Source organism: Pelecanus crispus, chromosome 1, assembly GCF_030463565.1.
Source record: "Pelecanus crispus isolate bPelCri1 chromosome 1, bPelCri1.pri, whole genome shotgun sequence".
Classification (NCBI taxonomy): Eukaryota; Metazoa; Chordata; class Aves; order Pelecaniformes; family Pelecanidae; genus Pelecanus; species Pelecanus crispus.
This window is the reverse complement of record NC_134643.1, coordinates 56,611,460-56,729,417: the sequence shown is the minus strand read 5'-3', so window position 1 is coordinate 56,729,417 and position 117,958 is coordinate 56,611,460. Positions and strand designations below refer to the sequence as shown.

The following is a 117,958-nucleotide window of genomic DNA, read 5'->3' as shown; positions in this document are numbered from 1 at the left end:
ATAGGATGAGAGGAGATGGGCTCAAGCTGCGTCAGGGGAGGTTTAGATTGGATATTAGGAAAAATTTCTTCACAGAAAGGGTAGTCAAGCAGAGAGGTGGTGGAGTCACCATCCCTGGAAGTGTTCAAAAACCAGGTAGATGTGGTACTTTGGGACATGGTTTAGTGGGCATGGTGGTATTGGGTTGATGGTTGGACTGATGATCTTAAAGGTCCTTTCCAACCTTAATGATTCATAGTTTTTACTTTCATTAAAAAATAATCCAGCCACCAAGCCAGGAAACAGGAAATTATTACTCTACCCTTAATTGGTTTAGTGGTGGACTTGGTAGTGTTAGGTTAATGGTTGGACTGGATGATCTTAAAGGTCTTTTCCAAACAAAATGATTCTATGAATCTATGAAATGTGGGATGGAGAATAGTAAACCAGGGGAGTTCTCAGACCCTTACACAACACACTACATACTGCCATCACCTCTGGCACATAGCTCATTCTGCATTTATCCTTTGTTTAATGCTGACTGCAACCACAATCTGCCTGAATCCTTAACAGTCCTGGGAGGAGACAGCACACACATCTCATGGAGTCATCTCCAGCACCACAGGTGCTTCTTGTTGCGATACTGAAGTTCCCATAGCTAAAACCAGTTCCTTTAGATGTCCCCTCCCATGCTCTTAGCTGTCTTGCATTGGCCCCAGGTGTCTTAAAACAGATTGCTACCATTCTCCCTTCAGCTAAATAGATAATCCCTGCTCCAAGGCTATTTAAGGTTACCACAATCATCCATTTGCATTGGCTTAGGGGGGTTGGTTCATGTATTTCTCCTGCTGCCCCTGGGCAGGATGGAGGGTGCCTGAAAGGCACAAACTGGTACAAGATAGATTGGACAGACAGATGGGCTCCAGGGTTAGGGTTTGTGCTGTAGCAAGAGGAGGATAAATCCCAGATTCACTACCTGACAGAAGGCAAGAGGACAGATAGGAACAGCCTCCTCTGCCAGCTTCATTGGCAAGTCTGATGGTGGGTAATGTGATACGGCTGCATGAGGCCAAGCACCTCTTTCCTTGGAAACATCACTGTATGGTTCCTCCAGCAGGAAAAGCAACTCACATATGTTCAGGAGACACCCTCATTTCTGGTAATGTGCCATCCTCTAGCCACTTACCATCTCAACATTTTCCTGTTTTATGCTCCCCTGACTTAATCCAGAGTGAGAGCTTTCTGAGTTACAGGAGTAATGCTCGTAGGCTCACTGCATTTCAAACACTTAAATAAAATAATCTACTATTTTTTGCTCAATTTGTACACCTGCAGTCTGATAAAAATTGCCATGGAGCTACAACTACATCAGCAAAATTTCAAAAAGATGCTCAGCTGCAGCATCCTTAGGTCCCCTCAGGAGCTCCCTTCCCTTCCCAGGCTGCAGTAAGCCTCCTTGCAGGACAAGGAAGATATTTTCCTCGAATAGGAATGGCCTCGAGCACTCTCAGCACTCAGGCCCTCGCAAGGACCTGCAGACCTACTAGATCTCTTAAGCGAAGTAGTAGCAGTACAGATCGTGACACAGATTACTGCGCAGCAGCATCCCCCACGGAATTCCTGCAGGTCTAGCACCCTGCCTCCAGTGCTCTCAATCTTGTAAGAATCAATGGCTGAACAAGCAACCAAAGGGAGAAAAGCTGAGCAAACAAGGCTCAGTGTGGAATTCATAAGAACAGTGCGGACAGCTGATACTTGGTGTGACGTGAAGCTAACACACCACGTCTGTAGGATGTATTTGATCTGGGTTAGCCGGCTGAGTGGCTTGATCTTCTGAATGATCTTGCCACTGTATTTATGATCTGGTTCTAGACCAGAAGTCAGATTTAACTATTGCTGACCTGTTTACTGAAGACTGGGAAATTAAAGATCACAAGTAATGAAGACCAAACTATTCGACTGGTGTCAAAGCTCTTTCCCTCACATGATGCAGCAGAGATGGACAGAGATTTATTTCCCCCAGATCCCTTTCATAATGATTTTGACCATGCAAACTAATCTCAGTCAATACCACTCTTCAGCTGTCCAGCAGGAAATACACAGGTGATGAATACCTCAATTTCACCCTCCTGGAAATTAAGGTAACTTGGTTCTGATGGAAGGGTGGAAGATCCTTACTTACTCAGGCACAATTAATAAAGAAGCCATTTGTAAAATCAATGGCATATTATCCAGAATTTGCTAGTAAGGAGTCTAAGCAGTGTTTTGTCACAGTATACAGATTCCCACCCCACCCCACTTTCACAATACAAATTTTCTAGTTGCTGGCTGCAGGGGAAGACAGGTCCTCAGTATTTCTGGAATATTTTTATTCCAGAAGGGAGTTCCAAAGGAGTTAGCAATCCACTCACTGGCAATTCTGCTGTGCAAGATGCACTGACAAATGACTGTTCACCTTTTATCACACCACTAGAACTCCATTAACAAAGGTGTGACAACAGATGTTAGCAAGCACTGATACAGCGTGCTCGTAACAGAGGGACAAACACTGGTAACTTACATTCATCACGCAGCTGGGCCACACAGGAAATCATAAAGCATTCCCAGGGAGGAAACTCATGTTCAGATTTCAAATGGGTAAATAAAAAAAAGTGTTAAGTAGTTAGCCATCGTTATTACAGTATTTCTTTAGGAGCTTAAAACGACATGAATTCAAAGTGGAGGGTATATGCTACATTGAATACAAGTCCTTGCTGAGAGGTAAAGGTCCTGTTCTACCTTTCACTGCCAGCCAAAATACTGCTGAATTATCTACCGTGTTAGAATTATCACCCATGTGTTCTGACCATACTGAAGAGGCTACAGAAAAGACACCGAGGAAAAATGCACACTGTGAATTTATAGTGATATTACACACCCATAATTAGCGGGCCTACAGAGGCACTTGGACTAGGGAGGTACAGAGGAGAGTCTGCAGAACCTGCTGAAAATGCCAATAAGTCATGACAAACACTGCTCTTAAGCATCGCTGTTAAGTAACTCAGTGGTGCTATCTCAAGGAGAACTTACCAATCTCTAAATTCTTCTGTGTGAGGCTAGGGCACATCTTAATAATTTATACACCCTAAAGCACTTTCAATCCAACAGAATTGACAGCAACCCCCTTATGTTAAGGCAGCTTGCACCTAAATGAAATACTGCTTTTTGAAATTGAAGTCATTAAGGAGTTAGTGGTCGTGCCATGATCATTATGATTCTACCTGGTTTTGCCTTTGAAGATCTTAGGAGTCAAGATTGTCATCAGAAAGACTGCTTCTCCTAGAGCACATGTGCATATTAGAAACTCTTAATAACCAAATGTTAGTTTTTAAATGACTGAACTGCTCGGTAACCACCTTAAGAGACCAGTATATCCTCGTTAAGTTATTGGACAATGTGGTTTCCTTTTTTATTTTTTTTTTTTATTTTTTTGTTCTTAATTTTTGTCTGTTGTTGCTGGTTTTTTGTTTGTTTTTAATACAATTAAGGATGTGCTGTTTACACCCCACAAGAAAAAGCAGAAAGAGTCCTTATGGAAAAAAACAAATATATTGAACACATACCAATCAAATGGTACAGATATGGGACTGGCTTCGATTTCAAAATTTACGTAGAAATAAAAAAAGATGTAATGCAACAGCTGTTCAATTTCCAAGTCTAAATAGGCACTGTAAAAAGACATTTCCGCTTTCTCCAGCACACAATCCTGTCTAAATGCTCCCACTGTAATCAACTCCTAGGTTCCCAAACAAAAAAAATCACTGGGAACATAACCTTAGAGTAAAAGTTAATATCCATCCACCCACCCTCTTACAAAAAGCAAACAACAAAAAAAATTCCCCAAAATACAACCTTTCAATGCTGCTGTTTTGACTGGAGCAGAATTGGAGAATTTATAAAGGTTCAAAAGCACCCAAGGCAAGTAGTACAATAGAATTTGTTCACTAACTTGTATTGGAAAGGAGATTAAAAACATTGAGATCTGCATCTTGGTACATAAAACTGTTGTCCTGAATAAAGAGAAATCTTTCAGAAAAGTTTTACAACTTGGTGGAAGTCCAGGACCCAGCTTTAGGCATCATTAATTGATGGGGTTTAATTCTGACTTGGTTATAACCACTTTTATATACTGTACATCTACCCTAGTTGGATCAGTGTCTGGAACTGCTCACTGGTGTCCCTTTGAACAACTGTAAACTAAACCATAGTATGCAACTCCATAGGAAGCTAGAGATCAGGTGAATATACAGCCAGTTATATCTCCCCTGCTTCACGCTCTTCTGAGCTCCTCGGGTCTTCCGATCGGCCATTAGCACTTTCATAAGAACGTTTCTTGTCTTTGAAATCTCGTGGTGACCTCTCTCTTGAGCTTCTATCTTTATCACGTGATGTTCTATCACGATCTCTTGAACGTTCTTTGTCTCTGGAAGATCTTTCTTTTGAGGATCTGAAAAGTGCAGTAAATTTGAGAATTCAAGTTAGTCACGAATCTGTAGCTATCAAACAGCATTTTGATTTTATGCATTTCTTCTTTTTCCAACCAACTTTAGATTTATATAAATAGAAGGGTATGAGAAGACATGAGAAATCATTCTACTTTTCTCCCTTTCCTACTTCCAATTTCAAAAGACAAATATTGATAGAGGCAGAATTTAATCTACATTTATTACACAGTCCAGATTAAGGTCAACGTGCTTCACTCATTTTCAACTTCTGCCCTCAAGCCTGCATTAACAGAAGTTTAATTGAAATTTCTCATTTGTAGTCTCTAGCTTGAGAAGAATGTCTAGCCTATCTCAGATGTATAAATTACAAACTTAAAAAATGTGTTTAAACATGAGAGTTTGATTAAAAGCAGGGGGAAATTAACTTGTGTAATTCTGGAATGAGGCTACTGCATGACAAATAAAACCCAAATCTGGAATATGTGCTACAATTAGGTTTTGTTAGAAGAATTATCCCTTGTGTGATTTTGCAATGTTGGGGTGGTGTTATTTTAAGATATTTTACTCTGATAATAGGCATCTCCAAAACCTTTACAATGGAGCCAGAAAAGAGCTGTGCTGTTAAACAGTCCACATAGTTTTAAACTAAATGAGCTGCCTGTATTGGAAAAAAACTGGATTAGACATCCTCCTCTATATTCCCTCACAGCATGCACCTAAGCCTGTTGTTGAAAAACATCACATGCTCATTTTAAGATGTACTGCAATCATAAAAGAATCTAATACATACTTTCACAGAAAAATCTTAACACCATGCTATAAAGCTAGCCAACTAGTTTCTTAGTCAAAGAATCTGTTGTACTGGACAGTGAGACTGTACTGTTTCCACTTACAGAAAGTTACTGTCATCACCTCAAAGCTTTAAAACTGAAGTCTGCAAAATGCTTCTGCACTAATTTCCTTTTATAAGCTTACAAAGAAGTGACCTTTCATTTTAGTTCCTCAGCTGGAAAGATTACTTTTCCTACAACGTAGTGTTTTGCAAGACTTGGTATTTGCAAACACTGAGATCCACAGGCATTACTCCTATTCCACGAACTACATGTCAAATAAGAAGAGGAGCTACATGCCAAATAAGTTAATACTGGAGTTAGCACAGCTGTTTCACAAGTATTTTGCACTGCAAGTCTGCTGCAGAAGTAACAATGCTTCCAAACTGATTGACTCAGGCTAACCCCAGTAATTAATCCTAGAACAGGCAGACAGATAGGATGTGATGCCATCCACAGCTTTGGCTTTTCATTCAACACATTTCTGGGGGAACATAAGATTAATTCATCCAGCTGTCTCATCTCTCTACAGGTGAGTCTAATCAGCTAACAAGAAGGAAGACTGGCTTTAATGAATCACAGCATAGTGATGTGAAAGTTTATACAATTGCTTTAGCAAGCAGTATTACTACCAGAAGATTTAGAACTAAAATACCATTCCTGCATTTCTCAAGGGCAAGGTATAGCCTTTCGAATCAGAACCTCCACTAGACTTACATTATCTAGAATGCTTGGAAAGCATTACTTCCTAACCGATCAAGCGAATTCTTCAGCAGAAACTGCCCCCTTCACCAGATATGCAGGCAACATCCACACTGTCATGTTCAACTATGAATCGTGTTATAATATGTGATACTGGTTCCAAGACACTATCTGTGGATGCCTGCACTGTGTCTGAGGACAATAATAATAATAATAATAATAAAACACCCCCCCAAAAAAAAACAAACCCAAACCAAACCATAAGCAGCCTTGGACAAAAATCCTAGGGCAGCCTTGGCAGTCTGGGAAAATCCTAGAGCAGCCAGTCAGGTCTAGGAAAGCAGGGAAAGATGTAGCTACAATTTCAAACCTTCCAAGGGGTAACATGTTTGACTAAATGGGCCTGTGCTTTCCCCCTGAGCTTTCTTATCAAAAGGAAAAAAAAAAAAAAAAAAATTTAAAAAGTCTGTAGTTGCCTACCACAGCAGAGAATTAGCATAGGGCTAGAATATTCTGTTGTCAACTAGGATCTAAAGGATCTTTAAAAAAAAAAACCAAAAAAACCAAAACAACTCTTCTACATGCCAAGAGTGGGATTTATCTCACCCAACTTTAAATGCCTGCAGGGTAGACATCTAAGCTAATCAGCCAGATTTCCTTAACAGTCAGCAGAAGAAACAGACACTTTAAGACATGATTTGTTTCCAAATAGACACAAAATTCCGTCAGATGAGACTCATGAGATTTACATCTGACCTAGTCATCTAAAGTCAGGTGAAATGAAGCCCCGTCTTATGACTTCAGGTACTCTATTTGTCCATACAATGTCCATATGGGACTATGTTAGCCCTTGTCACACGAATTCTTGCAAGTGGGCTCAAGCATACTGACACAACCATCTCTCAATTATCTACATTTAGGCCTACTGTCATGATTGATCTTATCATTGAGTATGCATCTCAACACCTAACTGTAAATATTCACTTTCTCATTGCAAATCAAGAAGCACAAATTACGTATTTTGTTTCTAACGAGATGAAAGATGATTCATTTTAGTTACTTGGAATTTACAGCTAACAGCAAGGAAAAGTAGGACTTTGTTTCCATCTGCTCTTGGTAAGCCAGTAATCCAAGCCTGGGTAGACCTAGCATTCCTATTACCTTAGGCATGTTGCTGTTATTACCAGATGAGTTCCCATTATCTTAGACACTACTACCTGCCAGATACTTTGTATATGTTCAGCTGTGCCCACAGACTGTGGAGGTCCGCTCCTTACGTTGATAAATTTGTAATGTGTTCCCAGCCATTAAGAGATTTAAATCTATCCACTTGTTCATAGGGTGAATGATGATACAGATTAAAGAAACATGTTTGACAGACAAATTTATGTATTTGCAGAATTTTCTCAGATATATATAATAAACATCCCTTTACTTTCAGAATTATCTGAGAGGTGGCAGCTTTTCATTTTATGTGAAAGGCTCTATGGAAAATACTTTCTGAAGAAGGGTGGACAGGAAAACCAGAAGAAACTGCATGGTTTGCTGCAAACAGTAACACCCAGCACATGTTTGCTTGTGATAATGTTGTTATACAGAACAAAAGGGGAAAATGAATTCCAGGAGAAGCACATCAAGAGTTTCTCCAGTAAGTCCAGCTGCTAGCATGCTTACAATTATTTATGTTGAAGCCCTAATGGATGCGATCAAAACTGAAAAAAACCCAGATGCATAAACAGGTTTTACAGCAGAATTCAGCAGCCTACAATAACTGCTTTTTATTGTACTTTAACCAAGCCCAAAAATCACACTGAAGGCTTTACGTTAACATAAAATGACGTGACTCTTCCCACACAGTGACCACAACTCCACACTTCTCTTAAGGCCCTAGAATTAGTGGCACCATGGGCTGCCACTGCTGTGGCACCGTAGGCAGCCTTCTTTCTGTTGCTTCCAGTGTCACACTCTGCTCTTCTGCAAGAGTTTGGCAAAGGCACCATCTTCGCCAGATCTGAATTTATTTGGTTATTCAAAACCAAAAGGCTACAACTCCTTCTTGAAGAAGTTAATTGCTGGAGTGTCTTTTATTTTCCAGAGTATTCTTGGCCAGAATTCCTTGGACAACTGACTGTTTTGACCTTAAGGAAGACAGGCTTGAATTTCATGATGAAAAAGTATTTCATCTCAGGATTTTAAGAAATTCGGGGGGGGGGGGGGGGGGGGGGGGGAGTAAAAAAAAAAAAAAAAACACCCACCAAAAAAAGGGATTTGGTAATGAGTACTTCCCTGGACTAGAAAAAGAGTCATAGGAGACAAGGAAGTATAATACATCTATACATCTGAGCCTGCAAGTTCAGGTTTATTTTTGGATTCTGGCATCAATAATGGTATGGTATTCAACAGAAAGACTTCTCCCACATTCATGTGAAAAGCAGCTCTAATGGCTAGAAGGGCATCTCTAAAAAGGAGGTACCCAGCCTGGCTGTAAGTTCAATAGCTATCCTGGTCCCAGTGCAGCAAGGTCATAGCTCTAAGGATTCTTTAGTCTCTTGAAAACACCGTATCAATACTTTGAGAGCAAAAATTTTGATGATCTCAGAGAAATAAGAGGTATGAGCTACTAATGATGGCACAGCAATTTTTTCCCCCTGAAGTTAACAGTAACCAAAACTGTTATTTGTACCAAGGATTCTTCCAACACAGGCGTGTCTCATTCCTTCAGGGCAGGAACTGACATCAGAAGAAATATTTCCAGTACTGAATACCATAATGTTGAAATCTTGCCCTGAAGTACCTTGTATTTTTTAACTCATTCACACAAAACAAAGCTTGAAGGGCTTATCCTTTGATAACATCTTGCAAAAGGACACTGACTTCATCTTCAAATCACCTTGTGCTTTTTCAATTCACCTTTGGCAGCTGAGACTGACAGGTTTACTGTTATATAGATAGCACCAACGGTCCACACCATTTCCTTGTTCTTACATATCTCTCTGCCAACATACAGAAGACAATGCATCATTTGGATTGTGCATATCATATTGGAGAATTTGAACAACTACAATGAGAATCCCGGAAAAATCTATCGGTATAGTTTTCTTCGAAGGACTGAAATTGAGTCTTGCAAGGCTGGATTTCAAATTTGAAGAATTAAAGGCAATCTGAGCATATGCTCTATACATTGGTTCATCCAAGTTAACAAATACGTTGATTCAAAGGAAAATGTCTATTTTAAGACTGAAAAACTACAGGTTTGAAGATCTGCTAATCTGCCATTGTGAATGCCTTGAAGAGGCAGGCTCTTTAGGATAGCTGTGATGACAGGCTACAAATGTTGACTTTAGGACACTAAAGAACACCCTGAAGAATTTTAAATACCAGACACTACTGATTGTATCAACCAGAACGCTGGACGTTTAAGTTTTATCCATGTGCAGCAAAAAGAGGGAAGCAAAAGACTTGGACCATCCCTGCCTTCTATGCTTTCTTACAGAGCACAATGGGACTACAAACACCTACCTACTCCAGGAAGAAAAGCAGCTCATTTTGAGGGCAAAGAGCCCATGAGATACTTGAACACATTCCACACATACATCTGAATCCTTGGTGATTTAAAACCTAAAATCATTTGAATTATAAACCCTGCATGTGTGGCCACTTCAAAACCAGATCTTTTCTCTTCTTGCAAGTCAACAGTCTGTTAGGGTTTTAAGACTGGGCAGCCCATCCACTGTACTGCATGCAAAACTATGCCACGGTGGCTGACCTATATAAGAAAGGAATCCTGGTTATGAGCAGACCTCCCTACCAGATGCCTTGCTGTGCAGTTCCAACACTCTTCTAAATTATGCTTACCTCACTCATCTAAAATAAGCCAGCAAATCCTCAGGAGCAGACAGCAACTGAGTCATTCAAAAGCAACAGCCCCAGACTGCTCTCTGCAGTAATCCTTCAATGAGGGGTTGAGCCAGCTTCCTTGCAAAGCAACATCTTCAGATGCAATGCAACAAGTTTGTTTTCAGGCATATCTAAACTTGTTTTTATCTGGCACAGTACAGAACAGATCGGCTCCAGTGCTGGGAACAAGAGCCCAAAGGAAAAAACAAATGGATGACAGTAAGAGAACTGCTGATATCCCTGGGTTCAAATGGAGATCAACTGTTTCACTTTCTACAGTGCAGGAAGCTGGTAGTATTATCAGCTTGACACCAATACCTTATATCAGTCCTCCAAAACAGAAATAATACATAACGCTAATAACCCTACTATTCTTCTTTTAAAAAAAAAAAAAGGAAAAAATCACTGCTGTATGTCAAATCATAAATATGCTAAAGATGTAACTGAAATCTGAGACAGTCTCAAAGTGTGTTTAAATTACCAAGTGCTAAATGTAAACTTAATTTAGTGTGAAAATTCTCATCACTCATCTAGGAAAAGCCATTTCTAGGCCAACATTTACCTCTTTTTGGAGCTGCGTTCTCGGCTTCTCTCCCTGGAACTATGCCTGCTTCTATGATGGCTGCGACTCCGGCTGCGGCTGTTAGAGCGAGACCTGTGACGATGGCGTTTCTCACGGGATTTGGAGCGAGTTCTTCTCTTTCGTTCCCGGGAGGCTGAGCGAGACCGATGTCTGCGGCGATCTCGGGACCTAGATCTAGGAACAGAAAGGATTTAAACCAGACACTGCATTCACCTGGCTACTCTATCAGTGTACTTTGAATATTATGCACTCTATGCATAAGAAAATCTGTACAGAGAGTGGTCTGCAGTGCTCAGAGCTATTGCCATTGTCCTATCACATGCAAACAGAGAGGGGAAAGCAACATTAGAAATCCTACAAACTCCTTTGTGACTAATGCAGACAATTTTACAGTTAATTCATGACTGTATGTATGGTTACAGCATAGTCAATTCAGGCTTCTGAAAGGAATTAAAAATATGGAAAAAATCTGCTTTTTTAAATTTTAAAATCTTGCCTTTATCAGACAAAGTTGTAGAACTTTGTGATACAGTGATAGGGATCATCTGCCAGAACCTATGTATTATCATCTTCTGAGAAAACAAGACTATATCCTTCCCCATAGCAACTACAATAACACTAGTCTGGAAGGTTCTAAACACCATACAAATTCATGTGGTTTTTTTTTTTTTTAAAAAAAATCACTTTGCAATAATACCTCACTGGCGGCCTTCAACTGTGGAGTTTAGGAAGAAAACTCGTACTACTGATGGGTCATCTGTTGAGAGTTAACTGGGTGCTTAGGATTTTAAAAACATGGGTTTTCACCAAAAGGTATTAACCACAAGCTTCTGTTTGGAGAAAGAGCAATTCTCTGTATTCTAAGCATTATTTGGGACAAAAAGTTGCATTGTAGTAGCCATAAAATAGACGTACACATATAAACTCAGTAAGCATGGTGATAAATACTGTACGAACACCCAGAAAGATGACTATGTAACAGAATGCTTTGTCTGTAAAGATGGACATCTTAAACTAATAGTGCTAGACAAACTCATGTTCCAGCTTGTGAAGGGCTGGCTTCACTGATGATATTCCTTGTCTGCAGATTTATATACCTTTTGGTATGCTTGCTGTGGGATCTGGACCTGAAATAAATGGAAAATAGTACATCAATTTTTCTTACGGAATCTCATTACCAAACAAAGTACAAGATAGTAATGATAAACCAAACTAGTTGACCTGTTATTGTATTTCTTATTTTACTAGCAATTATTTAAAGGCCTTTTATTTGATGTTAACATCTTTGTAACATATTTACCAGGAAACACATCCCTCTGACAACTGTTTTGTGTTTGTTGTTTTTTCACTAATTTTTGAGCCCACCATACTACAAACCCCCCAAAATATCTAATCTCTTTTTTTATTCCCACCCCTCCCACAGAAAAAGCTTACAGTTCAAGTCAGTACTCCCTTATGTCTTGCCAGGCACATATTATCAGACTGCAACAGATTTCAAAGTTTACATGGTTAACCTCTGAAACTGACAAGTCAAGAGAACTGCAGTTCAGATTCCATTCCACTCTAGCCCCACAAGGCCTGGAAGCAAGTATTTCATAGAAGAACAGGGATCCTCAGTCATACCTTCAACTACTTCCAATAAGGAAAACTTCTAACATCTATAAGGAGAATATCTAACATCTAACAGATGTTAGAAACTCACATGTGTGTAAGCTGACATCTGTCAGGTCTCAAAACAAGGTACACACCTGAAAATCATCTCATTTAAAGGCCATTTGTTCAAATATGTAGAGACACTTCTATCTGTAGTTTTTAAAAAGGCTTTCTATGAAAACAACTCAGGTTTTAAGAATTAGACATGAAATTCACTCTCGATCCTTTTAAGCTTCCAAGGAATGCAGACTATTGTGATTCTGCAGATTTAGAAACGTGTATGAACTACATCATAGTTCTCCCATTAAACTTAAATAGGTCATTATGTATATGCAATTAAAATAGATCCCTACCTCCTTAGTTTCTCCCTTTCTTCTCTTTCCCTCTCCTCTCTACGTTTCAGACGTTCCTGATTTCGTTTCTCCTGTTTATCAGCCACAATCCTCTAAAAGCAAAGGAATACATTCATTAAGTTACATTTCAAAATTTCTCAGATGAAGGTGGTATAAAAATAATCTAGACAGTTAATATTCAGTTCTTTCTCTCATGTATATTCCCTTTCCCTTGTGTATATTATTCCCTCTCTCTTCCTCAGTATATATATTTTTTTTTTCTCCAAGAAACAGAAGTTATTGCAGAAGAGCTGCAGCAAATAGATGGGTGCTACATGAAGACCTGAAATATGTAGAGTTATGTAAGTTTTCCACGAAGGGGAATTCAGAGAAGTAAGTCATGCCTTTAATGTGAGAGTTTCCATGCCAATCCTATCATATTTTAGCCACTGCGGAAAGGCGGAAAGGAATCAGAACTGGGAGAGTTAATTGTTTTATTAACTCCTTCAGCTACGCTGTGACAAAGAAATCCTTAGTCTTAAAGGACTTGGTTGGGCTGATACCTAGTTTTGACGCTACTTGTTTCTGTATTGTGAACATGAGACATATAATTAGAGAGGATGCTTCAGCTGATAGCCCCCAGGTTGAACTCACTACTACTGGGGACAAGGCACGCTCAGTAGAGGGCCCTCAGATGTGGAACTCACAACTGGAGATCTGGCCAAACCCAAGTCTCGCCACCTTCTGGACATGATGCAAGAAATTCAACTCTTTGTAAAGACCTTCTTCTGAGATGTGGAATTGCCCCAGCAGCATCTTGATTAGATCTCTGAGGAGAGCTCTGAGGAAGGAGGGGATAGTTATTGTTTTCTTTTTTTGTTAGCGAAGTACTTCAAAAGATTATTTTATTGATGCTTTGGGAATGTGAAATAATTATCCATGCATTTTTTTCCAAATGGTGTAAATAATCAGCTATTTCAACCCTTTATGTCAAATTATATCTATACTTTCTTGTACAATACCAGTAATTTAACTACAAGCAAGGTTTCTTGTTCAAGTGACTCTTTGCATAACTTCATGGAGGGATGAGAGGAAGCACGCATGATCTGCTATGGGCATCTAAGGTTTAAGTTACAGCGGCTATGTTTAGGAGCCTAAATTGCCAATATAGTCAACGGAAAGAGTTGGGCTTTCCAAAGGGTAAGTCACGGTATCCATGCAAGACAGCTGGAATATTATGAAATACAAACCAAGTAAATTTACTCAAACTCAGTAGCAGCGTTTTCTGCTTTTTGGCTTCAACTCATTTAGCTATTGTCTTTAGTGATTTCTACAGTTAAATGCTTAATTGAGCCTTGAACTCTGTAATTTGCGTATTATGATCATAAATGGCATCAGTGTCCAAATCCATCCTCTTGAACACCAAAAGTCTAGAATATAATTCCAGTAAGCCTTTCTTCAGCACACAATTTCTGGTCAAGATAGTGTTGTTTAGGATAATATTCCAACTGGATTTCAAATCTTCAAGCTATAGAGAACATGCAACCTCCCTGTAACAATTATTTTAATAGCTACCCTGACTTCAAGACACCCATCATTTTATATTCTGGCTTTGGACAGGTACAGCCTTGAGCTGCTGGAACTTATTTATTTCCCCTATTGTCAGTTAAGCTTAAAAGCCTTCAAAAATTACTTAAAAAAAGAAATCTTCTTTAGTTGTTGGTACCTATAGAATGAAAGTCACCTCCTAATCTTTGTCCAGATAAAATAAACAAATTGAATTTTAGTCTTTCACCATACAGCAGGCTGTTTGAGCTCCAAGCATTTCTGTAGACCTTTTCTGAAAACTTTGCCAAGTGTTATCATCCTCCTTACATATTGGTATCAAAAATGAGGAGTTCAACACCAGCCCTATTGACATTTTATGCTAATTAAATAACATATTACTCACTTAAGCCCACCACATGTTCTTGCATTTTCAAGAGTCTCATTATTACTTTTAGTTAGTCAACTGGCTAAAAGTCAAGTTCATTTGGCTACCTCCTATGACTGCTCAATATGTTTCACCATCACTGTTGTTCAAAATACAGTTCTCCATTTTACAAGTGGAATCGCATTCTTTGTTCCCAAGAATGCATTCATTACTTTGAACATGCATTTTAATATATCTCAGTGCAAAAGAGGTCATCTTATCAAATTATGCAGATAACTGGTATTAAATTAGAATGTTCAGTGTTTTGTAGACTAATGAAATCCCAAATTTTAAAGTAAAAGGAAAAAAATTCAAATGCCCAGAAAGAAATATTCCATTAAATTTGCCTGGCAAATAATTAAGTAGGAGCACACACATATACACACACAAAAATAGAAGAATGATTTACCCTGAGTTCCTCAAGCTTCTCTCTTATTTCAATAAATCCTAAGTGTAGTTTTCCTCCAAAGTGGTCAGCAAGTCGTCGGTCGTTGTCATGAAGACCAAGATAAGCCGAGCACACTTCACAAACCCGTAGCTTCTGCTGCTGAAAGCTGGAGGCAGGCATAGAATTCCTGTATACTTCCTAGAAAAAACAATTTGCTAACTGTTACTTCTCAATGCACAGAAATACAAAGATAATGCTTTACCACAGATATACTGCAAATCAATAACCAAGTTCAACGTACACCAGCACACCCCTTAGTTAATTCACACTATTCATAAATCAACTGTCTCATTAAGATACAAGGCAGGTTCATTATTTTGAAGATTGGACATATTTAGAAGCAGGACATGAGCAACTGGTTTTGCAAATTAAACAAAGTGGGGTGATTATTACCTTTACTTAAGATAATACTCCTTAGAAGGATGAACAACTTTTTCATATGTAACAATCAATACACATTAACTAAAATTACTGTTAACATATTATGAAAAATATTACACCAGTTTTAATTCTGAACCCAGTTTAAAACAGTACAAGTTTCCTGAGAAACCTACCTGCATTTTAGACACTAATTAAGCACGCTATCTGAGCACAATTTATCTACAGACAGATGGATGACACACAAGCAAGACTGCCATCAACCCCTCTGGTACGATTAAAACAACTGCAGCTATTTGTTTCTATAAATGTAAGTATCTTGGTGAAATATGATATGGAAAAGCTCTTAGTGAGTTCTGCCACGTGATCATTACAACAAGGACTGTTTTGACTTGCCTGATACACAAGCCATTGACTAATTATCTTTCAATTAAGACAATGGTTCATTTCACTAAAGCTTTCCAGTATGAGCCACATCAGGACACCATGAAGCCCAACAGGGCTGCCACAGCAAGAGCTGTGAGACCCAATGAGATAAGTTAGTCCAACAAACACAGACACAACTGTAGTGTCCACAGATACAACTGGCCAAAAAAAAAAAAAAAAATCCATCACCTGTGGAAGCGAGTGTAATTTTAGTATTATAGGAGTGTATTTAAGGTAGAAACTTTAACTCAACAGGATGTTGCAAAGCAAATTCTTTAGTTTTATATGAAGCAATTAGTTAAGGAAGTGGCAGTAGATAAGACATCTTGCATTACACAGATGCCAACCAGTTTAATATTGGATCCTGCCCTCTCCATCCCCCAAGCCTTACACAATCAACTTACTTCTGCTTCTCTCTTCTTTACCCGAGCCTTCTCCACTTCATCCATTACTTTTTGAGATTCTTCCACATTCCCATCAGCTCCAAGCTGTTCTACTTTGGCCAGCAGTTTCCCAATTTCTTCATTCAATTCATGAACTCTTTCAGCCTTGAAAGACAAGGAAAGGCTTACCACAGGAAATGCTTTTAATTATGGAAAACAATCTGAACTACTACCGAGTTACTATATGCAAAATTGGTAGGATAGAATTAAAAGAAACATGCAGAGAGAACTTCTCCAGGTAGAAGTGAAACAGAAGTTGCCTCATGTAAAAACACATGGAGAAAGGCTGAGTTACCAAGTCTATGTACCAACTCCAGAGCAGAATTTTTTTCAGAAACTTCAAGTAATTCACACTGTTGTCTACACCACACAGTCTTGCAAAAGTAGTATTTGTACAACCATTCCTCCTAGCATGTGCGTATATGCACAGAAAAATGATAGAAGTTCAGTTAGAAGATCTGGAGAAAAGCACATCAAATTTTGTTTAGTTTATGGATGAAGTTCTGATCAACAAGTGGAGGAATTACTAACATTTCTATGGCATAGTACCACAGAGAATCAAGTTTCCTGAGCTCAAAAATATCAGAGAGGTCTCTTCCCTGTGTTCTCCTCTCTATGCTTTAAAGGCAGTTTTGGGAAGGATAGAGAAAACGTCATCTTTTTTCCCCTCCTCAGTATGAACTCTCAGATTGAATAGCTTGCCAAAGCCTTAATCTGGCTCCTTAGAAAAACAGACCTTCAAAGAGATGTCAGCAACTAGTTTTACATGCTTACTTTAGCTGCAACTTCAGCACTGATCTCTTCTTGGGTTTCTGCTAGTCTTTTCTTAGCCACTTCTGTTCTCCTGTCACAGTCTGCAATAAATGACTGCAGGTGGTCCATTGCCTGAAACATCAATAAGAACACTGATCAATGCTGTCAAGAACATGAATATTTCATTAGCCTTAACACTTTTCAGGTTTATTAAGTCTTAACTTTTACAAGTTTTTATTAGTGACACCTTTGTAAAACAATTATCTAGCAGTTTATGCTGACTAATCACATATATTAATACACAACAATCATAGTCTATGCATTGTCATAGTTATAAGTATTTGCAGAAATTTGGAAGTTAATCTGTCTTAAGTCTTCTCTAAGAAGAAGTGAGCATTTCTAACATGCATTAAAACTCTTTGAAGGATATTCAGGTTCACCTCACCCAGCCAATACATGCAATACCATAACTTTTTTCACTAGGGTGTGAAGCTATTAAGCATAATTAACACCATCCTCCAAACAACCAAAAAGGTTTTGTTTTTTCTTTTTCCTAGCGAAGACTAACTTCCTAGTTGGGAGTTCAAAACTGTATTACTCAAACTATGGTGTACTGAAACATAGCATATGATTTGTTATCCCCAATACAAAACTTCTTTCTTCGATAAGCACAGAATTTAAGACTCTCTTCAAAGTATACACGGCCTTAACATTTGCTTGCTATTTGGTAACACTAAGGCAACATGCAGGTTTATGATAATTTGTTCTGTGGAAGGCTGTTAACAGTTCTACCTAGAGATTACTACCAATAGAAATTAAATACTCACATATAATCATGAAGAGTCATGTATCTTTTATATAACTGTGCAAGGGTTTCTCTGCCTCTGTCTATAAAATTACTTTCCAAAAGTTTTCCTTCTGTGTGTACCAAAACTTAACTTTTGTTGCTCAGTTAATCCATCTAGGCACACAAATCATGCTTTCTCTCCACCATTAAGACAAAATACATACATCAAGCTCAAAGAAGAAATCTTGATCTTTGGATGCTATTTCGTAGTCTGCCCTTAATGCCAGGTCATGCACCTTCAAACATTCTCCAAGGTCCATTCTCTGAAAAGAGAGACGGAAAGTCATATAACTTTTCAGAAGTGTTACAAGGAATGAAGTTAGCATGATTTTCTTTAACAGTCAAATATTCTGAAGCAAATAATCTCCCCTGTGGGAACGAAGGGACAGTTTAATAAAGCTATAAGACAATACCAGATCTTTAACTAACATGCACAAATCAGGAAGTAATAAAAGCAGACAGAATGAACAGCTTATCTTACCATGATGGCTGTTTGCATTACAGAGTAATGTCCTGCAAAAATGTTTTACTGCAAGTTCAAAAAAGTGACTTAAGTGGGACATCCTGCATTGAATTAAAAACAGCTAAGGAAAACCAAGTTCCCTGCAAATAACTGGCAATTAAATGGTCAAATGCTTGATCTGAACCGTCTGCACGCTCTACTATATGTGTTCCAATTAGATTTATCACCTGAAATAGCTACAACCACAGCGCCACTGTAAGTGCTGCTTAAAAACCGTTCTTGAAGCATTTCAAGTAATATAGCAAAAAATCAAATCCCAGCAAAACATTTTGCAGATGAGCTGAGTGTTGGACTATGTTCAAGAATCAGGGAAGAAAAAGTATAGGTATTTTACGTGTAATCTAAAACCGTCCTCAAATGGGCAGGAAGGAAACATGAACTTAAACTAAGTAGACAGCATCACTAATCTTGCATACAATGCCACTGAGTGCCCAGAATCTTAGTGGGTAATAAATACTGTTTTTTTAAAATTGAAATTTGCATACCATGTAGCATAAGGAATTCTAATTCAATCTGTTCCCTGAAACTTTGTCTGGTGATCAAGACAGAGCAATGTGCGCATGACAACCCCAGACCCCAAACCAACAAAAACCCCCAAACAAACAAACCAACCAACCTCAAAAAACAATCTGTAATGGAAACAAAATTGAACAAAACCAAGGCACCCTCTCTGCAAAAGCACAGGCTGACGTATAATCACTGAAAGTGATTAATATTTGTGTCACTTAAAACCAGCAGAGTTTCAGTTAAGTCTGCTCTTGGCACTGCTCACTTAGTATGAAGAAAAATTAATCCTTTCTTAACATTGACAGTACATAACGGAAGTTGAACGCTGGTGGAAAAAGCTGTTACTGTTGCAATTTAATAACAGTTTTAGAACCAAAACTAAAATAATTAATAACTTTTGTTGTGAGTTTTGTAAATAAAAGATGACTGTTAACTCAGAAACTGCTGCAATGTTATCTGAGCCAAATGAGTGCGCTTTTTTAAAAAATTAACAAAATACTTGCATTTAAGTAGCAATTCAAGCCTCCCTAGTAAAAAAAAAAAAAAACAAAAAAACTCAACCCCAAACATCAATTGCTTTCAACTTCTCAAATCATTAGATGTTCCAACAAATCCATTAGTTTACAGAAGTTGTTGGTTTATTTCAAATATTAGAGACAGAAAAAACATTGTTAAAATACAAAATTTTGAACTTGAAACTTTCTGATAAACTGTAGTTATTTAAATACCCTTCAGCCACCATAAACCTGTTTTCTGGAAAACATTTGATTGCAATAGAGAACATCTGATTGCAATGCTGAAGAAAAAGATTAGCTTTTCCTTTTTCAACTACACAGGACCTCAGCAATTTTGTTAACTGATGCAAATCCACAAAGACCTTGAAGCTGAGCAGTGTATTACAGATATATTTCTAAGTCATTAATTAGATGCTTCATTATTTAAATTGTAGCATTCTTTCAGGAAAGTATTTCAGTACGAGGAAAGCAATATGAAAGAACATTTAAAAATTATCTGAAAATTAGACACTTAATCCCCCTAAAATTCTGAAAAGCTTGTCTTTATGCCGATTCATCACTTGTACTGATAAGGTATTTAAGGTTAAACCATAAAACTCAAGGCCAATCCTGTTTTAAGTGAAGCACTCCGGTTCTAAATGCACAGATAAGGCTAATGACACACTTTAATAGATCTGGATATAATGACAAAAAGCCTGAAACACATCCACCACAGCATCAGAAAAATGCTATTTTAATATGCAATGTACATACACTTTGAATAAATGCATGAAAAACTTCCATCACACTAAAAAACCCAGAATTCACATGACACTGCCATGACACACAGTTCACTTTACATGTGTTTTACACTTCCTTTCTCTCTATTCGGGTGGGATTTGCCCTCTTCAAGACAGTACATTTTCTGATTGCTTCTACTGGGAATCATAAATCCATAGCCTGAAAGGATGGTAATTACTCTGAGCCAGCATTACTACTGAAAAATTTTCTGCCCTTCCTTTATCACTGTGCTGTGCCACTCCATGCTGGCACATCTGCCTGTGCAGCTGAACACAACCTGGGTACTGACTGGGTAAAACATGTTTTAGCAAACTGAAAACAGAGGCAATTTTTCAGCAGTGTCCCTTTGTCCAACTCGTCAGGCAGCCACACAGACAGATGCGCTGACAATATGCAGACAGCAATGGAACAGTGGACTCACGCAGCTAGGGTCTCTTACAGTATCAAGATCCCACTTCAGAAACTCTTAAATAACTTCAGTAATTTTAGCGGCAATTTTGGGGGATGAGGGAGGGGGTTACAGAGAAGTGGGTTTTGTTAGATGTCTCAATCAGAAAACAGGAAATTTTGGCTCCCCTTCCCCGATCTGATCCAGCAGAGTGCAGTCTTACAAATACTCACGTGGCATAACAGACAGGGAGCAAGAACAAGCAGGTACAAGAGAAAAGGATTCTTTTTCATTAGCTTTGCTGCTAAAGAAATTATATTGTTGTTGGAACTGCTCCTTAACATAGCCTGTACTAGTCTTGGCTAATCCTTTGAAAGCACCTTTGCAGAAATATTACTACTAAATGCCTGTCTTAAAAGCGCTACTAGCAAATCCCAAAGTAGAGAGGCATAAAAACCCATTTAAAACTCTTAAACCAGTTTGCGTATTATATGCAAAATCAGGCTAAAAAGCACTTCTGTTGGTATAAGTTATGCAACATTAAGCAAAGACAATTCATCTTGGGGATGATTCATCACTGTCAAAAGTCTATGCTGGATCAGGATTGCTGAGGACCTTAATACACACAGAGCAGCTCGTATTATAATTTGGCTCACACGGCTAGCTGCAAAGTAGATGGACAGCAGATGGAAACGGACGGAAGATACAGTAAGACACATTGTTTTCATCTTCCACATGTCCACCTTGCAATCTGGTGCCAAGACATGCCCTCCCCCAGAGGCAAAGAGCAAGCACTGGTAGGCAGCCATTTAAAGATCAATCACATTTGAAACAGAAGATGGCTATGAGGGAGACTAATGATCAGACACTGAGCTACTAACGAAGGCTTAAAAAGAACGCACATGAACTGTTTTTCACTGTTGATACACCGAGTTTCAGACAGACTTACACTGCTTAAAGTGATTTACAGAGTAGTCCTGATGAGTAAAGCAAATAAAGAAAGGTGAGAACATCCAAGTCCCCGGGCTAGACATAACTGTAGCTTATTGAATATGTGAAGCCACACTTTGGGGCTTTTTGCAGTTACTACACTTTTACTGAAGATTAAAACCAGAAAATCCCTACATATCTGGTAAATCTCTCTTACAATTGAAAGTGATTGCTGAAGATTAGTCTAGAAAATAGTCTAGGCAACCACATGCAAAGCAGGATATCAGGAGTCCTTTTGCTATTGCCGAGCTCTGCTTAAGAAACTAGTGCCTTCTACTAACAGCTTGCTAACAATTTTCTGTAATACTTTTTTTTATTTCTCAGCATTAGATGGGCAATTAAAGTTACCTGATTTCCCAGAGCTGAGGTTTAGACAACTGTTCTCTCATCCCAAACAACCTCATATTGAAATGATTTAGTAATCATTTTTGTCATCCCATCCTCAAACCAGACAGAATGCCTTTGGTATTAATGCAGAAGTATGGATTGCATACATTTAATTTAACAATGATGCATAGCTCTGCTTCAATCAAATCAGGTACCAGGAAAAAAAAAAAAAAAAAAAAAAAAAGAAAAGAAAATCATGTAAGTTAAGTATGAATAGACAAGGAAGAGCTGCCCAAGGACTTAGGCAATAGAGAATCTGGAGTTTATCTGTAAAACAAATCTGCACTCAGAGTAGCTAACACTAACAACTGAACTGGAGACTAAACTCTGATGTGATGCTGTTTCTGGAACATGAAATTAAGAAGGCTTTATTTTCAGATCTTGAGCTACCTGCAGCAAAATTCCGATTTTGGCACTTTTACAACTACTACACATTCCTTTGACACCAGAGATTACATTATTGAATGTATTCTATATGGAGTGCAAAAAGAGCACAGAAAAGCCAAAGCTGCTTAAAACACAGAGGGCTGATGTTGAGCCAAGTTTGACATAGTAGCACACACTATCAATGCTTCTAAAAACAGCATGCATCTTTGATAGGTTTTGAAAGAAGATACTCTAGGCAGTGTTTATGTAGAGAATTCTTTCTAGCTGTAAAGATACCCATACCAAAGCAGTTCACATTCAGCAAGAGAAGGTTTTTTTGTTTGTTTGCTTAGGAAGATCTGACCTGAATGAAAAATTTATATTGGAAGAATCAGTTCTCTTCCTTCATGAAATTGTCAAGGCAACTACTGGGGTCTGTATCAGAACACCCTTGCTATTGATAAGAAGCAGCTGCAGATAGACTCTTTGCCGAGATCTTCCTTATTATGGAACTCACTTGTCATCTGTGCTAACAATTTTGTTTCTGACAAATTTCTAGACTCGTGATAAAGCCCGGCCTTTCTTGTAGGCAACACATGTTCAGAAGGGGTGCCTTTAGGATGATATAATAATGCACCATTTAAGTCCTCTGACTCCACTAACTGGGTTAACTTTTTTAGGACTTCACTAGCAGGAAAGAAATGCTGAGCTAAAAAGAGGCAGAAATTATTAAGTTATTAAAGTCCCTAGCAACCACTGAAAATTCCAGGTATCTTCAGAAGTATACTTCTTTAAAGACATTTCGCCCTTTAACCATTCTCTCACTTCCAAAGACTTCAAGTCCTTAGAATAGATCCTCACTGAAAGACAAAGCTAGCAGCAGTCTTTCTTATTTTAAATATTTCAGTGTTTACATAGTATTTGGTCTTATAGCCTGACTATATAATATATTAACATTGAAGTTAGATAACCATACAGAGAGTAACAAAAAACCCCCTTCACCTAGATAAATTAAACCCATTAAAATGGAATATGGTACAGTCAGTTCACTTTCCTGGCACCGGTCAAAGAAATTAAGAATACGTTCCAAGAGACTGCCATGATCACTTGCTGGAACAACAGAGCACTTCACAATTCATCACCACTGGGCTGAAGGGTACATACTGACATAGCTTATGCAAACCTAATTTAAGTTGATTTGCAAAACTGAAGCAGTTCACCTGATCAAATCAGTCCTGAACTGAAAAGCTGATACCCTCCAGCAGAATGCCTGCTTTTTGTAGCACTACATCAAATAATCACACTGGCACACCTAAGTTTTAGGCACGGAAATAGTTCCACTGAGCCAATGTGACTAGTGGCAAAGAAATGAACTCCAGATTAAAACACCTAACACCTTACTAACACCTATCTGTGGATGTGTGAACTATCCAAACTTCTCTTCCACAGTAAAAAGAGATCTAGACAGTACAGTCAGTGAACCTAAATGGATTCAGCCCACCTTGAGACGGATACCTATTGACAGGGGAACTGAATCTTTCTCTAGGCTCCATGTCTAGATCCCTTCTGACTCCAGTGCAAGCTTCGACACCTAGCTCCTCAGCTGAAACCTAAATTTAGGTGTCTTAATCTGGAACTGAATTCTACCCCTAATAAGCTTAAAGTTAATCACATATTAAAGTATATTGCTAAACCAAGGTCTCAATCTATATGATTTTAGTCAGCAAGAGTCCTGAAGAGCTGAGTGCAATAAATTCATGAGCACCTAAAGATATGCTTAACTGCAGGACTGAGCTGACAGAGCATACTCTGAGGTCTGTATAAATAAAATGGGAGAAGCAATGTTCCTCAACAAATACACATAAATACAAACACAAAGTTAATCCACTGAGCAGAAAGGAGTTTCTCAACCATGGTTTGCAAGACCACATACGGTATTTGTGAATTTTTTTCAGCAGGGAAGCACAATCAAGCTAACAAGAAAGCCGGATTGCTGCAGAAGTGTTGAACTGCTTGAGCTCTTCAAAGATAGTTAGCGGCTTACTATAAATATTCAGGACAGTACTACTTTTAACCTTGTTAAAGGTATTTGCTTTAAACCTTCCCTTGTAATTTTCATTAGTACTCAGCTATTCATTCAGAAACATACAAAGAGAGAGAAAACACAGTTTTACACATCTTGTAACACCTGCTGAAGACAGCACAGAGCTTACATCCAAAGAATGTTGCTTAATAGGTTTGTACCATTACAGGGGAGTCAGATGACTCCTACCTATGTAGCTTCAGTCTTAATTCCATAATATAGATAAATATAAACAAACATTTTTGTAATGCTGATGAAAAATAACTCAAGAACCATGGATGGCTTGGGGAGGGAGGGGAGGGGAACAACTCACAAAAAGCACTAAGCCTGATCATCAGCAACTATTAAGGATAAAAAAAGCTAAAGTGTTAACACTTTAAAACAAAAAAAATTAAATAAAAATTGCTAACTTTAAGTGGTAAATTATTCACTGTGCCCCAGTAGCCAAAGTCTTACTAATCTCTCATTATAAAATTCTCAACTTGAAAGGAATGAGTAAACTCTTAAACCAACTTACGCATGTGAACCAGTGCCCAAGTGATGATTATGAAAAAGCAGAGCACCAAAACATTAAAAAAGTCAGTTAAAAATAAAAGAGCTTTTGCAAGAGGCATTGTCAAAAGCAGGTTCTGAACAGACACTGTTCTACAACCTTGAATACAAAGTCATTTTTATGATCTTACCAATCAGTTTACTATGTGCCTCACACAACCTTCAAAACGCATTTCAAATAAAGAGATAATCACAGAGCACAACAGATTTGGAATTATAATTTAATAAACTGGAAGAGAATGCTATCCTTTTATCTTTGTTCACATTTTTGCTGTTGGACTCACTATTCTACTTATGCCTTCTGTGCAGCTCATTATTCCCACTGCCCCTAGAAGCAGACCACAAAAAAATCCAAACCCACACTCTCCCTCTCTCTCCCCGAAGCGACACAAAAATCATCTCCTGCAGGTACTGAGACACATCTGACTGTGTGACTTAGAATTTTCAATTCTACAAAACCAGAAACCTAGTAGCACAAAAACATGTCCCCAAATGAAATGAAATAAAATAGGAATGTAACCAAAATCTCCTGATTTAAGTACGTAACAATTGAAGCTCATTAACAGACAACTAGACAAGTCTATCCAGAGAAGTGGAAGAAGAGGGTAACTGATACAGAATGAACTGTTCTGTTGGCAACAGCAGCCAGAAAAAAGAATTAAATTTCAAAATACAGCTAATTCTTATGGCTTTACACTCCTAAGTCAAATATTTAGGATTCCTTTAAAGACAACTTTATTGTTCCTCTAAATACAAACTACCCTGAGGAAGCAAGACACAGAGAAGTGCAGAAGAAAACTCAAAAAATAGGAAGCTGTGCATCATTGCCAGTCTAGACGATGGAATTTTCCTAGTAAAACTAAAAACTTTAGTAATTTGCATGGATGCTTTTTCCCTGAAATGTTTGTAATGTTAACCAAAAGATAAACCTGATCAAAGAAACTTGAGGAAAACACCTACTGCAAGCATTCCGGAGAAGTCTAGAAATAACAAAAGACTTCATACAGTATTCTTAAAAATAAGCGCACACTTCATCTAACAAGAGATAATATATGCAGAAATCTGGACAACAAAGAGAAAGTCTCCAATCTTCTAAGAAAAGTATACATGCATTACTTTCACCAATACACACTGCAGCCTGGGGAACATGATTTTATTGTCAAGGGAAATCAATTCCTTGGCAAGAGTTGTGGGTATTTGGCCGTGAAGGAAAAGAACACAATAAATTAACAGAGCCTACTCATATGAGTCATTTCATTTGTCTTAGGTTATCTATGAATGTCCTCCTTGAGTGCTTTTGAAAGAGTGGGTGGATTGGAATAGCATAGAAGTCTAGATTTTGCAGACAGGAACAGAAATATACAGTTCACAGAATTGCACAGATTATCTTGTGACACAAAAAAATGGCAATTAGTGTCCAGTATTTTACTGATAATCTAGGAAGAGATTTAACCTCATAAAATGTCTCCAGATAACTTATTCTTTCAGGGGCGTAAGATTCTGGATTTGAATTTAAAACAAACAAACAAAGAAGTCACTCAATCTTTGTTACCTAAAGATCTTGAACACGAAGATGCATCAAAATTTTCCTATCAAAACTCTGGAGAAAACTCCACAATCATTTTCCAAATCAATGATAAACTGTTTAGTCACACTACATGGTTCTTGCTCTTCTAAGAACTGTGCTATTAACACAGAAGCTCCATTTCTTCAAACCCATGACTAGGTAAACAGCAGACCATCACATGGGTCAGATAAAGCTGTCTCTTAGGAGTCCCTTTCTACTACTCCCACTGAAAGTATTAAACTAGTCACTGTTTTTCTGGACCCAGAATTACATTGTGGAACACATTTTGTGGTCCAATGACTAAATGCATTATGACGAAGAAAAAAAAAGAGAGATTGATATTCACTGAATATGTAGTTTAGTTTAGTACTACAAGAGCAGCAGCAGCAGAATCCAGTATGAGACAGATGAGAACTTTCAGTGAGGACTAACAAATTGGGTAAACAGGCCCAACCTACATGCTTGGTCTGCACCATAAGAGGCATTATTGCGTGACACCTATGACTTTAACAGTTCTACAGATAAATATTTCTTACTTGCTAACAACAGTCATGCTAGAAATCTTTGCTTATAGAAATTAGACCACAATTAAAAGCTGTCAAATTAATCCTTTAACAGTGTCTTCCTGTGGATTCTGACCAATGACTTTGTATGTTTTTACAGCATACTGTTATGTCCCGTATCTTCCCCCCAACCATGAGCTATTTTGCTCATCACACAACCAAAACACTGGACAACATGACAGATGGGTGAAGAAGACATTCTTCTCCCTCCCCACCCACTCTCCCCTTTTGTTTGGGCAGTAATGCACAGAACAGTTCAAAACAAAACTACATATGCACTGATACACAAAACATTGTTATCACTTTTTTAAAAGAATGACTTAAAGCTAAGGAAATATGTGCAAGATGCATTATCTTCAGTGTGAATTATCTTCAGCATATGCCAAACACACTACATTAACTTCAAGACACCTGATTTTTGTGATATGACACAACTTTGCTATACAAAAGGAAAGAGTGTCTTTAAGGATAGAAAAAAAAATCTAGGAAGCCGCAAGACTTATGAAGAAGCTCAACAAGTGGGCTTTTGCTATTTCATTGCCTTTTTTATTAAGACAAATGCTAAGTTCTCTAGTTCTACCACTTATTTGGTCTCTTCTTCCTGTGCTTCTTAGCAGTTACACTTGTGCCTACTTTTGCAGGGACTCTTAAGAAGAGGGAAGGACAGGCTGTAACTACTGATCTGTCAGTACAAGTCCCAAAATTAGTCAAACAAACAAAATTAGTGTGTGCATGCATGTTTGAAGCCCTCTGATCAACCAAAAATGTTATGGTTAATTTAAAATCACAGCTACTTGGAAAGCATATCAGAGGCCAGCTGACAGGTAAATCAGTTACCAAGTCGACATATTTCAGTTTTTGATTTTGCAAATGAACTTCATTCTGTATTTCGTTAAAGGCTCCTGTCAAGTTAGCCATTTGGAATGATACAGCACAGAGAACCAATAAACACTTCAAATAATCCTTAAGACAGTTTTTCCAGTACTTATTTTCTCCTCTGCCACAGGGTAAGAAAATGTGCCAACATGAATAAGAAAAGCTACCAAAGTGCAGCATTAAGAATGGTAGGCACACGAGACTCTGCATATCATCATACTACATCTCTCTACTGTTAATTCTTCTAACACCATGGAAAGTTAGGTTAAATAATCAATGCAACATAACTTACCTGCCTTTCACAAAGAATGAGCTACCTTAATCAGGCAGCACAAGGTAAAGCACGGGGTCATTGACAAAGCTACCAGCATGCACCAAAGCCCCTTGTTTTGCTATGCTCAGGCAGAGGAACCTCTACTATAGAGCACACAAAAATCCAAGTCAAAAAAGTGAAGTTATTTGGAGATTTTCAAATTGCCTTATAATTTGTGAAAATGGCACAGTAACTGGAAGTTGTACACTGAGTGTCACTATCATGTTCAACATATCTCAGCTTCTAGAATGAAATTATTTGAACTTCCACCTGTTTTCACTAAAGTATTTCTGAAGAAAGATGACCTCTCTTCCCTGTACAAATATTTGCAGGATAATTTCTCACTGCAACATAACGTTTTAAGAAAGTAACTTCGCAGTTTATGCATAAATTATATTTCCTTTTTTTCTACTAGCTGCAACAGTACCAGCTTAAAACCAGTTTGCTATAGCACAATTCATGTAAGTAACCTTATGTATTTTAGGTTTTTTTATGTTATAGCAAACAATGATGAATTTGTAAGTAATAATTAGCATATAGAACAGGAAACTTCTAAAAAATAATTTCATAACCCATAAATTAGTTGTTTATAAAAGTTCCTCTAAACTACCAGAGAACACTAGATAGATACTTGCTGAAAACCGTGAAGTTAAGAGAGATATTACTAAGAACAAATATAATTCTCTTTCTCCATTCTTATCTAAATAAAACACAAGATTTAGCTACATACAGTTCCAGAGAGCACATCATGAGGGCAGCAGTTGAGAAGGTGGCTCTTGCACACTCTGTCATCACTGAATTTGATTCGCTGACGGGTTGTGTCACCTGCAATATAGAAATCAACACATTCCAGGTTAGAAATCTGGGGAAGCCAGACATGTTCTGCAGGTTACATGCAAAGCGTTAACATTGCCCTGTCACATAGTGAAAGCCTATGGAAACTAGAACTTAAAACACTGTATGCTTCTTTGCCAAATGACACCAAAAACACAAATACATGTTTTAATGCTCTATAATGCTATTTTAAAATCCTCTCACACTTCCTCTTCAAAAATGCAGTGTGAAAAGTGCTTGAAACCAGAAAGACAGCATTAGCTTAAAAACACTTTGCTGCAACAGCATTTGTTAAATGAGCTATATAACGTTCTATTCAGATTTTGCATGAAATAATGATGTATTTGTATGCAACAATTAGCATATAAAAGCAGCCTCATAAACACAAATTGGTACACGTTGAGTCTTCACCAAATCCCACCTGATACTCATTTTATGATTTTGCTCTTGGATGCAATGCACCCTCTTACTTCTGATGGGAGTAGCATAAAGAGTTGGCAGAAGAATGATTTTAAATGCTTACAGACCTGAAAAAAAGCGAGTCAAATACATGTACATAGCCTATATGCAAAATTATTTTACAGATGTTTGCATATCTCCATATCATAAGCCATATTTTTTTTCTTTTCTACATGCTGTTTGTTGGGCTGGGGACATCTTAATTATATCTTTGTCATGGCAGGTTGTAGTTCCTGCATCAGCAGAAGCATCAACCTGCCCACACACTGAGGTCCAATTGCAAGTTTAAATAACCCCATCTTGGAGCAAGACCTAAAGTCTTCAGAACAAAGTAACCAGCTGGTATTTTGAGGATGAGGGCAGGAATATGTCTTCCTTCGAGTCATAACATAATTGTTGCTATTTGAGATTCAGAAGAGAGACCACTGCTATGGCTCTCCTGTTAAGACACAGGCATGATAAAACACCTTAATCTCTCTCAGGACGTAACTGTTTATGCATTTTTTTTAAAAACATAACAGCTTGTTAAAATCTTTAGTCATTGAAAACCTACTGGTGAATTACTGAAGCAAGGAGGGCTGCTGGAGGGGGTGAGGGGGAAAGACATACAGTGAGTTCAGATAGCAGCCTTTTCCATTTCATCAAATATTTTAAAGAATGTAGATACATTTTGCAGTCATTAAAGTTTTTTACGGCTTCATGACCTGAAACAAACAACTGAAGAAGCCAAATTCATTACTGAGGTAACTACAACAGAGGGGAATAAAAAACCTGTATCTTATTAGTCAAGCCTTTCTTACTATTATGTAATCAGAATTTAAAATAGCAGTTCTATGCATAGGATGCTAATATATAACATTTTCAGATGGGCCAAGTTTCAGATTATTAAGCAAGCAAGTTTCCAAAAACACCACATGCTTAATTTACCTGCAGGATACAACCGTTAAAACCTGTAATCCACAGGCTAAAGACAGCTTCAAAGCAGTTCAACAATAGGTTTTCTAGAGGGCAACCTTACTGCTTAGTTATACTTACACTATTAAAAATTTAGAGCAATCCCTTTATAATCATGCCTGCTACTGCAGTAAAGAGTTTTTTTGAGTTCTGCTTTTCCTTTTTTTGCTTTTTAGAAGGTGGATCCATATTTTTTTTAAACACATAACTGCGTTTGTTCCACATTCATTAACACATCTGAAAAGTTATTGATAACTCACGGCTCGGCGAATGCGGGGCCTTTCTGACACTCCCTTGCAGATTGATGTAGGCAGGCAAAGATACATTGAACCTTTATAAATAAAACAAGGGGCCAGATTGTTCAGTTTGTATAGAATAATAGACTCTGCCAGCAATTTTAACACAGCATCTAGAAATACATGTTGACTGTAAAGATTCTTCTATATAAAGACAAATGAACAAAATCAAGAAAAGTATTTTAAAAAAAGACAGCTGATAGCCTAACAGCACTAACCTATCAGGAATCAAAGAGTTATCAACACCAGAAAAATTGCTGAAAGACTCATGGTTCCTTAGGTAAAGTTAGCAAGTAGTATTTTCACAGACATCACCTCAACATCTAGATGCAGCTTTTTTCATGCCTCTACCACAACTAGGAACTAATGCTACAGCTCCAATACAGTCTTTTTTCATCTAAGTGGCTAGCATGACAATCACAATTACCAAACTGAGGTAAGACAACACTGGGGGGGGAGAAGGGAAAAAAAAAAAAAAAAGTAGCAGAAACTGATCAATGACAGCCCCGAGAACACCTTCCACATTTACATTTTAAATGTTTATTCTTTCTGCACTGTGCCTTTGGTCTAGTATTTAAGAGACTTTCAGAAAGGCTCCCATACACAGAACATCAAATATTTACCTTTTCCTTCCTATGAAAAGCAGTTTCAGACATTTGCACTTATTTTTAATCCATGCTGTTTCAGAAGGAAAGGTTTATCAAAAAGAAAAGGTGTCATCTACTATGTCTTAACAGTGACTGAATTTTGTGTCCCTCTGGCAGCTCATTCCAGAGTCTGATAGCCTCAGAAGAAAATGCTTTTATTTCTTCATTGATTTCGTGAGCTCCAATACCCCTAAGTAGTGCAGACCTGTTGGCAAAGACAGAAGATGCATTCTGCTGCTGACCTACAGATGAATCATCTCAAGCAGGTGATGACCTGGGGTCTACATGGGTTGCTGGGGGGTGGGGGCAGAATAAAATCTACAGATCCACTGTACACCTGATATTCAGCCTACAGCAAAAGACTTTTGCAGATGTCTTCTAAGAATTACAACAGGACTTCAGTGGTACATCAGATAACCAAGATGCTACTTCTCTTTGTCAAACTGTACTTAAGTTGACAGAGTCTTTGTATGGTCAAACAATCAAGTGAATGTGAAGCAATCTCTAGGAGTATTTAAAAAAAGGCTTTATATTTTCTGTAAGAAGAAAATAATACATCTAGGTACCAAGTAGCTGCAGTCATCTAAATTTTAGAAGTATCCTTAAACGTGTATAAAGGGGACACTATCACTGAGATTTCAGACCTTATTACAAGTTCTATTTTAATAGGCAAATAACTAAATCATCTCAGAATAGCAATTTATTTTAACTCTGCCTCTGAAGAATAGCAGAATATTCAACTACTTGATCTTTAGGACTCATGCTCATTAAAGAAATTAAAGTAATTTACTGGGGCATTAGAAGAGTCAACATCTATTACTATAAGCCATCCCTGTGTTTCCAATTAATTTTTTCCATTAAAAAAAACCCCACATATGATTGATAAAATTTATACGGAGATACAGAAAAAAAAAATTAAATTTTCCTTAAGAAGCATCAACTTTAGTTTTACTTAAAGTACCTGGCCCAAACCACATTTCTATAAGAGATTACTTTCCAGATGGAGAACTTTGAAACAGAATCTAAACCATTCAAGAAAAAAAAGCCAAACATCAAGGAAATTTCTACACTTGTACATCTTACATCCTTTATAAGCATAAGGAAACTGCACACTAGGGACACAAATATTAAAGAGATGACGGCACTAATGTAAACTTTCTAAAGGCAGATTTCTAGTTTGTATTAAACATGCTGACTACAAAAGTAACATCAGTATTCAAGACCAATGCATACTGCTGATTAAGGAACATCCAGAGGTTAAGATCACAACGTGCACTTGTACTATGCAGCCTCCACAATGTCATTCTTGTTCAATATATTTAAATCACAAACCAGCAGAATGAACACTTATGTATCAACAATGCTTAGCATTATAAAATGCTTATAACAATGATTTATTTGATCCAGCATCTCTTACTGTTCCGATGTAACCTAATATACTACTAACAACAGTCTCAGTGTATTGATGCGAATTACCCTTTATAATCCAAATGGTAACCTACAATGGCAAACTAATGGTGCAATCCATGCAGAGACAACAATGTGCATTTTCATTTTCATGCCACTGACTTCCTGCATTAAAGCTACATCAACCAAAACTGGTTAGCTTTCCACTCAGATTTTTGAAGCATGACTCCCAACGTGTTGGCAAGGGACTCTGAAAGCATTACTCACGAAGAGCTACTAACTGGGTGGAATATCAGGTTAAAGACTGTGTATCAAATTTCATCAGCAAAGCAAGCCCTCTCTAACAAGTATTCAACGTCATTATTTAATTGAAGCTTATGCAGTCACAGAAGATCCTGTTCCTGCTACACACTGAATGGGCAGCTAATTGTGATATTCTTGTCACTAACACTGGACACATCTTTACCGTAACACCTTTAGAATAATACATTTCTAAGCAGGATTGCTTCTGTTTTACACTATGACTGAATTAATACTTGTGAATGCAGAATATAATGAAACCATTTTTTAGCTAATGCATTACAAGTGGAAAAAATACAGGAATGATTTTCTATGAGGTATGAATATGCCCATTTGCTTGTTCATAAATGCCATTTCATACAGTGTCCCAAATCCAGAGTAAAAAATTTCCTCAAGTCCTTCATTGTTCCCCTCATTTTTAAGGGCTGAAGTACCAGGACTTTAGAAACTTTCCAGCAAATACACACAATTCACTAAACATGATCATTGCTCTTAAAGCCTTCTGATCACTCCTGATTGACAAATAAAGACTCTTTTCATGAACCTTATGTGTTGCTACTACTTTCAGATTTCTGAGCTGATACTATTTCAACATTTTGGGTAGGTTTTGCAGTAATACATATAATTCATGTATACAAGATACATTTTTCTGCCTTTACTTTGCTGATGATCATATTTGAAAGAAGAGCTCTCAGAGGAGGCTCTTGGCTCCCTAATCTGGCTCTCAGCCCGAAGCTACCCAAACGGCTAGCAGCGCTCCTGTAATGGACAACGTATTGAAAACTGACTTCAAAAGCACATACTATCTTCCACCTACAAGTGTAAAGCAAAGTGGAAAACAAAACCTATGTACCCTGAAAATAACCAACCTCAACCCACCACCCATCCTTAAGTACACAGAGAACTCTTCAATAATCCCACATGGAAGCAAAAAAATTGAAAAATGGGTTAGAAGTTCTAGATTATACCTCTGTTATCATATAAAGGGTGTCACCAAACACAGGATGACTTTAAGATAAGCACACGGGGGGTCAGTTCAACTCCTCCCAAACAAAGAGGACAGAAAAGTTACACATTAGTAACCACTACTAAGGATAAAAGTGGCTAGTGTAAAACAGAAAAACTAATTAAGATGTGAACAGATGCAAAAAGGATATTTTCAATGCCAGAAGAAGATGATATAGAACAAGAAAAGTGCTTTGCTAGTAACAGCTGTAGAACTGAGTTAAAGACTCCAAACACAGCAGTTCAGCTCAAAAATCTAACAGGTGAAGCAAAAGAGGTGCTGACCGGCACTTCACACATAAGGGTTCTGTATATTTAAAGGCTCCAAAGATTCTTCTGCTAGTCACATCACATAATATTTGTTAGGATGCTGGGGAGAACATTTGCATGACCATGTGTAAGTCTCAGAAGCACGCACAAATTTACCTGTCTCTTAAGAATAATCTAATTAACTTTGCTAGTTTTTCATATTTCTAGACTATAACCTAATTTTGACGTAGTGGCAATTATTAAAAAAACCCCAACAAAACCCAACCCCAAACCACTACCACATTTCTTTGCAACAGTCAAGTCTTAGCAGTTTCAAGATGTCATGTTGTTCCAGGGCGGTTCAGATCTGTTCTATGTCTGCACTACTGTCAGAAATAACAATCCTGCTCCACCCTCTGCTTCTAACAGATTCCTCACACTGACTCCAGCACTCATGTGGCAAGGCAGAGCAGGTAACTGACCTAGCAGAAAATGAACCAGTTGACCAAGATAAGCTGATTAAGATAAAATGGGATCTTTACAGTCAGGCCTTTTAAAGAAAACTTGACAATCTTTGCTCATTTCAGCTATATTCGGGGGTGGGTGGGGTGTATTCCTGGGGTACTAATATAAATTGTTAACATTTCACTTAACCTGTAAATGACTCGATTTATTTAAAACAATTATGATCCTATTTGTAAGGATCACTCCTGTTTTCTAGAGAACAGGGATGGCAAAAAACAGGGTTTACCTAAGCATACTGTAAAAAAAAGAAAGTTTAATTTATTTTACAGTTGAAAAACAGTATTTAAAATAATAAACCCCACACTTTTCTATCAGCTTATTCCTAATACTTCTGAGTGACAAGTTCCTGCAGCTCTGGTCATCAACAATAAATTCAACTTGAACTAACCTTTTAACTATTGACATATGTAATAAAAAGTCCTTTAGTTTAAACGCTAATACTAAAAAAGCAGTATGAAGAAAACAATCGTACGTAAGATTAGCACCTGGTCTTCAGAACTCCTTATTTCTCAATATTTGGGAAACCCACACTATGTATTCAGTAGTTTATATTTAAGCCTCTCTATTTAAGTATGTCAGGTTATCGGTACTTGGAATGACATACTTCAGAGAAGATTTTTTGCAACCTGCAGTCATGTCCATATTAAATTAGTCCAGCTTTTTACTAACATCAAAATCTAAGCCAGTTTTTTTTTTTTTTCCAAAAAAAAAAACAAAACCAACACTTTGGCATGGTCCACATCCAATCCAGTTTTCCACTTCTTGTCAGAGAATTGTGCAAGAGAAGTTTAAGTAAGGTATATTTAAGGTATTTTAAAAAACCCCCACATTTGTTTTTACATAATACGCTTTTCCAGGTGTGTAACAGAACCATACCTACCATTTTCAGAATGATTTCATTGTATTGACATTAACAATACAACTGCTTTTTAGATATCCCAGCTGAATTCTAAGAATTGCAACTCACTGGAAAGTCCTGCAGAGCATCTGCCAAGTCCCTCCTGTTCCACTTGTCTGTCAGGTGTCTGTCACATGAGCAAAGGCAAGCACGCAGCAGCAGGACACTGGGCTGGGCAGCTGGCAAGAGGCTGCCTGAACATCACATCCTGGCAGGTACCAGGCAGCAGTTTGTCACACGTTGAGTGATGCCGTGTGACTTACAAGTGCATCTATCCCACGGCCAAAATTCAGACTAGGGAGGAAGCAGGTTGCCAAAGCAAGTCACAAAGCTCCCAGTTCTCCCTGCCCACAAGCATAGGGCCCTCTGGGAAAGGATACAGCAAGGTGCAGGCCTGGAGCCACACACCTGTTTGTAGACAGCCACACATTAGGCAACTCCACTTGAAATGAGAAGGCTCCTTACTAACACACAGTTTATTTTTCATAAATACTCTTCCAGCTTAACGGGTACTTTCTGAATCAATTTGACCAATACAGAACTGTGCTTTCTAGGTGTTCTCAGAGCTTAACAGCAAATCCATAAAAACATTTAATAACTACATCCTCCGAGCTTCTCCATTCCGGCCCCAGGGGCACCAGTTACAATGAGTGTGCACAAACTTCCACACAACAGCCTACAGCTCATCTCCTAAAACCAGGTTTGAGCATCTCATTGTGGAATTTTCAAAACCATTTTCAGAGCATGTTCCTGTTCTCTACAAATGATACTATAAACTCCAAAAAAGTAATATAGGCTACATATTCAGGCACCACCATTGGCTTTGAATTTACCTCTGAGTTTGTTCTATTCCCGCTGAAGAGATCAAACGTTTGATCTGCCTTTTCTAATATAGGTAAGAATTTTAACCTTGCACATTCCAGGCTCCCAAAACAACCCACCCAAAACAAAACAAAAAACCCCAAACTGTGTAAAGTATGAAATTCTGTTAATCAGGAAATTAAAAAGTGCTTTGGTAATTTTGAACAACGTAAAACACAAACATCACCCGAGAAAAGTTAATTTTTTAGAAACATTTTAAGCTCTATTGTGTTGCCATGCAGAGCAAAATCAAAGACAATGGGGACAAGTGGTGAAATAAGAGCTATGATCTACCAAGAAATGAAAAAATTGCCACATTCTAATGAAAAGCTGCAATTTGCATATTACTAGAAATAGAATATTTGTCAAAGGTGATAGGAACATAAAAAACCAAATGACCCCAAACCCCACTACTCTCAAGGTTAGCAGTATTTCAATGACCTTGAGCCTGGCCTTGAATTTAGTAAGTACCAGCTCTGCAGAAAAGGATGACTTTCAATCCCTGTGCACACTTTGGCTTAAATAATGCTCCACCGGGTTTTAATTTTTTTTTAAAAAATAGAAAGGCGTTACACTGAGATCCTCGATTCCCCGCTTAATCCAATAATGGAAGCCAGTTTTGCAAACAGTCTTTTCTCCTTATCCTTCCCCATCCTGCTAATTTCGTTTAAATGCTTCCTCTCTAATCAGTTAGTTTCTAATGAGTTCAGCGCATGTGGTTTGGGAATTAGAGTGGGTGGGAGGGGGGAATACAATTATCAATGAAATAACTGCTTTCTCATAAAGCTAAAGGAATCTAGCCTGAAATTGCTTTTCCTGGTTTAGTCTTGGTCACTTAACATTTTTAAGCAGCTGCCACAGGTAAATCACGCTCTTCTCCCACCACCCAACAGAGAATACATTCATAAACTGAAACCTTTAAACCTTCTGTGAAGCCTTAGGTAGCTCTGAGACAGCAATCTGGGTGCCAACACCGGGAAGACTTGAGTTTCACGAGCACAATGTTAGTTTGCCAAGCACTTAGACGCACGCAGCCTCAACAGGAAGTATTTGAAAGTCTTCTGGGGCATGACAAAAACACCCTAAATCAGATCCTGCACGATGACTACTCACTAACCAGCCTTGCTCTGGAAGGCAATCTCTGCAGAACGGTAATTTTCCATTGAGATTATTGTGCCCCCGTTTAAAACCGCTATAAGTACTTAGCAGAAAGCATTCATGATATACTAGGTATGTGAAAGCCAGTTACATTTATTTAAAACACTAGGTTATACTAAAGAAAGCCGTCAGATCTCATTACGCCAGTACCAACAGATGACCGGCACACACAAGGTACATCCCAGTTCCTACATCCTACTTGGTGCATGGGAAAACAGGTAACCATTAATTCAGCATGAAGCTTCAACAAACACGTAACACATCTGCATGAGCGAGTACAACATGCAGAACGTTTAAATAATCTCTAATTGCTGTCTACCCTCGGGTGCAGTATTCTCTTGCTTATAAATAAAATACTACACAGCATAACAGGAACTGCACTTTTCTAGCAGCCCTCAAACCATCTGGATTTATGGGTGACTGCCAGTTCAAACTTTCACATTGATCACCATGCACCCTGACAAAAATTCTGAGCAGCTTTACACAGCGATAATCTTCAGTTCACTATGTGACCGCAGAGCGATCTGAAACCGGACTGTACATCTAGTATCGCCCTCTTGGGACTACTGCCTCTAGAGGTTAAGCTTTTAGTTAGCTGCCTGGGGCTTGTTTGTTTTTAAAATCGTTATTCCACTTGGATTAACTACACTTTCTCTTTCAGAAAGCAACAGCCATACTCACCTGCTGACTGAAATGATGGTTTGGGTCAGACTTTAGACAAACCTTTAATAGCGCGCACACACACACACACACACACAAAAAACCCCACTGCTCTCCTGAAGCGGCTGTTGGTTTGGGGGGATTTTTTGGTTTGTTCCCCGCCGTGATCTGGATCTAGCAAACTGCTGCCCCCCTCAGAGGCGAGCCGCGCGGGAAGGCTGCGCGGGGGCGCCTTTAGCGGCGCGGTTCCGCTGCGAGCCGCGGGCACCGCGGGGAGCGGATCCTAAACAGCAGCTGAAGCGGCAGCACGGCCTCCCGCCGCCCGGACAGCGGCTGGCGCTGGCAGCTCCGCGGGGGGAGGCAGCGCCGAGAGCCCCCACCCCGCCGCTGACCCACGGCCTCGGCAGGCCCGGCCCCGCCCCGCGGGGGGGGGGCGGGGGCAGGGAGCGGGCCCCGGGCCTGCCAATCACGCTGAACGGCCGGCCGGCCTGCCCGGTACCACCGTGACCTCGGGGGCTTCGGCGGCTCCGCCCCTCCTCTCCTCCCCTCCCCTCCCCCCCCCCCCCCGCCCCGGCCGGGGGGCGCTTACCGTCCCGGGACGTGCCCATGAGCTGGTCCAGCATGGCGCGCATCTGGGCCTGCGCCGACATCTTGAGCGCGCGGGGGGCCGGCCCGGCCCGGCCGAGTCACGCCGACAGCGGCCTACAAGGCCCGAGGCCCGGCGCGGCGCTCAGCCCTCCCCCTCGCGTCACTGGCGGGCCCGGGCGGAGCCGCTCCCCCGACGCCGCGGGGGGGAGGGGGGGCGGGAGGGGGAAGCGGGCGCTGCCTCTGTCTCGCGCTCCCGGGGGAAGGCGGACCGGGAAACCTGCCTCGCGCCGGCCTCGGTGCCGCCGCCGCCGCCGCCTTCACCTCCCCTCCCCCCTCCGCTCCTCCCGCTTCCTCTCACGCCTGCCACGCGCGCGCGCGCCAGCGGTAACGGAAACCCGCGCGCACGCGCCCTGGGCCCTCTCCTCCGCTCCCGGACGTCAGCGCGGACGGGCCTTGGCGCCGGCTGATTGGCCACGGCGTGCGGTGTTCTGCCGCTGACGCACCGCGGGGCGAGGCCCCTGATTGGGCCGTCGAGCCTTTCGCCGGGCTGGACCCCTGGGGCGCCCTGATTGGCCGGGCGGCCCCGCGTAGCCTCTGTGACGTTCCGGACTCCGGCTCGGCGGCGGTGGAGCGGCCTGGTCGGCAGCGGCCGCGCCCGCCCAGAGCGACACCGGGCCCCGGGCCCCGGGCCCGCTCCCGGGAAGGAGAAGGCGGGCAGCGCCCGCTCCGGTGGGTGCGCCCCGGGTTCTCGCCTCTCTGAGGGAAAACCCAACCGGAACAGTGTCATGAGGGTTGATTCTCACGCGCCAGGGCACGTGGCTGAGACGAAATAAATGCAAAGCAGGAGGGAAACCTGGGCTGAGTAACAGACACCTCTCACAGTCCAACAGCCTGGTCCCACTTACTCACCCCCGGGACAGGCACGTCCTCCCTTCGCCGGGACGCTCACTGAGTGACAGGAGCAAGTTATTAAACACATGGGTGCACGTACGCACCTGGGCTAGGTAGGAGCGGGCGTGAATGCGTACGTACGTCTGAGCTGGTGCTGGTGGAATATGATGCTTAAAGACAATTCCCTTTATTTGACTGACATTCCGCACCATTTTAATGGCTCCACTCTTCTCTCAAGCCGTCAAGTGCAATTACGGTTGCGTTGGTGAGAAAAGCTACTGTAATACCCGCTTTTTAGAGAGCCTTCCTTAAAATTGAAGTTACTGTTACGTGTTGCAGCTAATTCAACCTACAGAGCACCAAGATCCAGTAAAAAGAGTATTTTCACAATTTCTATCTACCCTAACGCCTGCATTTTGTGACTACCCTTTTCTTAACCATCGTATTGCCACCTAGTGCCCAAAAGCCGTCAACGACTGTCACAAGGATCAATTCCAATCGTCCACAACCAGGGCTGTGTTCAACTTTCAAGGTTAGCTTAGAGTGAGAGAAGGCAACACAAAAAGCCATTAAAAAACCCACCCCCAATTATCTGAATTTCACAAGGACTTGCACAGAAGAAGCTATGCTCAGACAGGAGTCTTCTATAACACGTTTAGGAGAAGATTCCCTAGCCAGTACTCCTCAGCTATTCAGAACATGTCCTGGCTTTGTTTTTTTCTTTTAACATATAAATTTACTTTTGTTGGTCATTACATTACTTTGGATTGAAGGGGAAGTAACTGGAAGAGATACAGATACTGGTTAAAATTGTCCTGTTTAGTACCTTAGTTTAGGTGAAATTGAAAAATGTTAGTTATTATTTGTACCCACACCATACAACTGTTAGCTCTAGGTACTCTTTAAAGAGCATCTATTTCTGGCTAAATTTCAGCTTTTCTTCCAGAACTGGTTTCAGTGAGCCATATATTTTTCTTCTGGAGCAATATACTACAGGCTTTGGATGGAGTGAACCTTTAGTCCATCTGGAAAGTAAATTGCAGAATGCAGCAGCTGCATTAAATAACTCAGAACAACAGATATCTCACAGCCATTCTTGGGGTACGGTGACTTCCCGTAACTTTTGTCTACTGAGCTGCAAATAGATTGGTACATTCCCACCTGTGATATCAACACTTTTCCAAACAAACACCAATTTTTAACTAGACACTGTGAGCATTGCAAACTGGATTTTTGCTCTACAGAACCTTAAAACTTGTAGTTCACATCTCCTTACCTTACCTAAGTAGCCCAAATCTCCGCAGTTTTCAGGATCTATTGTGCCTATCCACTATACTTTGGGGATTAAACTGTCCCCAAGTTTTAAATACAGGGGAAGGAGAATATACAGATTTAGATGAAGTAATTCTATTTGCAATGCTTTTCTGACAGAATACTTAGTTTTTGCTGGTAGTAAAAAAAAAACAAACCACCCAAAAAAAGGACTTTTTTTAATCCTTGCTTATAGCTCCTCCCCCATCTAAACAAGCCTCATATTTCTAGCCATTATATATCTTCCTTATTACAGATTTCTTACACATCTTGCATATAATTTGACCCTTTTCTGAGAATAGGGCAGCAACAATTCAAGCCGGTATTTCTTTTCTTATAAAAAGAAATTTGCTGTTCCAGATTGCAAGACAAGCAAGAAAACGGCAGCCTGACTTGTGTATCTAGGGTAACTGGCAGTCATCAGTTCACTTCAGTTTTTCTGAGATTCATAGTGTGTAAGAACAGCACAGGGAGCCTACAGTTGCAGAGCTGACCGCTCAGAGACACTGAGAAACATGTAATTCATTAGAATTGTTACCACTGGCTCACCACCATAGAAAGAAAAAATCTTCAAGATGAAAGAGGTTTGTGCTACTGCAGTGCTCACCAGAATCCACTAATGTTCCAAAGAAAGGGCCTTTGCTCTTGGGAGACTAGAAAATTCCCCCTACACACAACGTGGCTGGAAAACCCCACAATGAAGAGACAAATTCTCTTACCTACAGATTTTGAGGGGGGAACCAACATCCCTCACAACCCCTTAGACAAAGCAGTTTAGCAGTGAAGGTTGTCATGTTTTTCTACTACAAACGACCTTCTCATCCCGTGGAGGCTGCCTGTCACATCGCACGTTCAGACTGAAGGGGTGCATCAGGTACGCCTGATAAACTGAGAGAGGGATTCCCGGTTACGGCTCTTTCACCCCACGGCCGCAACCTAAAAATCGACAGAAAACACAAAACTAGAAAACCCAGGCCGCTTCCACAGTCTAGGGTATTTATTCGGGAATAAATAGGGAACGTAACACAATGGTCTTAACCCTTCCCTCCCGGCTGCTGAGGCAACCTGAAGCCCACCAGCCCGGCGACCTCCTCAGGGGAGCGCTCCCCTTTGCCGTGGTACTCCTGGTGCAGGGCCGTGTGCTCCCGCACGCTGCGCAGCAGGCAGAGGTAGGTGGCAGCCTGGAAGTGCAGCTCCTGCTGGGCCCGGCACAGCTTCTCGCTGGTGACCTGCCGAGAGGAGGGAACAAGACCCGGAGGCTTCACCTCCCCCCGAGGCCACGGGCTCCCGGGCTAGGCTTCAGGGGCGGCCTCGCCTCGCCTCCCCAGCGGGGAGGAGCAGGAGGGAGGGAGGGAGGGAAGGCCGCGCGTACCCGGTGGGCGCGGAAGGCCGCCACGACGTGCTGGTAGGCGGGTGCCCGGCGGTAGGGGCGGCCCGCCCGGCCGCTGGCATGGCGGAGCTCCCGCAGGAGCCCGCGCAAGGTCCGCAGCGGAGAGCCCAGCGCCGCCATCTTGCGACGCCGGCCGAGCGCCGCCGCTTCGCGGCGACGGCCAATCGGGAAGCGGGCGGCGCGCGCGCGGGCTGCGCCTTCGCGCCTTCGGCCGGGGGGCGCGGAGGAGGCGAGGCTCCGCCAGCGCGGGCAATCGAGCGCCGAGTGGAACGATCGCCTCCTCTTGCGCCACCGCCCCGCAATCAGCGGAGGTCAAGTGCCGAAGGTCGAGCGTCGAGGCGAAGGCCCTTGCGCGCGCCCCGCCCTTGGCCATTGGGTGGGGGAAGGAGCGCGCGTGGGCCGTTCCCGCCGGGCGAGGGTACCGGAGCGGGGTCGCTGGGAGGCACCCGAGGGGCCCAGTCCCGCTGCGGGAAGCCGAGCTGGGCCGTAGCCCCTCCCCGAGCGGTCCACGCGTGTTTCTGAGGTCTCCGGTCTATATAAACGATCTACAGCGCGCTAGAACCCACGGGGGACGCTCAGAAATCCCCTGAAACGCAGCCCAGCGGCTGGAGGCCCGCGCTGTGCGAAGCCGGCGCCGCTCGAGCATTGCGGAGCTGCCGCGGGTTGCAGCCCTCCCGCCTCAGCCGGCGAGGGTGGGAAAAAAAAAAACACCCACCCCAGATGGGACTCGAACCCACAATCCCTGGCTTAGGAGGCCAATGCCTTATCCATTAGGCCACTGGGGCTGCCGCGAGAGAAAGCTGTCGATGTCGGTACTTCTCTCCTGTCCCCGCCCCTTTTCCTTTTATGGGCAGCGCCCCCTCCGCGCGCCGCTCGCGGACCGGAAGCCGCCTGCCGCACAGCCCCCTGGGAGCGCTCTCGGCGGGAGAGGGCGGTGGCGCGGCCAGGGGCTCTTTCGCCCCGTACCTCGGGGCAGGACGCCGGAATTTGCCTTGAAATAGCGCACCCCAAAGGGGAAGAGTGCCCTTCTTATACGAATCCTCCGGTAGTTTTAAAATCCTGCTCCTTGCTGGCAGCGTTTCCTTTGCCTTTGTGGTTGCCATGACTGAAGAAAGCGAGCAAGCCCCCGCCCCCAAAACAACAATGAAAAACCCAACAAAAAGCCCCGAGCGACAGCCCTTCAAGTGAAACCTTTTTACATCTTTATTTTCGTGAGAAATCACAGAGACGGGGCTAATATGTACATTCCTCTTTATTTAACACAGCACAGACACATGACACATAAAAAAGAAAAGTACACTAATGAAAAAAAGCCTGTCACAGTTAGAGACAGGGAACAGCTACGCCGAATTGAGTAAGGCTCCTACTGCAGAACAGGGGTCTGCCGGCAAGGTTGGATCCCAGAGCAAAGTCTGCTGCCAAAAAATTTTTTGCACTCCTTTCAGGAAAGCAGAAAATAAAAGGGCAAGTCCCTCCCGGAACAGGTAGAGGCGGCGTTATCTGCAAAATTTGCAGGATACAAACCCTATTACTGCGTTTGGACCAAAGCACTGGTAAAATGAGAAATGCTCTCCAGCCGTTCTTGCAGAGGGCCAATGGTCCTGACCTCTGAAAACATCAGACTTCTCAGGGATAGCAAACCTGAGCATCTGGAAGGAGTGAAAACATCAAGTAGTCACACAGAGGAGAATTAAAATTAGTCTCCCCAACAGGGCTCTGCTAGCCACAACTGGGAATGTGCAGGGGAACAAACCGCCTTCCCAACTAACAGAAGACTAACAGCCATTAAACTGACCAGGACAGTATACACATTTGGAACTGATGCGGGCTTCTGTGGCAGCAGCTTCTTCCTTTTCCTGCTTCAGTTCAGGGTGGAAATTAAGCAGGCACCAGTTCCTCTGGCTAAGAGCCTTACACACTTTTAAAAAATTAAAATACAAAAAAGGGAGACAGGTGTATTTACAAAATCCATGGCTGGTACAGTACATCATTTTTAAGACACACTAAATGCTACAATCTTTCAGGTCCTGAGATTATTACAAAAAAAACCCCCAACAACTCAAAACTTGCGTTCAGGTCCAGTTTTATAAGGGGAGAGGAAAGAAATCACACATTTAAAACACAGTATCCCTTGAAGTTATTGGAACACCTCCCTAAAAATCCAAATGAAAGTGGTGCTAACCACCCAAATGTAGCTGCATTTGGTTGTTCAGGCTTGCTGTCACAGGAGGGGAGCATTTCACAGGGGAGTTTCTCTGGAGAGCTCATCAGGTAAGCACACGGCTGTTAGGATCCTCTCTCCATCACTAAGCCTTATGATCCAAAATATGCGAGTATGAAAAGGAGGAAGGTGAACCTTGTACAAATTCATGCTGGGCTAAGGAAAGCATCACAGGAATCGCCAACTCAAAGAGGTTTGACATCTCATAGTAACTGCGCATTCCTTTGTTTGAAGCAGAGGAATGCAAAGAATTCTAGCTGTGATTTAACATTTGTTTATAACAAAAACACTTGGCCAGCTGTTTGGTCCGAGCTACCTAGTGAAAGGCAGGAAGACACTCTGCCCATCTGTTTTCAGCCTTTCATTGTCTTGGGGATCACAGTAAGTCAGGTAGAGTCAAGGTGGCTATATCCAGACTTGCTAAAAAAGGATACTGAGGCCAAACCTCCGTCGAGGGGATGATCCCCACTGCCATTAGCTGTGCAGGCAGGTATTTGGATGCTTTCTTCTTGACTGAGCCTCTTTATCAGGCAGAACTAAAGGGACTTTCATCCATACCTGGTTCCCCCCCCCAATGAAATATTCTGAACATAGTGCTTTTGTATCCTCAGAAGTTATCATCACAGATGCCCTTTTATTATAAGCACCTGAATTCAAGCTAGAGAATGCCAACATTTTAAGGATTACTCATTAAATGCTTCCAACCCTCAGTAAAAGAAGACAAGAGACAAATCACATAACAAGGGTACTACTTTAACTGCTAAAATATAATGCTGCTCAGTAGACTTTTGGGGGTAAAAAGTAGTAGTTAGTTTTGTAATTTTTTTTAAACAGTAGTCCAAAAATAAAATTTCTCCATCTGTTTCCAGTATGGATCTTGAGAACTATGCAAGAACATGGTACTAATTGCTACATGATGGAATCACCAGCAATGAAAACACACACTACAGTTCTCACCTCTCAGCTAAACTGTTATTTGTAGTTACATACAACAAGACTAAAAGATCAGTGAGAAATACCTGGGGATCACAATTTAGCTTTTATTTAAAGATCCAGCTATTGTGTAGCTGATAACTCCCCTTGTTTAGAAGCAACTTCATTTAAGTGAGAAATTGATTTAATTCACTTCTGATACTGTAAGGAAACCTGGGATGTCTCATTAGTTTCTCCCCAAATGCAATCTGTACATTAAACAACATTGCTGCGGCTTCTTAAACTAATTTTGAGAGCTGAATATTCTAAAAAACTCTCAGACTAAAACCTGTCACAAGAGGTGATTTTAGCTTCCCTCTCGAAGCAACTTGACACTTGACACTAGGTGTTGCACCAGTGAAAGGGTTTTTTTAAAATACAAATTTCTTTCTTCACGTTAGCAAAAAAGACTCCTGCAGTACAGACATTCAAAAAATACTCCATTTTCTTTGGGTAAAACTTCAACATGTGTTAAGAGGGGTAGCTGGGGGAAGGAATGCATGTAACACTGAAACACGTCAATACTTAATCTGCATAGTTGATATTAGTGACTACTAATCAAACTAAGGCCTTATCTGGAAAAAGCTGAGAGCAAAAGAAAGTTTCTTCCCCCACTCTGGTGACATCTGGGAAGTCTCAAAAAAGCTCTGGCTGCCTCAGCACTACTTGGTTTGGCCTGTGATGGTGGTATCTCCTGACTGGTTTTGGTTGATTCTCTCCCTCCCTTTTTCTCTTAGTACTAGACAGTAACAAACATAACTATCTGTTGATAAAATACATCTGCACACATTGCTGGGGGAAAAAAGAAAACCCACACTAAAACAACCAAAAACCCACAAAACCAAAGCCCCTTGGTACTGAGTGTGATAGGAGTCAAAAAATAGTGTACATTGCTTGCTTTGGATTACTTCACTATAAAGAAAAAACTTACTAATTAATGGTTATTATTTAAGCAGGAGATGATGGCAAGGGAAGAGACTGAAATTCACTTCTAGATACAAAACATTTTTTTTTCCAGAGTTGCTCTGTAGAATTATAGCTGTCAAAAATGGCTACAAAATACAGACCTATATCCTTGACTACTGACAAGATTAGCACAGTTTTATTTATGAGGAGTGTGCAAAAACAGCTGTAGGGAATCTGTACTTCCCCAGTTTTGGGCCAGTTCCAGGCCATGCTGATCTCTCAGCATAACTCACAGCAGCAGCAGGGCTTTCTATGGCCCCAAAAGGCTATTACAGCAGCAAGGGATCACCAGGTCATAGAAAAAGGATGAAGCCACACCAGAAGTTTCCACAAACAAAGCATTCCCCTACATAACAGTTATCTTTCCAGCGGCCCAGTAAGGGTACTTCTGGCTGCTTATTTTGGCAGTGATTTCTTAAGCAGTAGACAGACAAAAGATTTTCACAACAGCTGCATTTGTTAAAAAAAGACTGCAACAGTCAACCATCATCACCAGCTATAGATTCCCCACCTCACAGATCAGCCTACGATCAAGAGCATGTGTGCCCAAAATGAATTAAATGGCAACAGAAGAGTCAGGTTAGCTCAGTTTACTGCCACGCCAAGGGCAGATGAGGCAAACTCCACTGAAGTAACTTCACTAATGCACCTGCATTAGGCAGATGAAGAAGCACCCTCACAGTCACTCCACCTGGCTGAGCTACCAGCAATACTCCTATCTTTGACTGGCACCATTAGATTGGTAGAAGAAATCCACCTGTGGCCTAGTTCATGTAAACAGGTTCACTCAAACATGTGAAGGTAAGCTAAGAACTGAAACAGCAGTTCAGCTATTCTCTGCCACAGGAACATGTTGTATTTGACATCTTATTTTCTGCTCTCTAGATGGGCTCTCCACTTATGAAGGACTCTTCATTCCAATCCCATTCTGTAAAGTAAATGCTTCCTTTTCATATTGCAACTCAAAATTAGATCTTCCCCAAGGGAAGCACATCACAGAACTAGCAGAGTCTCGTGCTGGGTATGTATGTTACCATAAGTTTAGCACTTTGTCAACAAGTGAATTGCTAATTTCAGATATGCATGTTTATAGTACATTAGATAAATCCTCAGCACAGAATTGTTAAAATCACTAGATGATCTATTGCCAATTGCTAATTTTGTCAGATAACAAGGAAACAAGCACAGACACTATTATGAGGGTTCACTTGCAGCTAACACCACATGAACTTACTGTTCATCATATGAAGACACCAAACCATTAATGAAATCTCAATAAATTGAGAAAAAGTACAACTAGAAAAGTACTTCAGGGTGAATGATTTAGGCAGCATGTGAAGCATAGCCAGGTTTAACTTCAATTAGCAGCTGCACTCTTCCAGGCTTTACCAAATTCCTTCTTACATATGATGCCTGGTAGAAAGTGACAATTTTGGTAAATGTGAGAATCCTTGCAATAACTGGTGTGAAGCAGATGTGACTAGCCACACACAAGATTCCTTGCAATTCATCTCAACTCAAACTTGTTGCAAGCTGCTATTTTAACCTTCTTTCCCCCCCAACTCCTTGGGGCTGTCAGCCACACGTCTTTGCCTCAGACCCAGTAATTGTGTGAAGTGGTCCAGTATTTAATAAGGTTGCCAGACAGGGCCCGTAACATTTTACTTGTGACCTAATTAAGATCCAAATTTAAAACCTTCAGAGAAAAATGCAAGAAGTTTCATTCCCATTAGCCACTTCCCTTCTCTCACGCACATTTACGCACACACACACACGCACGCCCTTTTATTGTACTGCCATCTTTGCACAAATGTTCACCTTTAAGTAAAGTGTTTAACACAGCCAGCAGAATGTGGAAGTATGAACCCATTTCTCAGGAATATTGCTGTGTATGTGTGTGTGCGCATGTGTGTGAGCGTGAGAGAGAAAGAACGCACAAGCACACAGAACCAATGCCATGGTACAGCAGCTATGAAGTTACACACATTACACACTTTTTTTTTTTCTTTTTACAAAAGGGAAAAAATAGTATAACAGCATAAAGCCATCTTGGCAAGCTTAAGATTTTCCTCCAAAATGCCTTCCAGCACTTCAGGATCTCTGAGAACAGTTTAAAGAGGGTAGGGAAATAAAATTTAAAAAAAAAAAAGGCACTTAAACAAAGGACAAAGGCCTGAATCAAGTAAGTCATGGAGGGTAACAGCCATTTCACCAGAGCTAGGACCAATCAAAATCTACCAACCTTTTTTTAATTTCTATAAAATTAAAATTGCATAAAGTGTTAATTAATCAGTCATTTACCTACTGCTTTCACCTTCTGGTTCATTTTATGGGGAAAAAAAAAAAAAAACAAACCAAAAGCAAGTGTCCCTTTAATGATTTCCCCCCAATTCAGCAAAAGATGAAAGTTACGTGTGGGAGGAAGCCTTCCACAGCTTGGCTTGGCTGCAGGTTTTCCCTGCAATGCCATCTTCAAAAAGTCCAAAACAAAATCAGAAGAGGGACCACTGTGCCTTCACCAATTCACTCAAAAAAAAAAAAAAACCAACAAAAAAACAAACAACCCAAAACCCCAAACACCCCAACATGTCTAATCCATCCGTAGGCCATAACTACACAAAAGAAAGCCAAACAAACTGTAAACTAGATTAAAATTTGCTAATAAATACAGCCAAAAGTTCATTTTACGAATGTAGCAGCAAATGTGATAAAAGTTAGTTGGAGTCCGAGATGACTCCCAGAGGGTTAATGGTTCACACAACTGATGGCAGCTTGGGAGAGTTGCAGGATTTCTCTGTTTTCATGTCCTCAAGGGTCTTGCACCAAGTGGAGAAGGAGTGTGGAGGAAGGGTCAGGTGATGGGACTGTGGGAAGGAAACAGGCTCTTGGCACCTGTCCCACCCCCAAATCTGTGCATCAGACAACTTTGATCGGATTCAAACATGAAGCAGAACCCAGGTAATTAAAAGTTACTTCTGATTAGCAGAAAACAGATGTGAAACCCACAGCATCCACACTTGTGACTTAGTTGATCAGTGTTAGTCATGTATCTCAAATCAACAGAGAAGGCTGACAAGGTGATTTAGGCCATTTACATCTTGAGTGGGAGAACACTGCAATTATAGTCCAAGGTATCAGGAAACTTTGCAGCCTGTTTTTCATCTAGTCTGCCTCCTTTCTTTGCAAGTGTCTCAAAAGGATTTAAAATACCTACCATGACTTTTGGGACTTTGGATCATGTAGCAGAAAATATTACCCAGGCGGTTTTAACATCTAAAACCTGTGTTTGAAATTATTGCTTGCATTTGTTTGGGGCTTTCCATGAGCTTGACATGTTAGCTCATATACAGTCCCCAAACCAAGTTCAGCCCTGCTGTCTGGAAAAGACAGCTCTACTTGGCTTTCTTATTGCTTGTGAATACTGAGGGTTATTTAGTATGTACAACTACAGTTTATTTATTAACAAAGGCCCTTAAAAAGTAGTAAAAATTTGGGGGGGGGGGGAATGTCTTTAGAAGAGCTGCTGTGCAGAAAATAGTAAAACATTAACCTAATTTTGCATTTGGATGTTGCAGAAATCTTTCACTTCCCCATCCTGTTTATGCTACCCACAACAGTCTCTGGGAGCCACCCTATTATTTCCTTTGATTTGGCCTTGCTAGGTTTAACCAGGGAGAATAGGGAACAGGGAATGTAGACCCTTTCATCACTATGTTGCTGATTCCAAAGAAGCTCAGGAGCGTAATGACTGAAAACAGTTACCCTCTGGGGGGGCTGTTTGAACTGGCTTCACGAACAATGTATGGTCATCTTTATTCTCATCATCCTACCACCTGTTTCCACAATAAGTATTAGTTCACTTGTTTCCCAAGACTGAGAAGCTCAATAGGCCACACAGACAGGACTACTCCTACCCCTCAAGATTTAGAGAGGATACTCGTCAACTGAAGATGAGGCATACTTCCAGAAAGAGAGAAATGTTGAAAGGAAATTTGTGCTGTGGTTATAAAGGGCACCAAGTCTCCCAATCTAAAATTTCTTTAAGTATGAAGACAAAAGATGGCAATTTGAATGAGATGCCTTCATGAGGAAAACATAGAAGAGGTAGAACTCTCTTAGGACAGGGTCTTTTAAATATATTGCTGCCTGATGGCTCACTGCTCCAACTCCCTTAGCTACCTGCATTGTTAAAAAGTATCAGGTTTGACACAGTTCAGAGAATTAGCATCCTGCCAGAACTGTTAGGCCTCAAAAACCAAAAGTTGTCTTCCTTCAACCCTTCCTGGAGAAGAAGAGGAAAAAAAAATATCAGATAAAGCTTGCATTCTAAATAGTTTACGGTATTTTGACAGAATTTGCACAGTATTAAGAATGCCAGAGTCTACGTAGCTGTATGTTTCAACTCTTAATACCCTTGATGATGGAGATGCAAGCTTATCTAATCAACATGCCACATACAAAACATTAGCACTAGCTAAAAAGCATTTAATTGGCAGGTGCTGTGGAGTGAAATTAACAAACTAATGCATCTTATTTTAATTCAATCTGTCTTTCACAGAAGTGTTGTGCAAAAACATTTATTGCTGAGCTCAACCCAACATTTTTATACTAAATACACAATATATATTATTTTAAATTCACGTATATATATTTATATAAAATTAAAATGAGCTCTAAATAGAAAAGAAATTGTTGTCTGGTCTAAGAAAAATAAATCACATGTAAAAGAAACCTGAAAGCTATAAGTTAATCTAGCAAAAAACACTGAAGATTCATTACCCATGGGTCAAAGTCTCTCTGGAAGGTGTGAGATAACCAGTAGTCACTGGTTCAATCTCAAGTCAAACTACTGGAAAGACTAGCTACTATGAATTTCAGCATCTCTGGTCAAAGGAATGTTTTGGGGTTGAAGAAGGGCATCATACTATCTTATTTGCTCCTTTCCCCGTGACTTATTTCAGTTTCTGCCATTCTCACCTTCTATCTGACAGCACAAGGGACTCAACAGCAAAGTTCTGTCCTAGTGTCAAAAGTGCAACATGTGCTGGATACTTCCTAACTGTACAAATGAACCAGTCCATGTATTGCTATGGGGGGGGCGGGCAGGGGGGGAAGGAGGGAAGGAAAGAAGAAGGAAAAAAAAAAAAAGCCAGATTTGCAGTCTTGTGCTACCATGTAAGGAAGAGTTCAGGTCAGGAACTCCCCAGGCCAGCAGGGGCTGGAAATGCTGGAGATAACCCATTCAGCCCCCAGAAGAGAAGGCACCTCTGGTCGCTTTTGAACGACTCCTCTTTGGCTAATGCCCGAAGCAGTATTAACCTGGCTCTGGAATAGGTCACAATCAGCTTTCTTTAACTAGCAAATCAGTATAATGCAAGGCTTTTGGAGGGAGTTAGATGAAAGATGAGGAAGATCTAGAATGAGTAAAGAACTGGTTCTGTTTTATAAAAGACATGAAAAGAACATTACTTAGTTTCAGTAGCAGATAAGCACAAGGCAAAGGAAAAGAAAGTTTAACAAATGGAAGGACTGAGATATCAGTGTGCCTTTAAAAAAAAAAGTGGGAAAGAAATACTAGTCTGACCAGTAAAATGTGGGTTTTCTTTTCATGTAAATGGAAAGTTTTCTATGCCCTTCCTCCCTTAAATAAGAATCTTTATATTAAAAAAAAAAACCCAAAACAAACAAGGAGCAAGGGATTTCCCAGTAGTCTGTGTCTCACATCTTGATGTACCAGGAGATCTGTTTTTGAAGACAACTCTCTAGTGAGACTGCATACATCTGTAGGCTCCCTAAAGCCAAAACAGCCTTGTAAAGCTAAAAAAATGCCCATATCAGAAACTACATTTGTGTATGGGTTTAATTATAACGCAAAGTATCCCAGCACCACCTCTACTCTACATAACCTTTGGTCCACAACCATACAGTACACTCAGGACCTACACATAATCTTACACTGGGCACTTCGGGCACTAATGAAGTGGATGATTCCACCTTACACAATGGATGGAGAAACCTATTTTAGCTCTTCTCACGCTTTCAACTCTTCATTGGACATCACCCAGAAAAAAAAAAAGTTTGTGCTGCTGTGGGTTTGACGATCAATTTCTTTTAAAAGCCAATCAGAGCAGATAAAAAAGCTGTTTCTTTAGGCAAGATCAAACTATGACCAGTCTGCATGACCAGGAGGGACCAGTCCTCCTTTTCCTTCTCTCTTTGATCAAGTATTGTTTTCTTTTTCTTCTTCCTCTCACCACAGTGCTTGGGATCAGAATATGTAAACATCGACAGAAACAGCAGCCCTGTGACAATAAGCACTTTCCCAACTGGGCAGATTCTGTCAGCCAACCAGAACTGCTTCAGCTCCCTTGCTTGTCCAGAAGTCACTGGTTTTTCCGCTGTAACTTAGTGTCCCCTTTACTTTGGCCTCCATCTGTAGTTTAGAGACAGGAAAAGAGGAAGAATAAAAGCATGAGTGAACTTTTTATTTTTATAACTTAGAGCAGAAGAGACAGGAATTTGGCACATTCAGCTTTAGCATCACCAAAAAGTACATTGTCTTTATATGGTGGAAGACTTTGCATCTTCTCTGTAGTTCATGTATTAGAAATAGCACTGTTGAAACATGAGATATCAGGCTTCATACCAAAAGATACCGTCTTTCTAAAGACTAAGTTGCAGCTTCGGATACTGAAAAAAAATTTAAAAATCAAGCCTTTCTTTAGAAGCCTTTACATTTTAATAAAGCTTTTTAGTATTCAACCCATGGCACTCACTGGGACAAAAAAAATTAAGGTTGTACCAAATATAGCCAATTAGTTTGTTTTCACAGCCTCTTAGAGCAACACTGCCCATTTTTTTGGCGCTGACATCTCTGAGAACAGGATGAACCTCCAGCAAGCCACTGCCACCCTTCCTGTTCCTTCTCCTGGTAAAAAACCCCAACCCTACAGGTGGCAAAGAAAGGAGTACACTCTAAACTGCACCTTCTAAAGCTTTATGATAGTTTTTCAGCTCTAAGCCTTACAAACAGAAAAAGGAGATGTTCTACTTCAAACTTCTCTTATCAAAATATGCAACTCTTATCAAGGATAAAATTCCCAGGGAAGGCAGATCTTCCATTATGAAACCATCACACTGTTCACACATGTATACACTCTTACAAGAAACATGGCAAAGCTTCTAACTGGAAGGTCAGTTTCTCCTCCAAGGGAGAAATTAAAATTGAGTGGAAAAACCAATCTTGCCAATACAGACTTCATGCAGCCTGTAAATAATCGTGTTAGCGTCCAATAAGCACTATTCCTTTTTTCTCCACTAGTTAATTTGTACACTTTGGTTTCTAGAACTGCTACAATGAAGTATTAATGAAATTTTTGAACTTTTTTGTTCCTGACATTGAAGACAAGTAGAAAAAAAAAGTATTCAGGTTCCAAAAATACTGCTACAATAGAATGTGTAGTGTCTGCTGCTACCAAAGCTTGTCCTTGTGTTGTGTCTTCTCTAAACTAGTTTCAGTTCTGGTGTACCTTTTATTACAGTCTAGGGCAGAAAACCTACTTTTAGGTTAAAAATAAGAAAAATATGATCTCTTTACCTGTGTAAGCTTGCTGCAAGTGAGCAGGCAGAGGTGAGTGAGACAGTGTTGCTGCGTGCTGAGCACCTGGCTGTAAACCCTTCAGTAAGTCTGGGGAGAAAAAAAGTAGAGCAACAAAGATGAAAAATTAATCTTAAGGACAGAAGCAGCCTTCGTGGAATAGGAAGTTTTTATTTTTATAGCGTAGCTATAGTAGCATGCTAATTTGCACAGATTTCTGAAGATTTATTTCAACAACAAAAAATAAATACCTGATAGCATTCTGATGGCTGGAATAAGTCAACAAAACCAGACCTATTCAGATATGGTTAATCAAAAGTCAAGCAAGGACCATGCCTTGCTATTGGGATGCCACTCTTCATATCATCTCCTTCGGCAGAAAGACCAAAAATTGATATAGGTTAAAAACCTGAAGAATTTCTTTTTAAGCAATTAGAAAAGATAAATGCCATCTTGGTTGATACGTCCTCATAAGAGAACTGTTTGATATCTGGGGTTACTGACCTAAGGATATTTTGAGGAATCACCACATTAAGTCTCTTATTTGTATTGTGACATTTGGAGACTTTTAAGCTATATTCCTTTCTAAAGATAAGGGATTAAAAGTTAACCCAAAAAAGCATGTTCAAAACTAAGTATGTACTACTGTGAATGTAATAATGAAGTTCAGCTTATCAAAGGTGATTCATAACATTTGGATAATTACATAAACTAAGTTTTACCGGCAAAGAAATCACATTTACTCTCCTGTAGGGATTTTCATGAACCAAATTTGAGTGTCTCAGAACTTTATTGCTTCCCTTCTCAATTTCCATTTTCAGGATGCATCTTTCCTTATAGCACAGTGTGATAACTAATTCCACTCACTCTGAGTTAGGCTGTGGTGGAAAGCCGCTGAGGTAGATCCCGAGGTGGTTGTCACTCCAGCTGTGTCCGTTCCAAAGCCAAGCAGCTCCAAGGGAAACTGGAAGGGCACGGTCACAGGAACAAGGCCACCCAGCATCCCAAAAGGAGTTAATGGTGCAGATGTCACGTTCTGACTGGTTACAGACAAGGGTGATGCCATGAGAGTCAGAGGTGAGGCGTTAGCCAGTAATGATGCTCCTGCTGTTGACTGTACAAAGAAAAGGAGTACTTCAAGATTTTAAAGCTTTGAGTTGTATTCTTTAAGAAGATAAGAATGGACTATTTTCTGTTAAGCGTGTAAGAAGTGTATTAAACTCTGAATAAATATCCACTTATCCACATAGGTCTTCCCACTGTTCATCTGCTAAGAAGTACAATTGTATCTCAGATGCAGACATGACAGTATGGTTCATCTTATGTTTTTCTCAGCCTTGCAGGTAATTTCCTCTATCTCCTTTCTAATTATGCACTGGGTCTAGAGTCAGAGTCTAACGCAACATAATCTATTAGATTAATAATATGAAATCATCAGATGTAGATCTGAAGTTCTTTAGAAGCACAGTATTACTCCCCCCCCTCCAAATCTGGGTCTTAACAGAAGACTAACTTTTATTTCTAAAGAGATTACTTAGAAGCAATGATTTTTCAATAATTAAGATTCATACATAAGAACCCCCCCACTTTGAGAGAAGTCAGGTTACAAAGATGCAAACAGACATACGTATGTATAGGTGTGTATACACATGTCAAAGCAAAAAGCAAAGGAAAATAATCTCTCCACTCTACATATGTCACAATGAGTTAAATTCACTATAGTTTAAAAATAAAAATGCAAGATTAGCCAGAACATTTTAGCTACAACAGCTCCCAAATCACATTAATTCCTCTAACATTAGAACAGCTCATTCTTATTTAATAATCTTTCTGTCGCTATGCATACTAATTTTATATGCTAATTCTCTAATGACCTACTACAAAACAGTATAGAAACTATTTTGAATCAGACTCAAGCTCAGATATTTTAGATATCTGAGTTAAAAAGACTGAAAACGAAGAGAACTTCAGACCTCTGCATTTATACAAGTAAGCCTTAACTAAACCCAAAACTCAGAATAATTTTAATTAACACATGAGCTTAAAATGAAAATGAAATCTCCTTGAGTTCTGTAATATCAACTTACAGAAACAGCAAAGTGATGAAAACTCCTAGCAGGGATAAAGTTTCTATTACCAGTTTTGGTCTTAAAGTGTTCAGATGAAAGCAGCTGAAGGAAGTTTAGTTGCAGCTTACGAGAAAACACAAAAATTTTAAACTAGTATCCTGTAAGTGTAAAGAACTACAGATGTGATGTTCACAGCAAGTGTTTGTATTGGTCACCTTATGAGTGACAGCTTCTAAGACATACTCCATCCCACAAGTAGGAAAAAAAAGGATAAAAAACTTCAACATATATGATTATTCTTTTGCCTTTAAAAGCACTACTTTCACAATCCTATGTACAAAAATGACAACCATTCACTGTCTATGTAATCTTTACCATGCAACAAAAGACATACAGTAATCTCTTGCAATTGTGGATTTGTAAAATGCCTGAAAACAGAAAGAAGCTTTGTAATGTGCTCTGCTGGGACCTTGCTTACTCTCTCAAAAAGGACGAGAGAGAAGTTTAGTGATGGAAAGAGCTACAGAGAATGCTCTAAAAGAGTTGCAGTTCAGATGTTTCTATTTGTCTCACCTATGACAGCACTTCATAAAAGCATTCATCTTGGTCACCTAAAGCTGAGTCACTAAGATCCTTAAAAGTCTAAGCCAGATTCTGCTCAAGAGTACTAACGGTAGTGTCCTGGTTTCAGCTGGGATAGAGTCAATTTTCTTCCTAGTAGCTGGCATAGTGCTGTGTTTTGGATTTAGTATGAGAAGAATGCTGATAACACACTGATGTTTTAGTTGTTGCTAAGTACTGCTTATGCCAGTCAAGAACTTTTCAGCTTCCCATGCTCTGCCAGGTGCACAAGAAACTGGGAGGGGGCACAGTCAGAATCGTTGATCCAAACTAACCAAAAGGCTGTTCCATACCATGTGACATCATGCTCAGTATATAAACAGGGGGGAGCTGGCCAGGGGGCAGCGATCACTGCTCGGACACTAGCTGGGTATCGGTCAGCAGGTGGTGAGCAAGTGCATTGTGCATCACTTGCTTTGTATATTAGTATTATTATATTGTTATCATTACTATTTTACTTTATTTCAATTATTAAACTGTTCTTATCTCAACCCAGGATTTTTTCTCACTTACTCCTCCAATTCTCTCCCCCATCCCATCGGGGTAGGCGGAGTGAGTGAGTGGCTGCGTGGTACTGAGTTGCTGGCTAGGGCTAAACCACTACAGGTAGGTAGAGCTTTTCAAGGAAATCACACATGATAATTGCTGAATTTTAGATTACTTTGACTTTGTGTTCTTAAGATGTAACTTAATAGAGTATTCCAGAATAAAATTTCTGTGGACCTACAGCAGGGGTAATCTTATATTCTGGTAAATAACTGCATCAATCAAAAGGGGGAAGGAGGGAAACACTTCTTAGAAACTCCTTGTAGTTAGGAACATCTTTATAGTCACATGAAATCATCTAGCCTGATCTTCAATGTAAGCAGACCAGGAGATTCTAATGAGCAACTCACATACCATTCTCATCTTCTGACCAATTAATAGTATCTCAGATAGGAATTAAATACTAAACCCTTAATAGAAAGGAGATTCACTTTCAGTCTTATGCAAAGTTTTAAGAGGGGTAACTAACTCCTTAGTACATTGTACCTAACAACTAGTCTGGAATTGATTAAGTTCAGCAGCCAGCCATTAGATATTTATGGCTAAATAAAGCCCTCATCACAAATCTCTTCCCCTTCAGTGTACTTGGACTGGGAGGTAATTTGATTCTAATCTTCTCTTGAACATACTCCACTGATTAAACCTCAGTCTGCACAGTAGCAACAGCCTTAATCCATGGTTTATCTTCCTTGCACCATTCTTCTGAACTATTTTTAAGTTATCAGAGTACTTCTGAAGTGTCAAAAAACCCACATGTAAAGTCATGATAATTGTTTTAGTGATACCATATGCTGCTCAGTACCTCTAGCTGATTTCCCCCCGTCCATATGTCAATACACCTTATTTTGCTGTATTACAGTATGCACTAGTTACTTCATAATCCACCACACCCCCTCCAGTCCTCTTCAACATCACTATCTGCCAAAATGCATTTCATTCCCCAGGTGAACAGTGTTTCAAAAAAAAAAAAAAATTACTTGCCTTTAACTACAGGAAGGTTTGCCAGAATTCATCTCATCATCCAACAGAATACTAGTCATTTCCCTCATCCATCATCTTTAAGAACTACCACGCCCATTTCACATTTTCTTCTACATCAGAGCAATTGTATCCACTGGATTCTGCTGATTGCACCGGGAAGAAACAACTCTGTTCCCAGTTCATTCACTGTAGCCTTTTTTGTCTCCTCTAGGCACCTTCTGGAGTACCCAAATTGCACCATATCGGGCTCAGCTCTTCTCTAGGCCCTATGTGGTACCTCAGTGGCCCTTACACAGCATATGGGTTGTGGTTTTTTCATTCAAAGTACCCAAAATAATGAGAAGGCTGTGTCAGAGCCTGCCAGACCTTTCTTGTTTACTGTAAGAGACTTAAGGTACATGAGAAAAAGGTACATGGATGAAAGACCATAGGAATGTCTTGTAAAAGTCATCTTCCTCCTGTTATTCAGCTGCATTAAGAAAAATTTGATAGCAAGCTACATCACTACCATGCAATAGCTATATACATCGTTCAGAAAAATACAAAGCTTTTCCATTTGCTGTACACCAAGACACTGATTTACAGTGATATTGCTTTACTTAAGTAGTGAAAACTTCAGGATAGAGGGAGCAATAAAGAGAGAGGAAAACCTCAAATTATCTCAGTAATTAAATCATTCTCAGTAAGAAGAATGCACAACTTGGGAAAGCAGGTTGTCTTCTGGGCAAATAATAGGTTTGCATAGGTTTTAGAACAACAGTATTTTAAAGATACTTGTTCTTTATGACTTGTTTTATCACCAGTGATAGAGTTCTGCATAAGCGCACTCTCAAACAATTTCTAGGATATTTATATATTAATGAGGTATCTCATTCAGTTTGACTAGATCCTACAAAATAAAATTCATATTTAATCACAAATACCAAAGAAAAGCCCTAGTGAGTGTTTTAGATACAAGTCTTGCATTATACTCAGACCACAAGCAACTGAACTCTAGTTTTGCAGTTAATCTTGACACTTGGCAACAAATGTACCAAGACACCTTTTCATGTGACCACCATAATTACAAATAAGTAAATATGGAAGAATACACAAATCCAATAATGCAAGAAAATACCACAGCCCCTGAAAATGTGACCACACAAAGCTTACCTTTTCTAGTGCTCTTAAAAAAACCACAAGACAAAAGTGAATTCTGTTCCACAGTATAGACCAACCAACATTTTACAGTAAGGATTCATTCCACACTCATCGTTGCATTTCACATCAGCTGGAAATACCTATTCACTAGTGTGAAATAGTTTCATCAGTATTAATGTTTTACTAAGCATAAATGCTAAATTTATGACATTTTCAAATCATGATATTGCAAGAAAGAATGTTTACAAAATAAATGTGATAAATATTAATGTAAGGTTTAAATGTAAACTTGTTAGATGCATACCTGCACACTGGCTGCTACAACTGGAGACCCTGAGGCAGAAGATGGTCTGTGTGGAGTTGACAATTGTTTAGTAGCACCCTGTGTTCCACTTCCTGCTCCCCCAGACAGACTAGTCCTACTAGCTCCACTTGAGTTAAGGTTACTGCCTCTGCTGGCAGGTACATTCATTCCAACTCCACCCAAATTATTTTTACCAGCAGTTCCAGAAGGAGAAGAGTTGGGCAATTTTGAAGAAGCCTGAGGGTTCTTTGCAGGCTGAAGGCCTGAGGTGCGATTAGAGGGCAGCAAATTCATTGTAGGAGACTGCCTGCTGATATTTACACCACTGGTCTGTTTATGGAGGGGGTTGTTGCTGGAGTGACTACTCTGGGAAACTAGTGCACTTGAACTGGAAGAACTGGGTGTTGCTGCAGGCCTGGGGGATGAGGTGGACTTGGATGAAAATTTAGGTGATGCGTTGGGCTTGGGTGTCACAGAGGGCTTAGATGCAGTGGGCTTGGGAGAGGCAGCAGGTTTGGGAGAGGCAGCCATGGAGAAGGGAGGCTTGAAACCCTGGGAAGAAACTTGTGACACCATAGCCTTGGCTAAATAGTTACTAGAGGTAGAGGTGCTGGATGTTGTCCGAGAAACCAGTGGGTGAGACACTTGAGAGCCACTTCCAGATGAGGGATTAGACAAAGGCAGGCGATATACTACAGACTTATCTTGAGCCTTGATGACTGGTGATGAGCAAGACAGTTTGGGATTACTACTCAATTTCACCACTGGATTGGTCTGTGATTTACTAATAGTTGCTTGTAAAGGAGATACATATTTCTGCTGTACAGCTGAATGCTGGTGCACCTTTGTCACTTGCGATGTTGAGGAAGAACCACCCTGAGCCTCAGAAGATGATACCAAGATATTAGCATCCTTGGTTCTTTGAGAGGAGGTGGAAATAGCTGCTTGGGTCTTAGAGGAAGAAACATGAGTCTGCGAAGAGGAGGAAGCAGCTTGGATCTGGCTTGACCTCTGTAGTCCTTGCTGAAGTAGTTTGGCTGGCAAAGGCTCTAAGGAAACCTTAGGATTTTGAATTGAAGATCCAGCAATAAGGCCTGAAGAGATACCAGTGTGAACTAGGTCCTGGGGTTTCTTTGGTACTGGCCCTGTGTGACCAGCAATAAGACTTGATGAATGGGGTGTCTGAGTGGGCTCTACTTTCTTTGAAGTTGCCAGGGGCAACTTACTCATAATGCTTGCTAGTTTCTCTTCTCTCAGCCCAGGGCGAGGTCTGGATGTTGGTGTGTCTATGGTGGACCCAAGAGGTGATCCCTTGGCACCATTATTGATAACTGCCAGAGCATCAGAAATAGAGTCCAGTGACGGCGGGTGGAAAGAGAGGTCTTCATCCAGTGAGTCGTCCAAGCAGATCGTCTCTGGAGCTGGTGTGCAGCTAGAGCTGGCCGGGGTGCAGACAGGTGTGCTGGAACTCAGTACAGTAGCGCAACTTGAATTGACTGAAGACATACAGCTTTTCTGTTCTTTCTTTGGACTGGAGTCCTGAGAATGAAGAGATAAGAAAAGACAGGTTTAAGAGTCTTTCTGGAGTAGATCTAAGGTCTTCTTTAGTATAATACTATTATTCTGAAAATTCAGATGAACCAAAGATCTACTACTGAAATTTTCATATTAAGATACCTATGATATCCAGGTGCTGGAGTCCTGTGTACTAATTCAATATTTGTATTTAAAAACCTAGTGCTGTTGCTCCACGTAACTAAAAGTGCCCCACAGAGTTAAGAATAATCAATGCTGTGAAGAACAGCATAGCTAATCTGATCACTAGGTAAAATTGCTACTGAACTAAGACAACACTTAGTTGTGTCTAATGAGAACCTCTATCAACTTACTATGTTATCCTCCCAACCACACATTTTTCCAGTGTTGCCAAATTTAATACAAGCTGAAAATAAACACAAAGCACATATTAAAAAATGTGACATTTTACTGGAACTAGTAACTTTTCGTAGTCACTTTTCAAAAAAACTAATATAGCTTAAAGTTATACAGAAGTCTTTTGTACTACTTTCTTTAAAGTAATACACCAAGTCAATAAGCTCTTATAGGATTTCCTGATGGAACCTTTCTGCCAGAATTTTTCTGGATCAGAGGCAGGAAACCGGTTGTATCAAATGGTCATATAGAATTCAAACATCTCAATAGGCGTTTACCTTCACTTTGGGTTTAGGGGCCAGAATCACTTTCTTCTTTGCCCTAAAACAGAGGAGATACATGTGCATCAGAAGACAAAAGAAAGGCAAGTCATTTTAGTTTTAACTGTTACCCTGATTGTATCCCAATAAACTAGAAGGATGACTACTGGAGTACAGCTTTAATAGTAAGACACCCTTGAAATAGAAAATGGGTTAAAATACGGGGGGGGAGAGAACAAGCACACTTTTAATCCTTTTTCTTTTTTGTCATGCATCTCTAAGTAAATCAGATGCAAAATTCACTAAATCGCTGATACAACCTGATATATGTCATCAGGAGAGCTATTTTTTACTCTTCTGGTTTAGAGAAACTTCAAAATACCAAGTCACTTCAGTCTCTTACAATCTCAAGAGTTTGTCTACTTAGCAGAGCTGTCTAAACTGAAGTCACCTATAATAGTTATACAATTTCACTTTATGCTGATGTTTTTGTCACTGAGGAGTACATTTCTTCTTGTCATTTATATTTCAAATCACATAAAAGCAGTTGCTCCCCCCCCCCCCCCCCCCCAAAAAAAGTGCTTCGCTGCTCATCAACTGTGAAAGAGTTGTATCTAACTTCTGTTTGTTGCAAGAAGCCATTTAACAAACTTCCAGGTTCTTTTGCAGTGTAAACGAACACCGTAGCACCAAATGCAGTTATGCGAGCAAGGACAGTATTAAGGATTATTAGTCATCAGCTTCAACTTAGAAGTTAAGCGTTTCACACCTTTTCTCATTTCTATTTCTTCAAGAGGATCAACAGATTTACATCTAATAGGTAATTTATTCTGCTTTCCTAAGGAACTAGGAACATGCCTGGTTAAAAAAAGTCCTTACTGTAGGTGGACCATGACTCAGTTTTGCTATTATGTAGAAAAATATCCTATATTAATCATATTTCTCACAAACGTTGCAATTTGGGTGTTATTCAAAGTCATCATTGTTTATTTGAATTCTGGCTGAATGTGGGCAGCTCCCGAGACGGACACAGTGTTGTCTGAAAATCAAGAAGGTAAAATTCTGCTAAGATACACAGCCTTCTGTGGTTACAGAGGTATTTATGAGGAAGAGAGCAGTATGCAGAAGTACTGCGGTCTGAGTTCAATGTAATATGCTGCACAGCAAAATTTAGGTAGCGTATACTGCTTTGAAATACTTTTGAGTAAAAGGTGTTAATCCAAGAATGAATATCCACTTGATTTATCTAGCCACTTCATACCTGAGTTAAAATATAATGCTACATGAACCTTACAGTTGTATGTCTAAAATAAAGCATTAGAAAAAATTAACAACATTGTAAGTCTCTTCAAACAAATCCCAAAATATCTCCCTTTCCTCCCCTCTGTCCAAAAAAGGGTAAAGATGGGAAAAGATGCTATGAACATCCTAAAGATACTAGTAAGTTGTCAATATTATACTCACGGAGCAGAAGTGAGGTGATTGTGAACACTTCGGCTTTCTTTAAAAAGCATCCTAAAAGAGTGGTGAGAAAAGAAACAAAAGGTGATTCTACAGGGACAATCAGCATATGAGCACCAAACATGCAAGTATCCTTGAATTTTCAGAAGAACCCTTTGATTATCTGTCCCCAAAGCAGCTAGTAGGCAGTTTGTCTGTATTGTTATCATGATGTAGTTCCAGGCAGCCGTAAACAGAAGAATGCGCAAGAAAAATAATTTTGACGTTTACATTGAAAATACCTCAGTAAATGGCCAAGCAGAAGTCAACATAATGGAATATTACCTCCCTCAGCTGGACAGAAGAAACACATTTTGAACTCTCTCTCCTCAAAGGCTAATAAAATATTTTAAATATAAAATTAAGGATTATTGTGAACTCTTCACACTACATGTCCACACACTGATCATTGGTTTGGGTTTTGTGGTTAGTCTGTTGTGGGTGGTTTTTTTTTTTTGTTTTGGTGGGGTTTTGTTTTTTTTTTTTTTTTTTAAAAGCACAGAGCAAAAAAAGTCATATAGTAGCCAAGCTTGTTTATAATTTTCTTCAGTGTTTTGTATAGGCCATTGTATAGGCCATTTCTGTGACTTCAATTACACTGGACTTACACATACATTTTACTACAGAGCCAATGAATGGCAAGAGTTGGTATGACAAATCTCAATGCTTCACATGCTTTTATTTCCATGTTATCAATTCCTGAGCTGACAAGTGGGAAGTAAAAACGATTCTGACCTGTACCTATCCTACAGCTTGCTACCCAAATACAGCTATAAATAGACAACTAATGAAAACTCGGTCCCCCTCCCTGTTTCCAGGTAGGCAAACTAGAACAGACAAGATTTTCCTGCACCACGGCCATCACACTAACACCGACCGACCACATCATGAACAGCTGTCTAAACAAGAGCTTTTCACCACTGATAACACATCCTGTAGAGCTGCAATAGTTATGAAAAATCCAAGTATCCACAAATCTACTGTAATCTGGTAAGAAAACACTGACATCCTCTTCCTAAAGTCCCAATGCCTTACTTCTCAGATTCCACTTTCAACTCCATTTGCACATTTTCTTCACCATACTAACCTCCAAACCTGCATTACATTGCTCCCCATCAGAGACTACTGAATGCCTGTGAAGAACATCATGGAGCAAAAGGAATATTCCCTGTTACAAGTTCAATGTGCCACTTTCTGACCTACCCAGAATATTTCCATCCCCACCTCCTTCCTGGTGCTTTATCTATTCCTTAATCTTTTTCATTTGGGAATGAAAAGCCAAAATGAATCCCAGGCCCCTTAATTTGTAGTATCATCCTTAAAGGTTCAAGAGAGAAGTGTAACTACTACAGGAACAGCAGTAAAGATACGGTACAAAAAAGGGACAGTGCAGTCTATGTTCCAAAGCAAGAACCTGCTTGGAAAATAATCCCTCCATTGCATACATATATTTAGGTGTAAAAGTTGATGAGACAGAGACCATGTCGTGGTTTAGCCCCAGCCAGCAACTAAGCACCATGCAGCCACTCCCTCACTCCCCCTACCCCGATGGGATGGGGGAGAGAATCGGAGGAGTAAGAGTGAGAAACACTCCTGGGTTGAGATAAGAACAGTTTAATAATTGAAATAAAGTAAAATAGTGATGATAATAATAACAATATAATAATGATAATAACAATAATAATATACAAAGCAAGTGATGCACAATGCAATTGCTCACCACCCACTGACTGATACCCAGACAGTTCCCGAGCAGCAATCGCTGCTCCCCGGCCAACCCCCCCCAGTTTATATACTGAGCATGACGTCACATGTTATGGAATAGCCCTTTGGTCAGTTTGGATCAACTATTCTGACTGTGCCCCCTCTCAGTTTCTTGTGTACCTGGCAGAGCATGGGAAGCTGAAAAGTCCTTGACTAGCATAAGCAGTACTTAGCAACAACTAAAAACATCAGTGTGTTATCAGCATTCTTCTCATACTAAATCCAAAACACAGCACTATGCCAGCTACTAGGAAGAAAATTAACTCTATCCCAGCCGAAACCAGGACAGACCAATATGAGATTGTTTCTCTCTGATCATGTTTTCAAGTCAAGAGTGTTGTTTGACCTGTGCAAAATAAATCTGCTGCAAGCCTACTTGCACGACCACCTCCAGAGATGATTAAATTCTTGGAATTAAAGGAACAGACTCCTGTTCCTTACACTTCTTTTTTGCACATACGCATATTTAGGTTGCAGGCTTTTTTCAGACATACATGGAATTAATCTGCAACCCAATTACAAAAAAGTAGGTTATATTATTTGAAAAGGCTTTGGGACCCTGTAGGACAAGAATTATTTCTCTAAATCCATGAGTATTAATAAAACAATCTCTGGGGCAGGGTATGAAGTTACACACACAGAAAATTCATGTGACAAAAGTAGTTGTGATACACATGGACAAATGAACAAGGTGCAATTTAAAGTTATGATCGATAGCTTACCTCATGCTTCTATACTAAGCTATGAGGAACATTAAATACAGTTAACTTTGAAAGAGGAAGAAATTTTTCCTCTGGTCTGAACCCACAAAGTTCTGGTACCATAGACCTACTCTGATTAGTAAGAATTCCTTACGAAATACATTGTCAGTAGGCCATTTTTAAGACTAAAAGTCTGATTTTTTTTTTTCCAGTTTACATAGCTCCTTCTCACTTTAGGCCACATATAAAGGTAAAAAATTGTAAGCCTTCAGCATGATAATCCCTGCCCTAACATCCCAACAAGATGAGCATCCAGCATATGAATAACATGCTGTATTAGGAGTTAGCACTGGCAAGACTCTAGGAAATACATGCTTTTCCTCTTTCCATGCATAACTGTTTGCCTACAAATTACAATACACCAGTTCCTAAACAGAAAGCAGGGAAGTGCCTCCCCATAAATCCAGGACAATTTGTAAATCATTATCATACCAAAACTGCCTAGTTGGTAAATGAAGTCTTGCTGGTAAACAGAAAATTATGATCAGGCAGCTCTTGGGGGTTGTTTGGTTTTTGGGGGGAGGCATTGTTTTGATTTTTTTGTTTGTTTGGGGTTTTTTTCTTCTTTTTTGTTGAAACCACTTTTATAGATAGTTTAAAAGCTTATGGAAATTTTCAGCACGCATCGTATGGAAAGGAGATAACCACATATGTTATATGGCTTTCAAATGCAAAGTTTTAACATGCTTCACTTCTATGTATTCTTGGGTGACCTCACACTATCACTTGACTATTTCGCCACTATCAGTGATCTCCATATCTGTTCTTAAGCTAAACTGGGATTCCTTGTCTTGTCTACTTCAATAAAATCTTCATAAGGGATAAAATCTCACTCATCAGCATACTTACTACACAAACCTAGATCCTTGAACAGAAATAAGTCAGCTGTATGCCAAGAAATGTAAAATTTCAACTGTTCCTTTCATTACTATTTCACAAGCAGCTTATTACACCCTCATTTTCTACACTGACTATTCTAGGAAATCTCAGTACAGTTATTTTTACAGTTTGATACAGACTTGACTAATCGACAATCAAGGTATTCTTGAGCAAACTGATTAGTATTCTTCTATCATTTAGCTTTTACAGTTAGGTCAAGATTTGATGGGAAATCATCTTTTGCAATGGGTGCTACAGAAGGAGAGAACTCACATCATCTATATTTGCTTCTCTTCCAGTTGTTTGAAAACTTTGTCAATTTTTTATTCACAATGATTACTATTGCTCTCATTTTATTTTTCCCCCTTTGTGTGGTTGTTGAGGAAGCAAGTACAAGTTTTCATTATGAAACTGGTGTATTTTTAACTGCAGCGTCACAGAGCATTGCAATTGCATACAGGAAATAAAGAGCACAAACCTTAGTGTTTTGTGAACTCTGGTGTTGAAATTCCAGCTTAAAATTTTGAAGTCTATGTCACACTGTATTATCAGACTGCTTACAACATATAGGCAAAACTGCTTTTTGTATCACTATCACTTTCTATATCACAGAAAGAACTTCTCAAGCAGTTACCCCCACCTCATACTCTCCCCTCAAATGTAGTATCACTCGCTATGTTATGAACTTTAGTAAATTCAGTCTCCAGCAGAAGACAAAGGCAAGTAGTTCTCCAAGGAAAACAGTGGGGGTTTTTTTAGCTCTCAGGCTTGCCAACAAGATAGAAAATTAACTTCTGAAAAACATTCATTCTTTTAAAATATCCCAGTTCCACTGACATATTTTTAAGTTTTAACTAATATTAATAGTACATGGTTGAGTCAAATGTATGACAATAAGATCCAAGAAATAGTTAACACCAAAATGAATAGATATATAAAGCAGGTATCTTACCTTGCCTGCATCCAGCCTTTAGGCCAAAGTGGTTTCACTTCTGTTTCCATAAAGGTTTTGAGGTAATCTTCAGCAGACTGACTTCTATTTGGCTCTAGCTCATAGCATCCCAGCTTGATCTTGACAAGATTACACAACAGAGACCTGCAGAAAGGAACACAATAAATATATTGAAAGAAACAATCCTTTCAAAAGCTCAGCAGAAAAAGGCTGAGAAATGGAAGCACTGATGCTATACAGCTGCTGTCCATTGCCAGTTGTAGGAAGAGCTCAGTTCCAATCGCATTTTTTTGAAGTTTGCTGCTGCACAAGTTTGCTACTACAACTGGTATGATCTGCCACCATCACTTCTCCATTTCCAGACTGTATGGCTCATTTTTCTTCATCTTTACTATCATTCTGTAATTGGTTTTACATTTTCTTTGTGGTTTCCTCGTAGCTAAAACATCTCATCTCACTTTGCTCACAGTGACCTCCATCTCATTTAAAACTGAGAATGTCTGAAAGCAAGTGAAATCCATTCTACACTGAATATTTCAGCAGAAGATTCCTTCTGACAGGGACACTGTCTTTTACTGTCCTTAAAAGTGCACACAGTTAAGTAACATTGGCCTTTCGGAGCCTCTTGAATGAAAAAACCCAACATATTTAAATACCTCTTCTTTAAGTATGGCTCCCTCCAGGTCAGTCCAAGCTATACTGGGTGTATATATTCCATGAAGTTTGCTCCCTTGTTGTCTTAACATACTAAAAAGACTCATTGCGAGAAGTCCACCAGCCCCCTTTAATAATATGTATACTTGTACTAAAATTAGCTTAGATCTTGCATGGGAAATGACTAATTTAGAAGGATCTGCTTGCTTAAAAGCTTATCTAGATTATTTAAATAACAGTAATCTCAGTTTTCAGTAAAATTTATTCTAGGAAACAGAACAGTGAGAATTCATCGTTTCAGACAAGAATCTGTGTTGCTCTTGAGAGATAACATAGAATTTGTGTTCAGAGGGGATGGGAGGGGTTAAGATTCAAGCACTTTGGATGTTGGCTTGCTCAAGGACTGGGAGGCTTGCCAAACCAGCATTGCCAATTTTGGTGGTCTGCCCTATTATGGCAGAAATCTTTACCGCTCATTAGGTGACAGTGTTTGACCTGTTCCTACAATGGTGGGAAGCAGGTATAACTCTGCTTACACCTCTGTTCTTTGCTTAAAGAAGCTCAAAGTCCTAGGCCCAGAAAAATTCTCACGTATTTGGATAAAGTAGACAAACAAGCAGTGAAAAAAGGGTTGGACATAGGATGATCTTGCCTTTCAATTTAAAGAAAAGCGTGTTTTACCACTGCAGCATTCTAGCTTGCCTATTTAGCCGCAACACTCTCCAAAACTTCTGAGATGTACTTCTGAGAAGAATTATTTATTAAACAGTATCATGTAATAACATCCCCTTGAAGGCCCTTTTATGAAGTCAGTGAAAATTCTTGGTGGAAAAGGTAGTTTTGTCTCACCTCACTGTGTCATCCCAATGAAACTTCTTTCTGGGTCCCACAACTCTCTTCCCAGGTTTCTCATCATCATCTTCCTCAGATGCATTTTTTTCTCGTTCATCTTCCGCTTGCAACCTACAGTTAGAACAATTGTTTTCTTTATAGGTAGACAACACAGACAAAATGTTTCCTCGAGAAAGGAGTGTCATTTTAAGCATCAGGAAAAAAAGAAAAAAAGGACCCATCTTCTGATTCTCATTATACCCTTTCTGAAAGGGTAAACCGTTCATCTTCCTCTCCCTACTGCTTCATGGACCTCAGAGACAACTGAAAAGGACAAAGTGTTATCGATGCTATCAAGGATGCTGGCTATAAGCTTCATGTAGTGCCTCTACTGGGAAATGGCAGAATGCTTATCAACCTAGTAATGCTTCTGGAAGTCTAAAATTAGTTAACTATGGAGGGAAACAATTACAATGAGCAAGGACAAAATATATCAAGAACCAGAACACACCATCCTCTTCCATTAATCCAGCATTCTGAGAATCTCCAGTATCCTTCTCACAGTTTATAATTTCTTTCTCTCAAGACCTATTTCATTCAGTTAATAGAATTTCCTTCTAGAGTCAGGTGATAACATCATTTACACAAAACTAAGTGCTTTGTACAGTTCAAAACTTACAGACACTTGTAAACTGGAGCTGAGTACTTTGCTGAGTGCAGGGAATGAACAACATGGAAACAGACTTCCAGCTGGACTCTAGAATGGGCATGCACAGACTCCAGAAATACCTACTTGGCATTCTTGGCTTGATTGCGGGCCTGACAGTCTTCTTGATACTTGCATAACTGTTCAGGCATGACATTACTGACAGCCAGTTTCAGCTTTTGCAGCGGTTCTCTCAAGCGGTCATCCTGTGAAAAGAGAAATACCAAAGCAGATCTATTAGATGCAGTGTAAAGAGTGTTTCAGATAGTTTCACAAAAAATTATTTCCTGCTCACTCCTGAGGCAATATTTCCAGTACTAACTATTGACTGCAACAGCCGTTTCCTACATGGCACCTGAATCCTCTTAGATGCAACAGCATTATAGAAATGCACATACTTGAAATTTCTCCTACAACTCATGTTAAGTCCTGAGACCAGTAACAATGAAAGACAATCACAAGGAAACATCATGACTATCCCAAAACATTATGGCATGATGTCATTAAATAATGCTTTTTAACCAAAATAAGGAAGGGAAGAAAACCTGAGGGAAAAAGCAAGATGGCTTGACCAATGAGCATCTCAACACTTGCAAATAAGTATCCCAATTAATCAAGTCTCCAAAAACTCTGTGGTATAAAACATCCTAGGTAATGAACAAAATATATGTATTAGATTATCTGAGTATTAGATTATTATTATATGTAATTTATGTACCTCAAAGGTAAGGACTATGTATTTAGAATTGTCTCCAATTACTAAGAACTTAAAACATTAAAGTAATATACTATATACTTCCCTACATGTTTTAAGTTCTCTTCCTACATCTTCTGAGTTTACATTCTTAATCATAACTGCTTATTGAGAAGAACTAAAATGCTACGTGCTATTATGTTTTACTGCTTAGAAATAGCATATAAATCTGTTTGCCGCCTTAGCAAGTTCTGAGATTTCTGCATTCATGATCCTCAGATCCTCTGCAAGATTTAGTCTTGGATTTCCTCTAAAGAATCAGGCCAGGATACTTCAGGTCACAAATAACTTTTTTATTCAATCGGAAAACATATTCTTTAAGAGAAAAGTAACTGCAAGTGACATACAAAGTATTTGTAAGACCTAACCACAAAGACAAATTTGCAAACAGTACAGGCTGGGTCATCTATTATCCACCTAGCCTTTCTTTTTTCTTGACACAAAAGCGAATGTAATACTAATTTTTTTAGCCTGTCATAACCATTATTATTGTGGCTTTCTAGTTCTGCTACTTTGATATGTACCCTGTACCCAGCTTTTGAAATGGAAGTACTTCATTCTCAAATAAAGGGTCTGAAATACTTAAAATATTTGTTCCCGAAGTAGTGACAATAGCTGGTACACAGAAAAAAACCCGAAAATTTTTAAGCTGATCTAGCAACTGATCCAAAGTCTTTTGGTTTATTGAAGACTGTGTGGCTGTTGCTAAACTCTCCTGCGTTCTGTCCTCATCACTATTACATAATTGACTCATGCTGGAACTAAGCTCCCCATCATTACCTGGACATTGAGGTGTAACTTCTTCAGACGCTTTATCAGTGTGTCCTTATTGCACGGCACAAAAGCCTCAAGGTGAGAGTACACTCCATTGCGGATGGCAGGATTTACCTCCTGTAACTGTAGCTCAATACTGACAAACAAATAAGAGACAGTCAACCAGTGGAGCACTCCAAGATGGTGACAACTGAACAAAAACCTAAGGAAGCTTTGTATGCATAACATTCTAGCTATGCATACTAAAAATAGCAGCTTGGGACATTTTCAGATAAACTTTTTTACCCAAGGAGGAAGTCTTAATCAACGGCAAGAAACCATTCATACACATACTTCTCCAGCAATGTTGAACACTGTCATTCGAATTTCATTTACACCCACCATGGCACATCAATCTTGATACAACTTTGACTGCTACAGTCTTCTAGTATGAACACAGAACCTTCTATATTAAACACTTAGTTAAAGGATTACAGAGTAAAAAGAGCTGTCATTCTCCTTCATGAAAGCTGAAGGTGTTTTGAGTTACGAAACGGGGACAGGAAGAAATAATGGCAGTTTTGTTGAATTCTACACATGAAGCCAAGGACACAGGGCACTACAAAACACTTTACACTGGATAAAGACAGACAGACAGTCATGACAGGAATTGTATTCATATATAAATCTCTTTAGCTAATAACTAGCTTAGACTGATCTACCTTCATTGACTTTTAAGGGCTTTGTTGGAACAACCTCAATATTATTTCCTCTTCTGTACTTTTCCTTTCACCCCCTTTCCAAAAAGGGAAGGTTGTACAGATAAGCACTTACTCCAGCAGAATATTATTCATGTCTTGTGTGAAAAACTTCTTCCTGCCTTCTTCATCAAACATCTTGGCGGCCTGAAAACACAGCAATAAAGAGTGTCCAAAAGTTCATAGAGCATTTTATCCCAACAACCTTTGTATCTTTACTTTTACAGATGTGTCATATTCTTATTTTCCAGAGAACAGCATTACTGGGAAATAAACAAAACCAAACTACTCAGCTGTTTAGAAAAAAAGGTGAGGATTGTTGTTATTATACTCAAATAAAAATGCCTTGCTCTAGAGCAAACAATCATTCTATTGAGAATCTGCCTGGATCACTGCTATTAACACGTTCATCTTTTCAATAACCATGAAGAAAGAAAATGGTAGAGATGTTTTATTGTCTCACCACCAGCAACACTCCACTACCACCGTTTCCTTTAAAAAGAGGAGCATTGCTTGACAAGTCAAGCAGGCAAGAGCATCAACACATTTCTACTCTCGCTCTATGAAAGGCTCCTTTTCTCTCTCTTATGTGCCTCACCCAGTTACAACTTCCCAGCCTCCTTAGATCCATTTCAATCCTTCATTACAATTTCTACAAAGGGATTATGTATGCTAGAGGAATACCTCATCCCTCTTTTCTGGTGCTGTCCAGCATTCTTGCCATCTTTACACTATACTTCTTCTTGCCTGGTCTCTTCCTGAGTCTGTCTGGGGTGTGGGAAGACAGCCTTATTCCTATACATACTTCCTTTTATTAGAAGTTTTTACTGATCTCGCAGGAATTCCCATGCAGAATCCCTTTATCTTTGTTCTTATCACCTACATTCTTATTTTCACAAACAATGACAGCTTGTAGGAGAAAGCCAATTCCCTGCACTATTCTGCAAAAATCAGTAAGATCTTCTTTCTAGTGTTCATCCACTCTGCAGATTTATAGAAGACAAAAAACCCCCACTTTTTGTCATCTTATATTCTGGCACTGGGACCAGACAGTGAATATCTAAAGGAGCTGGAAAAGGATATGCATGCAGAAAAGTAGGCAAGTGTGGTGGTATTATAGTGACTGACAAACATTAGAGGCAGCCAACATGCTACAAGGCTGAATATTCAAATCAATTAAAAATCTCCAATTCTGCCTTTCAAAAAAATGTTAGTGACTTGTGACAACATGGCTAAAAAACACAAATAAAAGCAAGTGTTAAATTGATAAAATTCCTTTATTACTATGAAATTCTCACTGTTCTTGCTCTTTGTAACTGACCCATTTAAGTTTGAAAGAAAAATATTTTCTGGAATTGTGAACTCTACACTGCACAGGAAAACAGGAGTCTGATATTCTATCACAAACCATAAGGTAGCCCATTGTCTGAGTGCTGTACAGCTTCAGTCATAAACATTGATACCAGAGGTTTTTTAAGTTCCTTTAAGGACTGCATTCTGCTCACTACTTTCTACTGTAAATTCAGCTGCTGAGGGGATGGTATTATCCGTTTAAGAATACTGAAGCATTTGTCCTGCTAAAAAAGTTAGAAAGGTTATAGATGTTTACAAGTGATAGGACACCAGAGACACAAGTTTGAAAGTCTTAAATCCAGTACCTTTAAGCATAATTACACAAGCATTATTATCATCTTCTGGTTTATATAAAGTGGAAGGAAAGACATGCTTTGACATTTCAGTCCCAGGTAGACCTTAAAAGGAGATTTCAGCTTTATACTATCACAATGGACAGTGTTGCTGACTTTGAAGAGAGCAATGTTGGCAAATTAAAAAACTGCATTGCTACCACTGAACTGTCAGGGGTTTTTTTGGTTTTTTGTTTTTTTTTTTTCCTCCCCACAGGCAGGTTATCTTGACAGTTACCTTCACAACAGAAAAAAAGCCATTTTATTACTTTCCTGCTTGCGTACAATATTGTCTTCTGTCATGGTAGTTCAGAATTGCCCACTTAGGGAACCAGAAGACATTAATCTACAAAAGGAAGTCAAGAAGTCTTGATTGTATTTAGTCAGTGGCTTTCTAAATTTTTTTTTTTTTTAATCTAGATGTATCATGCTCCATTCATGGAACATAGGCTTTTTCCTACAGCTTTATAAACTTCTTAGCTTTCTTTGCACTGAAGAGCACTAAAGCTATGAGCCTGGTAGGTATTTGACAAGACCCATTTCTTTTTTCCTGCTTTTTAGAAGACATTTTCCCCCACTGGTAACATGTCAGTTGATTGCAATTTGCTGAAGGTAAGGAAGTTGCAATCTTTAAGTCAACACAGTCTAGTGTTTCCCCAAGTGTATGCGTAGACTTGTTCTGCTCAGCCAGCACCAAACTTCTAGAAGACATTATCAAAAGCAGAAGACAGAAGGGTTAGGTTTTCCAAAAGCCACTGAATTAAAGCTCTCTTCCAGCTGGGTGGGACTTGCTATACAGTGAAGCAGCATGAGTTTGGGGCAGGCCACTAACACTTCCTGACTTTTGGCCTAATCCAGTTCTTCTGCAGTTTTGCTAGCAGCTTATTGTTGATTCATAGCAAAATTAACCTGAATATTCAAAGGTAGACAACACCACCTCTCTTGCTTGAGTAAATATTAACCCCTTGGCTGTATTTAGCTTGGTACATTTAAAAATAACTAAGAACACTACAAGACATTTACATACAAGATAAACATTATGTTTTATCATTACTCTAACTTGTAGCAAAGCAAGCTCTGCTACTGTTTAAGCTTATTTTTCCCAAAAAGGCAGTAACTTGAACTGCTTTTTCAAAACTTAATCTGAGTAAGGAAAAGCTGCACTTTATTCTGAGTAAGGAAAAACTTTAATATCAGAATCTGGACAACCAAACAACAAATTTATTCTCAACTTAAGATAACATCCACAACTGAAACAAAGAGCATATAATACCTTAATAGCTCCGATCCCTTTCAATAAGCTATTGGGATGTTTGTAACCTGTAGATTTAATACTTTTCATTGATATTTTTTGACGAGTTTGGACTCCATTCTAACCTTCCAAAAGAAAATATTCAGTTTTGTGGTTGTTTGTTTTTTCTTTTTGTAGCTGTGTGCTGTTTTTTGGTAGGGTGTTTTTTTGTTGTTGCTGGTTTTGGTTTAAACTGGCATGTTAGCATTTCTGTTACAAAGCCAAAAATTCGAGGCATTGATTTGTAAGCTGCAGTCTTATTTCAGGTTTCCTCTTCCAAAGTAAGAAAACCCCATCCATTTCACCAACTAATAATTCAAGTTAAAGTAACAGTGATATTTCCATTATGGAAAAAAACCAAGTTATTATACACAGAAGATTTAGAAAACCTTGTCTCCACTGTGAAACAAACACTCCTTTAACAATTGACTCGCATCATCTCTGTGCCCATTTTCATTTGAGTATAAATACAGCCATTAAGACTGACATTAAAATCAATTCTTTTTTTTTTTTTAGTTTCAACCAGCAATTCAAGGATGACAACTTAGGCCCTAATTATTCTTCCTCATTCTCTCAGATTCTTGAATGCAATCCCTTACCAGTGAATTCATACTTACAGTTCGAAGGTCTCCAATGCGCTTTTCAAGTAGCATAGGCAGACCTTCTGGGAGGGCAGGCACCTGCTTGGGTGTCATGACCTGAGAGGTGTGGGTTGCCTGAGTGACATTTCCATTTTCTCCTGACAGCTCAGATACCGGGCTGCCATCAGAAGTGCCATCAAGCAACTTGTCAAAGTCAATGTCTCCCAGCATCTCCAGGGCACTTTCAGCTTCTTGCAGGAGCTCACGTTCATTTGTGCTACCAAAAATGGAGAGGACAGGATCATTGATCCTAAGATTCAAGTCAGAGATATCATTTCCTGCACTGAGAGAGGAGGAAGGAATTTTACTAGGGGTAGAGGTTGCAACAGTCACTGGAGGTTTTGGACTAGATTCCTTCTTCCTCATGGCTTCCTTCTCCTTTTGAAATTTACGGATCATGGCAGCCAGAGAGAGTGAGTCTTTATACAATTTCTTTTTCTTCTTTTCAGACTTGTGTGAATTTAAGGCCATAACTCTGTAGAGGAAAGAAATCTTTCATTAGAAAGCATGTGACTTTTGAGGCCTTAGTAAACCTTTAACAAAAAACCTGGGAGTTTAGTACAATTAAAAAAAGTATCAGGGGGAAGAAGCAAGTACTTTGTGCTTCCATCTTCAGACTAGTCTATCAACTACCATAAACCACTGCTGGTCATGTGACTTCATGCTCTCCAACTGATTTGTTTTGCTAAGTTGTGTACACATTAAGGCAAAGGTTATTTAGACTTCTCTAATTATGGAGAAATTGGCATAGTTGTTAAACTCATGGCTGATCTATGCCACTGAAATACTTAAACTTGCCTCTCAGACTCCTGAATGGTGGCAGGTTGCTTTAAGTTTAGGCACACCATGTACATTAAAAAAAATTCTCTTCATTGCCAAGAATTTTGACATGCAGGTTCAACATCTATATGCTACTTAAACTGAGCATTTTCCACCAGTTCATCACCTTGATGAAAAATACTATCAATACATTTTCAGCACCAACTTGAATAATCATAGCAAGACAACTTTCACTCAACAATAGTCTTCTAGAAGCTGATTAAAAAAACCACCACCTTAATCCTTCCATCCTAGCCTCAGAACTCAGAAAAGCACATGCAAAGTTAGTAAGAAACATATAGATTAATTAAGCTATGTTTATAGTTTTCCAGATTAGAAACCAAGGGATAGGAAGAAAATTATTTTTCATTAGAAGATTTAATTCTTAGTGCTATATAAGACTTTGGGTAGAACAATGATGGATAATGCTATTCATAGATTCAAAATTTCTTTTCTGTAATTTCTCTTTTCTTGTTTTATTATTCCTCACTCAAAATTTTGGGGTAAAAAAATTAGCTTGTAGGACTTATTTATGCAAAAAACCCTCACAAATTCCAAACCCAAAATCTATTAGCTATTAATTACAGTTTAAAAATACAATATTCTAAACAGCTGTGATAATCTTGTTATGGCACACAATCTTGCAACCAGGCCTCACATACAATTCAAGGGTTTATCTCAAGAAAGAAACCTACCCCAACTGCTTAGGAACTTTCATTTTCCGAGGCTTCTTCTCCTTTTCTGTCCCTTCATCTTTCCGCTTGCGCTTCTTCATTCCACGATCTTCACTTTCTTTTAACTTTGCTATCTAGAAAAGATATCGGATAAAGGACAATGATTCTTCCACCCTGAAGGACTTTCACAGCAAGAAACATTTAGTTTTCCTTACATTTTCCAATTCAGAGCCAGGGAAAATACCTCAATGTGCGTAACGGCAAACAGTACCACTGGATTCCTAGCAACAACTGCAGTTACTGACAAGTCTCAATCATTAATAATTTTTAAACAGTTACTGAATTCAGAGTTTTCAATAAGAAAAAAACTTTAAGGCACATGCAGACTGATGCCCAGCCAGTATGAGCAATGGCCAGCATGGAAGACTGAATCCCCCCACCTTCTGCTACCACCATTTCATTGCTGTGTATGAAGTTACATAGTATGGAATATCTTTTTGACCAATTCAGATCAGCTGTCTCCCCTCCCAAGTTATTGCTGATCCCTAGCTTACCTGCTGGTGCAGGGTAGAGAAAAAGAAAGCATTCACACTGTGCAAACATTATTCAGCAACAGACAAAACTTTGGTGCATTATCAACACTATTTTAGTCGCAAATCCAAATCATAGCACCATAAGGGCTGCTATGAAAACAGTTAACTCCATCCTGATCAGAGCCAATATGAGAACCTTAAAATTATGTTAAATTTAAAGAATTATAGAGCAGAAAAGAACATCAGAAAACAGGAAGTTCTTGGAATGGCATGGAACTTGTGAATGTCATATGCAAACAATGATGTTCACACTGATCATAACTTGTCAAAGTACATAAAGCAGCACACTGTTTGGGAAAGACTGTATATATACTTTTTAATATAGCTATTCTTATGCACGGACTTGATTTTAACAGATATTTCGTTTTAAGTGTTATTCTGAATATTAGGAATAATTTAAAATCATGCAAGCTTTGTGCAAAATCGTAAAAGCAGTGTTGGAGAATTTAAGTTCTCATCTCATAATAAAATTCCTATAAAATTACAGAATCATCTGTCACTTCAAGATGGAGGGACACAACTTGTTAGCTTGCCTAAAGAGATGGCTAGTCTTACAAGACCGGACAGCCTGTGGACATCCTGAGTTACTTCCCGAATGCTAGTACATGAGCCACAAATCAGAAAATACAATAAAACAGTACTGTGTGTCATTCTGCTTTCAATCTCTTCATCTGAGCCATTCTAAGTGTATCAAGTATTTCCCAATGCCCACCTAGCTGTAAGTTCTGTATAAAAAGCATAATTAAGATCACTCACTTTAGGCGGCCTATGCTTTTTGTCTTCTGCAAAGTCTTCATCCTCCGAATCAGATGCCTGGCGGAACTGCAGTGTACCAGTGTTGATATAAAACCCTCCATATTTGGTTGTCAGGGATGCAGGAACCAACTCATCATACTGGGCAGGAAAAAGATGAGTTTATCAGCATTTCTTAATAAAATGGATATGTAGTTCATTTACCAGTCCCTATACATGAAAAATTTTATACAAGTACACAGCACAGCTTGCTAGAATAGAAACAGGATAGTAATGCTATTGAAAACTTACTGGCCAAGGCACAGAACAACATTATCACAAAATAAAACCTTTCTACTTTCAAAACAGTGCCCTTTTTTGGAAAAGGCAAGATTACAGCACTAAAGTACTGCTTTCTGAGGGAAATAAGGATGGGCACACAGCCATTTCCCCCCTGCCCTGAGAAAAAAAAAAAAGCCAGAAAACTTTTACACTTTCCCCCCCCAATATTCTGTCTCTGAGAGCACATTACATTATGCTAGACATTAGATCTCAAGATGCATAAACCACATGAACAATGATGATACACCACCTACCCACAAGCAACTTCACTTGATTGTTCACTGGTTGGTTTTGTCCAGTAAGTAGGCAGGCACACAGTGAATTATTTGTTTTCACCTATGACAGCCTTATAGGCATACCAGCAACATCACTGGTTGAAAACAAATTTTGTAAAAAACAAAAAACCTGCTTCTATTGATTTTAAATTTTAAGTGTCATACTCGTGCTGAATACCCTTCAATTTTATGAGACAATGTGAGGTTTGAATTACCTTCTGTTAGTCACATACTTTTATCACAGGCCCTTTAAGTTATCTTTATCACTCTTTAAGTGATAGCTACAGTTATTTCCAGAACCTATTTCTTCCATATTTTCAAAAAAGATGACAGTCTGAACAATCACTATATTGCAGTGGAAGAAGCCTGATCTATATCAGAATTTTACAGAATTGGATGTTATGTCCAGGAAATAGGACTGAAGACAATAGAGATATTTTTGTAAATTAAGCATAAAAAACCTTCTCAGATTATATGCTTTGTTTCATTAAGACTGCCACAGTTTTCATTAACACCAATCTCTGCAGTGCACTTCACATGTTCAGACATTCCAACACACATTACATTTAGTACCAACTGTAACCACAGTGCCCTGCTCAAAAACCTATTTCTCTTACAAAGTTCTCTGAAATTTTCTTCTGTTAAAAGTGCTATCCCAGACATGACAAACTTAGCTACAGTATCCGTTAGCTTATTTCCAGTTTTAGGTGTTGAATCTGACACTGTCTCTTATACAAATACCACAATGCCAGGACTTGTTTTGTTGAAAGTCAGATATATGCTCAGTCTGTTTAGACAGTTTTAAAACCACAAAAGGTTTCAAACTCTTATACACTTTATTTTGAAAAGCACTTAGTATTTATGAAGGAATTTCCAAGTTATAATTACAAAGCTGTATCTCAAAAAGTGTTGAAATCCAAAGACATAGGAAAAGTGGTCAATATTAAATATAGTGGAAGACAATATTAATTCTATTATTTCATGACCGGCAGCCTCCTCAGAATGACATCCTCCCCCAAGTATTACCAGAAAACTATTAATCTCTAGGAAGTATCTTGTTAATAGCAAACTCTCAAAAAGGCTGGGAGGATGAATAGATTCATTCTAGCTCTGTGCGTAAGTATCAACAAAGCAAGCCATGGAAGTGTTTGCAAGAGAACTGAGGGAGGGTTGCCTTGAGTATGCCGTTATTGCTACACAGAAGGGCAACGTTGTCCTGAACTACGCCAAATTTGAACTACCAGTCTTAGTTTTCAAATACTGAAAATTGTAAGATGGTGAACTTAATAAACAACAAATACAATTCTATAGTCTGCTATAGTCTATCTGGAAACATAAAACAGAATGCCCGAGACACATACCTGCCAACAAAGACAAGGAGGAAGCATTTACAAAACCTAGAAAGTGTTACAGAAGTACCAGAAAGACACAGTAACAGTGCAATGACCAAGAATCAGTTTCTGCCATTGTTCTGAAAGAAAGGGTAGGATTTTGACACACCTCAGAGGTATGCACTCTGGCAGAGGAACAAGTCAATTTTGAGTTACAGCTGCAAGCAATAAAACATTTGGTAGCACAGCTGAGCGATTAAGAATTAAGACAGACACTTGAGAAGAAAACAATGTATTTGTTATTTTGAAGTTTGAACCAGCAGGCCTTCCACTGCAGGTCTGTTAAGACAGAATTCAACAGGCTGAATAAATCAGTAGGCAGTTTTAACTGCCACAACTTTAACTGAAGACTTGAGATCACCTACATGAAGGGAACACACACAGTGCAGAGTGGAGTGTCAGCTACCAGCTCATTTCATTTCCCCTGCATACCATGAAAAATATACTGAAGATAAAATTGTTTAAGAACTAAAAGTCTGGGCTACCAAAAGCATTAAGACTGGAAGAAGAGTTATCCAGAAGAGGAAAACAGTGAATAATATACTTCAACAAGGAAGCTGGTGAAAGAGCCTGATCTGGAGACCTATGTGGTGACAGGACCTATGAAATACCCTAAGATCGTATGAAAGACTAGTGCAAGAAAGCAGGAGAATCTATTAATTGGACAAAATGAAAGCAAGGTGGCTTAGCTGTGGACTTGTCATTCATCTTAAGAGACCAGGACAATCACGCAAAGTAGGAAGTGCAGCATAAACTTGAGAGTGGAGGCTGGGTAAGAATATCAGAGAAATCCAGTGTTTTTTCACAGCTCTCAGAACCAGCTTCATTATGTACAAGGAAGATGAAAGGGAAAGAAAATAAATTATTATCCACAGTGCTTAATAGACAAAGCAGCCATTTCCCTTTTGAGCTGACAGGGTGTGAACTGAATTGCTGAGGTTGGGGCACTATGGGATCAAAACAGAAGAATACAGTAGTTGCCAAGTTTGAAGGAGAAAGCACACAGTCAAAGCTGGGACCACATTATCATAAGAAGTGAAGAACAAGTAAAGGGAAACACAGTAAAGACTTGGCTGCAGAGCAGAAAAGGAACCCCTGGAGAACACGCAAGAAAAAGTAAGGATTAAAGACAGTCCACAAGTGAGGAAGCCATGAATCATAGCAGATGATTAGAATGATCAACATGCTATGTGGCACAGATCCATGGAACAAGGCAACCAGAAAGGCAAAATTCGTTCAATATACAGATGAACAAACTATCCCATAACAGCTGGCAGGCAAACAAGGTCAGAAAGATGTGGATGTGTAACTTACCAGTTGAGGTTTCAACAGCTTCTGCTGAGAATTATGAATATAGTCAGACTTTCAAAGATCTTTTTGACATTCAATTATCCTTAACCTTTCAGAGTTTACTCTTCCCTACCAAAATTCAGTTTGTCCTCTGCCCACTGAACAACGTATAACTTATAACTCAATGTTTCATTTTATTTTCAACTTACCTAAAACTGCAGCCTGCAGACCACAATGTACCTAGTACCCTGGCCTTCGAGGTAAGCTTATGTTCTAGGGCCCTAACTGAACAGAAAATTTGAACATGATTGTATAAGATATAGGCAACAGCTAGATTAAACTTCATTTTAAAGCTTCTTCAGGACTCTCAGTTAAAGGGAACATGACTCTTGCAACTTCTAAATCTTCTGATGAATTGGTTTCAAGACTTTTGCTTTGCACTAGCTTTTTCTGCATATGAAATCACAGAAGTGATCCTATTAAGGAAAACAGTTTAAGCCCTTTACAGTGTTCTGCTCTTCCTTATACATTCCAAGACTGAGAATTAAAACTCTCAGACCTACAAACAGGCAGGACTTCATATACAATTGACTCCTGTGAACATGGATTTGTACCACAAAAGATTATGGAATAATTCTGCAGGTTACAAAAGACTGATACATTGTCGGATCATCTAAAAGCAGATCAGTAAGTTATTTTCAACTATTGTTCTTGAGCTACTTTGCTATGCTTCTAGTGCCATTAATCTATTTAAATGTTTAGGTGTGAAAGATAATTTAGTTTTTTTTAAAAATAAGTTAACCAGTTTCAAGTTCATTATTATACCAAGCACAGTGAAATTTTATGGATTACACCAATTTAGTTCTGAAATCCAGATCCACAGTACATAGCAGTATCTTAGATTGTCTATTCTTGTGTTCAGATATTTTGATTATGATCTTCCTCATTCAGCTCCCTTCCAGAGAACAACCTATACTATAAAAGGATGAAGGACAAAAATCAGGACAAGTACACATGTAAAAAGGCTTTTTAACACTTCTGTATTAAGCCCTAGAAATGAGGTTCGCTGCAAACATGTCCAACTGTTTTAAGAAATGTAGCCTGTACATTATTTATTGTGAAACTGGTATTATTTAGATAAAAGATAAGCAGAGATCCTTTTTGTTCCTTGTTCGGTTTACTTTTGAGATAGCTCTAACCAGCTTGGTGGTGGGTGCTGTTTATTTTTTGATCATCATTAGCCTACTGAATAAAGTCAAGCTCCTGAAGTTATGTTGAATATGGTTACTTCAGTCAAATGGACTGAATATCCACACAGTTCACTACATACTTCAAGATACTTCAAACAAACATAGTTGATTGCTCTCTATACTTCTTAAAGATACAAAAACTGAAATGCACTCTTTGATTTTGCTATCCTTTAAGGATAAGTTTTCAAACAAACAAACAAAAAACCCGAAAGCTATCTTTCCAAAAAATAGCATAATATACAATGAAATCCTGAACAAGGTTAAGATGACATCAAAAAGCAAGCAAAAAGAGCTTTCCCATGATAAAGAAGGTTCCTCTTCCATAATGCATAGGCAAGTTGGTTTGTTTTTTTTTTTTTTTTAATCCTGGGGCAAAGAACAGCTGGCAAAGCACAACAGAAAAAAAAAACATAACAGACTATTAAATAAAGATCTAATAACTGGCTCAGGGTAGTCTAGACTAGGATAAAATAGTCTCCTAGGAGAATCCTAATTTAGTAGTCAGGATATTGTAATCCATCAGCCTACCAGAGCACCTTGAGCACCACCTATATATATATATATTTTGCCCTGTTTTGTTCTCACCATGACCACCATCTTTTATACCCTTACACCAGTCAGTCAGGCTATTAGCTTAAGTGACCTTCAGTGCAACAAGATGACATTTTATCATCTTGAATATATTTCAGCCTAAGTTATAAAATTATGTGATCACCTTTATCTGTTCAACTCAGTTCTTTCGGAGATTGAGCTCTGACCCACACTGAAAATATAGTTCAGTGTTTTTATTACAAATAAATATGCAACTTTACTTAACCTCTCCAGGTTTCACCTTACAAAATTACTAGAAGGTTCTGTAGAAAAATGTTATGCTTTCCTTTTCCATTCATTTAATGCGAAGAGCATACTTACCATATATGACACTTAAGACAAATGCTCTTATCAAAGATCTATTCTTCTGGCATGTTATACCTCCCCCCCCTTTATATTACATTGATAATCATATTGTTTGTATATTTTTTGGAAAACACTTAAGTTCCTTGTGCTGCTTAAATAAATTCATCTATTCATGAAAAACAGTTGATTGTAGGCTATGATCTACCCCTCTAGTAGCTCAGATGACTTTGAAAGTTATTTTGTGTTCTTCAATAAATTAAATTAATCAAAAAGCAAGAAGTTGCTACACCTATTACCATTATTTCTTACTCCTACATTCTTGATATACACAAATTTAAACAATGGTACTACAAAGGCCAGATATAAGTCTCAGGTTTTTTTCAAGTACCTATGCAGATGCTGAGTTTTCAGTTTCCCAGTTGTCCCACTGAGGTCAATAAATACATGAGCAGTCCTAAACTACGTGACTGAAACCTAGGCCAGAACATGTGATTAAAAAAATTACTTAAGAAATTACTTATTCCTTCCTAAAAAGCTGTATGATATTTTGCAGAAGGAGCAAGAGAACATTACTGTTGCTTTAACAAACACCAGACTTGTTCTGCAAATTCAACAACCTTTGTCCCTCTAGGCATAATGGTCTTGTACTAGAGGACTGCTGGGTATATAGTTTAAACATGTCTTTTCTGCATTAAGCAGAACAGTATCTGCTTTATTTGTCTGGTACTCCACTTTACACCTTTATTTATTTTGGTGTGAGAAGAATAAAAAGCAAAGAAAGAATCTCCTAATTGCACTTTGCTCTTATATTCACTCGAATGCATATGACATGTCAGGTGCCAACCAGGAGATCTACCCTTAAGACACCTGGGAAGCATGCAAGACATCTTTTATTAAAGGTGACATGGTGCACTCAGCTAAGTGAGCACTATTCCCCAACCACAGAACTTCCAACACTGGGCAAAGTGACAATGAGCAAGGAAGACAGACAAGTAATATAAACACACAAATCCATATCCAATGAAACAACTAGTAAGTGAACATCTTAAAAAAAAAAGCTTTAATGCACCCTCATGTATTCAGTGAAATTTGTGATAGAGGTCTACAAAGGCAGCTTTTTCAACATGAAAAATGCAGCAGTGTTAAATTTAGCTCTCAAACGAATGTGAAAGTATGTTTAATAATGCATCCTACATAGCATTTTTCTGTATATGCCTCTAACATTGGTGGGTTCATACATTTCTTTGTTTTGTTTTTTAAGAGACATTTATCTTTCCCAAGCAAGAACACTGCTCTCCATAGCCATGCATAAAACAAGCTCCTCTGAGTAGGAAAAACAAGCTCCTCTGAGTAGGAAAGATGAGAGAACATTAAGATGGCCTAAAACAACATCTGGCCCAGAACCCCACAAAAAAGGTAAAGATTACCATCAGCATACTGAGCTCTGCCATTCCCTAAGTAGATACCATTAATGACCATTGGCACACTGAGCTCTGTCATTCCCCAAATAGATACCATTCTCACTGGGAAAAAGCACCTCAGATTCAAGAGTCTTGAGCAAGATACTCTTACTGGCAATCTGTCAGCTTCAAGTTTTAGATCACAACAGCAGGAATTCCTGAGGGGAAGCCAGGGTGGGAGAGAAGAGGGTATTAAATCTATCACACCTTTAATAAGCCTGGAGATTACAAGATGAAGTAAACAAAATTTATCCTGAAAACACGTGAAAACCCTGTATCACGACACAGAATTTTTGCAAAGACTAAGCCCTTAAATTATGGGAAGTATTCTAGGGAACCCAGATAGAAAAAGAACAACTCTTTTACCAATATGTTCAGAATTACTAAAATCAACATACAATCATTGAAAGGCTGTCTTTTAAGATGGTCCGAGCTCTTGAGACAAGACATAGCTAAAGAAAAACTAATTTTTCCTTTAAGTTGAAGTACCTGTTTTGGAGAAACTTTCCATGTACAAGAAACCATTGGTAAGCTAGCTTTCTCTACCCAGCAGCAGGCCTCTTACACCAGTGTTTAGAAGGCTGCTGTGGAGCCATGAATATAGTAGACTGGGTTAAATATTAACATAATGGCACGTCAATACTGGGTGTCCGAAGTACTGAACTGCATGCTTCCTATTGCTCTTGGCAGTCATGTTTTGGTTCAGTTCCTGTCAGTGGCTACCTGGTATCACTGCTTCAAGAGACAGCTTGCCCTGCTTACAGATTTCTAGGTGGATGGTTCTTCCTCTGTGTTCATCTACCCAACATGGGGGAAGGTGCTGGTCTTTGTTTTGGATGTGCAAGTCTCATTACCTCTGAGTAAGAGAAAATTGCATACTTTTTCACTAAGCACCATGCATTACTTCAGATCCCTGTTCTATATTACATAGCAGAAAGCTCAGAGAGCACTGTATTCCCCTGGAATCTCTATCTATATAAAGCTTACATTGTCAGGAAGGTATTCAACCAGCCGAATATTCAGAGATCATCGCAAGAGCTAGTAGTCCAGCCAAACCATGCTGATATGCATGTGTATGCATATGTGTGCATGCAGGATGAACATAGGGGAAACAGAAATCTACAGGAATACCATTCCACAAAGAATGTAGTTCTGGACAGTTTACACTATAGCAAAACCTATTTTCAACATCAAAGCAGTGGAAACACTGAGGAGGGACAGCTTTCTTTGCAGGTTATGAACATTTCGTGTATTACTACCACAGAGCTCTCTTAAGATAAGCAAAGATTAGGACTTGCCATCAAACTAACCGCTACATAGTGGTTAGAAACAACAGTAAGATGGTCCCGATTTACATTTTTTTCTGGCATGAAGAGTTTACAACCCACTAACTACAGTCAAAATGTTCAACACAAAAATATCCACTGTATAGACTGAAGCATGGATTTCCCACTTGCCTGCAATTGCATTCAGAGAGGAAAAGCCACTTCTTCTAGACAGGACCAGCTAAAAATTTTCCAAAGAGGACAGCAAGGTAAAAAAAACTGAACAGCATACATACCAGATACATCCAAAGCAAACAGCAACCTGTAACTATGTACTTATTCCTCTAAGAGGAGACAAGTCTTCAGGAAGATAGGAAATAGAAATTGACTGTGTCACAGTAATAGGGTACCCAAGAACCTTTCTCCAATATTTTCCTTTAGTTGGCTTGATGTTTGAGTCCACTGAATGGAGAAGCCCTTACTTTTCTGTGTTCACTAGCCACAAAGACTTTGATAGTCCTATGCTGCTGAGGTCTTTACTACGCTGTAGGAAAGTACTGATTCTTTCCAGAGTAAACAATGAAATAAATCTGTAAGAATCTCATGCATGGTTTTCATTTTCACAGAAGGTAAACAATAGCAATCTAGCCTACTAAGCAGCCCAAAATTTACCCTACTTCATTACGGCAGGTACCAGTGCCCTTTGAGGAGTCTGACAGGAAGAGTCTCTTTGCTTAGGAGAAGCTCCCTTCTATCAACACTTTGCAAGAACCTTCCTCCAGAAAAGCATGTCCAGCCCCATTAAAATCCATTACCTGAGAATCATGCCATTAGCAGATTCCCTGTACTTGACCCTCAAGAAAACGAGCAGAACAATTGCCTTCCTGGATCCCTGGAGGACCCAAATGCTTGTTACATATGCTATTTGTTACATATGCATCTATGTTACGTGTACAAAATTGTTTAATTGGAAATGGATCCGAAGGAAGCAGAATTCCTTAACTCAATTACAATGCCTGCTAAGAACAGGCTTAGAGTTTTATTGGCTTGATTTCTTGAATAATATTTGATGGTATTACCTCAAAATCTATTTTTAGAAGGAAAATATCTGTAAAGCTATGGAATAAATCCATTTTAGTGCCAAAGAGCTCAGTATTTCTTTCACACCCGTGACAAGAAAGAGGACTAAAATTCTAAGGAAGCTTTCAATTATTTTTTTCTGGGATACAGAGGGAGACAACAGGACACCAATCCAGGAACAATTCAAGAAGCACTCATACTCATTTTTCAAGTGTTTGTGCCCAGGAAATTATAGCTTTTTATGTGTAAGAAAGTATATCTTCAAAAAGGAGATAAGTCCAGGCTAGGCCTGGCTCTGACATTTCTCAGGGTACACAGTGATTTAATAGCTGGCCACACAGAAGATGAGCAAGCCAGACACGTAGACCTTTTTTTCTGAACGCTTCCCATTTGCATCTGAGATGGAATGAGAGGTTTTGTTGAACTTAACTCCTGCATTACAGGATCCTTAAGCTCTGCAACCGCAACTTAGACTGCAGCTGGCACACAGCGTATTTTTTTCCCCCTTTTCTATATAGAAATGTGGATAAAAGCAAAACAGAGATGGCCTCTCACTAGTCTGTATTTGTAATGCAGACACAAGGCATAATGATTTGTTCAGGAGAGCAATCTTTAGAGAATACACCATTCTCCCCAGTAGCTTCCACAGCTACCACATGATGCAACCATCTGGTCCTCTAACAACTGCCTTTTGTATGTTCTTGCAAGGAGTCTAGCAAGAGATATCAGAAGTAAATGCTCCTGCAAATCTAACGGATCTGCTGCTGGTAACAAGAACAGCACTAAAAAGGAGGTACAGCATAAGAAGTACTAATACACCAGTGAGTGTTCAACCCTGCTAGACTCATGTACAACTTTGATGGAGACCTGTACTATGAGTCCTGAAAGTTATCTGAATCACATATCAGATTGTGATAGGTCACAATATATCCATAAAAACCAAGATACAACTTGGGTCCTGTATCATAAAATTTCAAAACTGAGGATGGTTAACTTAAGCAACAGTGAGAAACCAGATAAGCCTATATGCTCAAGTGGTTTCTCAGCAGGAGTGAAACACATCTGTTCTTACTGAGCTGAATATCAGAATCTGACCTTTGGAAAGGACATGCCAAGGCTTAGGCCCCAATATTGTTCCAGCAGCACAACCAAAAGTTGAGGGATAATCATAGGACAGTTTAATACTGGCAAGTTCAACTAAAATTTTAATCTAGACCAAGAAAAAGGACAAATTAATACAAGCTACAATAAGCATCTACAGCAAACTCACTTTTCATGCAACTTGTTCACATGCCTTCAGACCTACTTCAAAAACTAATAATACACACAGACAAGCTCAGCCTGCTATCCACTGTGGTTAAGAGCTAAGCTTCTTTCGCTCAAGAAGGTACCAGTTCTGCAGCACACCTTGTGAGTGCCTCACACAGTTCTTGAGAGCAGTATTCATTGCAACATCTATATGCTAGAAACCTCACAGCTCAGTGTTCACAGAAGCTCTTTACAAAGTTTTATAATTTCCTGGATATACTACCACATTCAAATGAAGGCTCGACATAATGTATGCTAAGCAATGCACTTCACTTCTGTGCTTTTCTTACTCTCTTCTCCCAACTCCTTTTCATCATTTTTCCTCTCCCACTCATGATAGACCGCAGAAAATGGAATTTTCTGCTGAGCAAAAACAATGAACCATGTGTAACAGGATCTGGCAGTTGGAGGGAGGAGCTAAGAGATAAGGAAGTATTTACTCTATCAACTATGAAAAGAACTGGTGGCTATAACCTTGAAGGGGAACTGAGAAACTGCTAAAAGGAAACATCCTGCCCCAGAAGGCACCGAAAAACTGGATGATTGCTGAAGCACCGTAACTGGGGGAAAGGTGAAAGCAGCAGGGGGAGATCAAGACCACCAACTCAATTTAAGACCGAAAGGACTTGCCCCTTCCCCCCAACCTGTAGGGAGCATGCATGCTAATTTACATAGCAAGCGAGGCTAATTTAAATGTAGCTAACCAACAGTAGATGGAATGGTAATTACTGACCAATGAACATAAATTTAGGTGGGTCTTTACTAATCATGTAACAGGGTAAATACATTGTGGTTCCTGTGTGTGGTGTGCTAGCTTTGTGGAATTACCAACTAGCACCCATCTCTGTGCAGAAATGAATTAAATAAAATACCTCCGCTCTGTGTGTATATTGGCATATTGCACACCATGTGAACAATCCTGCTTTTGGGACAACACTCAGACTTTCAGCTCCCTCCTCTTCAGAGCAGCAGATTGTTGCTGCTTTGTCCAGCGTCACTCAGTAGTGGAAGAAACTGAGGGCTGGCTAAAGTGTCAGGTTTTTTTGGTTGGGTTTTTTTTTACTTGACTAAACAGTACACCTACTTCTTCCTGACATCTAATAAAGGAAAATTACAGGAAGTCGCCAAGTTTTTAATATAATCCACACTCTCTTCCAAGCTTCTTCCTCATTTTCATAACTTTGTATATAACCTCTAAGGTATCTTCAAATGCCCTCTTATGAACCTCCTGATATTCCTGATATTGCCTCTACCTAATACCTTTTTCTTTTACCTTGAGATGTGTTTTCATTTCTGAAAACCATTCAGACAAAATAAGGTGTAATATCCTGCTGTTTAACCAGGCTGTTTTATCTGAAATTTTTCAGACATATTCGGTGAATGTATAGAATAACCATCCTATTCTTACTGGTTTTTGAGAGCAGAATAGCTTCCTGATCTAATGCAGGAAATCTAATACCAGTAATCTACTAATAATCCAGACAGCTAGTACAAGAAACTAAACAGAGCCACTGTAATTTCAGTCCACCGTAAATAAAGGGCACAAATAAAAATAATTTCTAAAGCTGGAAAATTATGTGATATAGCAACAGCTTTCTTAATTCTTGCAGTGCATAATATCTGAATGAGACTACAAATACAATCATCCATTGGATTCCCAAAGTAGTATGCCCTTTGGATCCATACCAGTTATACACAGGCACAAAAGATTTTCGCTTACCTTTCTTCTTTATCAAAAAAATAAAGCATTGTCTTATTTCTTCTTCTGGCTTTGATGAGGCTTACTTACCGCTTCAGAATTATCAATGAAAGGGTCCGTTTCATCATAACCATAACCTATATCAATTAGATCCTGCAGGCGATCCTTCCGATGTTTGTGGGGTTTTCCACCCTGAAAACAAAGCAAGCGTTATATCATCTGGGAAATGGGTAAGCAATGTACTAAAGTCTGTAAAACATAAGGCATTGGAGAGATGGTCATTCAGGGAATTAGCAGTTTTGCTTTCTTGGATGCTTCCTTGAGAATGGTCTATATGACTAATAAAAACTTTCACACAGGAATGAGTTCTGGCAAATATGCTTTACTATAGCCTCACCAGAATCATCCCTGAAAGGTATTCACTAGCCACCTGGTTTCTGCATGACCGAGATCTTCCTAACATTTCCTATTTAGAGATGTTTCACTGTCCTATGTCTTTAAAACACAGTGATAGAACTGTTAGTGATAGAAGGACTGGGATAATCTAGAAAGTGTTAAGTTTTTCAGTATGTTACAGAGTCATTACAAAGGAAAATACTGACAGCCTAGCATTCAGTAAAGCGTTTCTCCACACAAGATGGATTGCTTCTCTATAGAAAAGTGAAGCCTAAAGCCTCAGTCAAAAGAGAAAAATATTGATCTGGTACTTGCAAGATGTACTTGTCTATGAGTTTTTGAGAAGTTACAGCATTCATATGACATAACTGAAGAAAATCACATTAAGATAAAACCCTTTGAAATGCAAGAGCCATCACCTCAGTTGACAGGACTGGATGTGAAATGGTTACTTGAGTAACTTAAAGCCAGAAGCTGCATTACAGACTGTGGCTCACTTACCTCCAGGAGACAGTAAACTTCATTTTAACCTGCAAATACTTTTCTCATGTGAAAGTTTTATTGTTAAATCAAGTCAAGCAAAAACTCACACCCAGCTCAAACATTCAGAGAATCTTAACTTACAGTTACACAAATGGGAATCTGCTTAGGATGTAAGGCCTAGATTTCTGACTCCCATATATCATCAAAATTGTCAATATAAAAGTCTTAAAAGATAAAATTCTCCAAAAGGCACCACTTTCACTAAAGTGGCAACCAGTGTTCTTCCATGAATTCAAGAAGACTTGCTCCTGAAGCTTCTCTGCCTGTACTCTACAGTTCTAGGCATGTCTAGAATAAGTGTGAGTCTTTCCAGTTGTAAGCATCTGAACACCTCTATTTTAACAATATTTTGCAAGCATTTAAGTTTGTAACTAAGTAAAGCATGCACTCTTGCAAGCAAAGAGGAATCTCTCAAGTATAATTAAATAAATGCATGCAATAGTCCTAGGAGAAAAACCTCAAAACTGAGTTCTAGTTTTAATTCAGGTTTCCAAGCTATATTCCAAGCCTCAGGTTCCCAAGCAAAGTATTCCTAACTCTTCCTATCAGTCCTATCATCCCCTACTGTCACTCACCTGGTAAAACATCTGAATGACTGCACGTTCCCAAAACATGCAGTTTTTTTTTTTTCTTTTTTAAAAAAAGAGTTTGGATTATAGAAGAAAAAAAACAATCGTTGAAAAATAAAGGTAATGCTGAAGAATTCCGTTTAAACTCCTGTGCAAAAGCTTATGTAATTCTCACGATTCTGACCGAGGCGCCAGCACGCTGTCTGAAGAATGCTGCATAAACTATACTTTACCTCTACTGATCTCACTAACATGTAATGCAATCCACCTCTGTACCACATCTCTTGCTAAGCCTGAGTAACCATCAACATCCTTGCCTGTGAGTCCAAAATCCTTTTGCAGCAATGGCTACTATTTGGTTCTGCGACTTCAGTGTATGGGCATTAAAAAAAACCCCTCAATACATTCTGACTGCCTGTTATTCATAAAAACATAGTGCAGATATGGAACAAAGTTAGTAACAAAAAAGAAGTCTCATAACAGCTGAATGAATACAAGCAGAATTAAAATAGTAACCTGTATTCAGACATATGAAAATAGCTGAACCACTGTACATAAAGTTACAGAATTTCCTTCAGGCCTGGTTCTACCCAGTTATGTTTAAGGAAGTGTGTTGAAACTCCGTATGATGAAGATGTTAAGGATGCAAGACCACAGCAGAAGAACTGAAGGGATTATCTGCATCAGTGTTTACTATGCAGCAGTTCAGAGAGGTTTTACCACTGAAGCTTTTCACCTTTCCCAAAAGAGTTCCTCCAACCTTTCTGTCCCAGAACATAAGCAGTCATAATACTAGAGTAAATTAAGATGTCCAGTTCCTGAGGCTGCAATTAGTACTCATGCAAGTATTCAGAAAACTCAAATAGGAGTTCAACAAAGTAACTGTGGCATGTAACCTGAGGTTTAAACAACCTTTGTGCAACAGGACTAGAAGGTGGCAAATACAATGCCAATTTTTGAAGACTCTTCTAAGGACCACAGCAGAGTCTATAAACCAGTAAATCTGATCTCTATATTGGGCAAGTTAATAGAAGTTATAAAGAACAGAACCAGCAGGCACAAGAATATACATTCCAGAGCAGGAAAGAATTTTGGTAGAATGAAGCAGTACTTCAAATGCTTTAAAAAAGGTCCAAACATCTTTAAAGACAAGAAACTATCATGCAATAAGAGGGAAGGTCCACTCAAATTAATAATGCCTGGTTTAGGGCTAGGAAAGATAGGGTATAGATAGGAATAGATATTTCATTTTGGCAAAGAAAGTAATTGGTGAAATCACCAAGGAATGTGTATTCATTCATCTTTAGAAGTAATAGAGAGGGCTAACAGTTGAGGGGGGGTGTGAGACAACAGAAATTACTGAGGATAGTAAATAAGACAACTGAAGAATCACTGAAAGACCTCACAGCTGCTCTGAACTTAGTATGAGAAGTCATCAGTTGAATTCAGTATCAATAAAAGAAAGGTAATCCACACAAAGGAAGTACAATCCAAGCAAGAAAAAATACAGTGTACTCCCAATTTGTTATGCTGTTCAGGAAGCACTGTAGTTGTTACACACAGTTCTACAACATTTGCTTAACAATTAAGAGTGGTCAAAAAAGAAAAGAATTGGGACTTATGAAGAAAAGGAACAGAGAACAAAACCAGAAGTCATCATTGTATCACTGATAAATCAGGGCATCCTACCATTAATATCCTTTCATTTAAAAAAGGAAATTAGAACAAAAAAGGGAACAGTAAGCCAACAAGGATGTTTAAAGGTAAAAAACAGTGCTTCTGTAGAATAACAGAATGTTAAGACACTTCAGCTGGGGAATGAAAGGACTGAATTTAGATGATAGCATCAGAATCACATGCAGCAGGCAGAAGAACAGGAAATATGCCACTGTTTCTTACAATACAGAAACTATGGAGCACCAAGTGAACTTATCAGGTTTAAACACAAAGTATGTTTTCATATGACATAATGATCACAGTACTCAGTGCCATGGAACACAATGAGAAATTCAGTGAACTCAAAATGATCTGGCAAATTTATGGCAGAAAGCTATACGAACAGTAGTTAAACATGCAGCCTTTGGCTTTGGGAGAAATTAAGCCACAGATCGCTAGACAGGCACAGTGAAGTAATATCAATGCACACTTATTCTGTTATACTTTCAAGTATGACATTCCACTAGCATCAGAGGACTATGCTACCGTCCACTAGATGGACCTTTGTTTTGATCCAATAAAAATTCTTACATTAGGTACAATATTGTCTGAGATTCACTGTCATGTTTTGACAACGCAGAGTGTTTCATTTTGTCTAGAGAATAACAGTAATCAAAAGAATGAAAATGTGAACCATTTGGAACATGCTGGTGTTTAAAACGTGCAGCAACTGCAAAAAAAGTTCTGAATAATCAAGTAAACAAATGGTACATTAACTTTATGCACCTTCTTTTATGAAAATGTATTTATGCATAGGCTTTTTCTTAGTATCTGCAAGATATATCTAATACTGTACTGATTTGATTATGAATACAGGAATTTATCCTAAAAGTAGTAAAAAGTCTTCAAGGAAGACTCTTCTTCATGCATCAAATTTTTCAGAAGTACTGCCACACATGCTATGATTAAAAAGATTGTTTGACTCCATTTTAAGTGGATATAGGTAAGTAATACCTAATTAGTTTAAAGAGGATATGGTACTTCCTGCAAATCTGAAAAAAAAAAAAAACCCCTCTACTTCTTTCTCATACAACCAGTGATCACCTTTACACTAAAGCACTGTTAAAGAGAAGAGAATGGGTATCTGCTTCATGGGATCCCTGTTCTAGTTTAAGCTAAGGAGCGAATGTCTCACCACAAGAATCAGAAGATGGCTGGATGTTGTCAGAACACGAGCAGTTGTACTGGGTCAGTGTACAAAGATGCAATTCCTCTGAGCATGGACAGTAAGTAGAGACTGATGGTTCTCATTGGAAGAGAGAAAGGACAGGGAGTACCTAACACAAGAACTATTAATCCCTTGCCACCCTCCATGCTTAGTGGCCCTAACCTAGTAAGTTGTCCTTTAGATAGAAGACATTCCCCTTCCAGGAATTTTGTGGGGCTGAGGGGCAGAAGGTATGGCAGAGAATGAGAGAAAGGCAAGAAATCAGAAGTGCAAATAGTAATCAAGATACAAGTGCACCATGAATTTAAACTGGTGTAAAATGACAGGTTTTGTTACCTACTGCTTTCTAATTGTTAAAAGTATCTATTTGCCCCTTTTTATAACTACTGAGCATTGAACTCAAGTTTTCCTAAGTCTAATAACACCATGTTTTGTCCATAAATGTACATGTTTAGCTTTGATGCATGCATAAATGTAAATTTATATATATGTAAAATCAGATTGCTTCCACTACCACTCTCTCCTACATATATTGCCTTATATGCTCTACACTGACTTTCATCTGCTGTAGTTAAGCAACTTGTTTCAGGACATTATGAAATCCTTAACTTGTATTATGGAAATGAGTTTTCTAGAAAAGTACAGTTGAAACCTTTTTCTCTCACATTCAAAAAATAATTTATCATTCAGATGAAAAGCAAACAGTACTCTGGAACTGCCTTCTCAATTCACTGGACATATTGGGTTCCATCAATCCCTCCAAAAGATGAAAATGATTCTTTTCAGTTTAAGGGTTTCTTTTGTTATGTATCACAGATAACATGCCCTGAAATAATAATTACTTCTACAGAATGTATAGACTGGGCACTCAGAGAAATCTGCCTTTGCCAGAAAAAAAAAAATCCAAATAAATCAGACAAGAAAGATTTTAATATGTATATTAATAGCAAAAGATACAAATGACTGTTCTTGTTTCCCTTCTTTATTATTAAGGTGCTCTATTAGTAATCCAGAATATCAACATGCCTAAGCATGATGATGAGTTTTGATTGCCATCTCAGAATTAATCACCCAGCCCTACCCATATGAATTCTTAAAGGCCTGTTTGGGTGTGGTTTTAGGCAACATTTTCTGATTTCTACCTTCATTTATTAGTAAAAGCCTCTTTATGTTACTACCTAGTGTTGTTCAAGTCATTCATGCTACACTTTCAGGAGTCAGCAGAGTATCTTTAGGCATCTGGCAGCTACAAGATAAACTCATCAAGCAATGACTTATTATTCAACAATAACTTCCTATGGAAGCATTCCAAACTAGTCAGAAATCCATCAAGATTCATCAGTATTTAGCCCAAACAGAAGAGCTGTTCAACAGTGCACAATAGCATTACATAAAAATTCTTTCCTCCAGCATAGTATTTATCATGAATATTGACCTGCACCTATTACTCAGCTGTATTTATATAGGAAGCTTTTCCAAGAATAGCTTCACAAGCTATAACATCCTATAGACAAATCTATTTAGCAGACTTGTCTAATAAGCTTGTAGCAGCTTCAAGCTGCTTAAATGAAATATAATGAGACAGTCAGCTCCAAAATGTATAGAAGTCATTTGACACTACATTAGCAACCCTATTCAGGAAAAAAAAACCTGATGTTAACATCTCTATAGCATCATAACTTATCACTATTAAATATTTGTATATTTTAATACAGGTACAGTAACTCACGTATTTTGCCTCAAACTTCTTGGCTAGCACTTCTACTTCATGCCGCTCACGTTGTTCATCATTAAATGGATCTTCTGAGTGAACTGATTTCTTCTGAAAAATGCATAAGTTAAATATTAATTCCATAAGAAACACAGACTGCATCTAATAAAAACCTATTAAATGTCAATAAACAATGCTCTGATGACTAAGTAGTCAGAATTTATACTAAGACAGTCCAAATACTTACTTTATTCTCTAAAAATTAGTTTGACCCATTCAATTGTCATTCAGTTACTTTTCTTCTAAGGAGAACACAAACAGAAAAGTTAAGAGAAAGACTCAGATTTAATTTTCCCAAGCATTCCACTACAACCTCAACTGAAAGCATAAGTGTAACAGAGAGCTATAGCCATCTGAGGTTCAAAGAGAAAGAACTCTGATTCCACTGATGTCTCTTATTGGTGCTGTGATCCTTCCAGATACAATACACAAGATATACCTGGTACACTCATCAGCAGGGAAGCAGCCAGAAGACTAAAAAGCTCAGTAAGTTACAACCGTAACTAATGTAACTCCTTTAACTCTTGCACTGTTATTTTTTTCTTCAGATAGTTTCAGTAATCATAGCATGAATTCTACAAGATTGCCACTATGGCAGCCACAAGGACAATAGAGATTTAATATTCCAGCTGTACAAATACACAGGAAGCACCCCTCCCACTTTTTTTTTTTTTTTTTTTGATAAAGTGGTTTTCACTGACATGAAGTCAATGAAAAGTAATCAAGGGTATACATAGTGGGTTTTTTTTTTTTTTGAAATAAAGTATGGCAGAAAAACAGGGCTGCCTTCTTCAAATTAGAGTTCACATCAAATACAGTTAATTGTTGGAAAGGGAGGAAGGTACTAGGATGCTAAAATATGGTGGAATGGTGTTCCATTTTATGGAAGGCAACTAACTGTACTGCACACGGACCACTCATCAATGAATAAATGAAGACTTATGGTAGACTAAGATGGAACAAAAAGCAACACGAAGTTCAGAAAAGCAAGATCCTTCCTCCACAGTATGAAAAGCCAATATATTGACTAAATGGTGACCAAATAACGACAAACTAGCTCAATAGTATCAATAGACCAATGTAATGAGGAAGGTAAGCTGAGCAAAACTTGAACACCACATAATTATCTTACATTTTCTAAACTGTACTTAGAGAAAAAAATGAATAGAGGTTACAGTTAATCCTGAAACGTAAGTTTAAGTTACATACGTATTTCCTGCAGGCATAAGTAAATATAAAATACTGCTCAATTCATGCAACACTGTTTTCTCTACTTTTAGCTGGGAAAACCTATTCCACATCATCTGCTAGGCAAATGTTTTGGTTTTTTTTTAATTGAGAAATGAGATAAGGTTGAGGCTAGAGGTCAAGCAAAATTTAGTACTTAAGTGTTAACTCGCCTCTCTACCAGACTCTCAAAGCTGTAGCTGACTACCACTTTGATTAGTTAAGCACTATTGGACTCTCAAATTCAAGCAAGTTTGTTTTGATGGTTTCTGAGGGCTCTGACGCACAGCTCTCAGACTTTGCAGTAACTTTAAGACATTACTACTTCAGCACCTTTACAGCCTGCTTGGCAGAAGCCAACTTGGGCTTCTGGCTCACTTGCTTTAAGGTTTATGCTCCAAGCTTCAATTGCACCAACAGAAAAGGGAGTGCACTTTCAATTCTGCCAGTTTTTAAGAGGCAAATAAACTCTTCAACCACGCTAACTTATTACTCACATCCAAAAGCTTTACATAAATAATTCCTACCAAAAGATGAACTCTACCAACAACCCTATCAAAGGATGTTCTCTTTATCAAGGCAAAAAAGCAAGACAAGGACAGCACAAGTTTCTAATGTAAACATTTCCACTAGCTTCTGATTCAGGCTAGGAACCCAAATCTGGAAAAAAAAAACCACAGACGTTGCACTCATCTTGTCAAATAATGAAACAGTAGAGAATCACAAAACTTGAGAGACCTATTAAAGCAATGTTTGAAGTTATTCCTGTGCACCAGTCCTTGCCTTCCCGGAACAGCCTGCCTCTGGAGAACCTTTCTTGGTTGCTCCAGTTCCAAGCAACAGTACAAGATAGAAAGACAAGCTCCTAACTTTGTAATGTTGAACTTTAATGGAAACAGTTATAAGGAAGTCAAGCAACTTCTTATAAGGAGTCAACAATACCTTTCAGAAAACCCAATCAACCTTCTTCACCCAACAAAAACAGTTTCCATAGCTAAGTTTATATGAACTGTTCATTTTAAACCGAATCATTACTAAAACAACAGCAAATTTGTAAATCTAAAACTCCACTTAAAACCACGGCATTAACTGCTGGCTAGTTACTACCTGCTTGGAAAGAGCAAATCTCACAGATTCTGCAGAAGATTAGTAGAGGGCAGATGATTCTTGGTCAAGCTTCATTTTAACAAGGCAGTCTTCTCCGCTGCATTACGTGGTATAAATCACCATAGCTATTCTACTCCACAAGCAGGATCAGTTTTCCTTTCACAATTTTTTTTCTATTTCAGGACTTTGAACAGGTTACCCAATTTGTCGGTCTGAGAATGACCAGGGTAAAAGACAGATTTCTGTCATCCTAAGCCTCCTGCACTGTGCAGAGCAAATTCTACTCTTGTATTTGCTTTAACTACAAAGGAATCAGAATACAGTAATTTTATTGCTGTATAAAATGTGTTTCCCCTCTCTTTTTCATACTGATTAATACAAGACTTCAAGTCCTCCCTACCATATCAGAGTAGCTTTTCCAGCTTCTACCATATAGCAAGCGAGACGTTAAACTGACAGGTCAAGTACACATCAGTTTTTGAAGAAGAATAAGATTCCAGAATCACTTTGAAAGGATTACAATTTATGACACTGTTTTATGTAATCAGCTGATTGGTCCACGCAGTCCAGCAATAGACAGGCCATTATGATTCATTCATTTCGATTTGGACCCTACAGAGAGCTGAAAGACATACACAATTTCTTAAAAAGCATTTCTATCATTATTTCTACCTTAAAAGCAGTCTCTGATCTCAACTGTACCAAAAATCCCCTAAATCAATGCTCCCCTCCAGAAGACATGGAATTTGCATCAGAACTACATAAAGTCATTTTTCCCCAATTATGTAATTAACATATTATCAACCTACAGAAAAAGGCAGTTATGGAACTGGGAACTGCCAAGGGGAAAAGTCAACCTCCACATACTGAACCACTTCTAAACACTAACACAATTTTCACCTTCATTCAGGAACGGCTCAGAAAGACGGCACTTCACAGAGGAGCAGAATACTGCTACAACAATTCAGAGGAGTCATAGCTGGCACTGTTGCCAACAAGAGCTGTAGGACAGGATGAACAGAAGGAACCTTTTAACCTGCATCAGAAGATCTCAGAGGGATTAAAATCCAAGTAATTTGATTTTTCTGTCTTCCACATTTGAACACAATCCAGTTCTACATAGTGAGCAGGCTGGTAAATATAGTTATGGCATCAGCAGCAGCTAGAAACACTTTGGTTCATAAAACAGAGACTTTAATCATTCTTGAGTTTGTGCTGGATGTAAAAATCCAATGGCGATATCAGTACTGGTATTTGAGGTTTGCTTTTATCACCAGAGCTATCACAACCTCCTCAGTAGTAGTTATTTTTTTACCCTCTACCCTTTCCAAGAAGATGTAAACTTTCTCTAAAATTGTCTGCATACCAGAATTAAGAGGAGCCACCACTCTTTAAATCAAGAGCAACTTTACCGGTACCCTCAACTCACTAAGAATGAGTGCCTTAAGTGTGACCAGCTTAAGGACATGCACCTCTCCTTCCCACTCCAACACTGGGTCCTGTTGATTGGCTAAAGCTGCTTGCTTCTTAAAGTTGTCTGCACAAGCTTTTCTCCTTAAAAACCAAAACAGTTGGAGCACCAAATATTTTCTGCTTGGGAGGAACAGGAAAAGGGAAAGTACTTTTTTTCCTGAATGAAGTTCTTAACAGTTACAGGCGAGGTTGTAGTTTCAACACGAACTCTCATTCATCCCTGCACCCCAAGACTGCAGAAGCTCATCTCCAAGTCTGCTAATGCTCGGATCACTGCTTCTCAAGGCTTGTAGCAGAGCCGGGCTAATAACTCTTCATTTACTTGCGCACAGCCTACAGACAATCCGGAAAACAGACCGCCACGGTTAACAGTTTCGTTCAGCTGACCGAAAAAGCTCCCAGGAAGGGCCGATGCAACACTACCGCTCGCCGGGCAAGCGAGGCGAGGGGAGGAGAGCTGGGGCAAGCGGGGCACAAGCCACTGGCGCTCCCCCCCTCGCTCGCAGCAAACGCCAGCAGCTCCCGGAAAACCCACCCGGGAGGCGCCGGCCAGCTCAGGGGCGACAAGCACGAAGCTTCCCCTTCCCCCCATGGGCACAGGCGTAACCTCAGCCCCAGGAGGAGCCCGGAGCCACGGCAAGGCCGCCGGACTTCCCTCCAGGGCACCGCCCCGCCGGGCCGGGCCCACCCCCGAGCAGGACGGGGCGACCGATAACGTTATCGGCAAGGCCGGGGTCGCGGGCAGCCGCCCGCCGGGCCCTGGGCGGGGAGGAGGCAGCGCGCCGGGGCCCGGCCCGGCGGGAGGGGAGGGGGAAGGGGAAGGGGAGGTCCCGTACCCGCGAGTCCCCGCACAGCAGCAGCTCCGGGTAGCTGAACTCCACGCAGCCCTCCTCGGTGGGGTCCTTCAGCACCACCTCCAGGCGGACCGTCTGGCGGAGCGGGAGCGCCTCCTGCGGCGGCGGCGGCTCCTGCCGGCTGCTCTGGCGCGGCGGCGGCGGCGGCAGCTGCGGCGGCGGCAGCGGCGGCGGCTCGGGCCGGGGGGGCTCCCGCTGCGGCTGCTGCTCGGGCCGGCCGGTCTCGCGGGGCGGCTCCAGGCGGGCGGCGCTCTCGCGGGGCGGCGGCGGCGGCGGCTCCGGCCGGGAGAGCTCGTGCGGCGGCGGCTCCGGCGGCGCCAACGGCGGCGCCTCGCGGCCCGCCGCCGGCGGCGGCTCCGGCTCGCGGCCCCCCGGCTCCCGCTCCAGCGCCGGGCTCTCGCCCTCGCGGCGCCTCACGGGTGACAGGCTAATGAACGGCACCCGGCGCGGCTCCGCCATCCTCCGCCGCCCCCCCCCCCACCCCCCGCCCGCCGTTCGCCGGCCCCCGCCTCACGCGTTCGGTGACACCGCTCTCCGCGCTCCCTCCCACCGGCGGCGGCGGCTCCTCCTCCCCCCCCTCTCCCCTCCTCCCTCCCCCCCCTCCGCCGCCCGGTCGAGGCTGCCCCCTACGTTCTCCTCGCCGCCTCCACCCCCGCCATCTTGGCGCCCCCCCACATAAATAGAAGCAGGCCCGCAGGCCGCGCAGGCGCACCGCGGCCGCCGACGCCGGCGCGCCGCCCCGCGTCGCTGTTGTTATTGCTCAGCTTCCCCCCGACGTCAGCGCGGCCGCCGGCGCCTACACGCCGCGGCCGCCGGCGCCCGCCCCCAGTTGCCTTGGCGATGTGCACGCCGCCTGCCGTCGGCGCCTTAAAGGGCCCGCGGCCCGCCCGGCCGCTCGCCACCCTACCGGCCGCCCGCAGCCGCGCGGGGCGCCCCCGCCCGCCGGCACAGCGTCGCGGGGCAATGGCGGCCGCGGCGCCGCCGCCTCCCCTCCCCCTCGCGGCTGCCCGAGGGCGGCCGTTGGCGCCAGGGGAGCGGCCGCGGCGGGGATCCCCCCGCCCCTGAGGCGCGGGGCGGGAGGAAGGGGCAGCCCCGGCCCCGGCCCCGGCTGCTTCGTGCTGACGGGGCGGCGGGAGCCCTCGGCGGGACGGGGCCTGCCCCCGCCGCCGGCGGCGGGCGGTGGCGGGGCTGTGCAACGCTCGGCCTCTCGGGGCGGCGTGGGATGGCCGCCGGGCCCGCGGGCCTGCCGAGGGGAAGGTGCGCTGAGGCCTGCTGAGTTCAGCAGTTGTAGGTCAGTCACCAGAAAAAAAAAACCACCCCTAAATCCTAAACACGATTGAGGGGTCAGCTGTGGGGGAGACCGACCGTTTCCAGGCTGCAAGGGCGGCGGTATGAACGCGTCTTGTCTCGGTGCCATCAACACACACCGTATGAAGCGCTGCTGGATCAGCTGAGAAGATCAGGCTTTGACAAAATTGCTCCGTAAAGGGTTGAGCCCAGCCTGCTCCGGCAGAACATCAGGTGCTGCTCTGGTAGCCAGGCTGTCCTCTGAGGAAAGGTAGCTTGTTCTGCGGCCATGCCTGGGCTGTAGGGTAGCAGTCCTGATTGTGGATGGGTGAGGAAGAGTTGTCCTCTAGACAGGGGACAACACAAGGAAGGCAGGGTGTGAGCAGCAGCGAGACTTCCTTCATGAGCAAGAGCTGCCTGCAAACAGTGCAAATGTTTCAGTCTGTCACCACCTACACTGGCAGACGGATGGCTGGTATTTCCAGATGGAGGTGTGCCACCAAGGCACTGCTAAGTTTCAGGAAGCTATGAACATCTTCATGTGCATAGAATTGTATACTCCAGCTTCATTGGAGCAGAGAGAAAGGTGTTATCCCTTTTTTGCTCTTTTTTAGCCTTAGAAATATTAGGTAGGAGGGGGTTTGTTCTCTTTTTTAAAATGTTCTCATGTTATGCAAAGCAAACATAATTTACATATGTATATTATTTTGGATAATTACAGCAGACCATTCTGTGCAGCACATTACTCCACTTTCCAAACTGCATTTGTCACAGTGCTTGATGTTCTCCTCTCATTGCTTATAAAGTCTTTTGACTTTACTGCTTACTTTCATCTAGACTCCATAGAAGATCTGCGACACTAGAACAGTGTTATTGAAAGTTATGATTTCACTAACAGGGAATGGAGGACATTCCAGAATACTGCTTGCAGCAGGAAGTTAGTGGAATGACTGACCTGATCTGAGAAATGTAGGCTGTCTCCTTTTGAAGCTTGAAAGGCTTTGTTGAGCTTTATAGTCAAAGGGACTTGTTTTATCTTAAAATCTTAAATGTTCTAGTATGACTAGCAAGCTCCGTAGAGGTATTCCTCAAATATGTTTTTACTTTCAGTGTCATAATAAAATTATTTGGAAATCCCACTTACTCTCCTGTTGAGAATTTCATACAGCTATCTGATGATGCACATGATAGGCAATATATTTCTGGATTCACACTGAATATTGCTAAGCTCCAGACCTACGCATCCTGCCAGGAAGATTCTAGTTCTCATCAAAGTTTCTATGTAGTCTATGTCATTAAACATTGTGATGGTAGAAAGGGGCTTTCCTCAGCAAAAGAGCAATTTATTGCTCAGCAAACAAAAGTCTTACGTGGAAATCAGCACAAGAAGGACATGGAACCATTGGAGTGGGTCCAGAGGAGGGCCACAAAAACAATCTGAGGGCTGGAGCACCTCTCCTACAAGTACAGGCTGAGGGAATTGGGGTTGTTCAGCCTGGAGAAGAGAAGGCTGCAGGGAGACCTCATTGCGGCCTTTCAGTACTTAAAGGGGGCCTGCAGGAATCATAGAATCATAGAATGCTTTGGGTTGGAAGGGACCTTTAGAGGTCATCTAGCCCAACCCCCTGCACTGAGCAGGGACACCTTTAATCAGATCAGGTTGCTCAGAGCCCCATCCAACCTGACCTTGAATGTTGCCAGGGATGGGGCCTCCACTACCTCTCTGGGCAACCTGTTCCAGTGCTTGACCACCCTCATTGTAAAAAACTTCTTTCTAATGTCTAGTCTAACTCTATTCTTCTTTAGTTTAAATCAGTTATTCCTTGTCCTGTCACAACAGGCCTTATTAAAAAGATTCTCCCCATCTTTCCTGTAGGCCCCCTTTAAGTATTGGAAGGTCGCAATGAGGTCTCCCTGCAGCCTTCTCTTCTCCAGGCTGAACAACCCCAACTCTCTCAGCCTGGCCTCATAGGAGAGGTGTTCCAGCCCTCGGATCATTTTCGTGGCCCTCTTCTGGACCCGTTCCAACAGTTCCATGTCCTTCTTGTGCTGAGGGCTCCAGAGCCGGACGCAGTGCTCCAGGTGAGGTCTCACCAGAGCAGAGTAGAGGGGCAGAATCACCGCCCTCAACCTGCTGGCCACGCTTCTTTTGATGCAGCCCAGGATACGGTTGGCTTTCTGGGCTGCAAGCGCACATTGCCGGCTCATGTCCAGCTTTTCATCCCCCAGTACCCCCAAGTCCTTCTCCGCAGGGCTGCTCTCAATCTCTTCATCCCCCAACCTGTACTGATACCGGGGGTTGCCCCATAAAAGGAAGGAAGGATGGGGACAATCTTTTTAGCAAGGCCTGTTGTGACAGGACAAGGAATAATGGATTTAAACTAAAGAAGAATAGATTTAGTCTGGATATAAGGAAGAAATTTTTTACAATGAGGGTGGTGAGGCACTGGAACAGGTTGCCCAGAGAGGTAGTGGAGGCCCCATCCCTGGAAACCTTCAAGGTCAGGTTGGACGGGGCTCTGAGCAACCTGATCTAGTTAAAGGTGTCCCTGCTCACTGCAGGGGGGTTGGGCTAGATGACCTCTAAAGGTCCCTTCCAACCCAAAGCACTCTATGATTCTATGATCCTATGAAATCATGGGCTCTTCTGCAGCTCTGCTGAATGCTTGTTTTCAATTACCAGATGGGAGAGTAGACATTGAAATAATAACAGGAATACAATTTATGTTCGCAGGTAATACTGGGACATATCCTTGGAAAGGGGTGAAAACAAACTGTGATTTTAATTATCCAACCCAAAACTCAGTTCTGTCTTTCAGTCCCCTAAGCCATATTCAGAAGTAATGAATGTAGGACAGTTACTCCACAAGAAAATGAGTTTTGCAAGTATCTGAATTCAGTACTTTAAATTCAGATTTTTAACACATTTTTTAAGTAGGAAAAAAATAAGCTGGATAGGAATAACTCATCTGACCCATGATAGGGTTACAGAGAAAAACAGAAGTGGTTCTTGGAAATAGTTTCAGGTAGCTATTTGTTCTAAGTTACGAGATTGCAGACTTTGATGGTAGAAGAAGCCTTTCACATCTAAGGTTTTTGTAGATATTTACTGGTTTGTTCATATGCTCCCTCTTCCTCTCTCTCTTCTGGGAGTTTAATTAGACAAATAAACCCTCACATTTATATGTTTTCTAACCTCTGATCATCTTGGAGCACACATCTCTCTTTATGAGGCTCAATATTTGTTTGTGCAACTGGACAAACAGTAGTTCTGGATTTTTCATTTTAAAGTGAAGTTACAAAAGACAGCTTGCTCTGGATCGGAGTATCTGAACTGAATCAGAAAGAAACCTGGCAGCAGATCCAAGCATTGCAGTTACTGGAATATGTTGTCATTACATTTGGTCTAAGACACTGGAAGCACTCAGGAAAGACTCCCAAGAAAACCAAATCCACTAGATCTTAAGTTCTCCAGGAATTTAGTTTTGAATACACCAGAAGAGTTCCAGGCTTGTGCCATATCAAACAGTTCCAAGAGGAGTAAGATTTGTATTTTTTTCATCATTGTTTTTCTGTTCTGCTACCTGTTTTGTTCTTTGGCATTAAGCTCTGTCTCAGGTATTGTTTGTACATAGTATGATGTGCGGCACTTGTCAGAGGAGCACCAAAAAAAAAAAAAGTAGTTAGATATGTTTTGCCTGTTATTTTGCTTTCTATCAGGATATGACCATGCTAAAATAGTCCAACAGAGAATACAGATTCCTTCCTTTTTATGTTATCTGATGGACACTTGACAAAGCGTCTCTTCAAAGAGGCACATTAAGAGTTTAAAAAAACCTAACAACTGCAGAAGGAATAATTTTGAGGTGAATTTGAAGCTGCTTCTTATTTCATTGGGGAAAGCCAGTATGAGCAGATGGCACAAAGTGGATGCTCAGAACTACAGGTGCTACAGCCACATCAGTGAGCGGAAGTTTCTTGACCTGACTTTGTTTCAAATACAGAAAATGACGGAGACAGCCCAGCAAGCCACCAGAGGCCTCTACCTCGGTGCAGGTCGGATCCTTCTGCTCTGCCTTGGGATGGCTTCTCTGTCTGGGAGACAAACCTGTCTCTTCCTTCTGGGCTGTTGGTGTTCGTTGTGTCAGAGTCAGAGCTGTACCCTGTTTCATCACAGACCAGTGCTAGCTGCTCTCCGACCTAATGGAAGCTGCTGTTCTGCCTGTACGGCTTCCTCTGGGCTGGATGCTCTGTAGCAGCAGGCCCAGGTCCCATCAGAAGGCAGAACTGTCCTTACGATCCGTTGTGTCTCTCTCCAGGGAGCTTGCTTTCACTTTCAAAGGCTGAATACTTCGCTTCCATGAGCTGTGAGGCTGTTGCCCTAGGAATGGGAATGTGGGGGAAAACATGTTCTGCTCATATCAAAAAAAAAAGTTTCCCCACTCAAGCTTAGGTGGCACCGGACAGCAGTTTGTCTTCTGCTTTGCTTAAGTTGAGCACCGGGACCTACATTGAGGTAGCAGCTATACTGGAGCCAGCTCATGCCTGTGCCAGTCAGATCGCAGCCACTCAAAAGTCTCCAAGAGATATTTCTACCAGGTTCGCGCTTTGGTTTTTTTGTGAGAATATCCTCATTTTCCATGGGTTGCTTCCTCACTACATCCTCCTGGTATCTTGGTTTCTTATGGTCCAACCAGGCATCTTGTTGATCCTCATGGTCCTTTCACTGAAACTGCTGCCACAGCAGCTGCAACTTCATTGCTGTGTCAGGAGATGATACAGCTGCAGGTAGGATGGTGTTTGTGTAGCTTTTACTAGAACTGCTGCTGCATCACAAGAATCCGCTGCACCAACAACGTGGCTGGCATTGCTGGTGTTCTATTTAATGAGGCTCTCTGAATTCAAGTATGCTTTTTTTTTAACTTGTCTTCCCTCCTACAGTTTTACTAAGTTGCTTCCTGCCAGATTCATAATCAAGGAATAACACCCCCCCCCCCCCCCCTTTCCAAAACCAAGCACCAGTGCCTTGAAACCATTTGGAAAACTAATTTATCTACAGGATCCTTCCCCCTCATCTTTTTTTGGTTTTTTTTTTTTTTTATTATTCATGTGCTTAGAGTTGCTACCAGCTGCTCTGCCACATCCCTAAAAAGTCCAAAGTACTCTATTCAGTGAAGTAAACAGTGGTTTAGAAGGACTGTAGGCAGGTAGAGAAATGCCAGATGTTGGGACTATAAAGAATGTATTAGCTTCAGGTAATTAGGATATACTTTACCAGGGCAGTAATACTCATTTATCACAATTTCAAGGCAGAGGAACAATGACTGTGAACTTTATCCCATGCGTTGGTACATTGCTACCTGTGAACTGGTCAAACCTTGCTTCTTGGGGAATGAAAGCTTGAGCCCATGAGACACTGGACTCCTTTCAAGAACTTCAAGAAAAGCTTTGAACAAACCTGATCAAAAGTTCAAGGTTTCAATAACAGTAGGAAGTTTTAAGAGTAGCAACAATTTTTATGCAAAAGGTAGTTACTGCTCCTGTAACTGGAAACATGTTTTACCTTTAGAGGTGGATTAGGTTCATCTTTTGTTCACTTCCTGAAATGAGGAATGGTCTTCCGATACCATGTTGTGTGCCAGGACAGCATAAATGGCAGTAGTAGTTATCTAGGGAGGTAGCTGACGAAAACAAAATGTTGGCTTTTATCTCATGTTGAAAATAAGCTAGACACCATTTTTTCTTCATGTTAGAAAAGCAAAGGGGTTTACGGGACTGAATGTGTCATGGCAGTGTGAGTTCCTCAGCCAAAGGTGGGGGTGTCATCTATCATCTGTGCTGTTCACGTGCAATTTCTGAATGCGAACTTCAAAACTGACACAACTTCTATATGACTAGTGATTTTTATGATCTACAGAATATTGTAACATTCTTTAAGCTAATAAATAGAATAAGATCATTAACTTAAAGGAACCTCAGAGAGATTTGAAAGCTTCAAATATTGCCTTTACATGGAATAGCAGATTAGGAAGAAAAAGGGATGAGAGAAAATGGAAAGAATTGCATCTTGGCCAAGGAAGAGCAAGCTGCTCAAGAAGCTGCTGTTGGGAACAGCTTTCAACCCTGGAGAGGAGGTGAGATATTAAGACATTAAACATCAGCTCTTAAGTGGGTGCATTTACCAAGCAGAATGCTGGTAATTTGTTCCCTCAGATAACAGTAGCAAAATCAATTCTAACTAACAAGATAATGACACTTTTCTAGTTACATCCTATTTTTTACGTAATTGATAATCTTTGTTTCTGCTTCCGGTGTCAAGATTTCTTGCCAGAACAAGCATGCGACTTTTGTCTTTAAGCTTTCCTAATATTAAGGGTGAACTCAGTTGAGGCTGACAAATAACCTGTAAACTTCTCCAGTAGTAATGATTCTAGGTGAAGTGGTGTGTGGACTCCCTGTCTTAATTGAAATTAATTTGGGAGTTTCAGCATCTGAAAGGTTTTCTCTGCCAAGCAGTGAAGATTAGTTTGAGATCTACAATCACTAGGAAATTCCTCCTTGCGGGTGTACCCTTTACTTTTCTAAGATGGAGGAAGAAACAGAGGAAAAAAAAAAAAAAGATACCTTCTAAGTGGTCACAACAAAATTAAACCTACCGAATTACCAAAGATAAAATAACCTTTTAGCTAAAATCCTCGAATTTTCTTGTAGATACAAAGAATAGCAAGAAGGGATACATCAGAAATAAACACAGAAGAGATTTTCGTAGAGGAGTACCCAGTAACACACACACACAAAACCTTTTTTCCTTAAAGATACAAATATCTAGAAAGAGAGCAGAATTCAGTGAACTAGTGAAGAAGCTTAAACTAAGGAGCATCTGCCTGTCACATGTTGATTCTGTCTAACAATGTCACTTAAACCGTACTTAAGCTGAGTTTAAAATTGAAGAGGAGCTGCCTTTGGAAAGAATAGATTTCCTTAATGGTAGCTCTTTTATGATTCACATCTGCCCCTCTGAGAGTGTAAAAACACCTAGAGTTTTATAGAGATTGAGAGGCATTATGTGCTCAGGGGAGTTATCCCTCACTTCTTTCCTCATTTGCACCATTTCTTTAAAGATACTTGCAGTATGGGATGCTTATCTCCGATGAAAAGCCTGTTCCATCAGGCCAGCACCCCTGGAGGCAGCCGAAGATTACCAGCCTGCCCAAAACACTGGAGTCAGGTTATTGCCTTATCTCTGCTGGTTTTATTCTTCCAGTAGTAATTAAAACCACACAAGAGTATATGAGTCACAATTTCAAGCAGCTACCCCACCCACCTGTAACAGGAATAAGAAACCTTGGCCGTGTAGGGAATCCTCAGCTTGAATGGCAATTTCTGCACTAAAAGCAGTAGTAATGCCTGTTTAGTGAGGTAAAAGGGTCTGGAAGTAATTCTCAGCAATACAAAAGCTGATGTGCCATAGATCTGCTCTTGCTGAGGGTTCCTCTTGCGAGTGGTGACCTAGGACAAGAAAAACACTCTCTCAGTGCCCATGAAAACAGAGCCAGTCAGACTGCAGGCCAGACCAGCCTTGGTCACTCGTCACTGTGATATTTTCTGGGTTTTAGTGAAATACAAATATTTTAATAATTATCAAAAATTTATTTCATTTATTAAATACTGTAATATATTAAAAATGAGTATAGTTACTGTTCAGGAAACAACTGTCAAGCAATGTTCACCCTCCTGAAAAGGAGAATTACATATAATACATATGTAGATTGCAAAGCAACCTTCTAGGAATCATAAAGACATACAACATAATATTTGGCTGTGACCTTGGAGGAATTTTACCTTGGAGGAATTTTCTTTATTTTTTCTCTAGTTCCTCCTTTGACTTTCAGACTGATTTTACAAAAATTCCAATTTCCTCACCATTTTTTTTTTTTTTCCAATGCCTCTCAGCACTTTGGAAACTGCTTTTACTTATATAAAGTTCTACATCTAAATAAGGGCACATTATCACAGACAGCTGAGGGTGATTGCATAAACAAATTACCACGTTTTTAACATTCATGCAAGCTTATGATCAGAATAGTCAGAAGCATACTTTGCATGTGCAGTTCAGCATTTTCATACTTTCATGATTTTATTTCCAAGCCAAATTGCCTTCAAAAAGCAAAGCACATATTCATCACCGAGAATTAACTACCGAGCTTGCAGATTCAACACAAAGCTGCTTTTGAGTTGCCACAGCATTAAAAATAGCATCTGAAAAATTATGAAAAACGATTTTCCATACATGAATAATTTAAATAGACAAATGGAATTTTATTAAACTCTGGTTTTTTACCACCTCAAGTTGTATTTTGAAAAGACATATGAAATTTAAAGATTTTTGAGCATTTTAAAACAAGTGTAGAATGACAGCAATAGCAGTGACAATTTTAAGAATGGAGTGGATGCTATATATCAGAAATGCATGTGAAAAAAAGCTACGTTTTCTGTACAACAGCGGTATTTCAAATGTCATTTTCCTGGCCTTAAAAGAAGGCCACTTACATTGATAAGTAACTGTACAGTCAGATTCAGCTTATCGGAATTATCTGAATAACTCCTCACCGTTTTAAGAGACTGAGTTATTTCTTAGTGTCGTACCGATTTCTAGTCCTCCACAGGACTTAGCATATTTTACAAATTTGAATAAATCTTGCCTAGAGTGCCTGTGAAGCAGAGTGAGGCAAGTAATGCACAGAGGTGGGGTGTGGGGAGGAAGAGATAAGTGGAGAACAGCGGTACTTTGGCAGTACTTCGTGGTAGTCCTGTAAGGCCAATCACCTTAGTTGATAGATGGGAAGGGAAAACACTCGGCAGGGATGGAGAACGTACAGAAATGAAAAGCGGACACAGCAATAGAACCTGTTTGGGAATAACTAGCTGAACTGAGTGGGAAGTCTTGTAAAGCTTGCCTCAGAAATTACTTTGCTGTGACCTAAAAATAGTTCTTCTGCCTTTAAATGGTGGGAAAACCACCATTTTTATATATTTATTATATATATATATATATAAAAAAATAAAAAAATTTATATCTATATTTATTTATAAATTTATATATATAAATAAATAAATTCCCAGTTTGTTTGGTGACGACTAAGTTCAGCACATATGGCATCATGACTAAATCAGAAAAAAGTAAGATTAAACTTGTAGAATACCAGTGTTATGATAACCATCAGCACTGGGAACATACCAGGCAGTTTAAGACCTGGTTTAGCGGTTTTTGTAATTTAATTTTCCTAAACTTTTCTTAGACAGAGCTATCACACATGGATTGATATTCAAGAGATACATTTACTTCATGTGATATGAATTAATTTACCAGCTCGGCAAAGTAAGACATTGTATTTTGTCACATAGCAGCCACCCATATAACAGCCTCACCCACTGGTGTGAGGCAGGAAAAAGATAACCAGTAGCTTTAGAGTAGATGGGCACAATTATCCCATCACACTTAAGAAGGACAAAATCGTCAGAGAAAATTATAGCTGCCACAATGCACAATGTAACTGTTAGAATTGAAACATGGTTCTTTTCTACATGACAAAAACCATCTCAACGTTATTATACATATTCTTAAAACATGTTATTGTATATTATGTAGTTCTGCATTGTTGTGTGTGGTTTTTCACAGAACTGACCACATGGAAGTTGCTTACAGTGATCAAGGAACGCACAGATGGTGGAGTCTGAGGCTCATCACTCTTCCCTAGTTAAGGGCCAGCTTAAAGCGTGGTTTGAGGACTCCAAAAAAGCAATGCAACTCCTAGGTCCATGGAAGTGCAATGCAGAGAGTATAGCATAGGTAGTATCCCACTTGTCAGTTAGATTTAGCTGTATCTGAGAACTGCTACAAACTATCCCATAGCATATTTCCTGACAAAATAACTTAAGTCCCAGGTTCTTGAAGATCTACTTGTAAAACCTTTTTAAAGACCACTACTTATTTTACTGCATTCGTTATTTTAAATTCTCGTAATGAATTACTAAGAATAATATAATGTGGCGCAATTAAGCACAATACAATGTATAAGTATGAATTGAAACAGAAGTTCTTTTTATTTGAAGAATACACCATGTCTTCTCAAAAGTCACAGGTCTTACTAGATATCGATTTTTATTTTTAAATCTATAAATAGATGCTAGTGTAATTCATTGATTAAGCAAGACCGATAAGGAATTTAGGAACTGTCCCTTGCCCAGAGATGTGAAATGCCTGCTTTATTTCTTCCAAATTAAAGTTTAAACTCCACAAAGACAAAAGTAAGCTTTTGGTGTGTCGCTTCTAAATGTGATTACAGGGCAAAAAAAAAGTTGTTTCAAATTCTGCAAGCAGCCTTAAACAAGTGGATTCCATCAATCTTTCTGGGATGCTGTAAGGTTCATCTAATAAAGAATGAATGGGAAGTATTATCTCCCCTGACATGGATCTTTTACAAGTTTAGCTGAATACAACAATATTGCAGTTATACAAATGCAATACATACAGTTCTAATGTCATATACCCAATTTAAAAGAATAGCATAATACAGTGTCCGTAAGGTACACGTTAAATAAATTGAAAATGACAAATGATGAAAAGTAGCCATCAGTCATCATTAATAGAATGTTTTGGGGGTGTACTTTAGTAGGGTCCTGGAAGGATGGAAGATCCAACATATTCCTTGATGATCCAGATATACATGTAAACCAGCATTAATAAAAGGCTGCAGAGAAACAGACTAGTAATTAGTGAGGATAAGGTAGTCACACAGAGTGATCTGCATAAGCTGGAAAACTGAGCCCATTCGAAAAAAATGTATTTTTTGTAGAGCTACCTTTAGGTAGGCTGTCTCTTCTGAAGGGTAGACTGTATCCTGGAAAATACGAGTTCTGGAAAAATCCTAGATGTCATGTCACAGTCAAGAAGCAATTTAATGCAAGCTCCCCCTGTGATAACATGGCAAAAAGGGTGAATGCAGTCTTTGAGTACTCGTGTAGGAGAATAGTGAGCAGCAGTATGGAGGAACATATTCCAGTGTCACATACTGTGATAAATTATGCCCAATGCTTCATGGTCACGTCTTTTAAAAAATCTGTTGACAAACTGATTGCCAGTTTTCCAGCCTGGAAGATATCCTTACAAGGGATGCCGTCTTCAATACAGACAGAAGTGACTTGCTTGCCGTTTATGCATACCTAAACATGAAAAAAAACCCCACCACCAAAAAACCAAACCAAACCAAAGAATCTTAGGCTTTAATGACTAACAGCAAAGATGAACATTAGAAGAATCAAATATTAGAAAACAAGCTGAATTTAGAATTAAGGTACAATTTCTAAAAGAGCAAAGGCCATTTAACCATTTGAATAAATTGCTTTGCAATTTAAAACTATGGATTTTCTTTATCTACCTTCAAATTAAGACTTTTAAGTTTTTCTGGCAAATATTTTTATGGAAATCCAAGTTATTGGATTCAACACAAAGATTAGCAGATGAAATCTACCATCTTGCAATATGTAGGGCCAGGCTAGATTATCTAGCAGTCGATTAAAGACTTGATTTTAATGGTTACTGGTGACACTTTCATGCAATTATTTGCTTAATCAGTGATCATATGAATAGATAAAAGGCAGAGACAGAAGTCTGGAAATGAAACTCAAAGAAAAGTGACTGGAAATTACTTCTGGAGATAATACAGAGAAAATTTTGTTAAAGGGTAAACTGATGGGCAAAAACCAGATATGTTCCTCAATGTATGTACAGCTCCCATCTAGTGAAGCTACATGGAGCAACAGCTATACATGTAATTGTTTATTTTGTGTCTTACTAGCTAATGGCCAAGTTCTTTATTATTCCTTATTATTGTTCCTTAGACAACTTTCTTACGAAGATCAATGAGTGGTCTTCAAGCTGAGAGAACCACATAAACCTAAACGCTTGCTACAGTCCACAGAGTTGGAACACGACATGACTTTTCTTTCCCAGTGAACTTGCCACCTCCAGTTCAGTACGTTACTTGGCTCCAGCTGTTACTGCACTTAGAACGTACATGCTGGATTCCAGAATTAATGCAAGAGGGTTGCTGCTATTTGGGATCAGTTCAGATGCTGGTCAAAGCAGATGCTATCCTGGAACTTGCTTGCAGCAACAGACAGGGTAAATGTTCTCCCCTGCAGTGTAATTCACTTGGATGTTATTGGCATAAATGTTGTCCACGTATTACTAAGTTTAATTAAAGGTCATCTTCCTTATCTATCAGGAATGGGTCAGCGCCCAACTAAAAGCAGCTACACGCTGTTTCGGGTTTGGCTTTCTCTACCCGTCACTATTAATGATATGATTGCTAGCACAGTACCTTCATGCATTCTCTATAGCTTATTTTCCAGAATCAGATGCGTATTCAGAGTATGAGAAATAACTGCATTTTCCATACCCTTCCTTGATATTCTAATGATACAGCAATTTCTTTCTGCCTTGGTCTCTCTTCCAATACATTATCTGAAATGCCACTGTTTCAATTTTATATTCACTTACTCCCAACCCAATAAACTCATGTGGTTCCCTGACTCTGCACATGCATTCTTCACTGCCTGCTTGTTCTGTATAGGTTGCTTTTGTTGTTGTTTTTCTCCACATCTACCTTCACTCCTAGCTGTCCTATTTAGAGTACCTTGACTCCTTAAATTTCCAGAGTTCAGGGAAATACGGAAACGGGCAGGGATAAAATTTTGTTAATTCTACCTGAGAAACAGCTTTAGAAATTCTTTATTAACTTCACTTTCTATATCAGTTAAGGGAACTCCTATTCACACCTCTGTTCTTTGAATACAATCTCAGATTAAACAACAGAAGATGTTCTTAGAATGTATTTCTAAGGTAAAATAAACACCAATATTTCAGCATTTTTCTTATTCTGCATTTTAATAGCACCTATATATCCGTTCCATTACCAAGACCTTAAATGCTAGGATAATATGCAATATATCTTTTATTTCATCACTGCTCAAGGCAACACCCTGCAGTCCCCTGTTCTTTATGTCTTAAATGACAAAAGCTTTATTACCAGTCAGTAAAATGCACTGTGCCAAACCCCACATTATTTAGCATATCAAATATGACCTTGTGATTATGGTGAATAAAGGTGAGGTTTTCAAAAACTTCTTCACTGGTCATGGAGAGAGACTTTAAAATTAGTCCCCAAGCCCTTATGCTGCAATGCTATCACACTTATAAGATTCAACCAACATGTAAAATGGTCTGCAATGGATCTGGATGCTCTTCAGCTCTCCTGCAGGTTAAGCTTCAATAAAGGGAGTAATTAGATACATTTAACATCTGCTACAAAGCCACCAACATGATTTTTAGAAGCTTTGTACCAAGACTCATAATTGTATTCCTGATCTGTTTCCAAGTTAAAGTGGGAGGGAAAACAGTGCCTTTTACAAGTGGAAGGTGTTTTCTAACTGCTTTCAGTGAAAACACTGCTGCTTTCACACCTCTTTCGAGTCACTGTCTTTTGAGCCCCTGCTGAAAGGCTCTATTATTGTTGCTAGCATGATGGATCAGTTTTCTAGATGTAAATACACATAAATGCAAGTAGCCACAACTATCACTGTACTTCTAGATACCTGAATGATGATACCCACAGTTTTTGCTTAAAGCAGTAAAAATACTGACATGCTATATGGCAGAAAGGTGTATATGTTCCTTATACAGCCAGCCTCCTTATTTTCAGCATCAAACCACCATAAAATCAGGACCAAGGCCATTGGCTTGCCTTTGACTGATTATTGAACACACAGTTAACAACCAGTCACAAATCTGCCCTCTCCCACAGCAAAATGAATATACTATTTCAACTTCTTCAGTAGGAAGCAACACAGACCAACAAGACATTCAACTGTAGATTCAATTAAGAACTTTAATCAAAGCACAGACAGTAGAGAATACAGTATTCTGAGTTTCTCCCCCAAAAGATAAAAAAATACCTCGTAAGTATTTTACAAATTTACAAATCGTAAATTTTCCTTTTACAAATAATATACAATCGTTTTTTGCTGCAAAACATATAATACATTTCTATGTTACAACTGTTGCCTTCTTTTAGAATTATGTATTCCTTGAGCTGTTCTCCTTAGAAAACAGGAGAGTATAATAAATCCAAAAGTATAATAAATATATTGCTAACTAGGGTGGTAAATGCTGAAGAAAATTATTCAAAACATCCAGTTCTTTTATCTATCAGATTGCTAAACTAAATGGATTACTCACATGAATTAGATTAACATGAATAAATGTTTTGAGTGTCAGACCTCAAAGTGAGATTGAACAAAAAAGATGGAACCGTCACGCTTTGCTACCAACGTAGAAAGAAAATAAGCTACTTTGGAACTTGGCATTTTGGGCTGATTAACCCTCATCTTCAGAATTAATGGTAAGGGAGAAAACAATCCTTATAGACAAAAATAAGAGATGAAGGTATTAATTACTGAGATTTATCCAGAAAAGGACAGTTCTCAGAATACAGTTTGTATTTTACCCCAGACAGGTAATATATAGAAGTCTTTATGTATTATCTGATAACCTAGTACTGGCTTTTTGTTGTCACTGCCATCCTGTCTACATGCCACATGCCA

General features: G+C 39.8%; 3 protein-coding genes and 1 non-coding gene across 11 annotated transcripts; all 4 read right to left on the bottom strand.

The window, feature by feature from the left end:
• Positions 1 to 3,207: 3,207 nt before the first annotated feature.
• LUC7L2 (LUC7 like 2, pre-mRNA splicing factor) lies at positions 3,208 to 39,055 on the bottom strand. Of its 7 annotated transcripts, none has more exons than XM_075705975.1 (11): positions 38,980 to 39,055; positions 30,645 to 30,715; positions 28,868 to 28,962; positions 17,892 to 17,990; positions 16,902 to 17,012; positions 16,089 to 16,232; positions 14,842 to 15,018; positions 12,482 to 12,573; positions 11,573 to 11,602; positions 10,455 to 10,649; positions 3,208 to 4,465 (listed from the first exon to the last, which is right to left on the bottom strand). In XM_075705975.1, the coding sequence occupies exons 4-11, from the start codon at positions 17,985 to 17,987 to the stop codon at positions 4,273 to 4,275; spliced, it is 1,038 nt and encodes a 345-aa protein (XP_075562090.1). In that variant the 5' UTR covers positions 17,988 to 17,990; positions 28,868 to 28,962; positions 30,645 to 30,715; positions 38,980 to 39,055; the 3' UTR covers positions 3,208 to 4,272. The 7 variants fall into 7 exon arrangements, 5 of the variants coding, with proteins under 5 accessions (XP_075562090.1, XP_075562073.1, XP_075562058.1 ...); XM_075705958.1 differs by lacking the exon at positions 30,645 to 30,715 and having other exon boundaries at positions 3,208 to 4,355; positions 4,404 to 4,465; XR_012830862.1 differs by lacking the exon at positions 30,645 to 30,715 and adding an exon at positions 9,851 to 10,071 and having other exon boundaries at positions 4,432 to 4,465.
• A 3,159-nt stretch (positions 39,056 to 42,214) lies between these two features.
• Positions 42,215 to 42,690, bottom strand: FMC1 (formation of mitochondrial complex V assembly factor 1). The gene is made up of 2 exons (XM_075705985.1): positions 42,553 to 42,690; positions 42,215 to 42,409 (listed from the first exon to the last, which is right to left on the bottom strand). The coding sequence occupies exons 1-2, from the start codon at positions 42,688 to 42,690 to the stop codon at positions 42,215 to 42,217; spliced, it is 333 nt and encodes a 110-aa protein (XP_075562100.1).
• A 592-nt stretch (positions 42,691 to 43,282) lies between these two features.
• On the bottom strand, positions 43,283 to 43,355 carry TRNAR-CCU (transfer RNA arginine (anticodon CCU)). Its single transcript has one exon. It is a non-coding gene; the product is annotated as a tRNA-Arg (tRNA).
• Positions 43,356 to 51,867: 8,512 nt separating this feature from the next.
• UBN2 (ubinuclein 2) lies at positions 51,868 to 102,466 on the bottom strand. 2 transcript variants are annotated; one of them, XM_075721886.1, is made up of 18 exons: positions 102,326 to 102,466; positions 101,990 to 102,283; positions 97,305 to 97,397; positions 91,274 to 91,375; positions 78,951 to 79,088; positions 77,623 to 77,735; positions 76,085 to 76,583; positions 72,568 to 72,638; positions 71,761 to 71,890; positions 70,314 to 70,432; positions 69,539 to 69,652; positions 68,036 to 68,179; positions 63,644 to 63,694; positions 62,198 to 62,240; positions 59,988 to 61,526; positions 55,194 to 55,440; positions 54,327 to 54,416; positions 51,868 to 53,162 (listed from the first exon to the last, which is right to left on the bottom strand). In XM_075721886.1, the coding sequence occupies exons 1-18, from the start codon at positions 102,464 to 102,466 to the stop codon at positions 53,113 to 53,115; spliced, it is 3,978 nt and encodes a 1,325-aa protein (XP_075578001.1). In that variant the 3' UTR covers positions 51,868 to 53,112. The 2 variants fall into 2 exon arrangements, with proteins under 2 accessions (XP_075578001.1, XP_075577994.1); XM_075721879.1 differs by having other exon boundaries at positions 101,990 to 102,466.
• Positions 102,467 to 117,958: the final 15,492 nt, after the last annotated feature.

Bases quoted from the DNA above. Each gene is read 5' to 3' on its own strand.
- UBN2 (XM_075721879.1), bottom strand. From the start codon at position 102,466: ATGGCGGAGCCGCGCCGGGTGCCGTTCATTAGCCTGTCACCCGTGAGG. The intron at 63,695-68,035 runs GTAAGATACCTG...CCACTCTTTTAG, and splicing joins AAAGGCTGGATGCAGGCAAG to GATGCTTTTTAAAGAAAGCC. The intron at 53,163-54,326 runs GTAAAGAGATCA...TCTAAACTACAG, and splicing joins CTTGCAGCAAGCTTACACAG to ATGGAGGCCAAAGTAAAGGG.
- LUC7L2 (XM_075705943.1), bottom strand. From the start codon at position 39,040: ATGTCGGCGCAGGCCCAGATGCGCGCCATGCTGGACCAGCTCATGGGC. The intron at 28,963-38,979 runs GTAAGCGCCCCC...TCTATATTGCAG, and splicing joins CATGGGCACGTCCCGGGACG to GTGACACAACCCGTCAGCGA. The intron at 12,574-14,841 runs GTAAATCATTCT...CTTTGCTTTTAG, and splicing joins AGAAGCTTGAGGAACTCAGG to AGGATTGTGGCTGATAAACA.
- FMC1 (XM_075705985.1), bottom strand. From the start codon at position 42,690: ATGGCGGCGCTGGGCTCTCCGCTGCGGACCTTGCGCGGGCTCCTGCGG. The intron at 42,410-42,552 runs GTACGCGCGGCC...TCCTCTCGGCAG, and splicing joins CGGCCTTCCGCGCCCACCGG to GTCACCAGCGAGAAGCTGTG.